This window comes from Mya arenaria, chromosome 9, assembly GCF_026914265.1.
Source record: "Mya arenaria isolate MELC-2E11 chromosome 9, ASM2691426v1".
In the NCBI taxonomy this organism is placed as follows: Eukaryota; Metazoa; Mollusca; class Bivalvia; order Myida; family Myidae; genus Mya; species Mya arenaria.
The window spans coordinates 71,358,494-71,502,672 of NC_069130.1; the positions used below are offsets into that span (position 1 = coordinate 71,358,494).

The 144,179-nt window shown below is 37.3% G+C and overlaps 3 protein-coding genes across 5 annotated transcripts; all 3 read left to right on the plus strand.

Moving 5' to 3' along the window:
* Positions 1-10,556: 10,556 nt before the first annotated feature.
* LOC128203772 (uncharacterized) lies at positions 10,557-17,302 on the plus strand. The gene is made up of 9 exons (XM_052905311.1): positions 10,557-10,629; positions 12,019-12,285; positions 13,193-13,256; positions 13,914-13,970; positions 14,327-14,437; positions 15,589-15,636; positions 15,998-16,170; positions 16,686-16,811; positions 17,089-17,302. The coding sequence occupies exons 2-9, from the start codon at positions 12,028-12,030 to the stop codon at positions 17,182-17,184; spliced, it is 933 nt and encodes a 310-aa protein (XP_052761271.1). The 5' UTR covers positions 10,557-10,629; positions 12,019-12,027; the 3' UTR covers positions 17,185-17,302.
* A 22,282-nt stretch (positions 17,303-39,584) lies between these two features.
* LOC128246863 (endothelin-converting enzyme homolog) lies at positions 39,585-92,997 on the plus strand. Of its 3 annotated transcripts, none has more exons than XM_052965355.1 (22): positions 39,585-39,644; positions 55,696-55,817; positions 55,980-56,197; positions 59,918-60,121; positions 64,910-65,044; positions 67,494-67,639; positions 68,411-68,479; positions 69,685-69,801; positions 71,753-71,839; positions 72,959-73,107; positions 73,857-73,960; positions 74,478-74,596; positions 75,114-75,212; positions 75,517-75,594; positions 77,415-77,518; positions 77,783-77,893; positions 80,606-80,673; positions 84,619-84,743; positions 85,276-85,341; positions 85,945-86,040; positions 86,319-86,395; positions 89,037-92,997. In XM_052965355.1, exons 2-22 carry the CDS (start codon positions 55,696-55,698, stop codon positions 89,134-89,136), a joined length of 2,394 nt encoding a protein of 797 aa, XP_052821315.1. In that variant the 5' UTR covers positions 39,585-39,644; the 3' UTR covers positions 89,137-92,997. The 3 variants fall into 3 exon arrangements, with proteins under 3 accessions (XP_052821315.1, XP_052821313.1, XP_052821314.1); XM_052965353.1 differs by lacking the exon at positions 39,585-39,644 and adding an exon at positions 49,267-49,596; XM_052965354.1 differs by lacking the exon at positions 39,585-39,644 and adding an exon at positions 51,013-51,260.
* Positions 92,998-96,117: 3,120 nt separating this feature from the next.
* LOC128203056 (uncharacterized) lies at positions 96,118-99,190 on the plus strand. Its single transcript, XM_052904310.1, has 2 exons — positions 96,118-96,259; positions 97,911-99,190. The coding sequence occupies exon 2, from the start codon at positions 97,917-97,919 to the stop codon at positions 98,967-98,969; it is 1,053 nt and encodes a 350-aa protein (XP_052760270.1). The 5' UTR covers positions 96,118-96,259; positions 97,911-97,916; the 3' UTR covers positions 98,970-99,190.
* Positions 99,191-144,179: the final 44,989 nt, after the last annotated feature.

Genomic DNA, 144,179 nt, shown 5'->3' on the forward strand with positions numbered 1-144,179 from the left:
CAATAGCAAGGGTTGACAAAAGTACCTTTCCAATGAACACATCTACTGAAAACCAATAGCATGGATTGACAATAATAACTTGCAAATGAACACACACACACTGAGAACCAATAGCAAGGGTTGACAAAAGTACCTTGCCAATGAACACATCCACTGAAAACCAATAGCATGGATTGACAAGAATAACTTGCAAATGAACACATACACACTGAGAACCAATAGCAAGGGTTGACAAAAGTACCTTGCCAATGAACACATCCACTGAAAACCAATAGCAGGGATTGACAAGAGTAACTTGCAAATTAACACATCCACTGAAAACCAATAGCATGGATTGGCAAGAGTGACTTGCCAATGAACACATCCACTTAAAACCAATAGCATGGATTGACAAGAGTAACTTGCCAATGAACACACCCACTGAGAACTAATATCATGGATTGACATGAGAAACTTGAAAATGAACGTATCCACTGAAAACCAATAGCAAGGGTTGACAAGAGTAACTTGCCAATGAACACATTCACTGAAAACCAATAGCAAGGATTGACAAGAGTAACTTGCAAATGAACACATCCACTTAAAACCAAAAGCATGGATTAACAAGAGTATCTTGCAAATGAACAAATCCACTTAAAACCAATAGCATGGATTGACAAGAGTAACTTTCCAATGAACACACACACACTGAGAACCAATAGCAAATGTTTTACAAAAGTACCTTGCCAATGAACACATACACTGAGAGCCAATAGCATGGATTGGCAAGAGTGACTTGCCAATGAACACATCCACTGAGAACCAATAGCATGGATTGACAAGAATTACTTACCAATGAACACATTCACTGAGAGCCAATAGCATGGATTGACAAGAGTAACTTGCCAATGAACACATCCACTGAAAACCAATAGCATGGATTGACAAGAGTAACTTGCCAATGAAAACATCCACCTGAAAACCAACAGCATGGATTGACAAGAGTTAGAGTAACTTGCCAATGAACACATCCACTGAAAACCAATAGCATGGATTGCCAAGAATTACTTACCAATGAACACATTCACTGAGAGCCAATAGCATGGATTGACAAGAGTAACTTGCCAATGAACACATTCACTGAAAACCAATAGCATGGATTGACAAGAGTAACTTGCCAATGAAAACATCCACCTGAAAACCATTAGCATGGATTGCCAAGAATTACTTACCAATGAACACATCCACTGAGAACCAATAGCATGGATTGACAAGAGTAACTTGCCAATGAACACATCCACTGAGAGCCAACAGCATGGATTGGCAAGAGTAACTTGCCAATGAACACATCCTCTGAGAGCCAATAGCATGGATTGACAAGAGTAACTTGCCAATGAACACATCCACTGAGAGCCAATAGCATGGATTGACAAGAGTAACTTGCCAATGAACACATCCACTGAAAACCAATAGCATGGATTGACAAGAATTACTTACCAATGGACATATCCACTGAGAGCCAATAGCATGGATCGACAAGAGTAACTTGCCAATGAACACATCCACTGAAAACCAATAGCATGGATTGACAAGAATTACTTACCAATGAACACATTCACTGAAAACCAATAGCAGGGATTGACAAGAGTTACTTGCCAATGAACACATCCACTGAAAATCAATAGCAGGGATTGATTAGTAAAAACCTAATAGCACAGCTTAACACTACACCATGGACACACAAAAGGCATACCAAGGTCACTTTCACTGACTCCAGACAGCAAAGCTTGACAATACGTTCAAAGTGATAGAGGGCACGACAGGCGTGATTTTACCATTTTTTAATAATTATGTCAACGGGCAACAAAAATCGAATACGAAAAGCTTTTGAGTGGCCCCTAACTGTAACCGATACGTGTCTGTCATTGCCTAAGTATAAGTAATGTGAATTGATGTTTTTATACAACTAGTTACTTTCACAACAGTAAATGATAAACCTATACGTACTAAGATAAATGAACGTTGCTTTCATCTCGCAAGTATATTGCTAGTGTCAAGTTAATTAAATGATGTGTTTCAGGCCCTGATTTGGGCTAAGGGTGTTCTTTTGACTATATGTCGTAGGTAAGTCAATACATTTCCATTTTCTGCATAGTTATCTATAAATATTTATTCCCTTCTATCTATATTCTTCTCAGAGAATAATTTAAGATTATTCGGCTTTCAAATGCACATTAAGCTTGCAATTTTATAAATATATTAAAATAACCTGGTCCTTTTACTCGCACTATTTTAAACCGCGTAACTACATACGTCTATGTAAAGATGCAGGTTTGCATTCACATAACACACCTTGTCGGGTGTCGCATCATACAGCCGCATTGTATGAGAAATTGTACAAACACATAACATCAAGACGTATCCATGTGAAAATAAACGTCCTGTGGCGGAAGAATACTTTTAGGAGATAGGTGGGGGGGGGGGGTAGGAAATAGGCCAGGAACTTGAACGTGACTTGGAAAATGTAACAGCTGATATGATAACAAGGCAATTTTACTTTTTTGACAATCACAGGAAACAAAACACATTCCGCTGTTCTCCAATGAACATGTAACCTTCTTTTAATTATGTTTGGTGAAGAAAATTAAAACTTAATGTGAAAAGTATGACAAGTTTGCTTTATAGCACTTCTTTTTTGTTTCCAATTAAAAAATGATGCTAACGCACCAATAATCGATCGGTAAAATGACGTTAATCTCGCGGCCTACATGATTTCTAGTCTTAAAGAAACAAGACTTAAAGGGCCTGATTTGGCTCGCTAGAGATGTACCGGAGAACCAAGGGGATCGCCGCCAGTGCGGCAGCTCAACGGTATCACATCATTAAGAACGGTCGTACGTCGTCAGGACATCGTCAGAACAACGGCGACAAAATAAGCAACGGCCGGCGACGGTGTACTTTTTTGAACATGCTGAAACTTTGTGCCGATGCTAGCTAGGGGAATACAACGGCAGCACTCCGGTATCACCCCGCTGTAGCTCCGGTCAACGGTGGCACATCAGTAGAACAACGGCGGCGCCTCGGTATATACCAAAGTGACGAAAAAGTGATTCTCGGTAGCACCTCGGCTCCTACATCGGCAGGACAATGGTAGAGCGTAGGTATCACAACGCCGGTACTACGTTGGCATTGCTATGGTCATCACCTGTGGTTTTTTTTTTCAATTGCTTCCTCGACTGTGCCCCGTTGTTAAATTGTGTACCCCGGTTCAATCCTGGCGAGGTACATCGGTAATGTGCGTCAGGCCCTAAATACGACATCGCCAGAAGCATCATTTGGGGTTTATCTAAAATAGATGTGTTGGTACCGACTAAAGAATTGGCCGTCATGTAAAGCCAGTGTACCGACTACAGAGTTGGCCGTAATGTAAAGCCTGGGAGCTGACTACAGAGTTGGCCGTAATGTAAAGCCTGGGTACCGATTACAGAGTTGGCCGTAATGTAAAGCCCGGGTACTGACTACAGTGTTGGCCGTAATGTAAAGCCAGTGTACCGACTACAGAATTGGCCATAATGTAAAGCCTGGGAGCTGACTACAGAGTTGGCCGTAATGTAAAGCCTGGGTACCGACTACAGAGTTGGCCGTAATGTAAAGCCTGGGTACCGACTACAGAATTGGCCGTAATGTAAAGCCTGGGTACTGACTACAGTGTTGGCCGTAATGTAAAGCCTGGGAGCTGACTACAGTGTTGGTCGTAATGTAAAGCCTGGGTACTGACTACAGAGTTGGCCGTAATGTAAAGCCTGGGAGCTGACTACAGTGTTGGCCGTAATGTAAAGCCTGGGTACCGACTACAGAGTTGGCCGTAATGTAAAGCCTGGGAGCCGACTACAGAGTTGGCCGTAATGTAAAGCCAGTGTACCGACTACAGAATTGGCCGTAATGTAAAGCCTGGGAGCTGACTACAGTGTTGGCCGTAATGTAAAGCCTGGGTATCGACTACAGAGTTGGCCGTAATGTAAAGCCTGGGTACTGACTACAGTGTTGGCCGTAATGTAAAGCCTGGGTGCTGACTACAGTGTTGGCCGTAATGTAAAGCCTGGGTACTGACTACAGTGTTGGCCGTAATGTAAAGCCAGTGTACCGACTACAGAATTGACCGTAATGTAAAGCCTGGGAGCCGACTACAGTGTTGGCCGTAATGTAAAGCCTGGGAGCCGACTACAGAGTTGGCCGTAATGTAAAGCCCGGGAGCTGACTACAGTGTTGGCCGTAATGTAAAGCCTGGGTACCGACTACAGAGTTGGCCGTAATGTAAAGCCTGGGAGCCGACTACAGTGTTGGCCGTAATGTAAAGCCTGGGTACCGACTACAGAGTTGGCCGTAATGTAAAGCCAGTGTACCGACTACAGAATTGGCCGTAATGTAAAGCCTGGGAGCCGACTACAGTGTTGGCCGTAATGTAAAGCCTGGGTACCGACTACAGAGTTGGTCGTAATGTAAAGCCTGGGTACCGACTACAGAGTTGGCCGTAATGTAAAGCCTGGGTACCGACTACAGAGTTGGCCGTAATGTAAAGCCCGGGAGCTGACTACAGTGTTGGCCGTAATGTAAAGCCTGGGCACCGACTACAGAGTTGGCCGTAATGTAAAGCCTGGGTACCGACTACAGAGTTGGCCGTAATGTAAAGCCTGTGTACCGACTACAGTGTTGGCCGTAATGTAAAGCCTGGGTACCGACTACAGTGTTGGCCGTAATGTAAAGCCCGGGTATCGACTACAGTGTTGGCCGTAATGTAAAGCCTGGGTACCGACTACAGAGTTGGCCGTAATGTAAAGCCTGGGTACCGACTACAGTGTTGGCCGTAATGTAAAGCCTGGGTACCGACTACAGAGTTGGCCGTAATGTAAAGCCCGGGTACCGACTACAGAGTTGGCCGTAATGTAAAGCCTGGGTACCGACTACAGTGTTGGCCGTAATGTAAAGCCTGGGAGCCGACTACAGAGCTGGCCGTAATGTAAAGCCTGGGTACCTACTACAGAGTTGGCCGTAATGTAAAGCCCGGGTACTGACTACAGAGCTGGCCTTAATGTAAAGCCTGGGAGCCGACTACAGTGTTGGCCGTAATGTAAAGCCTGGGTACCGACTACAGAGTTGGCCGTAATGTAAAGCCTGGGTACCGACTACAGAGTTGGCCGTAATGTAAAGCCCGGGTACTGACTACAGAGTTGGCCGTAATGTAAAGCCTGGGTACCGACTACAGAGTTGGCCGTAATGTAAAGCCTGGGTACCGACTACAGAGTTGGCCGTAATGTAAAGTCCGGGTACCGACTACAGTGTTGGCAGTAATGTAAAGCCTGGGTACCGACTACAGAGTTTGCCGTAATGTAAAGCCTGGGTACCGACTACAGTGTTGGCCGTAATGTAAAGCCTTGGAGCCGACTACAGAGTTGGCCGTAATGTAAAGCCTGGGTACCGACTACAGAGTTGGCCGTAATGTAAAGCCCGGGAGCTGACTACAGAGTTGGCCGTAATGTGAAGTCTGGGAGCTGACTACAGTGTTAGCCGTATTGTAAAGCCAGTGTACCGACTACAGAATTGGCCGTAATGTAAAGCCTGGGAGCCGACTACAGTGTTGGCCGTAATGTAAAGCCTGGGTACCGACTACAGAGTTGGCCGTAATGTAAAGCCCGGGTACCGACTACAGAGTTGGCCGTAATGTAAAGCCTGGGAGCTGACTACAGAGTTGGCCGTAATGTAAAGCCTGGGTACAGACTACAGAGCTGGCCGTAATGTAAAGCCCGGGAGCTGACTACAGTGTTGGCCGTAATGTAAAGCCTGGGCACCGACTACAGAGTTGGCCGTAATGTAAAGCCTGGGTACCGACTACAGAGTTGGCCGTAATGTAAAGCCTGGGTACCGACTACAGAGTTGGCCGTAATGTAAAGTCCGGGTATCGACTACAGTGTTGGCCGTAATGTAAAGCCTGGGTACCGACTACAGAGTTGGCCGTAATGTAAAGCCTGGGTACCGACTACAGTGTTGGCCGTAATGTAAAACCCGGGTACCGACTACAGTGTTGGCTGTAATGTAAAGCCTGGGAGCCGACTACAGAGTTGGCCGTAATGTAAAGCCTGGGTACCGACTACAGAGTTGGCCGTAATGTAAAGCCCGGGTACTGACTACAGAGCTGGCCGTAATGTAAAGCCTGGGAGCCGACTACAGTGTTGGCCGTAATGTAAAGCCTGGGTACCGACTACAGAGTTGGCCGTAATGTAAAGCCTGGGAGCCGACTACAGAGTTGGCCGTAATGTAAAGCCTGGGAGCTGACTACAGTGTTAGCCGTAATGTAAAGCCAGTGTACCGACTACAGAATTGACCGTAATGTAAAGCCTGGGAGCCGACTACAGTGTTGGCCGTAATGTAAAGCCTGGGTACCGACTACAGAGTTGGCCGAAATGTAAAGCCCGGGTACCGACTACAGAGTTGGCCGTAATGTAAAGCCCGGGAGCTGACTACAGTGTTGGCCGTAATGTAAAGCCTGGGCACCGACTACAGAGTTGGCCGTAATGTAAAGCCTGGGTACCGACTACAGAGTTGGCCGTAATGTAAAGCCTGGGTACCGACTACAGAGTTGGCCGTAATGTAAAGTCCGGGTACCGACTACAGTGTTGGCCGTAATGTAAAGCCTGGGTACCGACTACAGAGTTGGCCGTAATGTAAAGCCTGGGTACCGACTACAGTGTTGGCCGTAATGTAAAGCCTGGGAGCCGACTACAGAGTTGGCCGTCATGTAAAGCCTGGAAGCCGACTACAGAGTTGGCCGTAATGTAAAGCCCGGGTACCGACTACAGAGTTGGCCGTAATGTAAAGCCCGGGTACTGACTACAGAGCTGGCCGTAATGTAAAGCCTGGGAGCCGACTACAGTGTTGGCCGTAATGTAAAGCCTGGGTACCGACTACAGAGTTGGCCGTAATGTAAAGCCTGGGTACCGATTACAGAGTTGGCCGTAATGTAAAGCCTGGGTATTGACTACCGTGTTGGCCGTAATGTAAAGCCTTGGTACCGACTACAGAGTTGGCCGTAATGTAAAGCCTGGGTACCGACTACAGAGTTGGCCGTAATGTAAAGCCCGGGTACCGACTACAGAGTTGGCCGTAATGTAAAGCCCGGGTACCGACTACAGAGTTGGCCGTAATGTAAAGCCCGGGTACCGACTACAGAGTTGGCCGTAATGTAAAGCCCGGGTACCGACTACAGAGTTGGCCGTAATGTAAAGCCTGGGTACCGACTACAAAGTTGGTCGTAATGTAAAACCTGGGTACTGACTACAGAGCTGGCCGTAATGTAAAGCCTGGGTACTGACCACAGAGCTGGCCGTAATGTAAAGCCTGTGTACCGACTACAGAGTTGGCCGTAATGTAAAGCCTGAGTACCGACTACAGTGTTGGCCGTAATGTAAAGCCCGGGTACTGACTACAGAGTTGGCCGTAATGTAAAGCCCGGGTACCGACTACAGAGTTGGCCGTAATGTAAAGCCTGGGTACCGACTACAGAGTTGGCCGTAATGTAAAGCCTGAGTACCGACTACAGTGTTTGGCCGTAATGTAAAGCCCGGGTACTGATTACAGAGTTGGCCGTAATGTAAAGCCCGGGTACCGACTACAGAGTTGGCCGTAATGTAAAGCCTTGGTACCGACTACAGAGTTGGCCGTAATGTAAAGCCTGGGAGCTGACTACAGTGTTGGCCGTAATGTAAAGCCTGAGTACCGACTACAGAGTTGGCCGTAATGTAAAGCCCGGGTACTGACTACAGAGTTGGCCGTAATGTTAAGCCCGGGTACCGACTACAGAGTTGGCCGTAATGTAAAGCCTGGGTACCGACTACAGAGTTGGCCGTAATGTAAAGCCTGAGTACCGACTACAGTGTTGGCCGTAATGTAAAGCCCGGGTACTGACTACAGAGTTGGCCGTAATGTTAAGCCCGGGTACCGACTACAGAGTTGGCCGTAATGTAAAGCCTTGGTACCGACTACAGAGTTGGCCGTAATGTAAAGCCTGGGAGCTGACTACAGTGTTGGCCGTAATGTAAAGCCTGAGTACCGACTACAGTGTTGGCCGTAATGTAAAGCCCGGGTACTGACTACAGAGTTGGCCGTAATGTTAAGCCCGGGTACCGACTACAGTGTTGGCCGTAATGTAAAGCCTTGGTACCGACTACAGAGTTGGCCGTAATGTAAAGCCTGGGAGCTGACTACAGTGTTGGCCGTAATGTAAAGCCTTGGTACCGACTACAGAGTTGGCTGTAATGTAAAGCCTGAGTACTGACTACAGTGTTGGCCGTAATGTAAAGCCTGGGTACCGACTACAGAGTTGGCCGTAATGTAAAGCCTGAGTACTGACTACAGAGTTGGCCGTAATGTAAAGCCCGGGAGCTGACTACAGAGTTGGCCGTAATGTAAAGCGTTGGTACCGACTACAGAGTTGGCGGTAATGTAAAGCCCGGGAGCTGACTACAGAGTTGGCCGTAATGTAAAGCCTTGGTACCGACTACAGAGTTGGCCGTAATGTAAAGCCTGGGTACCGACTACAGAGTTGGCCGTAATGTAAAGCCTGGGAGCTGACTACAGAGTTGGCCGTAATGTAAAGCCTTGGTACCGACTACAGAGTTGGCCGTAATGTAAAGCCTGAGTACTGACTACAGAGTTGGCCGTAATGTAAAGCCTGGGTACCGACTACAGAGTTGGCCGTAATGTAAAGCCCGGGAGCTGACTACAGAGTTGGCCGTAATGTAAAGCCTGGGTACCGACTACAGAGTTGGCCGTAATGTAAAGCCCGGGTACCGACTACAGAGTTGGCCGTAATGTAAAGCCTGGGTACCGACTACAGAGTTGGCCGTAATGTAAAGCCTGAGTACCGACTACAGAGTTGGCCGTAATGTAAAGCCTAGTAATCGGCTACAGAGTTGGACGTAATGTTAAGCCTGGGTACCGGCTACAGTGTTGGCCGTTATGTAAAGCCTGAGTACCGACTACAGAGTTGGCCGTAATGTAAAGCCTGAGTACCGACTACAGAGTTGGCCGTAATGTAAAGCCTGGGTACCGGCTACAGAGTTGGCCGTAATGTAAAGCCTGAGTACCGACTACAGAGTTGGCCGTAATGTTAAGCCTGGGTACCGGCTACAGAGTTGGCCGTAATGTAAAGCCTGAGTACCGACTACAGAGTTGGCCGTAATGTAAAGCCTGGGTACCGACTACAGAGTTGGCCGTAATGTAAAGCCAGTGTACCGACTACAGAGTTGGCCGTAATGTAAAGCCTGGGTACCGACTACGGAGTTGGCCGTAATGTAAAGCCCGGGTACCGACTACAGAGTTGGCCGTAATGTAAAGCCTGGGTACCGACTACAGAGTTGGCCGTAATGTAAAGCCTGGGTACTGCCAACTCTGTAAAGCCTGGGTACCGATGAAGCGGGAATGCACATGGATCAAACGGATTCCTGTATATCAAATGACGATATACTGCTGACACCTTTAAGGTCAGTACGATATCAAGCGCCGAATTTAGGTCAACCCTCGGATCAATTAACGTCTTGATATTTAAACAGTACTAGTGTACTTGCACGATCTTGGGTAATGGCACAATGACCAGGAATCAAATGGTTAACAAATAAACAAGCATGGTATGGATACGACATCACCATCACACAGCATCCACAGCAGATTATACAAGCATGGTATAGGAAAACCGCATCTTAACAGTCTGTTACATCACATAGAGCTCCCTTATTATATGCTGTGGGTTGTTTGGCGGTTGGGTTTCTCTCGGTTTTAATTTTCATTTATTGAAATATTGCTTTGTGTATGGTATGTATAAAAGTGAACTTGAAGGTAACTTGAAAACCCTGAGGGTTTTAAACCTCCCACAGTCAATGGTCTCTTTGTATAAATGTGTTGACCTTTTCAGTGTGAAAACCTCAAACCCATGTGCACTAAAAAATAACAAAATAAAAACTATATTATTTTGTTGGATATTTGTAATTTGTATGATGTTGTTTTCGGTGTGTTCATTTTCTTTTATTTGTCTGTATTAACCAACGTAATACTAGATTTTAGGGTATTGTACCATCTGTATAATTATATTGCATTGTGCCATTTACATCAACGCTTGCTATTCGTACATGTACATGCTTGGTTCCATTGCAGTAATTAAAACCAAGAAGTGTAAGAGTGGTCTAGTGGTATAGGTGTCCGCCATTCACCCAAGAGGTTGTTAGTTCGATCCCTATCAGGTTACTGTCTCATGGCTTCTCAAATTGGACACCATTACTGGTTTCTACCCAGGAAAAGGCTCGAGAGTGATTCTATACGCCATCAGCTTTCATCACAATCGAGGTTAAAGAAATTAGTAAAAGCTACACAAATGTATGAACTCAACTATTTAAACTTGCCCATAGTTTGTTCGTCAGTCCCTCAATATAAAAATGTACCAAATCAAGAACAGGAAAGTATTTAATCTTTTTGTTTAGATTTGTTTAACCTAGATAAAATGTCATTATAAAAACCTATGGTCCGCAAACATTTGATTAGAGACGTCTCTGAAATTACCATCATTTTTATTAAATTCTGGCTTGATCATAACGTACATCGAAGGTAAGGTTTTTTGTCTTTGTTTTCATAAGATTGTTAGATGATTGACTAAGAAACTTTACACATGTTTAATTTCTATGCATATTATTTATTTGTTAGTCAACATTGAATTTATTTAAGTGGGTGCTTTCGTGACTTTTATCAGTTCACCGTGAGCCCTTGGTTTTAAGGAGAAGAATGTCTTTGTAGTCAGGAAGTGCAGGTACGGTAGCGGTGTCGGTCTCCGTTAAACCCACGGCTTTCAGGCACTTAAAAACTTTTTATTCGCTAAAACCAAATACTAAGTAATTAATTATTTGGCAAATATAATAAAAGTCAACACAGTCAAGCGTCAGATTTCTTTATTCGGATACATTTTTTAGTATTCAATTACCATTTCATAGAGTGTACATCACATTCGAATGTTACCCCCCTCACCCAGTACCCCCCAACATATAAATATATCAATAAAAGTAATGAAAATAAATAATATATACCATATTATTATCGAGAAATTATACAATAGCAATCTCAATTTAATTTAGTACTGTTTTTAGGTTAAGCCTAAATTTCAACATAGAAAATCAGATTGAAGCATATTATTAGTTAGTTTAGTAAACTAATAGTATCTTTTAAGTTTTTGATAAATTTCAAATTAATTGGGCAAGACCTTTTGGTACTTAACAAAGGTATCTATTTATTAGTTTGTTTTTGGCGAAAGAAACTGCTCAATAGTTTGCGAATGAGGTTGACCGATGATTTTAATCATAAATGTTACGCGAAGATCGGTATTGCATGTCATTAGTGTTTTTGTTGTGGTCAACTTTGATTTTAGACGAAGGAGGTGAATGGGCAAGTAATTGGGACTGCCCTTCAGTCTTTCGATATTGTTGAAAAGAAAAGGCAATGTGGCCCTTCAGTCTTTTGATATTATTTAAAAATTAACAAAAAATAATTAAAATGGGGGGGGGGGTCAAGTTATATTCTTAGAAATTTATTGAAATGTCATTTTATCAATTTTAATTATTTTTTGTTAAATTTCAAACAATATCAAAGGACTGCATGGCCATATTTTAGTGATTAAGCTATGTGACGGACACCTGTTACAGTAACCATATCGCTTTTTAATGACCGTTTGCTAAAAAGGCAATGCTACTTCATCATCATTTGATTTATAATTATATTTACTTGAAACATTTTTGTTCATTTGGCCGTATTTAAAATGGTGTAGTGAAGGAAAAGTTATCTTTGATTTAAGTCTTTATTTTAAGCAAAATGTTGCCTTCCGACGTAGCATATATGACGTAATTTATCACGTGGTATACACACACTGGTATAGTATAGTACCTGAATTAATATGATTCAGACTGGGTGCATGTATTTCTTTTCACTCTTCAGCCACTTTGCTTGCAGATACATACCATGACCCATTTCGCGGCCCTGTTGGGTGTGGCCATTGTGGCCTTGTTACAAGGGTCCTTGGTCAGCGGCGTTCCTGCTCCCCAGACCTGCTATTGCATTGGCATAAACGCGGACCCGCGTCCCCTGTATGGCTGCATGGACCGGACAACGGAAGTCGGATCCCTATATGCGGATGACTTCGACGATCCGTGTCTTCTGAAAGCCGAGGGTGTTCTGACCTCCGGTGGTTTTGTGGCTGCGATTTCGAACGAAGATGAGGTAATAAAAGTTATAAATATGTGACCATGCTGTTGATTTGTTTAGATTGCCCAATGTTGACTAAAAGGGCGAAAAAGTCCGTTAAAGGCCAAGCAGATAAATGCTTCATTTATGTCCATTAAGTTCGTCAGTGGACCTAAAGTAAGTAGCATTTTAGTCGTCTACATGTATACTGACTCTTGTTCTAGCTTGGAAACTTAGTTTCATTTCAATGCGGCTATTTTTCATTTGTGTTTCTGACTAAATATGGTATTGGTGCTATTAATTTCTTGCAAACCGGATAAGCATTTCGAGTGAATTTAGCTGTTGGAAAATTCCATCTGCCAATACCCAAAACGCGCCATTTTTTCAATTACTTGTGGTATATTTAGTAAAGCGCAATATATTAAACACGTATGCACGACTAAAATAAAAATGAAAATAAAATTGAATAAAAAAGCTATGTGACGTCCGTATTGGTCTTAAATTACAATGCGTCGTGGCGTCGTTAGAAGACGTCGCATGCACGCGCTTAATGAAATGTACAAAGACGCGTTTTCTACGTAAATTTTTCAACAAAGTGATAGTTTAAGGTTTGCAAGAGCACAGATCGATCCTATTTTCGGATACGCATTTTGCTGGCTCATATCGGATTTTGCTATCCGGACAGGAAAGACATGATAGATTATAAGTTTCTTTAAATCTCGGCCATAAAAGATGTTTTTTCTCCCACCCAAGTAAAAAAAACTACTCGTGTGTAGTAAAAACAACAACAACTGAATTTCATACGGGTACTTTATCTTTGCCCGTTGACAAGATAACGATTTTCAACATGGCCATCTGGGGTGGGTAGATTTACGCAAAAACATTATAGATCGAAGCCATCCTTACACACTTAGACACTGCAGTTCTTTTTTCATGTTTTCAGGTGGTCTATATGGTAAAAGACTATGGATTAAGAGAGAAGAACTGCATTTACCCGAGAAGGAGAGGTAGGGCGGGATGTGACAGGAACTCCTGTCTTAACTCTTTGTTAATTCATAATTATTAATATGTTTAATATGTTAAAGGTATTTTACTTGAATTTGCTTGAATAATTTTGGGGGTAAAAAGAGACTCATAATCGACAATAACAATATTTCCTCAAAACAAACACAGAAGTGTTATTTCAGCTAGAATGTGATCATTTTACATGATTTTATGAAAATGCAACAGTCATGTTGTTTCACTCGCTATCTCAGCCGAGTGTTCCCGTTTATAAATAGCGCGGAACACCTTGGAATTCACGTAATCGTTTCTTTTAGAACTCTCAGCAGTGGTAATCTCTGTTAAAAGTGTGCATCGATCAATGACATCACCGAAAAAGAAATATGTCGGTCTCTGTGTCTACGTTGTTTCGGAGCAGTTTTCCGCTTCATTTCACCGTCCGTCATCTGGCGTCAAGTACCTCCAACATATAATAAGTTATTAAAGGGCCTGTGCTAGTTAGCTTATGTAACATTATTACCTATCTCTGCACTAACGTACATTGGTTCTGTCACAAATCTGCTTACCATCTTCATCTTGGATGATTTTTGAACAGAGCTTTTAATGTAAAATCTAAACTAAAAGCAAAACTTAATATTATTAGCATGACTCATTTTTTTCAGGAGTAGTGACCTGGAAGAATCCCTGCCCCCCTTCCATCCAAAGTGGATACACTTTAAGTAAATCCTAATGCATCATACGTTTACATCAAGACTACTATGATTTAAGAATATAAAATTACTTAGTAATACCTATATATTTATGTCCGAGCTTTATTTGCTATTAAGGAAAACTATGTGAGAATGGTGTAAATAATAATACTCATAGATCTTAAAGGTTGTGTGGTTTTTTTATTGTTTTTCGATGTACATATCGATACGGTGTGAAACACATAAAGATGTTCAGAAGTACTAATATAAATACGTGTATGTTCCTATTTGTATTAAATCATCGTCGGAAACTACCGGAATAACACTGCGCTATGCTTGAGGTGTACCGGAAGAAAAAAACTCACATTTATATTGTATGTTTATAGATCCAACGCCAATTCCAACAACGACAACGTCGACGACAACGTCGACGACACAACCACCGCCAACAACAACTACTTCAACTACTCCTAAACCTACACCATCCCCGACACCACGTACGTACTCATACTTATTTACAGACACAGAAACAGTAACGCCCTTTAGCTGCAAATATAAACCCAAATAAGGAAACTTTACATTATTATTAGTGTTGGGAATCGATTGTAGTTTGACTACCGATAAGTAGTTCCACTCATGTAACCGATTATCGGTAGTACAATCGGATTTTGCCAATACCTTATTTGCAGTTTTACGCGTAATCCTTAACGATGCTTATGTTATGAGTATGATTGAAATTGTAAAGTGTTGTTGTTGCTTTAGGTCATTTTGTTAACGACAACATCGGAACACTTCCAAGTATCTAAATAAACTCAAAGGAGAAAATTGATAGAATCGATGATCGATTATGACCTAATGCAATCGATTGATGCTGATTTCAGGCCCAAGCAATCAGTTTTCGATTATAATCGATCCTCGGAACATCACTAATTATTATGACTGTATATCCGAGAAACAACCACACTTCCGTTTAATATACTGAGTAGATATCCTTCTCAAAACGTATAGAACGGTACTCTTACAAACAATGGCAATAGTATTATACAACGACAAAATGGTACTCTTACAAACAATGGCAATAGTATTATACAACGACAAAACGGTACTCTTACAAACAATGGCAATAGTATTATACAACGACAAAACGGTACTCTTACAAACAATGGCAATAGTATTATACAACGACAAAACGGTACTCTTACAAACAATGGCAATAGTATTATACAACGACAAAACGGTACTCTTACAAACAATGGCAATAGTATTATACAACGACAAAACAGTACTCTTACAAACAATGGCAATAGTATTATACAACGACAAAACGGTACTCTTACAAACAATGGCAATAGTATTATACAACGACAAAATGGCTTTCAAAAATAGCATTATTGCAACAAAATCAAGTACAACATACTTATCTGAGGCTAAATGCAAAAAAAAAAACTTTTGACGGAAAAGTATGGCTTCTTTTGATTTTTATCCAATTCATGATCGTTCACGGTGAAACATTTCATCTTAACGAAAATGTACTGTCGGTTGTTTATGGTTGAGTATAAAAGTTTCGTTGCATTCACTTGACATGTAATTTTTTGCAACCATTCCGGGATATGTGCTTAAATTTTAACTGCTTATTTTCGTTTTCCAGCCCAAACAACGAAAAAGGTCACTCTGGTACCAGCCAGTGTAATGAACCGTAAGTGTTATCTTGTTTGACCTTTATATCTTCATCAAATATTCGAAATTTAAGGACATGAACAAACTAGTCCGTATATTTCAGGAGTTATCTCTGTATGTTTTTGTTAACTTTAACCTTTGTTAAAATGGAGCTGTGCACATATTTGTTAACCTGATAGCTGCAAACAGGTCCGCCAGTTTGGAGTAGACAACTAGTGTTTGAACATTTGAAAAAAAAAGTAATTATTAGGTATAATTAATGGTTTCTATGTTATAGCAAACATTTCATATCATGCGATTTTTTTCTCATAACAAATGAATAAACAATTAATCATTAATTTACTCATTCCATGTTGTTTTCCTACATTCACATCTTTCAGCTTCCCTTAAATGCGACTTCCCACGAGTGGTGGACGCTATAAAGAATCACCAGACGGTTTCCCACCCGAACGGCAACCCCTGTCCGATGGGCGGTAACTCTGCAGAATCATTGCTATACCAACACTGTCATGCCCCAAGCTTTGACTTTCAAACCTGGCAGATTGATCTACAGGTAGGCTTATTGTATATTGCATACCACAGTACTTACGTACGTTACACTTCATACATGGCACATCGGGGTATCCGAAGATGAATGTATTCAGTGTGTGTATACCACGTGATAAATTGCGTCATAAATGCTACGTCGGAAGGCAATATTTTGCTTCGAATGAAGACTAAAAACAAAGATAACTTTCCTATTTCTTCACTATTTTAAATGAAACATATCTCAGTCTACGCCGCTTACGCAGCCTCGTCTCGGTCTTTTACCAGAGTTTGATTGAGAATATAGTTTCTTAAAGCACTTCGACAAACCTTTTTACATTACGTCTGACGGAGCACTGTCAAAACATTATTTTGGAAACAGGTTTTGAAGTGTTTGATGAAACTAATCACCTTATCAAACTCTGGTAATAAAACGAAGGCGTGGTTTATTAAGCGGCTCCGACTGCCCTTTGTTTCAGTTTAAATGGTGTAGTCAAAGAAAAGTTGAAACTTGAAACTCCGTTTAAATTCCCATCCCTGTAGGTCAGCGCAGTCTGCTCCCAACTGAAGCCAGGTGAACCAGTGGGCTATTACCTGAACGGAAACAACCAGAAGCCACTCGGTATAATGGGCGTGTTCATGGGCTGCACCAGCCCAACGTCATTTTCGGTGAGTTGAACCGCGTTTGCTTTCCATCCAGCCAGCATGTTTATTAATAATATATTTGTTGTTGGGGTTTTTAAATATCTACGTAACGTTTATAATTGACGTCGCATAGGAAACGAAATAAACGACATTACATTCCTTGTTAGTATTTAATTGAAGTTCCATGAGAGGGTTCGTTCGTTCGTTTAGTAATGGTCATGTTTCATAGAATGTATATTACATGTTTAATAGTTATAACCGGCAAAGAAATAATTGAAAGGATGTGTCGCTTGTTTTTCAGGTTGCTATGCAGGACTGCTTTAGCGGCGTGGATGTCAAGGATGTTGCGGCCACGTATTTGAACCCAGATTATTTCTACACCTTTAAATGGCCTTAAGTGTTTGAGCTGGACATGAGATATTAAATACACGTATGCAGATAGTTTGTAATTGATGATTCATGTGTTTGAATTTTCTTCCCTTGACGGCTGTATGGTAACCAAGTAAATATAATGAGCTCTGATGCATAATCACGCTTTTTATCATTTTAACCTTTGACCTTTGAATGTGTTTAATATGATTAGCATCTTTCAAAGTGTGTCATAAAAAACGCAACATCGTGTAAAAAAGGCATACAAAACTGGCCATGTGTACGGTCCATTTCATGGCCGTAGGTGAGACATTGCTCCACAAGTCAAAATGTGTCGCCTCGCGTGGTCACTGTAGGCCCGGAACTGCGAACACGTTCTCAAAATCAGGTTTACATTGACATTCTTCAAAATCGCTCCATGCAAGAGAAAATGAAAGCATCGATCACAGTTCCAAAAAACGTGTATTATTGAACTGCATGTGTATCGTTTCAATCGTAAATACAATAAAAAACGATGATTTTCGAACAATTACTAAGTAGCATTTTTAAACCGTCTCAGTCTTCAACAATGCTGATTTAATGCGGTTGTTGGTGAAAGTCACTGATAACAAAGATGGCAAAAATTAAGCTTGCAGGTGCCTCCGCCCCAGGAGCATTGACGCCAGTCGGAGCACCTCGGCCATCGAAAACAACCTTGGTATGACGGTGAATAAGTAAAAGTAGTTAAACAAAAACCCAATGATAATGCCATTAATTAGTTGTATTGTTTTAAAGTGTAATTTGTATACTAAATCCAAATAATTGTACGTTGACGGATGTTTTCTATAGCATATCCTTCACGACGTTTTAGGATTAGAAGAATTCCGTGTAAAAATTATATTATTTTGCACTACACGTATTTGTATACTAAGTTCAAAGTGATTCCCTGTGTAGAGAATTATTGCATAAATAATTTAGTTTGCTAAGAGTAAAGTCCTTATGCTTTAATGCTAAGTGGCAATAACTGCGCGACCTACTTGCAGCGAAACAATATAAACCGTCCATATACATCCAGAGGTCACAGCCTGATTCTAGTGCTTCACTACATAAACAACAACATACATGAGGAGAAAGTTAACATGGGTTCTTAACAGTTTAAAAACAACGTTAGAAAAATGATTTATTATAAGAATCAAAGCATTGAAAGTGCTGAACGGCTTTAGCAATGACTCTTAGGTGATATTCATAAAATATCATATGAATGATAGTATGGCACTCGCTCGCTCGACACCACACCTGCCGAATCATCCGCCCGTACACTCACTCACCACTCGAACCCTACTAACAACCCAATGCACCCATCATTGTGATTCGATGTACTTAGTATTCCATGAGCAGCAGAATAAAACAGACATCATAGCAAAAGGTGGTAAACTAAACTTTTATACTAGTGTGTTATTCTAGTTTACCTTTTAACTTCAATTTTAAGAGAATGTGAGCTCAATTGTTGTATAGAAAATACCCTTACAATTCAGATAATAGCTCAAACACAGAGAGTATAACAACTTATTAAAAATGTACATATTTGAACAAAGTATTTGTAACAGCACAATATGGAAATAAGAATCATTAGAATATTCATAAGCAAATGACTAACATACGCAGGGGTTATAATTTTTGAAATTACACACAGATACATAGCAATATAGAGGAAAATGACCCAGCTTACAAAGAAGTTGACGTAAGATCGCCAATATACGTTAGCAGAATCTGAGGCATATATTAAAGGGTAATGATACAGGATATCTATATGCTCTTTCATCTTACATACAATGTCACTGGGCATATTTCGTCTATTTAATTAATTTCAATGCCAGAGCAGTGCATGTAGAAGGGAGAACACCGCACTGAATTATTTATGTATTGTATATTTGAATTTCCTCCCCTGAAGTATCTCATTTACAGAACTATTACTATTACAAAAGCTCAAGCCCAAAAATGTTTCTCTTCAACGGCGTTCATCCGGGAAGGTACGTTTATTTAACGTCGGCCTCGGACTATAATAGGGTTATTAGTACTGCGTTTTGATCCGGGAGGTTGTTTTCGACTCGAGTGGTTTTTGTAGATTCGGATTTCACGAGGCGCAAGCCGAGTGGAATCAAAATCTGCAATAATCCACGAGAGTCGAAAACAACCTCCCGGATCAAAACGCAGTACTAATAACCCTATTATAGTCCGATATTATAAGATCTTCGGATATGTTCGGATCGCAATTCATCGCATAACAATATATATGAAAGCTTTTGATCTTGTAATGGTTTGTATTGTGTCAGCAGGTCCCGTAAAATATAAGTCATCATTTAAGAAAGTGCTTAGTTATTATATTTTAAACGTTTTGTTGCCAAAAGTGTTTCAATTTTACGTTTAAAAGTGATTTCAAGTGGTTGATCTTTCCCGCGTTATTGTGACGTCATTTGAAAAAAAATGTTTCCGGTAACAGTCGGGTCGTCCTATTTACAGAATGGGTAAAAAAGGATTACTAAAAGATAATCCGAAATGAAATGAAGTATTTTTTTTAACATTTCTTGAATAAAATAATTAACTATTGGTGTAAATATAAGGAATGAATTGCGGGGTTGATGTCATTATCGGGGATATGAACGCAATTGGGCTGGTCAAAGTACGAGTGGAGTCCTTCGCACTCCACACACTTAGACAAGTCCAATTGCGTTCATACCCCGATAATGACATCAACCCCGCAATTCATTCCTTAAATACTACCTGCATATTTTCAGAGGGAAATCTGAGTTATGTGTTAGCAGTCTTGCCTGTTTCAGAAAAGGAACCGATTTCTAATGAAATATTAAATGTTAATTCCATAATAGCAGTTAAATATTGTTACCATACGGCTTATCTGGTGGAACATGCATCACAACCAACAGACAAATGTTTGTTGCTATGGTGATTCTTCGCCGTTGACATGGTGTGGATGATGCAACCAGAAATAAAGAACATATTGCCATGAAAGTAAACACCCAGACCAGACACATGGGAATATAAAGATTCCGTCCCACATCTCACAATGGATTAGCTAATTGTGTTAAGTATGTAGCGTTATTCTGAAACATAAAAAACATATATAATTAGTAAAATGAGGTTTAATTATTTAAAAAAAATATGAGCGACACGCTATTCGAGAAGAAACAATAGCAGCTGAATACAGTATTGTAACATATATGGTTGTATGCATGCATGCATGCATGCATGCATGCATGCATGCATACATACATAACATACATACATACATACATACATACATACATACATACATACATACATACATACATACATACATACATACATACATACATACATACATACATACATACATACATACATACATACATACATACATACATACATACATACATACATACATACATACATACATACATACATACATACATACATACATACATTACACACACACACACACACACATACTTGCAAGCACCGCCAACTGAGGACACGCAACATTTCACATCCAAATGAGGACACCATTTTCCAGGGTGTAATTTTGAAAAATAATTACGTCAATGTGTTAAACGGACTTAAAGCTATCTGGGTAGAGGTTTAAATACGTAAACCTTTTTTAACAAAACACCGCCAACCAGGGACATTGACACACCCAAAAAATGCGAACGAAACACCTCCAACCAAGGACATTCTGCCTCCGACCTCCAAATGAGGACAATTTATTACCAGGCAAATTTGAAGAAAAAAACAAAGCGGTTGTTCGGGAAGCGTTATACGTCAACCTGTTCGTTGTGTGATTTGACTGTAAACCCTCATTTAAGAAAAAAAAATATACTCGGACAACGAAGAACCCAACGGGGGTCACACCGACCTCATTGGTTCATTTGTTTAACATTCTGCATGGCGTTTTTTGAACAGATTCCGTCTGTCATTCTTACATGTTTGCTTCCTTGATCCACATATATCCCTCGATATTCTTTGTTTACGACAAATAACAACTTCTAAATCCCAGAATCTGTGCAGGATGCACATTATCAAGTGTGTTCATTCTAGATGGACCTTCGATTTCGATTTCATTATTCTGTCAAAGTCGACATTGTTTCTCCGTTGTGTTTTTTTCACTGGTCCATGGGACTCGTTTCGTGGCCGTTGGAGCGCTAGATTGCAGAGTTGGTGTCATGGACGTTGAAACACAGGCTCGCGGGCTTGGAGTCATGGTAGTTCCGGCGCTGGGTCGCGTGACGAGATACGTAGTCGTTTGAGCGCTAGGTTGCGGGGTTAGAGTCAGAGTCGTTACAGCGCTGGGTTGTTTGATGAGAGACGTGGTCATACGAGCGCTAGGTCGCGGGATAGGAGTCAATGTCGTTGAAACCATCAGCTTGTGATGAGACACGTGTTCGTTAGAGCGCTAGGTCGCGGGAATGAAGTCATGGTTGTTGAAACGCTGAGTCGTGTGATGATAGACGTGGTCGTTAGAGCGCTAGGTCGCGGGAAGGGAGTCATGGTCGTTAAAATGCTGGGTCGTGCATTGAGAGACGTGGTCGTTAGAGCGCTAGGTCGCGGGAATGGATTCATGGTTGTTGAAACGCTGAGTCGTGTGATGAGAGACGTGGTCGTTAGAGCGCTAGGTCGCGGGAATGGAGTCATGGTCGTTGAAACGCTGGGTCGTGCATTTAGAGACGTGGTCGTTGGAGCGCTAGGACACTGGAATGGAGTCATGGTTGTTGAAACGCCGGGTCGTGTGATGGGATACGTGGTCGTTAGAGCGCTAGGTTGCGAAATTGGAGTCATGGTCGTTGAAACACTGGATCGTGTAATGAGAGACGTGGTCGTTGGAGCGCTAGGACGTGGGAATGGAGTCATGGTCGTTGAAATGCTGGGTCGTGTGAAGAGAGACATTGTCTTTAAAACATAAGATCGCGGGATTAGAGTTATGGTCGTTGAAACGCCGGGTCGTGTGATGAGAGACGTGGTCGTTGGAGCGCTAGGATCCGGAAATGTAGTCATGGTCGTGGAAACGTTTGGTCGTGTGATGAGTGACGTTGTTGTTGGAGCGCTAGGTCGCTGGATTGGAGTCATGGTCGTTGAAACATAGGCTCGCGGGGTTTGAGTCATGTTCGTTCCAGCGCCTGGTCGTGTGAAGACAGACTTGGTCGTTGAAGAGCTGTATCACTGGTTGGGGTCGTGGTCTTTGAAGCGCTTGGTCAGACTATGCTGTCAATATAGAAGATAACACTGGGCGGACACTTATTCTTAGTAAATCAATTAGGTTATTGACCAGATAAGGCGTTATACGTATGTAAATCAAACAGTTCAATGGAATTTCGCTAGATTTCGCTTATGTTTATTTTTATTTAATCAAGTTCTGCCCGTAATCATTAGCTGCATTATGACTTTGAACTGCCATGATGCTATCACTACATGTGTTGTGGTTAATGAACTTAGTAAGATGAGATAGCAGTGACTGCACTTCTCAGTCAATTTATATGAACATTTGAAGAAACAGAGTGATCCGTGACAAGAGATACGTGTGCGAAGCATGCAACCGCTTGGTTCTTTAAAGCACCGGCACTTTCCTTTGTATCACCAGAACAAGGCAAGAAATGTTTATTTGTAATACACGTGTATTAACAAATGAGCTATTTTCCGACACGTTTAATATCATAATAAGCAATATCATAAAAAAGTGCACAGCGGGAAAGAAATACAAGATATTAAATTTAATGCCGAAAATAGAACGACACAAAGGCAATCATAAAATTGATTCCTAAATAGTGGGTGATTAGGAATTGATTCACACAAATAGAAACATTATCATTTTGGGCCAAGGCATAAGAATAGCTAGCATAAATATAGCCGTGATCCATGACAACTTTATAAATATTCTTATATATGGTTGACTTTGCCAGCATTCTACGATTTTGAATAATATATTTCCTTAACTTTTTTCTTAATTTCGAAAATAAATTTAGATAAAACAAATAGGACCATGGGATATTCATTTGAAAAACTTTGTCGCCAAAGACTGTGAAATCTACGGTCATTTTTCAAACTTGCATATTTTAAAGCCTTTTAATACTGTACTTTGATAGCTGTATTGGTAGGGAATTTCTAATGCATTTTGTTTTCTTTTTCATAAGCCGAACTTCAATGAATAAAGATTTTTTTTTCAATATATCTATAGAGTCGTATATCACCCAATAGGGCGATGTTTTACCCTATACAGTTATTCACACTATTACCAAATAAGTTTACGGTCGGAACGCTCGAACGAAATTTAACAATGAATTAAGAAATAATTAACATTATACAGGATCCCCGAAAGGGCCGTGTTTTCCGTATACAAATATCATAGGGCCTTACTTGGGCCGCATTTTACACTAGTTTACAATCGGAACACCCTGACCATCTCCGCCATAAAACGACGGCCGAGGTGTTCCGATTGATAACTGTAAAAGGTTGCGTTGCACGAAATTTGCGATGGTTGGCTTATACCATATTTATCGAGTACCGCGATTGATTTGTGTTTATATACGAAGTCGATACATGTGTATTTATTGCAAATATTTACACCATAATAATAACTTAAAAGGTATAAGTTTTAGGTAGGCAAACAAGCTCTGTCTCCGGTCACCTGCCTTAAAGTGACACTCTTATTCAAAATCAACTCATACCCATGTATAAGAAACATACATTTTAAGCGATAAACCTTTAACTACTTACTAAATAATACATATATGGAAAGTATAACTTACTGATAGCACGATTGTTATCGTGTATTTAATGGCTAAAAACGCAAAAATATTAAATGATTGGTGAATGCTAAAAGATTTTCTGTGATTAACAATAGTCGTATCAGGTTGGAATACCGTGTTTTCTGCAACTTTCTTTCAAATTTAACTCGGTATCCTTCATAAGAATCATTGTTTTGACATTTATTCATCCTTTTTGGTATTTTTAAACAATCGTATTAGTTATGGTAAATCTTACATGGGTATAAGAGTGCATCTTTCAAAAAGGGTAGGTTTGACGGCAAATCTTTTTTCAAGTTATTATTTTTATTACCAAAATTTACCCTTTGTGACCCAAAACCATAGATTCTGTGCTTCAAAACATCAGAAATTCCAGCATTAGAATCTTTGACATTATCTAAAGCCTAAAATACTTCAGTGTCCTACTTATGGTGAAACCAAGCATAAATGTATAATGAAACTATGTACAATCCTCCAATGTATATCAGTGTCATGGCAAAGGGTTACGTTATTTAATGGAGCGATATCTTGGTAAATCATCGTCAGGGTGCATGTAATGTAAATTCATGCATATAATTATGTATGATTATTAAAATAATGCAAATTAATAACCAGTTCTCTTCATTATAATAGCAGGGTTGCAGACCCTTTAATGCTAAGAAATATCAGCCTCGACTATAGGCAGATAAATTACCCATTTTTTACTTTCAAAAATCCATTGTTCGAGTGCTCTACACTTATTCGAAAAATCATGTAATGTTTGTTCGAGATTTTCTCAGTTTGTTCAGGCGCGTAGGAGCTGGTACCACAGGGGCCGTGGCCGCGGTCCCAATATTCTAGCTAGTAACGGCAATTGGGCCGCAAAATTTGATACCATTTTTTTTTTTAAATTGTATTTCAAATGAAGCTACGCGCATATAGATTAATACATGTCTGACACGATATTGAATATACAGGTCACCATGGCATGATTACTCTAATTGATTAAAATGAATTTAATGTGTGTGATTTATTAATTTGTGACTATTTGTGACTGTTTGTATTTGGTACAGAAAAAGAAAATACTAGTATCAAATGTGTGCTTACAAACGTGTCCATAACATGTGTATTACTGTTTTATCATATTAGCAATTTTTTCTCAGTGAATAAATGTTACCAAACGATATTAGTTTTAGATCTAACAACTATTTGAAACGTGAAAAGGTTTAGAGAAAAAAACATGAAAACAAAACCTGAACTCACTGGAAATCGAGTCTTTCAATGCTTACAATTGAAAAAAAATCTCGACCGGAGGAGACACCCGGGCGTGACACGAGCCCAACCCTTCCGCGGACCAAATGTCATTTGGAGTCCTTTGCGCCTGATGTGTTCGTTTCGAAAGATACCCCGCTTGGTATCTTCCTAACTGTAAACTTCATTTCTATTTTTGTTCCTAGATATGATCGTAAGAAGAACACATGGATTGATTTGTTCGGCCCCTACTCAACACCCCCCCCCCCCGCCCCACCACCACGCCCTTCCATCCGGACTCGTCAGTTAATTTCCACCATGCGGAGCCATTCATGTATCTTAGTTCTGGTCCATAAACGAAATTCAATCCACCAGTGTTAAGCAATGTTGAGGCTCTTTGCTACTTGAAATATGTTTTGTCTTCGGCGAGTAGGCTCTGGCTGCCTTCAAATGGATGGAACTTGGAAAGGGTGTTTAAATGTATTTGTGAAATGCCTTTATTATGTTGTTGACAGTTGTTGCTATTCATTGATTATATGCTCAGACCATACTTTCTGCATTTTTGATGCATGAAAAATGCCTAATTTAGCGACGCCGACGGGTATCAATCCAGCGAATTCGTACGGTACTACAGAACAGAAATGTTGTCGGTGCGTTTATAGGTCAAGCTGGTAAAATCTTTCTCACTTTTTCTTTTCTAAAAGAATAACACCTGCATATTGTAACTCTTATATGGAAGTAAAACAGATAGTCATACTAACTGCCCTTAATTTCAATGGCTATTTCAGCGTGCGATAACGACTGCGTTGAAAAAACTGAATCACCCAGTGTGTTACATGGGACTAATACTGTAATGTAATGCGAACAACGCATCATCTTGTGGAACTAAAATGACTCCTTTGCACTTTAAGGATGTGACACAGATATCTGTTTGCATATACATCAAGGATAATGTCAGCAAGTCAGTAAAGTTTTCAGAAGTATTTTATTGATCCGATTGTAATACTGTAATAGTTAAGTGTCAATTAACAGAAACTTCAGATGGATGGATATATTTATATAGCAGATCATTACAAGACAGGTATTAAATACGAATATATCAATACTAAGTAATCAGTATAATGTAGACAAATGGATACAAATACATGTCAAAAGAACCTCGGATACATAACATGCTCGGATATGTGAAATAAGTACATAATTATCAATAGCCGGAAAGTAGATAATTTTTAGCTCCAAAGAGCAGAATTCATACTTCTATTAATATGATAAAATATGTTGAAAGTCCACTTTACACAACAATCACTATTAAAGCTATTAAAGTCTAAACTTGATTGTCAGACTTTCCCCTGTTAGTTAAAATAACTTACAAGGCATATCTTATTTCAACATTGAACCTTGATCTTGCCAAGGTCAACAAGAGCGCCATGAAGAGAACACCAGCGCTCGTCTGTTTTTTTCTCCTTCGAAAATGAGGCATAACTCAATACAAACTAAAGCCAGAGTTATGCCCCTTGATGTACACATGCATATTGTCCCTGGCAACATCTTAACCAAGTTTTATTTAAATATGAAGTGATTTAGTTACTGTCCTAGGTAAAAGACTGCATGATGCCCACAGCCCTGACAGGTGCCAAGGCATATCACAATACCAAGATACTTTTTTCTGAAAAATTTCCTTCTACAAAAATTAATGCATATCAAATTTCAGTAATAAACAAATCTTCATTCACTGGCTCTAGATACAATTCAACCAAACAAATACTTAACGTTTTGATAGCAAACAGAAGAAAGTTAATACATTTTTGTTTGACATGTTCATACATGATGATATTTCATTTGCATTTCATCAATTTATCCAACAACACGAAAAACATCACATCACTGAGAAGTGACAGAAGCATTCAATACAAAACAATACCACACACCATTATTTACCATGGAACAAAAAAACAATTGAATACACTGCAGTGTAAATGACCACAAACATCATGGACAATTCTAGCAAAATCACCTCCAATTGAGGACAAGTTATTACCATATTCAATTTCAAATTTTTAATTGTTAAAAAATAAATAAAAATAGAACAATATCCAAAGAAAATGTCAATCACTGATGGTATTCAGATATAAAGCTTAAATCAAAATGCAATCTAGTCTATTAAAAAATTAAAGTATCTATTTGTTTAATTGTTTGCTTTTTGATGAGCCTATTGCAAGGCCAGTTGCCTTGTTCGAATGTACCCTTTCACCATTGTCCTTGATCGCCTGGCAAGAATTGGATACTTCTTTATAAGTTCAAGACATTCTAACTTATTTTTGGTGGAGTATTAAGCTTAAAACACTTTTTAAGGCCATTTTCTACCACGTCTTCTTCAGCCTAGCTCCAAGGTGTTCTGACTGTGGCTGTTCGTTTTTCCTAAAACACAGAAATACAGGCTATTTTATAGACAAAAAAAATCACTATATTTTCATCTATTTTGAGCACTAAAATATGAAAGTGTGTTCTTGATAGTCCTCTATAGGACAAATAACTATAAAACATATAATCCTATATTAAAACATGTTTTATCAATTGAAGTTGTCTAGGAATTAGCAACAGTGCCTCTGCAAGTCAATATATAAATATGACCTGTATTCAAGATGATGTGTTTTCACTGATAACCTTTATATTATTTGATTTGATGGGCACGGTAAGCAAACTCATTTTTCTGTAGCACTGACCTGAGCAACATGTCTTACAGCGCTATATAATATACATTGTTGTCCATGTTAAACATGTTTGACTTCAGGATTTTATTTGATATGTAGAAATTCAATTCAAGGCCTTTCTGTTAAATACAATTAGATATTTTCACTGTAACTTTTTACACTGATCAGTAACATGACACACATTCTGGCTAATTTAAACACTGAATAGGTTTTTTTTAAGATTACAAGTATGGTTGTTACACAAAAGTAATTGTACACTAAGGAAGACAACAGAAAAGCCTGATCACAAAAGTACAGAAACAACACTTTTTAAATCAAATTTGCTTTAAGAATAGAAATTTCTAATTGTTACAAATTTCAATATGATATTCTTACATGGTTTGTGCCAATCCCAGCATTTACGACTGCTTCGAGTTGACCTATGGAGACAAAAACATATTATATACGCAAATAGGTCTGCTATGTTTCTTAACGCTAACAATTAATGCTATTTATAATAATGAAACAGGTGTCTCTCAACAAGTATTATTTGAATGAAATTGATGTACATTAACAAAACCTCTTTCTGAGGACTTTTCTAAAAATATCACCTTCAATGGAGGCCAGTTACTTTTATTAGACACCATGCCTGTATTGAGATCTCAGGTATTTCAAATTTCTTTGATGCCTATTATTTAAAATGCAGTACTGGTTATGAAATATTGAAGGTGTAGTGTTTTTGATACAGGAGATAATTTATCTCAAACACACACACACCAACCTCGATTTAGGGAGACATCTACACAACTAGGCTAAAAGAGACATGTTGCAACAAAATGACATAGTATTTTGTCTTTTGAACCTCTGGTATTTTGATTTTGTTCTGTGGTATGCATAATACTGAAAAAAAGTATTCAGCTTTACTGATTGTAAGCACATACAGGTACATATATTAAACATTTCGGTTAATGATAATGTTATTTACATACAATGATGTACAACCAAGATTGTGAAATGACCTTCAACCTACGACTAGAATGATGTCAAACTGATTTTAATATCTCTGGTGGTTTGAATTTCTTATTTGTTAAGCAAATTTCTACATGAAGTCATCACCTCAAAAGACAATGAATTTGGTCGAACACCCATTGATGTCCAAATGAAGACACTTCATTTCAATCACTTTGAACCCATTATGAAAACTACATTCCAAGACTAATTCTTTTACAACAAGGGCAAATCTATACATGAAAACATCAAATATCAGGCACCCGTTCATCTTATATTATAAAAACGATAAGTGTACCTATTTCAGTCCCTGGTTGATCAACGGAGGCATCAACATTATCAACATCCACATCATCAGCATCCACATCATCAGTATCAACAGTATTCACATCATGGCACTGTCCAGCTGCAATACAAAAACATCACATCACTGAAAAGTGACAAAAGCATCAAAAACAGAACAAGATTATACATTATGGTATTTACCATAGAAGAAAAACTACTGAATACAGTGCAGTGTGAATGACCTCCAACTGAGGACAATTCTAGCACAAACACCTCCAATTGAGGACAAGTTATTACCCTTGGACAACACATAAAACTATTTCATAAATATCTTTGTTTCAAATATCATCCTACTCTAGGCACTTCAAACAATTTAGTCTTTAAGACAGGAGGCACGTTTTAAAGAAAGAATTTTAAAGAAAACCCACTGACAACCAATATAAAAAAACTTATGCAACATCTAGTTAAGAAACAAGAGCTGTTATAAGGCAGCGCGCTTGACTACGCCGCTTTGACTTAGAAGTGAAAACAATAACAATGTTATATGTGCCTGTCAAACACAATAAAACAATCAAATTAAAAAAGTGAACAAGAAGCGGGATGTGACAAAACCAGGTTTTTAATGATTGGCAGAAGAGATTCAGTTTCAACTGCTTTCTTCTATCTTTAGTAGCAGTGACCTTGATGCCATGGGCCCCAAACACAATCCCATGGAAGTCCTCCATAAACTCTTCCTACATATTAAGTTTGGTCATAGTATGTCAAACATAACTGAAACAGTAATCTATTTTTAGTAACAGTGACTTTGACCCAAGAGGGCCGAAAGGCAATCCATCAAAGCTCTGCATATTGTCCTAAATTCCAAGTTTGGTCACACTATGTCAACTCTTACTTGAGATATTCAGTACCGGGACTTAGCATTTTTCTATTTTTAGTAGCAGTGACCTTGATTCAATGGACCCCAAACACAATCCAATGGAAGTCCTCCATAAACTCTTCCTACATATTAAGTTTGGTCAAAGTATGTCAACCATAACTGAAACAGTAATCTATTTTTAGTAACAGTGACTTTGACCCAAGGGGGCCGAAAGGCAATCCATGAAAGCTCTGCATAAACTTGTCCTATATACCAAGTTTGGTCACACTATGTCAACCCTTACTTGAGATATTCAGTACTAAGCCTATTTTTATTTTTAGTAGCAGTGACCTTGATTTGATTGGCCCCAAACACAATCCAATGGAAGTCCTCTATAAACTCTTCCTACATATTAAGTTTGGTCAAAGTATGTCAACCATAACTGTTACTACATTTTCCTGTGCTACAGAAGTTCATTACTTTTATTTGGATTGGTTTTTCTTACTGCTTAAAGACCGACTGAATTAGTTTCAGTAAGTTATCTGTCCTCTGACGGTACCTTCACCATTTTTACTTTCCTGGGCGTTAAGGTAGTGCGTGGATTCCCTGTGGGCCTCTCACATTTTTTCATATAGGTTTTCCAGTTTAAAAACTTGATTATTGTACCTGAGATGTTAAATTTCTCTGATTTTTGATAGTTAGAAATAAATTACTTGGAGTTTATTTTTTTATACTGTGTTTGTCAATTTTTGACACTCGACAGAATTGTTTCAAACTTACAGCCTAAAGTTGCATTATGGCTTGCCTGAGCAGCTAGGTATATCTAAGGCATTTATTAGTTTCATAGTTATTTTGGTTTTTACAGTGTTATTTCCAATTGAATTTAATTAATGAACTTGAATTCTTGAATAGATTGTATAAAAAAATGCAAACATCTCAGTTGTTCTTCACACCCAACCTCCCTGCCTTTGCCCTGTGTCGAACCTGAGGGTTCTTGTAACCGCCCGTGCGGCTTACTACCACTTGTTGAGGTTCGGTTACACAGTAATCTATTTTTAGTAACAGTGACATTGACCCTAGGGGGGGCGAAGTCAATCCATGAAAGCTCTGCATAAACTTGTCCTATATACCAAGTTTGGTCACACTATGTCAACCTTTACTTGAGTTATTCAGTATAAGCATATTTCTATTTTTAGCAACAGTGACATTGACCTAGACCATAACTCTAGGGGCCCAAAACACAATCTCAGAAAAGGTCTCTATAAACTCTTCCTATATACCAAGTTTGGTCTATTTATTTCAAACCTAGCTAAAATTATTTCATTCATAAGGTGACTTTGACGCTGCCTCTCACCAGCTGCCCGAACAATGACGCAAGTCGACATTCAAATAACTGGTTTTCCCTTTATGAAAATGTGGTTAAGAATATATATAAAAATGTGCCTTTCAAAGGATATAAAAAGAAAAATTGAAAAAAATAAATAAATCCCATAATTTGTATTAAGGGTTAAAATGGAGTTATGTTCCTTGTTCTAAGATGGTCGTTAATAATTATGCAAAGTATTAAGGGCATTGAATGAAGGGTATAGATGTTTTTTTTTATTAAAATCCCAACTTGCCCTACAACTTTAACCTGCTCTTTAACTTTAACCTGCCCTAAAACTTTAACCTAAGTCAATCAGGGGCCATAACTTGTATTAAGGATAATATGGAGTTATGTAACCTCATTGTGTGATGTTCCTTAACAATTGTGTGAAGTATTAAGTCAATTAAATGAAGGGTATTGGACTAATAAGTGAAAATCCCAACTTGCCCTAAAACTTTAACCTGCCCTAAAAGTTTAACCCAAGTCAATCAGGGGCCATAACTTGTATTAAGGATAATATGGAGTTATGTAACCTCAAAGGAGTGATGGTCCTGAACAACTGTGTGAAGTATTAAGTCAATTGAACAAAGGGTATAGAAGTTATTAATAAATATCCCAACCTGTCCTAAATCTTTAACCGAAGTTCAATAGTCAATCAGGGGTCATAATTTGTAAAAAGGATAATATGGAGTTATCTAACCTCATTGTTTGATGGTCATGAACAACTATGTTAAGTATTAAGTTAATTGAATGAATGTATTGGACTTCTCTAAGTGAAAATCCCAACTTGCCCTAAATTGCAATTTCTAACCGGACGCTGACGCTGGGGTGAGTAGTATAGCCCTCCTAATTCTTTAAATAATCGAGCAAAAAACTATATTCCAAGGCTTATCATAAAACAATTTTTTTTTTGCAATTTTGCTCAAATATCAGGCACAAATTAATCTCATATTATAAGAAAGATAAGTGTACCTATTTCAGTCCCTGGTTGATCAACGAAGGCATCCACATCATCAGCATCCACATCATCAGCATCCACATCATCAGTATTCACATCATGGCACTGTCCAGCTGCAATACAAAAACATCACATCACTGAAAAGTGACAGAAGCATCAAAAACAAAACAAGACTATACATTATGGTATTTACCATAGAAGAAAAACTACTGAATACAGTGCAGTGTGAATGACCTCCAACTGAGGACAATTCTAGCACAAACACCTCAAATTGAGGACAAGTTATTACCTTTGGACAACACATAAAACTATTTCGTAAAAGTCTCTAGTATCTAATTCCTTTAACTCTAGGCACTTCAAACAGTTCTGTCTCATAAGATAGGAGGGACCTCTACTGAAAGTACATGTGTATTTGATAGAAACCCCACTGAAGACCAATATCAAAACACTGCAACTTCTAGTTAAGAAAAAAACTATATTCATCTAGGCTTATACTAGAACAAAAAATAATTGAAATATTACTTTAATTACAGGCACCCATTCATCTTATATTATAAGAAAGATTAAAGTACCTATTTCAGTCCCTGCTTGATCAACGGAGGCATCCACATCATCAGCATCCACATCATCAGTATCAACAGTATTCACATCATGGCACTGTCCAGCTGCAATACAAAAACATCACATCACTAAAAAGTGACAAAAGCATCAAAAACAGAACAAGACTATACATTATGGTTTTTACCATGGAAGAAAAACTACTGAATACAGTGCAGTGTGAATGACCTCCAACTGAGGACAATTCTAGCACAAACACCTCCAATTGAGGACAAGTTAATACCTTTGGACAACACATCATGGCACTGTCCAGCTGCAATACAAAAAATCACATCACTGAAAAGTGACAGAAGCATCAAAAACAAAACAAGTTTATACATTATGGTATTTACCATAGAAGAAAAACTACTGAATACAGTGCAGTGTGAATGACCTCCAACTGAGGACAATTCTAGCACAAACACCTCCAATTGAGGACAAGTTATTACCCTTGGACAACACATAAAACTATTTCGTATAAGTCTCTAGTATCTTATTCCTTTAACTCTAGGCACTTCAAACAGTTCTGTCTCATAAGGTAGTAGGGACCTCTACTGAAAGTATTTGATAGTAACCCCACTGAAGACCAATATCAAAACACTGCAACTTCTAGTTAAGAAAAAAACTATATTCCTCTAGGCTTATACTAGAACAAAAAATAATTGCAATTTTACTCCAATAACAGGCACCCATTCATCTTATATTATAAGAAAGATTAAAGTACCTATTTCAGTCCGGAGGCATCCACATTATCATCATCCACATCATCAGCATCCACATCATCAGTATCAACAGTATTCACATCATGGCAATGTTCAGCTGCAATACAAAAACATCACATCACTGACAAGTGACAGAAGCATCAAAAACAGAACAAGACTATACATTATGGTATTTAACATGGAAGAAAAACTACTGAATACAGTGCAGTGTGAATGACCTCCAACTGAGGACAATTCTAGCACAAACACCTCCAATTGAGGACAAGTTATTACCCTTGACAACACATATAAAACTATTTCTTAAATATCTCTGGTATAAAATTTCATTTAAGTTAGGCACTTCAACCAGTTTTGTCTCATAAAACTTGAGGTACGTTTACTGGAAGTTCTTTATAGCACACCCACTGACAACCAATATTATAACACTTTGCAACTCCTAGTTAAGAAAAACACACCATATTTCAAGCGTATCATAGACAACAAAAATCTTCAATCATTTATGCTTTCTCAAACCAGGAGACAATTCAATACAATTTAACAGAGCAACCTTGGAGTTTACCAATTGCACTGACGGCAAATAAAAACTTTCTAGTAATTTTAATTGTAAACAAAACATGTACGTTATACCAAAGAATTACTCTTTATTTAAAATAAAGGTCGGGGCATGATGGTGAACAAGCATGCAAAGTTTCAAAGCCAGATGTCAATGGACTTTGAAAATATTTGAGGTGGTATGTAAACATTAACGTAAATTCTAAGAAGAAAAAGGGGCATGATTATCTCAAAATGCTTGATAAAGTTACCTCTTCCTGTGTGCAGGTTTGGGGAATGATGGTGAACAAGCGTGCAAAGTTTCGAAGCCATGTCAATGGACTTTGAAAATATTTGAGGTGGTACACAAACTTTAATATAAGTGGTTACGCCGACGCTGCTGCCGACGTTCGGGTGACTAGGATAGCTCTCCTTATTCTTTGAATAGTCAAGCTAAAAAATCATTGGTTAACACCTTATGCTGGGGCCTGAACTATAACTTTCTGCCAACAAAGTTATGTCCTGTTATACATGTAAAATAGGTGAGTATGTATTTTCCCCAATTCTGCGACAATATTTTCCTTTAGATTGTCCTATTTATGAAAAAACATTTGATAGAAATCAGGTAAGAATTGGCCAAGAAAAAAACTTTGTCTGCAATAAAATCATTAATTATGCCTCCACTAGAATATGTGAATGCAAATGTTTATATGGCACATCATCACTTACATTCATTTCTACTTTGATAATAATTATATTTTGCATTTTTTTTTAATTATGCTTCCTTGTTTTAAACTGAATTCTATTTTACAATCAATTATTGGTTACAATCAATTGATTAGATATTGGCTGTCATTGGAAAGCTGTTGCTATTTATATACTGTTTAACTGTTATATATAACAGTAAGTCACTCTAAGCTGAATTTTATGTATTTTATCGGATATACATGGTAAAGACTGATTTAGACTCTTAAGATTGTTTTTTAAAAGAAATAAAAAATATATATTATATCATATCTTGCTTTCAACCGGCTAGTGGTAACATTCAATCGTATTTGGAGATTTTTTATAAAGATGAAATTAAACAAAATGTACGCCGTTAAATTTTATATTGTTTTGGACTTCTGCTACATTAACAATAAATCTGACTGCAAAACAACCATGTATCTTAAAGATAAGTGTTTAACATCACTTCAGTTCACATACAACTTCTGAGCATAAGCGACAGTAAATTTTGGACAAATAGATCTATATTATTTTTGATTTTGATTGTTTTAATTCCTAATGACCACACTTGACTTAAACATTAACATTAGAAAGTAAAGGTTAGTCACTGTACCCTAAACAGAATAATTTTGCATTCACAGTCACCTTAACATAAAAAACATAATCTGGTCACGATTCTTTGTTGGTAGGGTTTGGTTGTCTTGAAAACCTATTCAAATCATATTGTAGTTTATTTTTCAGAGGGCTATAAGTTTGCTAACAGAAGTCGTACCAACACAAACTTGCACCAATATGAGTCGTGCAATATACGGACAGGTCGCCCCACATATGTATTATATAGGCGGTATGGGTAGATTCATATAAGTAGCTTGTCATATAGACTTTATATTAATTTACCATCATAAATTCTTAATCAATAAAATACCTTTAAAAAAGATATCCAATAAATATTGTAAAATTTGACAGAAATAATATGTACTACCGTATATAATCCATATGCGGGGCGACTTCTCTATATATATGGTGAGACTTCATAGTAGTACTAGTTTGTGTTGGTACGACGGCTCTTGTAATCACGTGTTTGATTCATGCATGGTTGTTAGCTACAAGCATGATTGTATGCTAGTCTAAAAAAATAGACGTGTTATACAGGATTCTTCCCATACCTAACGTCTAAACGGGTTGGTGCAAAAACGGGGTTTTCGAAACGTATTGAAATTTTATTTCGAGAAGAATTTTATGTTTGAAATAGGTAATAAAGGTTTATATTCATATTTTACCATGTAAGTGCAAATATATTTTGCACAAAAAAAGCATTAAATTGCAATAAAACGAAACTTGACTAACACAGACTACAATTATGCCAAGCTTAACAACAATGCATTGTTAAATTAAACCACAAAGGTTACACTTGAATTATTTTTAGACAATACCTTTCTCTTATTACACTTAATGCACCAGTCAATTGTAACCTCGGCCCCCCAGGTCCGGGGGTATACCGGGGATAGCCGGGAAAAAGGGCTGTGTTTTTATTTTCTAGGTGCCCCCGCAGGGCCGGGTGATCGCGATGGTTTAGTCATAACGCCAAATTTAGCGGAGATTGGGCCTTATATAGAGTCTCTGGGATGCAGGGGCATTTGGCAGGCGTTTAACGATCAGTTCGTCCCCGCAAGGCGGGGATTTTACCCGAGGTTTGCTGGAATGTAAGTCAAAGTCCCAGCTATTCCCTTGGACCTGGGGGGAGGGGGGAGGGGGGGGGGGGACCATGGTTACAATTGGCTGGTGCATAAGTGTTTCATGAAACCAGTCATCGATATTAGACTTTTGGATGGACAAGCCTGAATTCTTAAACTTTTGCTTGGCATCAATTTTTTTAACAAGCCCTGCTATATAAAATTCAGAATTTTAACAAGCCCGGAAGACATTTTTCCAATGCAGGGGTTGCTAATTCATATTGATCTGTCAACAAAGCATCACCAATATAAACTAGTCCACCTAAATGGCCGTCAACGAGTCTTTTGACGATTTTTTTTTAATATGGCAGACTCGTGACGTCCACCATCCCAGCAAAAAGTAGCAAGCGGTCCTTGCGCAGAGAATCCTCGCGGCCACAATTTTGAAATTATCTCAGTTATAAATTCAAATTTCTACGAAAATATTATTGCCTACTATTAAACACGTATTAAGTTATGTCAGTATGCCCAAAAAACATGTTAAGTTATCATAAAACACTTACAAGTGTCGATTGTTTATCAAGTATCCCGATATCGGTAAATCTGGGACAAATCTGATTGGTTGTGTACATGTATAACGGTATTTGTGACCCATAATATATTAATGTGAAAATAACAACTCTAATGACATATTAAATCCAGTTCAGATCACTGTCGGATAAAAATTGAACAACTTTGTCATTATTATTTAACATCAATGCATATTATTACAGTATATCATTTCGCCCGTTGTTAAATGGTAGAGAGTTGTAGCGTTACAGGGATACGTAGGAAATGTCAAAATAATAAAAAAGTATCCCTGATCGCTCATTATTGTAGCTACAATATAAACTACCTAGCAGGTGCCCTTTATCTTTCCACTCAATAAACTTAGCGCTGGGCTCTGTCATTCTTGGCTAGGAAAACAACAGGTGGGACATGGACGCTTAGAGTCGCCAAATAAAAACTGTCTCTGAAGACTGAATCTAACATTCATCAACGTACAATTATTTGGACTAAGATGTATGCTATTAAGCATAATGCTTTAATGCACTGCTTTTGTAGATACATAAGCTTTAATAAATTAAACCATTCAAAAATAACAACTGGCGAATAGCTGGTGTTTAAACATAACAGCTGACCAACTTAAATCTTGTTTTGTTCATTTTTACAAGGATACACTGAATGTCTCCGAAAACTCGTCGTGTTGACATATAATAATTCTTTAAATTAGCATAAAAAAAAATGAAATAATATTTTTATTTCAAAGAAAAGTATATAGTTTCTTGTATAAACAGCTAATGGGCACATCATAATTGTAGAAACCATCACTGTATCTTCATTTTAATGAAATTTTCCGTTTCCGGGTCAGACATCGCGAAAACATATGACACTCTCAAAAATCAATCGAAGTAAACAACGTCTGGTCATGACCGTATCATACTGATAAGATAACACCTTTAAACATATATTTTACGATAAAATATTGTTATAAAGTAAATTAACAATTGAAAAAAGATGTTTCACTCACTTGATAATGCGCGTAACACAGCCAATCGAGACCACTGGAGTGTGACCAAAAAGGAGGCAAAAAATGGAAATTTACGGACGGTCACGCACTTCCCATACACTTGACCCTTCTGACCTCCAACTGAGGACAGTCCATTTTTATGATTTTATTTTTCGTTTCAAGTCATAAAACGAACTTTGAGACTACCTTAAAAACATGCCAAATGAGACCGTCCTCAGTTGGCGGTAATGGTCTCAATCGTTGCTGTTATTTCTAAGGATTGTCCTCAGTTGGCGGTGTGTGCAAACCCGCACGCACGCACGCACGCACGCACGCACGCACACACCAACACGCTCGCACGCACGCACGCACGCACGCACGCACGCACGCACGCACACACACACACACACACACACAAACAAACGCACACGCACGCACGCACGCACGCACGCACGCACGCACGCACGCACGCACACACACACACACACACACACACACACGCACACGCACACACGCACGCACATTGATAAACATAAGGTAGGGTGACATACAATTGGCTACTTTCAAAACACTATGATAACAACATAAATTATCTTGATTTTCCTCGCAAATCGTGTCTGATCTCTGTTGGGAAGTGTAACCAGTTAACATGGTTACCACGCCTTGTATCTTGTTGTCCTCTTTAACGGTACGAACTTCCCTCATCTAAACGTCGGCTTTATCTCTAGACAAACGCCACTCGAAATCTTGTTTACGTGTTTGTCTTAACGATATTTAGCTATATAATCACTGAAATTAAAAAATGACATAAAACACACAATTTTTACATTTGTTATTGGTTCCACATATAAGTCATGCAAGAAACTATTTAAGTTCAATGACAACCCCAATGTCCTTCCATAGTTTTACCGAACATTTCACAATCCACAAAGTCCATATTTAAACACTAGAAACGGTTTTTAATTTCACAATTCTTTTGTCGGGAGGCAAATAAGATAAAACAACATATATTTTGGTAGGTTTGAGTAACCCCGGGTTACAACCTTAAAGCCGTCAGACGCCACTAAATAAATTCCCTATATAGTCATTTGACCAACTTTCATTCGGAATTAGATTATTGTGTCTATTATAAGTGAATATTTATAGTTCTTCACGATTCCTAAGAGGAACACAATGAACGCCTTATAATATTAAAAAAGTCCCTTAACGCGCATTGTGGTGGCTAGGGCTTGTCGAAACAGTGGCAAAAACTCCATTTTACCAAAAAAGCAATCAACTGAAATGCAGAAAAGTAAACTTTTGCATTTGTCTTGTTCAATTTTTACGTTGAATCTATATTAAACACTCGAATAAAGTCTGACATTCAAATGCATGATCACTCATTGTAGTAAATTCGGTGCTTTGATTCCTTAAGCCGTTATGTCTTAGCCCTTCAAACATCGTACATTTCCGCCTGCAATCGGGTGTTTCCGACTATGTTAATTGACAGATGGCGCGGAATATCTGACCAACCTTCAGCTAAATAACAAGGTTTTTAATCTTACAATTATTTACATTATAATGTAATCTACTACATACGCTATATACCACACGATTACATTGTTGACTGCTTTGATGTATGTATATAGCCTCGATATAGATTTTTCTATTGAATTGACATGCATTTTCGCGACTTGACAGATAATCGTTAGATGTAAACAAGCCGAAGAGATGACAGATTTTTAAAGATACACAAGAAATAAAAAGGCCCTATTTACAGGAGCTGTTTCGATTTCACTAATATGGCACACGCTGAAGGAATATGTGTAAGAATAAAACAATATACACTGTGAATGATGATAAAAATTACACCTTTCTTTGTACAATCTGACATCATCATGCAAAAGTAATCATTATAAGAACTAATTTTGCTTGAAGATTGAAACATTTTTGTAACAAGTTTTTGCACCAAAAATTGGAAATATTCATTATTCAAATTACATACGTATAAACCATGGATAGGAAACTTCATTCTATGTCTTCATAGATTATTTTGAAGCTCAGTAGCAGTATCATTTCATCCGAGATGATAATTTTACTTGCAGAATTGTTATGAGCATGCTAAGGACTGTTGGCAAATCATTTTTTCAGATCATTGTACCGATATTGGCAGATACTATACATGGCATAATGGGGATCTTTGATAAATTCTCTAACTTATTAAAACATTTCTCACTTCTTCAGGAGGTCAGATCCAAACAGTGTATTTGGTCCGAGTAAGCCAGATATTAAAGCAAACATGGGTGAATGGCTTTTCTGACATTTTTTCAAAGTACATTTCTAGCTGAATTTGGTTTGATTCCCTTCAATAGAGAAATAAATGGAACAAAATGTGTTTGTTTACACTTTTAACATGAAAGGTATGTAACTACATCGATTGATGGCTTTAGTAACATTGGCATTGTAAAATCAAGATCAGGCATCACTCGGGTGAGTCTTTATAAACTTAGTTCATTACTTTAAGGTTTTTCAATTAATTCTGACCGCCTGTTTTTTTGGCAAATAATCCATAACATAGAAAAAAACAGTAAAAGATCATTTGATAATTGCATAAACATACAAGTGGTTAACATACAGTGCTTATGGAAATTAATCGAAGATAAAAAAACAGGTGGAATTTCCTTAAACATGTTTTGCACTAAGAATTGTTGGAAAATATTCGTCTTATCCATTTCAATGATAATAGGCAGTTTTCAATCAATGATTTATAATTGTCCATGCTTAAACCAATTGGAAGGTATATTTCATGCTTTAATGTGTCAAAATTGGGAATATGCATCATTTAAAAATTTCAAATCGGGTCAGAATACTCATCCTGTGAGATGCCTCGAAAAAGGCGTGGATGATTTTGGTAAGTTCTTAAATGGACAGAATTTGATTTTTTTTCACTGATTTTATAGCTGCAGAAGCTGCATGAACTATCCTTACTTAATCTCTATGATGTCTGGAAATGCATCTCTTGTTGATGGTGATTTCCATCTACGGTATGTTTTTTGTTTGCAACATGTATCCGAGTTGAAGCCCCATGGATATCGAGTGCACAAGTTAATGTGTTTATTTCCAAGTCCCAGTACCCGATAGGGAATGAAAGAAAATCAACAAAAAATTTAGAAATGTAAAGAATGACTCACAATTTTTATTGGTATTTTTTAAAATAACTGAAGTCCGAAAAAAATGAAATCAATATTTACTTTTAACAGTGCTGTTTTGTCAATTTTGCTTTGTTTTTTATCCATTTTACCGATGTAGTGAGTTTGACATGCCTGTTGATACAGCCCCATGTAAACCTCATGCAGTACAGAAACAGTCAAACAAATAACAGATTGATACTGCATCAAATAAAAATATTGTTGGATGTAATACAGACAATGTATTTCATTCAAAATTGAAAGTGTTTCAGACAAATTTGTTTCGTTTTTTGCTTAAACATGAGAATTGGTTTACAAATTGAAATAAAGGATTCATGTTCCTAACATTGTGTTTGAACCAAAGAAGTGGTTAATAAACAGTATTTGAGTACATGTATATTCAACTTAAAAAAGTATTTTTAAAAAACAACAACAATTTTATGAAACAACTAGAAAATTATCATTTCCCCGATGTATTGAGAGGGAAAACTTGGAACTGGTCACACATTTGTGTGGGTTCATGCTGCATAAAAGAAGGATGGCACACTTGATGGGATATACCCTTCTCCTTCATCATTTTTCACACATGACCTGTCGTTCATTCAGAATGAACACTTGAAAATGAGATTAATTCTTTAGTGGAACAAGACATATTACTCTTGTATTGGGAAGTCCACTAGTCGCTACATTGCTGGTTTTACAGTGTCTGGTAAGGAAATGAGGAAAGAGATGACATAGGTTGTACCGGAGTTTTTCTGCAGTTGAGAACCAGATATTGTCCACAGCTGAGAACCAGATATTGTCCACAGCTGAGAACCAGATATTTTTAGCTGTTAAACTGGCTCCAAATTAAACCTTATTTTATGCACACTAATGACATGGGCTAGGAAAATATTTGGAAAACTCAGATTCAATTACAAAGTGGCCACTATGACAAACTGTGATTAGGTCTAAACAAAACAAATTTGTTTCTGGTTTGATATCTAACTGAAAGTATTTTTACCTTGACTACGGTATATTTATATTGCTATTTTGACTAACTCAAACCAAATATGTTTCAGCAAAGTTGAAACACTAAGTGTTTCTTTTCTGAATTTTGTAATGAAAATATGTTGCTTTTAATGTTTAGAAAAATTATATTTAAAGTTTGAAAAATGTATGAATTTGTCTAAAAATGTTTACGTTGGAAAGGTCTCGGCAAGCTGCGTCCAAAGCAGTCGCATTTGGGGGTCCAAACCGGGGAGCCAGGCCCATGCACAGGCGCTATGTGAAATTGTTAAAATTCAGATTGAGCCCAAAACATTCCTTTTCTTGACTATCTCTTCTAACTAGTTTTAGGCAATAAAGTTATTCAACACAGCAATGTCCAAAGAATTTCAAATATAACTTTTGCTAGATACTGAAATAAAAACAAAATTGAATGATATAGAATCAAGGTAAAATTGTTTTAAAATGGCATCAGCCAATAATAAATTGGTTATTTCCATGGTTTAGCCACAGTAAGTAATTGCTTCAGTTGCGTAGCCTCTACTCTGCCTTGTTCCTTTTTAGGCGACTAAATATCTGTCTATATTGATTGGTAGACCGTATTGGATTCTCTGAATAGGAGGCAGTACCGGGGATTGTATATACGTTAGGAGTCGCAAACTTTCCTTAAAGGCTTTAACATCACGCAGATGAGATAATGTAGTGTGTATGTAAATAGCTACGTAGACAGTCCGTGGGATACAGTGGGAACTTTGAATGGATATTTGTAGTGGTGTGTTAGAATGGACCTTACAAAAAGGCTGTGACAAGTTGGATTTATAAATGATTTTTTAAATAATAATAATAGTAGAAATATTTTAGTCAGTGGTTAGAGTTTGAAATCTGAAAAAGCACAGCAGAAAGATAATTTTGAAAGTACAAAAATTAAGGTACACAATAAGAATTGTATGTGAAGCAGAAAATTGTGAATATATTTAGATTGCTACATTAAATCTTGCTTAATTTCAAAGAATTGATTGACTGCACTGCACTAAACGTGTGTGTATTTGCATAATTATTCAGGCCTACATAAGTTGTGGAGATTCATTTCACGATCTTTGTTACAATTACAGCCTAAGTAAGGCGAAGTTTATAATGTTGACCTTCTAATCATTTAATGTAATAATGATTAACCTGTTAATAGATCATGGAAATTGAAACCTGGATGCAGAAAAAACAAAACAAAAAATATAACATCGAAAGGAAGTACTATATAGTACAGGGCTTCCGTTAAAGGAAGTTTGAAAGTATGGTATATTACTGGTCCCTAGAAATGGGTTAAAACTTCCAATATTGATTCCTTGAAAATACAAAAACTTCCATAATTTTGAAGAAAACTTCCAAAGTTGAAAACTTGGAAATTTAAAATATCAAAACCTTTTGTCAATATTACTTTTTTAGTCACATTTTCAGTCAGTTTAACTGTTTTTAAGTAAAATGAATGATTATAATATAAGTTAAAGTTGCAAATTATTTGATTTTTCATATACTTGTTGAAAAATAGTTGAAGAAGATATTGTATTCGAGAGACTTAAACTTCCACATTTCAGTGTAAAACTTTCAAAAACAATTACAGGAATTTCATATTTCCCAGTTTCAAATTCAATTAAAGGAAGCCCTGATAGTATAATTGGTTATTAAGAACAATCACAGACATCATGATAATATTGATTCTTTGACGATGCAAATGAGGGAGATGCCTTTCATTCAGAATCCTAGGGAGATTTTGTACCTATAAAGGATTTTTAACAGTGCACTAATTTCTACATGTACTGTTGCCCTCCTAGAAACAAAATTTCTTGTAGGTTTCTTGATGAATTGTGCCCCAGGTTCTGTAAATTTATACTAGTCCCTGATACTTAATTGTTTGCATTGATTTAAATGTGGAAAATAAAATTGAGTTTATTTAAAAAATGAATAAGGAAATAAATGAATAAATAAATATTTATTTAAATAAATAAATAAAAAAGCCGCAGTTTCAGTAATATATTGATGATGTTATTATGATAACAATCAAGCAAGTACGTTCGATTAACGCCTCGAGCAAATCGAGGCGAGCAATGAAATCAAGGTGAGAAATTTTTATCTAGGACTGCTAAAATGACATCAAGCCTGGCGAAATTGAGCCAACCGTTTGAATTTCATATGAACATTTGTAAAAAAATAGCCCTTTTAATCCAGTTTGAGCTAATCCAATATCGAGCCTAGCGATATCGAGCTAACGAGTTTTGACTGTTATTGAATGGATTTAGGCAATCCAATGTGCTTTCCTGTCTAATAAGAATTAATGAGTGGGTTTAAATTGATTCTATATTATTACTTTATTTCAAACTCAGCCCTGCTAGGTTACGGTATTAATGTTAGAAAGAAATTAAATCAAGCATCGCACAATTTCATGCTGAATTCCAATTAACTGTCCGTTTCTCGAAAGGATAGAATTTTCCTCTGGTATTGGCATGGAGATTTTAAAGTTTCAAGTTGCCATCAATACAAATTACGCACTTCAAAAATTTAGTACATTCAGGATTTCATTTCAAAACCGGTTTTAATGACAGTATATTAAGTGGTCTATATTTATAAAAAAACACAATTTGTATTTCCACATTCAATTTGATGTTTTTTTATAATTCACAAAGATACATGTAATTCTATCAAGATTTTAGAAGAGTATTTAAAGGTGGAGCAATTACATATGCCCCAGTGGATTGATAATACTCCTTGTAAACATATATTAGGTTTAAGAGGTTTAGCCTCCATAAATGGAGACAGTTCACTCTGAGAACATTTCCTTGTGTGCCTTGAGCCTTCCGTATTCTTTCCCTAGATCTTGCGCCTAAAATTCTTTGAGTATTATTCCGAAATGTTGGGTTTTATGTCTTCATTAAAATGAGCATTGATTTAAGATATGTGACCGGTTTAAATGTTCTTTACAGTTTTAGTTTTTATTTCCATTATGTCTTGTTTATGATTTTTGTGGGACCTTTTTAGCTGAAGGATTCAATAAGTACTGTTGAAATGTTTTCCTTGATGAAATGGCGCCCAGAATCTTTAAATGGCCTTTATAAGGCATTATAAAGTGTTTTCCATATGATGTTTATCCCTGCAGACGCAAAATAAACAGGCATTAGAACTGATTGCAAGAGATGTATATTCGCATCTTTTGGGGTTTCCCTTCAACATTAAGTATGTTAAATGTGATGTATTGTTGTGAGTTTTTGAACAAATGAGATTCTGAGAGACTTGCTTGCTTTTGGCTTAGAGGCTGTTCCATGAAGAATCATACAAGCAATTTCATACCATAGGAGCTGTTATTAATCCCACGTCACGGAGTGGGGAGGCGATTATAGGAATGCACTTCATCTGTTTGTCAGTCTGTCCGTCCGTCAATCTGGAACATTTCGTGTCCAGGCTATAACTTACTTATACATGTATGGATTACCATATTACTTGGTACAAATGTTGTCCTCATTGAGATGATGTGCAGTGACCTTGACCCAGGTCCATTACTCAAAGGTCAAGGTCACACAAGACATTTAAATGTCAGAGTACACATACTTGTGTCCACGCTATAACTTACTTATGCATTGATGGATTACCATATTACTTGGTACAAATGTTGTCCTCATTGAGACAATGTGCAGTGACCTTGACCCGGGTCCATACCTCAAAGGTCAAGGTCACACGAGACATTTATAGGTCAGAGTACACATACTCGTGTCCGCGCTAGAATTTACTTATGCATTGATGGGTAACCACATTACTTGGTACAATTGTTGTCCTCATTAAAACCATGTGCAGTGACCTTGACCCCAGTCCATAACTCAAAGGTCAAGGTCACACGAGAAATTTAAAGGTCAGAGTACACATGCTCGTGTCCTCATTGAGACAATGTCCAGTGACCTTGACCCAGGTCCATACTCCAAAGGTCAAGGTCACACGAAACATTTAAATGTCAGAGTACACATACTCATGTCCGCGCTATAACTTACTTATGCATTGATGGATTACCATATTACTTGGTTCAAATATTGTCCTCATTGAGACGATGTGCAGTGACCTTGACCCGGGTCCATACCTCAAAGGTCAAGGTCAAAAGAGACACTTAAAGGTCAGAGTAACATGCTCGTGTCTGCGCTTTAACTTACTTTTGCATGGATTACCATATTACTTTATCGAAAATACTTAAGGCTTGCTATTTCATCGATGTTATAAATCAAGGACTCATTTTCCTTCTTTTTTTAGCCAAAATAACCTTGACATTGATCTGACCTACACTACACACAATATGAATAACTTTAACAAATATCCTTTTATAATATGTTCACATATCCAAGTATATTTAGGTTACCGATCAAACAATTTTTTTTTCTATATTCCCACTCTTGACCAGTGGTTGTGTACAATTTTGGTCATATTCAACGTTCCAGTCAGGTTGCGAGAAAAACAAAATATACTAAAAAACAACGGCGGGGGATATAGCCGTCCTTTGGACTGCCTTGTCAATTTAGTGTTAGTACTATACTGTTTATACTGTTTAAATGTTTCTCTCTAAGGAACCAAAACCCTCCTGGATTTTTTGATTAAACAACAGCCCCCCCCCCCCCCCCCCCACCACCCTGAACTTATTTGTGTAATTTCTGAATCCATTATCCAGGATTTTAAGAGGTTCAGAAATTAATGTTTTCTGGTGTTATTTAAAGATTGGTAAAAACCATGGTTTTTCAAAGAAAAAAGTTTATGAATTATTGGTCTGAATGCTGCCTTGTTGTCAGTTACAATCTCAAGGCTTCCTCATGAATACAGTTCTAGTTAAAAAAAAACTTCAATTTTTTTCTTGACTTGAAAGCCCTTAAAGCTGCACTTTCACAGATTGACCGATTTGACAACTTTTCTTTTTTTGTCTTGGAATGAGCCAATTTTTGGCTAAATCTGGAAATCAGTGATAGAAGAATGCTGACAAAAGAGAAGATTGCAGTTCTTCAAATTTAAGGTCGATAATTGATATATATGGCTAAAAGCGTTAAGAAAGCTTTAAAAAAAAAGTTTTTCGGCAGTTTTCCAAACAATTGAGAATAACGTTCTATTGTGAATCATCTTATATGACTGAATAGAAGGCATTGGTGATTCCAAGACAAAAACTAAAAAAAAAATAAGAACTGCCAATCTGTGAGAGTGCAGCTTTATAAAGGCAGGAAAGCTCATTTTGAATGTGCACTGATAATACTGTCATACAAAAGAAAATTGATGGAATGACTGAACATAAAAAAAAATCTGATGTAATTCACAGTTTACAATGTCTGGCTTGGTTCAATATGATGTATTAAGTTCTGCTTGTTTTGAGTGCATGGAAGCATTGTGAGATCACATGACAATTGAAAAGCTGCATCAGTGACAGCACATCGCCAATGTTTGTTTACCAATTAATGCTTTATGTGATCTTTTTCAATACACCCAGATTCTGGGAACATCGTAAACAGCAGTTGCATTTTTGCCATTATTTCTTAACTTTTCATGCAAAATGCCATATTTTCTTTACAAAACAGCTCAATTCAATACATACTAGCTAGCCACTTACATGTTAAGCGTAAGTCTTTTTTTTGTCTTTAACCATCTTTAATATTCTGAGTTGACAAGTCTATTCACTCTGGCTGAAATGTTTGCCAAGTTATGTCCCTTGATGTACTCTGAAAACACAGATAACGATTGACATCAGGTTTCAGTGATTGAGATTAATTTTTTTATACATTCTATAAAATAAAGTCAAACATAGAAAATTAACACCTGAGGTGTTTGTAATACTGTTCAAACTGTTTTAGCCCAACATTTACTAATTAACTTAAATAACCATCCATCATCTAATCACTTTCAAAAGGTTCAGCCTTACATAAAATAATACCTGTAAACCTCACTCAAAGAATAATGTAATTGATTCTGAAATTGATTTTGAAATGAATCTCCATCAATTCCATGAAAATCGATTATTTTCTTGGCTCTGAAGTTATGGTCTGAGAATTTAACATTATTTACAGCTTCAACACATCAAGTGAATAATTATGTTAACATGTTAAAGGCGCACTCTGTCTGATATTTTACATTTAGACTTTAAAGGGACTCGCTCATGTTTTGTAAACAAAAAAGTGTTCTGATTTTAGTGGGGTGACTGAACCCATGTTGGTCATGTATGAAAAATTTGAAAAGTGACAACAAAACCACACACCCACAAGGGTTCATACACAAACCTATGTATAACATTACCTTAAAGCCTTTTGTTGAATCGTTTTACGTATGCTTTTCAAAATGGTGGACTTCGAAGACAATATTTGAGCGAATATCAACATTTGTTGAAGGGATCCAGCTGTCTTAATTACTTTTAATTAACACACCTGATTTGCCACACTTTATTTCAACATCCAAAAAATGCATTATTCAAATGCATAAGGGAGTTTCTTCATAGATAGGTTCTGTCCAATTGCCTAAAGCCTGTTTCAGTTTTCTTGTTGCTCTTCCACATTTCATTTTTAGCTCACCTGAGCACCAAATGCTCCATGGTGAGCTATTGTTGGGTAGGTGCCCGGCATCCATGGTATGTTGTCAACAATTGGTTCATAACATCTTCTAAACTGCTTGGTCAAATTTCACAAAACTTCAGGTACTCAGGTGAGCGCTAAAGTGCCATGTTGGCCCACTTGCATTAGCTTATCTAAATCTCAGAGAAAAAAGTGAGTTATATTGAAGCCTTGCAGGTGCTAGTGCAAAACCTATAACCTTGACCAGAACTAAAAACATTCAAGATATTTAAATGCAACTGAAATTAAATGCACATGAATATTCTAGCCCATAACTCTAAATGTATTAATTATTGAGTAATCCCTCTTTGTTGATTGAATTCAACCAGACTTTAGCATCGGTCTTAGCTCTGCTGCACTCTTCTTTTACAAGCCAACACTGACAACTTATAATGTACCTTTAGCACTTCAATTGAAGTGTGATAAATCACCACATTTGAACTGGAAGGTTTGAGGAAATGGTGGTGCTGGTGACAGAAAATTGTGACATACTGTGGTGAAGTACATAGTCTTATCATGATGGAAATTCCTGGGAAAGATGTGGATTGAGTGTACCATTGGCAATGAAGAGTTCATGAACAGGATTGAATTCATTGATATAGTTTAAAAGACATTGTTCTGAGATTGCCCAAGGATGTGAGAGCTGCAGAAAGTCACCCTGTTTTTTGAGCTACGCAAATGATTTGATCACAGAAACAATATTGTAACATGGAATTTATAAGGGTAAGTTTTCAAAACAAATTTGTAGAATAATATTTAACTGTCTCAGTAGCTGTTTTTAACATATAACATTTATTCAAGCTTGAAAAATAATTATGCAGAGAAAACAAAGTAAATTATAATTCCAATGAACAATGGAAAATGCCTGACATCATTTACCTTATTGGAAAATCCTAGTTTGTAAATAATCATTCTACTAGAAATGTATTGAATGATACTGTATATCAAGAGTTATGGCTCTTGAATAAGCAAACATTTGTATTTCTGAACTTGTTGAACTTGTGTCACTCATTAATTATTAGACATACACTCATGAGATCTTTCAGGAAGGTATTTGATGTTATTCAAAATTGTTGAACTCATATCGCACAATTATGAACAAAATAATGGCCCTTGGTTTTGTGACAAACCCGGCATATAGGGGCATCCCTGTTCTATGGACACATTTCTAGATAGCTCTTACTTGACTTTGGTTTAATCTACAAAGTTTTGTCTTGTGTGCTGTCCTAAGACAACTTTTATTAAAGGCATAATGGATTTTGCTAATTCAGTTTCCGATATGACAGAAATCTAACAAAAGCGGCAAAAAATAACCGCGGGCTGTATTTATAAACATCAATAAACAGTCCATTTACAGGTCGTTGTTTTATCACGCAATATCATTACTAATTGCAATACAAGAAGTTTGCCTCCGGCATCGAGTCAGCATTGATTTCGGCTAGATATAGATTTGTAATTTAAATCTTAGCAGACTACCTGCCAAGACTTTTATAGCTTGATAGAGGAATTTTTATTTTAAAATAAGGAATGACATGGAAGTGAAAAGAGATAAGAAAAATATTCACTAAGCAATAAAATGCAATGGTATTTATTGAAACTGTAATCTGCATCAATACACTTGACAATATATTGCTCAACACAAGGCGGGGGTGGGGCAGGGTGGGGGGTGGGGCAGTGTAGGGGGTCGGGCAGGGTTGAGATCGGGCAGAGTGGGGGTGTATAGGGCACTTTAGACAATGGACAAAATACCAGCTATAACAGTTGGGATCAACCTCCAGCCAGGATTTTACAAATTACTAATGGACTTGACTGCCCAATAATGTCAGTATCTTTAATAGTGTCTGGAACAGTCCTCAGACCCATGCCAACCCATGGATTTTGATTTGTATAGTCTCCTCACATCTCTCATAGAAAAGGAAATACCACCAAATTAATCTTCTCAGCGGTGAATTTTCAGCTTTTAGATATTATAATGCATAATTACGTTCAGTCATTTCTTAAATTAGACAGAGAGTGTTTCGTAGGCCAAATTTGCGCTCCGTTTACTTCCTGTTTTAACGTCACGATTTATTTCTGAATACCCGTTTTTAATCGTTTTTGGGTAATGCAAAATAAATCACTGGCAAAAGCAGTTAATTTATGTAATCTTGTAGATCTATCAAAATCGTGATGAAAATGTGAAAGCATTTATCAAATAACAGACTCATATTCCAAAACTTTGATTATAAAGCTGAGAAAAATATTAACAACATGGAATGTTTGTAGTGAATTAAGTACGGAGAACTTTTTGAGGAGAGCTGATCATTCATGATTTGTGCATTTTAAGTGCTGTGGGCTTACTATTGGGAGCACTATAATTTACAGAGGATGATTCTGTGGTTGCTATGGTAATAATTGATTGTTATTAAATATCTTTCTTAATTATTCCCTTGTTTCAAGATAAAATATGTTCATTCTAAAATGAAGTACATGTATAATATGATATGAATAAATGTTTGTTAATCAGGCCTACGGAGCTGTTAGATTCACTTGTTTCTCTGCATGATTTCTGTAAATGTTTTTCAAACCAAGTTCACCAGCACTTGTGTGTTAGTATGAATGATGCATGTTTAAGTTTACTGGAAACCAAATTTCTGAAAAGATTAAGATTCTACTTTTATAGATATAACGACTGTCTGTACATCAACATAATATTCAAATTGGTAGATACACTAGAAATAAAATAGCTGAGATCGAAGATATTGCCTGTGTAACAATTCCATTGATATGGAAGACAAATTTTGCTTTTTTTGTGCTTCTCCATATTCTAATGGTATTAGAAAGAAGTACATAAATAAGTTTTATTTCATTAGAGCATCTGTATTTACAACTGTTTCAGTCCTAAAATACAATGAAACTGATAAAACTATGTTTAACAATTATTATTAACATCAGGAAGTAATTTAACAGAACTTATTTAATAAGGTGGATAAGTTCACTTTCTCATACTGTAAGTAATACTTTAATGTTAAAAATTGTTACTGTTTGTTTGTTTTGGTTTTTTGTGTTTTGCTTTTTTAAAGTTCTATGTTTATATTCATTTGATATTATGCACATTAATATTGACATACAGTTAAACTGCTATTGCTCAAGGACGCCGGGGTCTGAGCTCAAACCTCGAGGAATGGATGTTTTGAAAGATCTGAGTTTCAATTTTCCAGTCTGTTATGAAAAATCTTTTAAGTGTGTTTTAAGTTTGAAGACTGCTTACTACAACACCGATTATGATTGTGTTGTGTTGTGGAAATTGCTCAAAGTCTGGCGTATAGTAAATGTCAAAGAAAAAATAATTATAAATGAATAAATAGTCATGTTTATTTTTTAAAAAACACATTTTCTAAACAATCAACATTTAAATATGACAGTACATATTATGGCATTAGTCAGATTTAAGTTTGGCAAAATCAAGGATGGATGATTGGCGCATCTTGTCCATCTTGCGAAACTGTTCAAACTCATAATTATCTTCTTAAATGCCCTTATCAACTAATAGCGGTCCTGCGGAAACAGTGATAAACAATTTTCACACTTTATGAAATTTCCTTTCAACTGTCATTGCAATTTTTACAACTTGCGAACATTTTAACACCTAGCAATTGTTTGTTTATTTTGGAACACCCGTTTGGGAAATAGTGTGAAATTGTGGCCTCAAGGGAACCATAAAGTTTTGTGCATAATTGTGTATTTGGGACCGGCTATTGTGCTGGACTCCTCAACTTATTTCGGTTTCGATGCAGCATCTGTATATTTTATATTAAAATAGAAGAAAAAATGTCAGGACCAAGCTCCGACCTCGAGGCACTGCCAGTTCTCGAACGACCACCTGTTCAAATGACCACAGTTTTACTGTATTTGATATTATATATTATATTCAGATGCATGTGTTGTTGATGATGTAGTCAAGTCAGAATTAGACTGTCTGTCTATCCTTATTGTGTGTTTATTCCATGAAAGACAATGCCCAAAAACTAAATAAAAATGTTAATTTCATTCCTTGTAAAGTTTAATTTCTTATTTCACTAAAAAATTATGAACTTTAATGGCCTTTAATTTTTTGTTTGACTATTCAAACAATGAAGAGGCTTCACTGCTGGCCCCAGCGTTGGCATCCGGTTAAAGTTTTAGGGCAAGCAGGCATTTTCATTTATAACTCCAATGCCATTCATTCAATTCACTTAATAATTCACACAGTTGTTCAGGAACATCACTCAATGAAATTACATAACTCCATATTATAAATTATGGTCCCTTAAATTTTTTATATTTTAACCAAGGTTACTTTCACAAAAAGAAAACTAGTTATCAGAATGACTTGTGTCGTTCTTCGGGCAGTCCGGTAGGAGGCTGAGGTCAAACTCAACTATGGTATCGAATAATTTAAGTTAGGATTGACATATAGTGACCAATTGCGTTTGGGATCCCTAGTATAAAGGTTAAGGTCAGGGCTACTATAATAGAAAAATGGTTGGTATTGAATAACTTATGTTAGGGTCGAAATATTGTGAACAAACATGGTTTATGTGAAGAGTTTATGGAGACCAGGCACCTTTCATGGGATTGTGTTTGGGTCCCCGAGCGTCAAAGTCAATGTCAACTCTGGTCACTGTTGCTAAAAATAGAAAAAAGGTTAGTATTGAATAACTTTAGTAAGGGTTGACATATTGGACCAAATTCAAAATATAGGAAGAGTTTATGGAAAACTTTCATAGGATTTCATTTGAGGCCCCTAGGGTCAAGGTCACTGTTACTAAAAAGGGATAACTGTTTGGTACTGAATACCTATAGTTAAGGTTAACATATTGTGACCTAGCTAACTTGATTTGAAAGAATTTTTGGAGGACTGCCATTTATTTTCTTTGTGGCCTCTCGGGTCAAGGTCTCTGTTACTTAAAATAGGAAAAAATATATAAACTATATCTCACTACATAGACTGAAGCTCTGTCATTCACGACAGCTCTTGTCATATTTGCTGTCTAAACTTGAATTGTGGTGCCTGGAACTAGTAATGCTTAACTTTAAATTTCCCTAAACAGCAGTTTGTAATTTGATTGTATGAGATGTCATACTTCTATGGAGACGGAATTATGGCCTGCTGCAAGAACGGCCTGCTGCGTTCATCAGAATTTCCTAGAAATGTAAAACAGCGAATAGTTTGTCATATTTATGCTTTTTCGTAGGGCATTGTCTTTCCCAGATCAATTTTGTCATGCAACTAAGAATTCATTGATTTCCTGTCACGAGAGGTTTTCGAGAGGGTTGCGACATTGGCTTAATTATTGGAGAGCTGTGTGTCACATTCCAATGAGAGATAATCTGAGGTGAAGCCAGATGCGTTATTTAATAATATGTTCTCGTAAAGACGGTCAAATGTTTCTAGTATTTAGTTGGAATTAATGTGTTTCCTTTCTGTAATAGAGGACAGTTTTTGTTTATTCATTTATCCTCATATAAGAATGGTAACCAGTGGTACCATGCAATATTAAGTAGCTGCAGAAATATTGAAACGATATTTCAATTGAAGCACAATACGTATCGAACCTTAATTTAAGCCTGAAAGTATTGTACAAAGCAGTATAAACACCAAACCCAAGTGATTCAACTTCTACACAACTCGCTTGTAACTTTGAGATGTTATTGTGATAAGGGAACTAATATTAATGCTTTTATATTTAACATTAAGTCATTATTTCTTTGTAGAAGAAAATAGTATTCTGCTCGAGTGGCTTCCAAAGCTGTCTTGAAAATCAGAAAATGTCTCGTGCGAGACTAGTTTCTGGTATCCTTAGACTTCTAGGTTCCTGTCATATCTGTCACTTTCTCTCACAAATTTTGTGAGATTATTTTTTTTAATAAATATTCATTTTCCTGTAATATTCAATTTCATATATATATATATTAAATTTTCTTCATAGACTATCTTGAGTAACTCTTGAGTGGTATTTAATATTCAACTTAAGTTAATCATATAGCCATACATCGTTGACTTAATTCACTCTATTGGTCAGTTATCAATAACAAGTAATCGGATTAGCTACATCGTTCTAAGATCCAATTAAGACCAATATTGAATATTAAGTCCTTTTTACATTTTTTTCACTTTTTTTATCAGAATTTTAAGGATTTATCTTTTCTTTATTAATATCACTTTAATTAATTCAGACTTAAACTTGACTCTCAATTATCTCAGATCTTATTGTTTAAACTTCGCCTTTTGACAATTGTCATTTATGAGTTACTGCTTCCATCTTCATAAGTTAGATAATTATTAACATTTAATTTGCATTAGTAGCACTGACTCTTTCATTTTGAATAAAGATCCAGTATATTATTGATAAATTTTGTCTCATTGCCTTGTCAATGATCACTCTGTTTCAGCTTATGACAGAGTTATTGCCCTTTGTTACTTTTTTATGTCAGCAGCATTACTTCAAAATAACTAAACGGATTTTAAATAAACAACAGACTTTGGTTAAGCATGATTAGTGTAAGTGAACAATAACCACCAAGTGTTTGCCATTCCTATGTCCAGGTCACATTTGGGGGTATTTATCACTCCTGTGACAGCCCTAGTTTCAATAACATAAATGACTTGCACAATAAATCAAATGAAATAAAAAAAGATGGACTTCTCAAGATATATATTGTGCATATTCTCTGATATCAGAGGCAAAATTATCAGTCCTCTTCTTTCATTTATCAGTTAAATTAGTTTAGCATGTAAGTGTACCAACTCCGACATGTAGAAATCATTTTATTAATGCCAATTAACCTATTTACTTTCAGATGTCTGGCCAGAAGTACACACGCACAAACTTTGAGGAGGATGAGATGTCGGGTGCCGGTACCCCTCCTCCTGCAGAGTTCAACTCTACGGTCGTCTACAAACAGGGAGCCACCATGTTCAGGTTACACACTACTAATTGTTTTAAAGGTTCACGTTTTTGATGGACACAAACAATGACTAGGTGTGAAACTATTTTGTTAATGCTTTCGAACAAAAGCACTTGAATCAGGAGTAGATAAAGAAAGCCATGTTGCAAAACTGAAATTGTCTATTTAAATTTCAGGGGTCGACGTACGCTGCTCGAGTTTATTTTATTGTGTGTGGTTGTAGTAGCAACTCTTGTGGTCATCATTTTGGCGGCGTTGCTTGCATCACGTAACAACGAGATCACACACCTGACAAGTGAAATAGCTAGCCAATCAGATAGCAACAAACATACTGTCTTACCGGTCAAACCCATTGTAACGCAGAAACCAAAAACACCTTCTAAGACCCAGACAGGTTTGTTGTTATTGTCAGTCCAGTATTTGCCTATTCTCCGAATGAAACTTGACCTGAACTAGCCTGAATATCACGATGGAGAATAAAGCTGAGGTATTCACGAATTTAATGGAGCCGGGGGCGCTCAATTTAAATAAAATGAAGTTCATTTTAAACAGTATCTTTTTTTCGTAAGAACCATGATGTGTACGGAATGTGCATTAGTTAAACACACATTTTTCACTTGATTTTGGATGCACCTGCTGTATTATATTCGTGAATACTACAGCTCGATTCTCTTTCGTGAGAATTATAAGTTTTTATTCTTAGAAGATTATAGCTGCTTCTCACTTCATTGCAATAAGTTTGTTTGAGTAAGTTTGTTTTTATAAAGAGAAGGGGCTGGATTTTGTATGGAACAGTTTATGTTGAGAACCATTTTGATCATCTGCTAAATTCTTGATAAAATCTCACGGTTCATAGTCTATTTATATTCTGTGTTGTTAATTAAAATTGAAGAATCAGATGGAAATGTTACCATATTTACTTTCAATCAATGTATAAACTTTCCAGGGTTTTTAGAAAATTCTAACAGTCAAAGAATTGTATTCTTAACAACATCTAGACTGTTAACACTAGGCCTAAAACATACATTTGGTTTGTTACCCCACCTTGCCTACAATAGGCGGCGACCCTACTGTCTTTATAGTCAGCTGGTAGGAAAATAAGTGTGTGTTATAATTTGTAGTTTATTACCTTTCAAGCTTTATACAGAAGATTACTTAAACACCATGTTCCAATGATGACACTAACGTTCTTACAAAAAGTGAAAAATAAAACAAAACTACCTACCCTACCTGTTTTTAAAAAGGGTATTCACCCTAACCAAACCACTTTTTGGCCCCATAAAGGTATTACAATTTATTTTAATGATTTATGTTTCTGCATATGTGAAAATAGACTAGAACAAAGCACTGAAAGTTGAATTATTGGTATATACTTGTTGTTGTTGTGATTGCCATCAGCACAGACCTTATAAGCATTAGCATCATGTAGGCTGTGTGTTATATATGTGGAGTTATGGCCCTTAGTCAACTGAAAGAACAGACCTTATAAGCATTAGCATCATGTAGGCTGTGTGTTATATATGTGGAGTTATAGCCCTTAGTCAACTGAAAGAACAGACCTTATAAGCATTAGCATCATGTAGGCTGTGTGTTATATATGTGGAGTTATGGCCCTTTATCAACTGAAAGAAAAGACCTTATAAGCATTAGCATCATGTAGGCTGTGTGTTATATATGTGGAGTTATAGCCCTTAGTCAACTGAAAGAACAGACCTTATAAGCATTAGCATCATGTAGGCTGTGTGTTATATATGTGGAGTTATGGCCCTTTATCAACGGAAAGAACAGACCTTATAAACATTAGCATCATGTAGGCTGTGTGTTATGTATGTGGAGTTATAGCCCTTTATCAACGGAAAGAACAGACCTTATAAGCATTAGCATCATGTAGGTTGTGTGTTATGTATGTGGAGTTATAGCCCTTAGTCAACTGAAAGAACAGACCTTATAAGCATTAGCATCATGTAGGCTGTGTGTTATATATGTGGAGTTATAGCCCTTAGTCAACTGAAAGAACAGACCTTATAAGCATTAGCATCATGTAGGCTGTGTGTTATGTATGTGGAGTTATGGCCCTTTATCAACGGAAAGAACAGACCTTATAAACATTAGCATCATGTAGGCTGTGTGTTATGTATGTGGAGTTATAGCCCTTTATCAACGGAAAGAACAGACCTTATAAGCATTAGCACCATGTAGGTTGTGTGTTATGTATGTGGAGTTATAGCCCTTAGTCAACTGAAAGAACAGACCTTATAAGCATTAGCATCATGTAGGCTGTGTGTTATGTATGTGGAGTTATAGCCTTTAATCAACTGAAAAAACAGACCTTATAAGCATTAGCATCATGTAGGCTGTGTGTTATATATGTGGAGTTATAGCCCTTAGTCAACTGAAAGAACAGACCTTATAAGCATTAGCATCATGTAGGCTGTGTGTTATGTATGTGGAGTTATGGCCCTTTATCAACTGAAAGAACAGACCTTATAAGCATAAGCATCATGTAGGCTGTGTGTTATATATGTGGAGTTATACCCCGGAAAGAACAGACCTTATAAGCATTAGCATCATGTAGGCTGTGTGTTATATATGTGGAGTTATGACCCTTAGTCAACTGAAAGAACAGACCTTATAGGCATTAGCATCATGTAGGCTGTGTGTTATATATGTGGAGTTATGGCCCTTTATCAACTGAAAGAACAGACCTTATAAGCATTAGCATCATGTAGGCTGTGTGTTATATATGTGGAGTTATGGCCCTTTATCAATGGAAAGAACAGACCTTATAAGCATTAGCATCATGTAGGCTGTGTGTTATATATGTGGAGTTATGGCCCTTTATCAACGGAAAGAACAGACCTTATAAGCATTAGCATCATGTAGGCTGTGTGTTATGTATGTGGAGTTATGGCCCTTTATCAACAGAAAGAACAGACCTTATAAGCATTAGCATCATGTAGGCTGTGTGTTATGTATGTGGAGTTATGGCCCTTTATCAACGGAAAGAACAGACCTTATAAGCATTAGCATCATGTAGGCTGTGTGTTATGAATGTGGAGTTATAGCCCTTAGTCAACTGAAAGAACAGACCTTATAAGCATTAGCATCATGTAGGTTGTGTGTTATATATGTGGAGTTATGGCCCTTTATCAACTGAAAAAACAGGCCTTAAAAGCAGAAGCATCTTGTAGGCTGTGTGTTATATATGTGGAGTTATGGCCCTTAATCGAAGGAAAACACACCTTATAAGCATTAACATCTATTAGTGTGTGTGTGTTATGCATGTGGAGTTATGGCCCTTAATCAACTTAGGAAATGTGCTGTTGTGAACTTTTGCCCGTATGACGTCACATTAGAGGTACAAATCTAATACAAATCTAATAAATGTCTCTAGAGAATATCCTCACTTCTCATCCAGAGGACACCATAACAATGTGAGAGGCAATGAAGCCTTGATGAGTTACTGCTTGCCATTTATCTGAGCACAAAATTGACAGGGAGCTTTAAATTGGATTAAGTCTGCCTTCCAATTATTAAGGAATTTGACTTACAATAGAATCTATTGAAGCCATATTCATGTGTAAATTGATGAGCATGTCTGTTTTAAGGTATTGTGATAGCCTTGGTGTCTTGTGTGTAAAATCTTGAACAATTTCCATAATTCTTAAACTGTTCAATATTTTACTGAAACTAAGAGGGTGGAAGTGGGATGGATTTTCTCCTGTCCCCCAAGAGGTTGTGGGTTTGTACCCAACCAGGGCTTCCTTCTCATGGCCTCTCAAAATGGACACCAGTACTGGTTTCTGCCCTGGGGAAACTGACTCTAACAGTGATTCTATATATGCTGTCAGCCTTCATCACGCTAAGAAACATATATATATTTAGTATAAAGTAAATGAAACTAAATACAAATGGCGTCAGAGGCAATGCACACCTCTGTAAAAGTTTGGTGTATGCTTGTGTGCTCTTGATTGACCTTTAGTATGTCACAGTTTTACACTCTTTTCATTGGTTTAAATGTTTTGATAAAGGTGACTGGGCACCATGTCTATTGTTGTGGTTTGTCCTTACATGGTGACCTGCGATCTCATGTCAGTACCATATGACTTTCCAGAGTACTGCTTGACGCCAGCCTGCATCACGGCGTCGAGTATGTTGATCGACAGTTTGGACACAAGTGTTGACCCATGCCAGGATTTCTACCAGTACACATGTGGCAAGTGGATTAACAACCATATCATCCCGTCTGGCCATGCACGATGGAGCATATTCAGCGAGTTGCGGCAATCAAACCAGGAGGTCATGAAGAGGGTCATAGGTAAATACATAACAAATGATAATGATCATTGTTACATAATAATTTATATTCACTAGAAAGTAAAAAATAATTAACTATGATTAAATTACATGTACATAGAAATAAAATAAGGCAAATAAGGGCAAGATCAACATGATTCATTTTGACAAACACTTCCATACCTGGTCTTGATTCATAGACAAAGAATGGATCGGAACATACTTATTAAATATTACATTTTTAGGATGTGAACCTGTATTATCCTTTTATTATGCCTCCTAAGGGTGACATAATTAGTTATCACACTTTCTGTCAATTAAGTCTTTCTTCCATCCGTGTGTCTGTCCTTTATAACAACATTGCCACAGCAATAAATTTGTTATTATTTATGGTATTTTTTTTTTATCTTTACAAAATTAAAGAACACCATGGGAAAGTGTCACGCTTAATGTGCTCCTACTGCTATAAAGCATACATCAATATCTTTTCATGGGAATTTCATCAAACTTCACAAAATTGTAGATCATCATTTTGAAGGTGTGTTAATAATAATTTAATTAAAAAATAATTTGCTCAAATGTCAAGGTCGAACTTGGTGGTCAAAATTATACAATATGGATTCAAAGCAATACATTTTGTCTCATCAATACTTTTATGATAAATATTTATGAAAATTCACAAAATTTACAAGCTGCATTGGAAGGACAAGGTCACAGATTTGTCGCCAAGTTGTACAAAACTTTGTATCTCAGCCATGATAATGGGAATTCAATCAATATAAATAGTTTTGTAGAGCACCTCTTGAAGGCATTTGTTAAGATAAATGGGATTTTCATCAAACCAACAGATTATATACTAATTGCTATCCGTTCGATAAGGCCCAATAGGGGGCATTTGTCACCTTTTGTGACAGCCCTTGTTTTCCAAAAGGTAAACATCTTTGGGAAGTATTAAAAGCTAGGCTCTATTTTGGCTTATTTTCCATGTGTGGGCAATTTAAGCATGGTATAAGTAATATTATATCATTTGCTGCAAACTGTAAAAAACTGCCATTTTTTGTCATGAAAAAGTAACAGATATCAAGCACATTCCAAATAACAGATTGCAATGCAGATATAATTGCTTCGATATGTTTTATTTTTATGTGATTTGTATTAAATCTTGAAAGCCTTAATAAAAATAGATTTGGCCAAATAGAAAACATTGGTAAACTGAACTGTATCAATATTCAATATCTATGCGACACAATACATATCTACTTGTTTTTCTAATTTTGAGTTTTTTTTCTTCCAAATTTGCATCGCTCAAGCACATTTCAGATGGAATTAGATCAACCAGTATTTGCATAAAGACCCTGTTTATTTAGTCCCAGAACTTTTTAAGCCTCTGTAAAATTAACCAGATATCTCTAATAGAGCTGGCAAATATTCTAAACTGGCTTGTGTTTAAAATTGTTTGCCTATAGGCTTAAATCATCCAGACGTGAGTTAGTTGGTTTACTTGTTGTTGTTGCAGTTGTAATTGCTGGCTTTTCTTGGATAGATCTTCCTTCAAGATGCCAGATAGAGATCAAGCAATAGCAATCAGCATATACAGGGAAGTCTGTATTCATATGTAAGATGCTACAGGAGGATTTAGTCCCAAATTGCTGTTACTATTCTTATGCAATATAGATTGTTTTTGGGGAATGCTGTATAAATCAGCCTTTTTTATGTTGCCTGCGTACCATGGTATACATACAGAGATCATGATGTCTGCCAGTGTCATGTGCGACATCACACCTTTATGTCCGCTCTCTTACTTAAGCAGTTGCTATCCATTCTTGACTAAACTTAGTAACAATGTTTACTGGCATGATATTTTCACTGACTTGGATCAACAGCTAGATTGCACAATGCACTCCAGAGTTATGGCCCTTGTTAAAATTAGACTAAATTCACATTGTTTGTTTGGGAACTCCAAGCAAGCGACAAATTTAATTCAGGGAAATTTAGTTTCATAAATTGATTGTCCGTTTTGAATGGTCAGGGAAGCACCGGCTCACTGAAACACAAGTTCACTAAGGGTTTAAACTAATTAGGTATTCCCTCCCTCACGCCCGGTCCCTCATTTAGAAGCCAAATAATAACTAATATAAGCCTAATCGAAGCCAGCATTACCTTGATGTGGTAAACAAAATCAGTCCTTGAACAAATGAAGACCACATTTTTTACCAATACACATTAAGGATGTGTTTATGTTTATTACAGGAGTGGTTTTTAGTCTTTATAATTTCATCTTTTCGGATGATTGGGCAAAATAATCCACTCACAATTCTGTCAATAGTTTTTTTACCCATTTATAATGCAAACTTGGAAATTGAGTTTCCAAACAAATATCAATCCCTATAATCTGGAAGCTATTTTTTCTAAACATTTAGAAGAACTCATTTAACAACTTCACTGAAATGGAAAATCTTAAATTAATTTCCAGCGTTTCCCTCCCATTCCGGGGATAGTTCAGGATTGTCAGTATGGGACCACTTAATAGAAAAGCCCAGTCGCTGGAACATTTTATGTTGACACAAATTGTTTTATAGTGTTTGCGGACTGTCAATATGTTTTAGCAATTTCCGCAGAAGCATTTTGTGGCACAATCTTCCCATGAAATATAATATGACGGGGTCACCTTATATACCATCATACAACAAAATATCATTAGATTTATTAATCCTGTAAAACACTAAGCAACTGTAAGAAATCTTATTTCAATTTTTAATTGCAAAATAACATTAACTTAATTAGTGTTACATTTCCAGCTTGACCTTTTTCTTTCAAAATTTATCTTATTACAATCAAGAATAAAGGAATCAAAACTCCTGTATAATTGTTGGTAAGGGGGCGCTCTGTTTCAATTTAATAGAGAATTTTAAAAATGCATATCTCCTGCGTGGGTTGAAATGCCGGCAGTGAGGCTCCTACACTGGAATAATAAACAGTTTAGCTTTAACTTTTTGGGAACAATAATGGTATTGGAAAATAAGAGAAAAATAGGAAGAAAAAACAGGACAGTGATTGTGAAGTCCGTTCCAGTAGCAGTCATTGTTAGTAAAAAATTATTATTGTTATATTTTCATTATTTTGCTAAAAATATGTGTGAGTAGTATGAAGAAGTTGAAAGAATCAACTTGTTGCCATTTGTGGTAAGGTTATATAAGCTACGGTATACAGCCTTTTTCCTGCCTTGTTTCCTCGCTAATAGCCTTGTGGCTGATTTTACTTGACCACAATCATGTTTAAATAAGATACGATTCCATCAACAAACCCATTACAACCGTCATCTGTCTGGTTGCTATGGAAGCATTTAAGGTTTATATTTCATTTGTATTACATACCACTGTTCCATAGTTCATGTGTATGGTGATCTTTGACCATAAACACATGAATATATAACAAACTTTATATTCTATAGCAGTATATATATAAACTGACAGTATTTAATTGCATGCTGTGTAAAATTCATCAATTTTTACATCATTGTTGATTTTGCATGATATTACATAGCATTTTGTTTATAAAAGGAAAGGAGACCGAATTATGAAAGAGCATCTGGGGATCGCTGTTATTTATTAAAAAAATCGTCGTTGTGTGCGATTTTCTGTGGAGGTATTAACGGTAATGATAAAAACAAAATTTTACCAAGTCAAATGATCATCTACAATGTTTACAAAACAAACTTATAACAATAAGTAATATTCATTTAGAGAAAGTTTTCAAAAATACTCAAAAGTAGCTATGATTGCCGGCTTCTGAAGCACAACACCTTGCAAAAATAAAACCATCTCTTTATCTCCACACGACTCAGTTTTGCTTTGTTCGTCTAATGTCACAATAATCTTGCTTGTGGTAGCACAAAAATTTGTCGACTCATCAAAATTTCCAACAGAAATTGAATGGCTGGACTTTTTCGACCTGTCGATATGACGTATAAAACTAAGAAATATAGCATGCTGTCATGCATTATTTCTATTTTCAGAGCGACCATTCGTCATTAAAGCGAAGATCTCTCTTCTATGCATGTTTCATTATCCACAAAACCTGCAATAAAATTTGTCTATTTTCAGAACAGCCAATGTGTTGCAGAATGACATGAACACTAATTAAGATAAAACTTTATCAACTGTCAACATAAAACACAAACATGAAAATGAACACACGCTAAAAATCATTGAACCATTCAATTGACCAATCAAGGGACTCTATTTCACCAATAAATAAAAGCAGATGGTTGGATAAATCCAATGGATAGCTTTGACCACAACCTCCGACAAGTGACCAGGCAGAGCGAGGCTTCAATTACTATCTTTTTAATTACAATGTTGTTTTAAGAATGTTGTTTATCTTCATAACAGCCAGTCATTATATGTATAGTGATGCAGAAATTGAAATAAGCGCATTAGTATCGGTCATGCACATTGTTTTAAATGATGTGATGAAAACAGGAAAAATCTCTATTTTAAGTCAGCGTGTTCTTGAGTGGTTTAGAAAGGAAGATAAAGCTGTATTAGCAGTCATGCATGGTATTTCAACGCAATGTTGACAATATTGTATCATAAATTCTCTGTTTTTTCAGAGAAGCTAATCACCTTGTTGCAGAGTGATACAGAAAATAATGCGAAACTTTCTACCTGCTACATGTGTTGTTATGAAAATAAGAAGTTGAACATCTTGTCATGAATTTAATCTACTCTTACACTGCCAATCAATGTTTCCATTAATGATGCATAAGTTAAGGCAAGACCTAAGTATCACACTATTTTTCTATTTCCAGAACAGCCTATCAATTCTTCGCAGAGTGACGCGGAAATCAAGGCGAAGCTTTACTACCAATCCTGCATGGACAAGAATAAGACCATTGACAAACTCAGGAGTGAACCACTGGAGGATCTCATCACACAGCTTGGAGGTACTGGAATACAAGAGAACTAAAATATGAGTCTGGCTCTGAAGTTAAGGCATTGTCAGGCACTACTGTGTCTTAGGCAAGAGAAAATATATACTAGAGTATTTGTAGTTCATCTGTTTTGCAAAGTTAGTCTTTGTGTTAGTGCCATCAACATTAATGCAAAAACTTTGAAAATATTAGACATAAGATTGTTTCAAAATTGGCAAATACAGTTATTCCTCAAAACAAGACTAGTAATGTCAATTTGGGCTAGTATGAGGCTGATAATACATCATTTAATGTACTTAAGATAAGGTATTTTGTCACTGTCTAAGCTGAGTTTACCTATTTAAAAAAAGTGCTAATTGGTTTCCCAGTTTATAGTGTGTATATTTATCATGTGAGTCATGTGATTAGTACAGATACATAAACCAAAGCTCTTTTTAAAGTAAGTGGGATTAATGTGCTAGTCAAACCCAGGAAATTTTACAATTGGAAAAATACCCAAAACTTCAAACATACATGTCTCATCAGCTATGCGATACATGTACATCAGTTATTAAGATTCAATGCAGAGTACACTACCATATCAATTTTATTTTTTATTTTGACAAAATTATTTTTAGCTCTACTGGCCAAAGGCCAGAAGAGCTTATGCGATGGTAATGTGTACGTAGTATGTGCATCCGTGCGGTCGTGCGTCCGTGCGGTCGTGCGTCTGTAAACAATTGCTTGTGAACACGATACAGTCTTCAGTTTTGATTGTATCTCGATGAAACTTGTACAGTATCTAGATATCCATTAGAGCTCGGTTCCTTTCGAAAACCAGCCAGATCCGCCCATGCATGCCTAGATTATGGCCCTTAATAGTATAAAAAAATGCTATTGTGTAAACAATTGGTTGTGAACACGATACAGTCTTCAGTTTTGATTATATCTCGATGAAACTTGTACAGTATCTAGATATCTATTAGAGCTTGGTTCCTTTCGAAAACCAGCCAGATCCGCCCATGAATGCCTAGATTATGGGCCATGAAAGTTTTAAAGAAATGCTTTCTATTTTTAGCCAAGTCTGCATGAGCGAATTCTATTTTTAGCCAAGTTTACATGTATATGTTAATTCAAGTCTAGAGTTAAGGGAGACAATTTGCAAGTCTAGGATTTTGAGAGACAATTTGCATTTTGCTTCTGCAGTTGATTTTGTGAATTACTCTGCCTTGTTCTTGTTGAAAGCCCAAAGGCCATTTTTTAGCTTTAAGTTCTGTAGTTTGCGCATTCATCTTAACAAAATTGGTTGTGAATGTTTAAGTTATGCACCTGGTGTCATTACTGGCCACACCCAGGGTTCACAGGTTTGGTAAACATAAATTTGGAAAGGTTTGAAAATCTTTTTGTGTGTTCGTGCATCCATCTCAGCACAATTGGTTGTGAATGTTTGTTCAAATTGATCAATGTTGTCCTAGGATGCCCTTGACTTTGACCTTTTGACCAACTTTTTTTAACTTTTAAAACTACAGAAAATTTTACTATGAGTACAGTTTTGAAAGCATTTTTTTTTGTCAGATGACTTTTACTTGGCACATATTAAAATAGTTCATGGAACTAATCTGCTTACAATACTTTCTGGGCTCAGATGTTGAACGTGCTACGTTTTCAGGAAAGCCAAACACAAAACATAAACCATATGTCTGTTGCCTTTTACCCATACATACATGCTCTGGATTGATATGACCACAAAAGCCATGCCAGTAGAGCATAGGCCCTTTTGGGCCTCTTGTTTTAGACGTGGGATTATGCATGAAATTCTGATATTTCTCTGTTTTCTAGGCTGCCCAGTGGGTATTGTTGGGTTATACATTAACTACTGATATTTCTGCTACCCAGTATCAAAATATCGGATTATGCATTAATTAGCAATATTTGTGTGTATTCTAGGCTGCCCAGTATCAAATAATGGGATTAGGCATGAAATACTGATATTTCTGTGTATTCTAGGCTACCCAGTATCAAGTCATGGGATTATGCCTTAACTACTGATAATTGTGTGTATTCTAGTTACTAAGTATCCAATCATGAGATTATGCATTAACTACCGATATTTGTGTGTATTCTAGGCTGCCCAGTATTGAATCGTCAGATTATGCATTAACTACCGATATTTCTGTGTATTCTAGGCTGCCCAGTATGAAATTGTGGGATTATGCATTAACTACCGATACTTCTGTGTATTCTAGACTGCCCAGTATGAAATTGTGGGATTATGCATTAACTACCGATATTTGTGTATTCTAGGCTGCCCAATATCAAATTGTGGGATTATGCATTAACTACCGATATTTGTGTATTCTAGGCTGCCCAATATCAAATTGTGGGATTATGCATTAACTACCGATATTTCTGTGTATTCTAGGCTGCCCAGTATGAAAGCATGGGATTATGCATTAACTGCCGATATTTGTGTGTATTCTAGGCTGGCCGATATCAAACCGTACAGGGGTCTGGAGTGAAGACGACTGGGTGTTCCAGAGTGCCCTCGAGAGTATGAAAGTGTACGGGACTTTCTTCTCATACTTTGTGGGAGAAGATGACAAAAACTCGTCTCAGAATATACTGCAGGTTGGTGTATTGTACCTATTTATAATACTGGACACATATTTTGCAGTATAATTGGTTATATTTTCTGAGGGGTTTTAAGTTACTGAACTAAGCAATTGTTCCATGATGAAGCACCTGCATGATGTATAATACACTGTTTCTTCTGCTCTGCTTAATAAGTAATAACACTGGAAAATATCTCCTAGGAATCTTGATGTAATGACCCCCAGGGGACGTTCATAAATATTTATGGTGTTCTTTCCTAGATTCACAATATTTTAATGATATACAAATCACTTCCCTGCTTCAATTATTTTTATGTTGCCTATTTCTGAGGCGCCATACTTTCATCTCCAAACTTTTATTTAAGCATTTATTATCCAGTTTTAACCAAACTTGGTATAACTGTTGATTGGCATTATTTATTAAATGAGTTCACAGCCAGATCACACATAACTCAAGAAAAATGGCTCTTGAAGTGTCAAAATATTACTAAATTAAACTTTCAAACAGTTTGCCCTCCTTACACATACCATATGCAATTCAAGGAATTCCGGTTGTCTGGTTAGCGCAGTGGTGAAATGGCTTATCACCAAGGCGACCTGGGTTTGATTCCCGGCCTGGGCACATGTAAGTTTGGTTTGTGGTCACAAAGCCGGACAAGTGGGTTTTCTCCGGGTACTATGGTTCCCCTCTAAACACAAAACCACACTCTTAGTATAAGTTAGCATAACTCTCACAATTGGTGTATAATGTTTAAACTAGGGAATTCTAGTTTGCTGTTATTTACAGGTTGACCAGGGTGGACTAGGGCTACCAGACAGGGACTTTTACCTCAACAAAACTGTCGGTGAAGACAAGGTTGTATGACTTAATCTAGTTATGCATATATGTTATTATAAGCTGGGTGTGTATTATTCCTACTTGGTCATTTGTTGAAAGGTTACAGAGTAACTGGGTATAAAAAGAGTTTTTCACATGTAAATAGTTTGGTAAACAAAGCAGCATTCCTGTAGGAAAATTGCAAAATTAATAGAATGACATCTCTTCCATGGCAAATGCATTCCTAGTTCATCTGTTTTTCAAAGGTTGAGGTATTTTGATAGACTTGGTGTTGTCAGCATTGGACATAAACCTATCTTGGTCATAACTCAAACAGTGTAAATATATTCAAATGAAACATGGTACACATTGTTGAATTATGCTTCTTTTTTTGACAAATAAAATGCGAAAATCTTTTAACATTGGCCTGTACTCAAAAAAACTTTTAAGATATTCAAGTGCAATTCCGAATGCATGTTGTCATAACTTTGACTTTAAGCATTACATTGTTGAAGAAATGAGATTTTATGAAGACATTTACTGAAAGAATATAATTAAACGCTGACTGGTGATGTTGGTGTATGTCTGCCAATTGTTGGTCCACATGAAGTGGTGTTCACCTTGTCATTTTCTTGGTGAGTAACACTTTCTATGGTCCAGTATCTCTACTCCCAGAAAGATAGGAAGAGATGATGACTGAAGTGTTCGTGTTATTTGTAGCAATTTCTTTCATGGAAATAAACCTTCTAGATATGTGAGACTAAATGTTATAATTCTAGTAACTTAAAAACTGTCAAAAGCCAGTTCTTATGTAGGATTATATTATATGACTTATGTTCCAGTGGTCAAAATTAGCACCAGCCCGCAAGCCCTGCACTGGTAAAAAAATTTCAGGCTTGCTCAAAATCTGAGTTTTATAAAACAGGGCTTGTTAAAAAATGTAATGTCAAGCAGCAGTAAATGATTTCTAGCTTTTTCAAAAGACTCATTTCAATGACTGGTAGTCTGTAATTTTTATTTGGACAATATGAGACAATTGACCGTTTTTAAACCCAAGATACGCATAAATATTAAAAAGTGTTAATTTCTAGGATAAGCATGTTTCAACATGTTTCAGGTGTTGGTCCTGTAATGACTCTTGAGATAGTGCTGATATAGGGGATGGGGGACTTGATAATTAGAAAAGACCCTATATGGAGAAGAAGTGTTAATACCAGGGATGAGCATGTTTCAATATGTTTCAGGTGTTGACAGCGTACCTTGACTACATGACCCTGGTGGGAGTGTTGTTGGGAGGGGAGAAAAATCAGACGAGAGACTATATGGAGGAAGTCATTGAGTTTGAGATCAGACTTGCTAATGTAAGCAGCATGCTTTATTGTTTCAATTCAATTGTTGTTAGAAATCAAGTAAATTTAAGTGATATTGGGGGGATTTAATCCATACATGTTTTTCTTTCATTGAAATCTAAAAAGAAAAAAATTGTAGTTAATGTCATAGACCTGTTGTCAGCGGCATGTAGTTTGTTACCTTGACCATAACTCGAAAACAGCTCAAAACATTCAAATGAAACTTGGTACAAATTTTGCCAGAGACAATTTGCGCATGTTAAGCAAGACTCATAACTAAATTATGCCCCTTGTTTGACTGAAAAACAACAACAGACAAGAGTTGATATTCACGAGCATCTCTCTTGTTCTTTATGTAATCAAATTTGAAAAAAATCAATTTGAATGCGGAAATAAATGAAAAGATTGCGTCCCAATGCTTAAGGCATTATTTGTGATTCATCAGATATAAAAATATTTTATTTGTTTTGAAAAGAACAAGTAATAATATTCTTATTTGTGTTTCATTAGATATGATAGATGAATCTAGTGGAGTTTCCTGATATTATCATTACCCCGTATTTTGTTTCATTTGAAATATTATAATTGACAACAGTCTGACTATAAAAGTGTGAGACTAAAACGCTTGGATAACAGCCTTCTTTATTTAACAGGCAATTTATAACTGTTTATGAACAGTCGACTAGTGTAAATTTGGACTCAGACTCGGAAAACAATTTCAAAATTGAAAAAGTTAGTATTTTCTTCATTTTTTTCTTACAAAACGTGTTGAAAAATTCAAGTTTTAAATGCTCTGCAACTTTCATCGTTAATATCTGATAGAATGAGTGTAATAAATTAAGATATTAAATTTTGAATCTTGAGTCTGAACTTAGTTCATTCTCACCACCCCGGCCCTCAGCCCTCACTGGGCACTCACCACCCCGGCCCTCAGCCCTCACTGGGCACTCACCACCCCGGCCCTCAGCCCTCACTGGGCACTCACCACCCCCCTCAGCCCTCACTGGGCACTCACCACCCCGGCCCTCAGCCCTCACTGGGCACTCACCACCCCGGCCCTCAGCCCTCACTGGGCACTCACCACCCCGGCCCCCACCCTGGCACACCACCCCGGCCCTCAGCCCTCACTGGGCACTCACCACCCTGCCCCGGCCCTCAGCCCTCACTGGGCACTCACCACCCCGGCCCTCAGCCCTCACTGGGCACTCACCACCCTGGCCCTCAGCCCTCACTGGGCACTCACCACCCCGGCCCCCAGCCCTCACTGGGCACTCACCACCCCGGCCCTCAGCCCTCACTGGGCACATATTCAATAATGTTTTGAGATTGATTTTTAGGCTCAGTCTCAGAAATGTAAATTTTTTAAATTTACTGAAAAATCCTGTTAATAATGAGTGACTGACCAATCAGCGATTTGTATCCGCTACAGTGTAGCTTTATACACCCAATGGTGTGTAATATAATCAATAAAATGGTCCACTGAACATATACTTCTATATATCAATATAAAGCTTTCGGGAAGAATGATTTTTTTTTGCTCTGTTATAAGATGGTGTGTAACCTAAATTATACAGTGGAATAGGGGTTTGTATGTATATCATCAGCTTGCTGGGTAGGTGCTCTAAACACAAATTGCACCAATGTAATCCTTTAAGTCCGAAAAAACATGCATTCTTAAGTTTAGAGTTAAGATAAGCCTTGTTCAAGGCAGAGAAATGGACACTAGAAATCACAAAAAGACCCCTTTAGAGTCTTTAAGGGCATGTGCGTCGACCAGGACACGTACAGTAATTGTTTTCATGATCAATACTTTTCTGATACAAGAATGATTGGTTTTGGTGTTGAGTCTAAAACTTAGATGTTAATTACTATTGGCCCAGGGACTGCCATATTCAACTTACGGAGAAACCTGTCTAATACCAGATATATTCAACATATTGTATTGTTGTTGAATTATTTACAGATAACAGTACCAAATGAAGAAAGACGCAATGAAGAAGAGATGTACCACAAGATGTCCCTGGCTGAGGTGCAGACACTCTCCCCGTTTGTAAGTTACCCACACTCTAATGGGTATGAGAGCTTAACATTACAGGAGTATCATTGTTATAGATTGCACTTGATCTATTCCAAACTCTATATAAATATTAATCAATTTTTAATATAATGTGGTTTGGGGTGGTTTAGAGGGTGGTGTCTCCTTCCTCTGTTTAAGAAAACTTCTAACATCATTCTTTAAATCAGACAAAAATCAGGGTTCAACACTGAAACAGAATTCTAGTACTTCAATAGTCCTTTTATATGCCTCAGACTACCTTATTTTTCACCTAGGCAGACATCCATTTAAAAAAGAGTTGATTTTAGCCATAAATTGAACTTATCTTGGTGTCATAATTTCATCATTTTGTTATATTAAGTAGATATAGGTACAGAAATAATTTTTTTAGCCTCATATTTTTTTTTTCATTATTAGCTATGGTGCCACAATTCCCCAGTTTAAAGAGGGCCTAAACATTGCTTATACATAGCTCTTTTGTTCATTCTTAATTGTAGCCATGTTCCTTATCCAAGCAAGCAAAATATTTCAAGACTTGATTTTTGGTGCACTCACTTCATATGACAGGAATTAACATAAGTTTAATTCCAGCATATAGTAATGGGTGTTCGATTTCTAGCTAGCCCCCATAGTGTGCCCAGGGCATCTTAGTGAATATTTTCATCTTAGTGAAAATTTCGTAATTTTTGACAACGTTTATTTTAAGTACACACTACTTTTCATCAGATTTATTCATGTGCATTTAATGTCTTGCTTATTTTCATATTTTTGGTGTATAAACAGTGTCGTTTTTCTCAAAATTCAAGTTAGAAAAAAGGCAATTTTTGACTATTATATAGTTGAAAATTGTTACTTTAATGTTTATTGAATATGGCCCCATAGGAATACTGAGTCCGATAACAATTAGTGTATTCAAAATATCATATGAAAGAGTGTACCTTTCTTTAAAACAGTTATCATATCTCATACCTGCATGTATCCTTTTTTATACTGTAGTTGCCTAGTTGAGACTTTCCATAAGAGAGCAATTCTGACATTAACAAAGAGTTATGGCTCTTGAAGGGTTCATATTTTTCATAGAAGTTCAAAATGTTTGCTTTAAATGTTTTGCAGATTGACTGGACACAGCTGATTAACAAGCTACTGGCCGTTGGCAATGTGACTGTTACTTCATCAGAACAAATCAAAGTGTTCATGCCTGATTATCTGCATGATTTATCTGTCCTTGTTTTGGATACTCTTCAGCAAGAAAATGGGAAAAGGTAGGATTAGGAAATATTTTCAATAGTTGGCCCGAAGCAGATATTTTGGTGAAAATGAGTTATTGATTACCTATCATATTGTTATAGTTCAATTTATTTTGAGTGCATCCTTTAAAAGTTTCTGAAATCCTGTTTACAGAAATATTTAACAGCGCACTTCCATTAAAGACTTTGACAAACTGGATGTAAATTGTTCCATAATGATTGTTGATGTAATGATAATAATCATTTCCCAAAAAATAGACAGCATAATGTAACATGCTGACAAGAGAATGAGCAGATGTACATGTTGTGTTACTGTAAAAATTTAGGCAAAATATTACTGACAAACACAAAGTGAATTTGGTTAAATAGTTTTAATTTTGTTTGGTTTAGGTGTGTCTATATTTTAAAGAAAAATGCCTGTGTCATTGTTGAATGATGGCAAACATAACTCAAAATCTGGTAGAGATGTTCACTGGAAGCTTTGAACACAATCATGTTACCAGTGATAAAAAGTGTGTTGTGCAGCAAGGGACATAACTCTAGCTGAAATAATTATCCTCCTTGATCCATTTGAGAAAAACTCAATCATAGAGATCTGCATACCATGCTACTGTTTAAAGAAAGTCATGGTTATGTCATTGACTTAGTCATCATCAGCATTGTTTATGTTGGCCGTTACTATTGTCTCGATATTGACCTTAAAAAGCAACTTAAAATGATGAAACCCTGCAGATTTACTGACTAACATGACGATACAATTCCAGAGTGCTACATAACTACATGATGTGGCACGTGGTCAAGTCTTTGACCCTGTACCTGACCGAGGATTACACGGACGCTAGGAACATCCTTACAGAGGCTATCACAGGTAGGTATTTGTAATTGGCATGTTTTCATAGTAAAGATGGCCAGGTTTTTGTAAAAGCCATGGTGTTGTTGGCAATATGCTTATATTCAAATGATGCTCCATAAATAAGAAAATCTTTTAAGAAAAACAAACAGAATGTGGGTCGTGGAAAAGCCATGCAGGATAACGTATTTATAAATTGTGGCCTGTTCTGCATATAACAGGGAGGTTTATTCCAGTCCTGAGTCATGGGCTCAAACCTGCTCATGTGGTCTTATTCTCCATCATTTCTTTTAAGTTTATGCTTTTATCTTTTAGCTTGATTGTGACTAAATCTACTTGCATATAGAATCTTGTCCAATATGTTTCCTTGGTAGAAACCAGTAGTCATGTACATTTTTAGAGACCATGAGAAAATTTATGTCAGGTAAGACCATAAGAAAGTACCCCTGATTGGGATCGAACACACAATTTATTTGGTGAGAGGTGGATACCTATACCACTAGACCTCTCCTTCCCTCGTACATTCTTATTTCAGGAACAACTGGTGGTGAGGAGTTATGGCGACACTGTATATCCGATACAGACGAGGTGCTTGGTTTTGCCCTAGGGTCCATGTTTGTGCGGGAAGTCTTCAAGGGGGAGAGTAAACACAAGGTTAGAGGTCGACGGCTCATACATGGAGGGATATTAACTAAATCTAGGGGCTGTATTCATAAAAATTTTGACAGATAATTTGTCAAATATATTTATTTTCACTTCATTCAGGGCGTATTTTGATATCGTTGGTGTAAAAAACATAATCATGGTTAGTTTACCAGTACTTTAAATTTGATTAGTCAGAAAGGCAATTTTTATAAAAGTGTAAAAATTTAACCTTAGTAATGCTTTGTGAGTATGGCCTGAGATGTTCATAATGGTATTTATTTGAAAAATTAGATCACTTGGCTATTTCCAGATATCATTACATGTACGTTTCTTTAAAGGTTTTCTGCCATATTTGGGGTCAAGTTATATAAGTTCAGTTAGAACTTGAATTTTTGGGTTTTTTGAAATTATCAGTAAATATAATATTCTACAAATCCTGGCCAATTGTGTGTGGTCAGGGTTCTAAATGGAATGTATTCATGAGAAGTAAATCCTTAAGGTTGACTGATTTTACCTTATTTTACAGGCTGAAGACATGATAGAAGAAGTGAAGATGGCGTTCAAGAACAACCTGCCCAGTCTTGAATGGATGGATGATGAAACTAGGGCTGCGGCCATAGATAAGGTGTTTCTTATTGTCGTAATATCTCAATTTCATTTTTAACTTGTCGGAAGGGTTGGAGGTGTTAAACTCACTAATGAGGCATGGACCGATAACAGGTCTTATTGGGTATTTTTCTTCACAGGTTTGAACCTTACAAAACTCTCTTTTTTACAAAAAAAATTAAACAGAGAAATCTATATAAAAGAGCATAAGAAACCAAGTGTACTGATCATATCATGCTAAACTCTTGTGAATATGCAGTCACTGGCATTACCTGACCATAAACTGTCAGTAACAAGATAATAATTAAAATTTGTGGTTTCAGGCGAATGCAGTGATAGACTTGATTGGATTCCCAGAGTACATCCTGAACAAAACCCGGCTCAATAAAGAGTATAAAGAGGTAAGAAAAGGTCACTTCAGGTGTCCGATGTGCAATTGTGTCATATGTTCATGCCAGGTAAAATCATGATCCCAAAATGTATATGAAAAATAAAATACTCAGTACACACATGATTTACAAAAAATCTTTTTACGAGAAGATTACAAAATAGGTCTTCATGCCAATTTATAAGCTGTAATAAAGATATAAAATACATGTTTTTGGTCATGTTTTTAATTTATTATGATACAGTCACATACAGTCACACACTTTCTGGTCCCCATGCAAATGCTACTACCAAGGTCAACTTAATTTTTTAAACAGGCAAACAGCTACTTAAAATTGCTATCACACATCGGAAACATTCAACTATCACACTAGAACCTCCCACTGCACTCTTTGGCTAGTAAATAAAGCAAAGACACTGGCAGGACAGCTACTTTACTTTTCCAGACACTTAGATTTTGTAAATTTCCCCCCAAATCTCCCAATGTCATGGATATATGACACACGTTTAAATCATCAATAAGCAATGACCGTTCAAATGATACTAAAAGTGTATGGAGTCACCAGGCGTTATTACCAATGTCTGAAATGACAAGCTACGGTATTGTGTTCATAAAAGGCTGAATCATGTTGAATCAAAGTCAATACTCAATAACATCTTCGGTATGAGTTGCAGACTCAGTTTGTAAATGTTTTAAAAAATCTATTATGTAACTTATGTACTGTGAAATCATTAATGTTCGTGGGCATGAAATTTCGTGGTTTGCCGAAAAAAAACAATTTCGTGGGTACTGCGATTGTCCTAGATCGTCTGCATAATATCCACGCGCTGGCCCGTGATTTCCGTCTTCTACGTCACTCGGTTTATGACACTCGCTAATGTGGTACGACATGCCAATTAGTGCATATACCCATGTCACTTATCGATTTAATTGGGAATAAGGGGTAATAAAAGAAGATGTACCCTGATCATAAATACAGATAGGGGAAGCCATTGAATGCCAATTAAGAATTTTGCAAACTGAGAAAAGGTGCGTATATTGTCACGTTCGGTGCTTAGTAACCTTCAATATACTAGTAATCGATTAATAATTTTATTAAATAAAAAAATGGAGTATGGACACTCGTCACGCACATCTTGTAAACTTGGAGATTTTCATTAACAGCACACGTTTAAACACGTGCTTGTAACTGTCATTTGCTGCATAAAACACATTTAATTGATTTGGTTCATTATTTGTTAAAGGCACTTATAATATATTAACAGAATAATGATCGTAAGTTATACAGTGAGACAGGTTTTATCACCTCTGTAAAGAATATACTAGAGTATGTACGTAACAAGGCAATTGAAAAAGTGAATAAAGGGTTTATATTTCGTGGGATCTTGAATTCGTGGATCACCCAACCCACGAAAACCACGAACATTAATGCCCCACGAACATTAATGATTTCACAGTAACTTATTTGGCAAATGATGTGTGCCTTATTGTGGAAAAGATTGTTTGTGACAGACTATAACCATCTTCGCTTTTATAGTTACATTTTACCATAAAATTGCTTGCTTCTCAAAACAATAGTTGCTATAGGCGAAGATAGTTGGGCTGGTTCGGTACAATAACGACACTATTTCCACTGAACGAATGCTTAATATTTTGATGTAAAACATCATGAATTAATAATCCTTACATTTGTAGTTACATTCAAAACTAGAAATGCTTGCTATTTGGTGATTTAAGCAATGTTTTCATAGCAAAGGTGGTTATTTTAAACCATTACCCATGCTTATTAATATCTTAAATATTTCAAATGGCATGAAATTTCTCACATTTCAGTTGGAGATAAATGCTTCGGAATATTTTCAAAACAACATCAGGAACTTTAAGTTTGAGCTGAGAAGAAACGCAGCTTTACTGAGGGAAGCACCAGAACCATATGTGTAAGTGCTATGTTGTACTATGTGGAAATATGTGGTACTGTCTGTCCTTGCAGCTTCCCTAGATATCTGTCCATTATCAAACTTTCATTGCATTATAGAAGTGAGGATTTGGAAGGTCTCTTACAGTATATTTATAAAGGTAGTTTAAAGTATTTCAAATTAGTTTTTTTAAGTTGCACATTGTTTAATTGTATTTTCTGTTGGATGAACTGTTCATGCAAAATTAACTTTTTGTTTTCATAAGAGCCAATTTTTCCATTCTAGTTGGGATATGACGCCTCCAACTGTAAATGCGTATTACACACCCACCAAGAATGAGATTGTGTTTCCAGCTGGGATATTACAGGCACCGTTTTATAACCAGGACTGGCCAAAGTATGCACATTTTTAACACTTTTTTTATATGAATTGACTTGCCACAAAAATTTGATTGTAGATATATTTTTTTAGCAAAAGAGTTTATCAAATTCAAGGCATGTGCTTTGAAAGACTGTTCTTGTTCTTGGGATTTCAAAATCAAGTGTGGTCTAGTAGTAAAGTTGTCCCCCTCTCTCCCAAGATATGATGGGTTCAAACCACACCAGGGGAACGTTCTCCTGGTCCAGTACAGGTTCTACCCAGGAAATGAATTCAGCTTTCGTCACAATCAACCTTAACGATACAGTATAAACTCAAATTGAATAAATGTGACTTAATGTCATGTTATTTTCGTTAGGTGCAGGTAACACAAATGCAGCATGCATCAATTCATAATAATATCTGGGACTGGTTTAAGAATGGACTTTACTAAATTGCACAAACTAAATCAGCTTACAAAATACATATAGGTTGCAGGTTTGCTCGCTGGTGAAAATGGAGGTATCAGCAGTATAACACTATTTTGACATGAACTATGAACACTACTGTTTGCATTTAAACTTAGCAGAACAAGCTCATCAATCAGTTAAACAAAGCATCGAAAGAGACAGTTTCAACCATTCAAAGATTTTCGTTTGCATTTTTGTGAGAGTAATTAAATCCTTTGGTTTAATTGACCAGTTTAAGTGGCCATGGCCGTTCAATGCAAAACCTTGAAATGCTTAGTTTATTTGCAAACAGTGGCACCATTCAAGTTTGCTTTAATGGTATTTTTGTGTTTTTCTTGAAAAATCATGTCCCTTATAACAGGATCCAGCTGAGCTCACAGAGTTTGTCTTGGTTTAAACTTTGTTTCTTTTACAACTATTTTGAAGGAATTTATATTAACTTATGCCTATTCACTCTCAATGGCACAATGTGCTCCTCGGAGTGTGGTGTTAACTTTGTCTTGGTGTAATTTTTTCCTTGTAAAGATGTTTTTAAAGAAAAATGTTTTAACGATAATAATGAAAAACTGTGTTTTGGTTAATAAAATCAAATTTAAGTAAGTAATTTGGCAAAATGTAATATCATATTGATATCCTTTACAGATATTTTAAGGAATTATGGCCTTGGAGCCTTTTCAAAAAAGATTTTAGTCAATTTTAATCCAAAGTTAAAAATATGTCATTATTACATTATTGTTAAATATTTGTGTGATTACAGAATTGAATATAAGCCAGCATTGAAGATGAACACAAAAACGAGGAAATAAAAACATTTGATGTATTGCAGTTAGTGACATTCATACAGATCTAAAATTTTGAAGTTATGACTTAAATCGTTTATTGAAATTGCTGCACTCAGTTTTAAGTATTTTAAGCGGGATGATGATATAAATTGCTTCCGTTTACATTAATAAAACATTGAATAATCAATGTGGAGGAAGTCCAAATATTTAGGAAAATAACTTGCATGAAAATTAAAGCTGTTTACAATATTTAAGGATAAAATTCAGAGTTTTTATGCCCCCGAAGGTGGGCGTATTAAAATCGCACCGTCCGTCCGGCTCTGTAACTTTCCCTTGTATGGACAGATTTTAAAATAACTTGCCACATGTGTTCCACATACCAAGACGACGTGTGGCGTGCAAGACTCATGTCCCTACCTCAAAGGTCAAGGTCACACTTAGTGTTTATTCACAATGGAGTGCTGCATATAAGGACATAGAGTATAGGTTGTCGTGTCCGGGCTGTAACTTTCTCTTGTATGGACAGATTTTAAAATAACTTGCCACATGTGTACCACATACCAAGACGAAGTGTCGCCTGCAAGACCCGTGTCCCTACCTCAAAGGTCAAGGTCACACTTAGTGTTTATTCACAATGGAGTGCTGCATATAAGGACATAGAGTATAGGTTGTCGTGTCCGGGCTGTAACTTTCCCTTGTATGGACAGATTTTAAAATAACTTGCCACATGTGTTCCACATACCAAGACGACGTGTAGTGTGTAAGACCCGTGTCCCTACCTCAAAGGTCAAGGTCACACTTAGTGTTTATTCACAATGGAGTGCTGCATATAAGGACATAGAGTATAGGTTGTTGTGTCTGGGCTGTAACTTTCTCTTGTATGGACAGATTTTAAAATAACTTGCCACATGTGTTCCACATACCAAGACGACGTGTCGCCTGCAAGACCCGTGTCCCTACCTCACAGGTCAAGGTCACACTTAGTGTTTATTCACAATGGAGTGCTGCATATAAGAGCATAGAGTATAGGTTGTCGTGTCTGGGCTGTAACTTTCCCTTGTATGGATAGATTTTAAAATAACTTGCCACATGTGTTCCACATACCAAGACAACGTGTCGTGTGCAAGACCCATGTCCCTACCTCTAAGGTGAAAGATACACTAAGTGTTTATTCACAAGGGAATTCTCAATATAAGGACATAACAGTGTAGGTTGTCAAGTATGGGTGGTATTTTTTTATGTTCAGAGGCAATTTAAAATAACTTGCCATATGTATTTGACACGTAAAGGCAAGATCAACTTTTCATGTACTGACCTTGTTCGTAGGTCAATGTCACATTTGGGGGCATTTGTCACATACTGTGACAGCTCTTGTTTTAATAGTTTAACTTTTTTTCTCTGAAAATCCTTCGAAGTTTTAATGCAAGACAATTTTGAAAGATGAAACTAACTCTTATATTGATGTTTGACTTTTGCTTTTATTATTGCCGCGTGGTTAGGTCACTAAATTTTGGTGCAATGGGCGTGGTTATGGGTCATGAGCTTACTCATGGCTTTGACGATCAAGGTAACGGCATGCTGCCATGCAACTATACTAGCTTGTAACCATGGTGTTTGTGATGACTAGCTGTGAAAACACAAGTTCAAATCATATCTATACAAAATCTTTATAATGTTGTTGTGCTTGTTGTTGTTGTTGTTACCTGGCATGTAACTTGATTTCACAGCTCTTCATGTACCAGTATTGTAACATTGAGTGTGTACATGCATGCTATTAGCTAGTCAGTATTGTAACAACAGAAACACATATACTACATTTGGCTGTTGTAATAATTACCTTGTGTTCAACTCCTCTGCTATATGAACAAACAAAAACAGTCGAGATAATGTCAAAACCTTGTGTTGTTGTTGTTGTGTAAATTCCTTATCCGTGGCAAATCCAATTTTTTTTTACTGACATTCAAATGAAACCTGGTACACATGTTGCCGAAGACAATACATGCATTCAGCAAGGCCCTAAACTCTTGATTTAATAATTATTGAGTTATGCCCCTTTTTTGACTGCAAAACAGATTAGAGATGGTATTCACTTTGCAGTTCTCTTATTATTATCATATATAAGATTGTGCGATGGATACTCCCTTGTAACACTTAATTATTCTTGATTATTCTGGCAAGTTAGTGTAAAACTTTACTATTTCCATAGGCAGCTTTACCATTTAAACTTTTACCATGTTAGGCTTTACCAATTAAACTCTTCATATGGTAGGCTATACCAGTGACACTATTACCATGATAGGCTATACCAGTTACACTATTACCATGATAGGCTATACCAGTTACACTATTACCATGATAGGCTATACCAGTGACACTATTACCATGATAGGCTATACCAGTGACACTATTACCATGATAGGCTATACCAGTGACACTATTACCATGATAGGCTATACCAGTGACACTATTACCATGATAGGCTATACCAGTGACACTATTACCATGATAGGCTATACCAGTGACACTATTACCATGATAGGCTATACCAGTGACACTATTACCATGATAGGCTATACCAGTGACACTATTACCATGATAGGCTATACCAGTGACACTATTACCATGATAGGCTATACCAGTGACACTATTACCATGATAGGCTATACCAGTGACACTATTACCATGATAGGCTATACCAGTGACACTATTACCATGATAGGCTATACCAGTTACACTATTACCATGATAGGCTATACCAGTGACACTATAACCATGATAGGCTATACCAGTTACACTATTACCATGATAGGCTATACCAGTGACACTATTACCATGATAGGCTATACCAGTTACACTATTACCATGATAGGCTATACCAGTGACACTATTACCATGATAGGCTATACCAGTGACACTATTACCATGATAGGCTATACCAGTTACACTATTACCATGATAGGCTATACCAGTTACACTATTACCATGATAGGCTATACCAGTGACACTATTACCATGGTAGGCTATACCAGTGACACTATTACCATGGTAGGCTATACCGGTGACACTATTACCATGATAGGCTATACCAGTGACGCTATTACCATGATAGGCTATACCGGTGACGCTATTACCATGATAGGCTATACCAGTGACACTATTACCATGATAGGCTATACCAGTGACACTATTACCATGATAGGCTATACCAGTGACACTATTACCATGATAGGCTATACCAGTGACACTATTACCATGGTAGGCTATACCAGTGACACTATTACCATGGTAGGCTATACCAGTGACGCTATTACCATGATAGGCTATACCGGTGACGCTATTACCATGATAGGCTATACCGGTGACGCTATTACCATGATAGGCTATACCGGTGACGCTATTACCATGATAGGCTATACCGGTGACGCTATTACCATGATAGGCTATACCGGTGACACTATTACCATGGTAGGCTATATCAGTGACACTATTACCATGATAGGCTATACCAGTGACACTATTACCATGGTAGGCTATACCAGTGACACTATTACCATGGTAGGCTATACCAGTGACACTATTACCATGGTAGGCTATATCAGTGACACTATTACCATGATAGGCTATACCAGTGACGCTATTACCATGATAGGCTATACCAGTTACGCTATTACCATGATAGGCTATACCAGTGACACTATTACCATGATAGGCTATACCAGTGACACTATTACCATGATAGGCTATACCAGTTACGCTATTACCATGATAGGCTATACCAGTGACACTATTACCATGATAGGCTATACCAGTGACACTATTACCATGATAGGCTATACCAGTGACGCTATTACCATGATAGGCTATACCGGTGACGCTATTACCATGATAGGCTATACCAGTGACGCTATTACCATGATAGGCTATACCGGTGACACTATTACCATGATAGGCTATACCGGTGACACTATTACCATGGTAGGCTATACCAGTGACACTATTACCATGGTAGGCTATACCAGTGACACTATTACCATGATAGGCTATACCAGTGACACTATTACCATGATAGGCTATACCAGTGACACTATTACCATGGTAGGCTATACCAGTGACACTATTACCATGATAGGCTATACCAGTGACACTATTACCATGATAGGCTATACCGGTGACGCTATTACCATGATAGGCTATACCGGTGACGCTATTACCATGATAGGCTATACCGGTGACGCTATTACCATGATAGGCTATACCGGTGACGCTATTACCATGATAGGCTATACCGGTGACGCTATTACCATGATAGGCTATACCAGTGACGCTATTACCATGATAGGCTATACCAGTGACACTATTACCATGATAGGCTATACCAGTGACACTATTACCATGATAGGCTATACCAGTGACACTATTACCATGATAGGCTATACCAGTGACACTATTACCATGATAGGCTATACCAGTGACACTATTACCATGGTAGGCTATGCCAGTGACACTATTACCATGGTAGGCTATGCCAGTGACACTATTACCATGGTAGGCTATACCAGTGACACTATTACCATGATAGGCTATACCAGTGACACTATTACCATGATAGGCTATACCAGTGACACTATTACCATGATAGGCTATACCAGTGACACTATTACCATGATAGGCTATACCAGTGACACTATTACCATGATAGTCTATACCAGTGACACTATTACCATGGTAGGCTATACCAGTGACACTATTACCATGGTAGGCTATACCAGTGACGCTATTACCATGATAGTCTATACCAGTGACACTATTACCATGATAGGCTATACCAGTGACACTATTACCATGATAGGCTATACCAGTGACACTATTACCATGGTAGGCTATACCGGTGACGCTATTACCATGATAGGCTATACCGGTGACGCTATTACCATGATAGGCTATACCGGTGACGCTATTACCATGATAGGCTATACCGGTGACGCTATTACCATGATAGGCTATACCGGTGACGCTATTACCATGATAGGCTATGCCAGTTAGTGTTTTACTCTGCTACTTTGGAAACTGTACCCTAGAATTTGCTATTTCAGATATAAAACTGTCGTTGTGAAAACAATTTCTTATTTAGTAGCTAAGTATATGCTTGTTGTGAAATATATGAACTGTTTAGTTATTAAATTATGTAAATTGAACAGGTAAGATATTCAGCAGAAATGTAAATATAATTATTTGCTGTTTGAAAGACATAAGATTGGCAGCAGCATTTAAATGGAAATGTGTGTGTTTAATGACTTAAAAAAAAATCTATAGCTCATTCGTAACAGTCAGCCTGCAAAATCTTTAACTTTGGTTACAAAAATGTTCATATGGAACTTACTAAACATGTAATGTTGGTAGAGACAATTTGCATAATATTATGTGTAGCAAGGTCCAGCTGGAAAATAGTTCCAAGTGAGCGTTGGCATCTGCTTGTGGTGCTCTTGCGTATAATTACTTCTTATTTTGTTAGGTCGTGAATATGACAAGTATGGTAATTTACGTCCCTGGTGGAACGTGGCATCGGTGGAGAGATTTGAAGAACGTACAAAGTGTATGATTGACCAGTATTCTGCCTATAAGCTGAATGATGAAAATGTGAGTGGTCTTATCTTTATTTCCAAACACATACAAATATTACAACTAAACAAGAAGTAATGAACAGAAGTGGAATTAGACAATGAACCTTAAATCTGGTGTGAATTTCTTGCTTTAATACTGAAAAAAAAAACATATTTAAAGCTGCACTCTCACAGACTGTCAGTTTTGACTTTTATTTTTTGTCTCAGAATCAGTTGATTTTGGCATCAATGCCTTCAATTGAGTCATATAAGATAACTCACAATAAAATAGATCTCAATTGTTTGGAAAACTGCCAAAAAAAAGCTCTTTTCTTAAACCATAGATTCGGTATGCTCATTATTCAATGCATTTAAAGGGACTCTTGCAGAGTATGGAAAGCACAGCAATAAAATCGCAATTGATCTTCCTTGAAAATGAATTATTCTCAACTTCAAAAACCGATTTGAAATGTAATTAATAGTTACCTTGTCAAAACTATGCATACCTTTCAAGAATTTGTTCAGGGCAAGATTGTGCTGCTATATTTGTGGGTTTATTTTCTTTGTAGATACGAGGCAAGCAGACATTAGGAGAAAATATTGCAGACAATGGGGGATTGAAGGCAGCATATCATGTAATAATCCTTCTTGTGAATTACTCCTCTTGTGGCATTTTACACATAAGTGTCGCATGGATAGTTCATTAAACAATTCAATACAATGAAATCATGGTTCAAACTTTCTAAATGACGATATTTTTTATAGCAATTTTGGTGCAAAATTCAGTTACAAATGATAACCCAACAATGCCTGTGCGATCCTATTATAGAACTTTTATATGGTTTTGTTTTTTTAGCATACTTTAATTGGTTTATATCAAAATTTATATAACATAGCTTATTAAATTACTTTTAAACATATATAAAAATCAGTTGTAAAAATGAGATAGGTAGATTATATAATATATTAATTATGTAGTGAGTACTGGCGACTATTGTATGCAAGTCTTGAACAGAAGGCTCAGAGTCTTTGATAACCACTTGCAACTTCGTTAATGAATAGTGCTGGATATCTGTGAATGTTAGATGGTTCATAATCACGTGAACATAGATTTTAAAACTTGATGTATTATGTTTGTAATGAAGGTCTTTGACTTATGTTACTTGTTCATTATTGTGACATTAAACTAATCTTGCCATTAGCATCAATACTGTTTAATATGCTAACCTCCATTTCAGGCATACGAGGACTGGTTGTCCAAACATGAGGAGGAGCTCCCTCTACCAGCGGTAAATCTCACACACAGACAGCTGTTCTTCCTCAGTTTTGCACATGTAAGAACTAGGTGTTGAATATATGAGTTATCAGTTTTTAATATGTGAGTTCGCAGTTTGAAATATGCAAGTTCACAGTTTGAGAGTATTTGATCTGTTTCTTAGATTCAATGTTCTATCTACATTTTATCACATAAGGTATGCATCTTACAAAATATGAAAGAGGCGGACAATTAATTGTTATGCACTGATCCCATAGCTCAAAGAAAGATCAAGTGGTAATGACAATGATTCTGTTAAAAGTTAACATTGTTCTTAATCTTGTTATTTTATTTCAGGTGTGGTGCTCAAAAAGTACAAAAGAAGCTGACCATCTAGGAATTCTCAGTGATCCTCACAGCCCAGGAGAGTTTAGGTTCGAGAATTCATATACATGTAGCATAGGTGTCCATATCATCAATGATCCTAGGAGCAATTATGCATCTACTATTGTTGAAAATATTAACTGGGCATAAAACCACTCCTACGTTCCTCGCTGATACAGTCTCCAGTTGATTTAGGGTTTAAATTTAAAGTGAAAAAGTTACCGGCTGCCAGTGTAGTGTGTCACATAATAGGCTGCCAATGTAGTGTGTCACATAACAGGCTGCCAGTGAAGCATGTCACATAACAAGATGCCAGTGTAGCATGTCACATATCAGGCTGCCAGTGTAGTGTGTCACATAACAGGCTGCCAGTGTAGCGTGTCACATAACAGGCTGCCAGTGTAGTGTGTCACATAACAAGCTGCCAGTGTAGCGTGTCACATAACAGGCTGCCAGTGTAGAATGTCACATAACAGGCTGCCAGTGTAGCATTTCACATAACAAGCTGCCAGTGTAGCATGTCACATAACAGGCTGCCAGTGTAGTGTGTCACATAACAGGCTGCCAGTGTAGCATGTCACATAACAAGCTGCCAGTGTAGTGTGTCACATAACAGGCTGCCAGTGTAGCATGTCACATAACAGGCTGCCAGTGTAGAATGTCACATAACAGGCTGCCAGTGTAGCACGTCACATAACAGGCTGCCAGTGTAGCATGTCACATAACAGGCTGCCATAGTGTAGCATGTCACATAACAGGCTGCCAGTGTAGCATGTCACATAACAGGCTACCAGTGTAGCATGTCACATAACAGGCTGCCAGTGTAGCATGTCACATAACAGGATGCCAGTGTAGCATGTCACATAACAGGTTCCATGGTGTAGCATGTCACATAACAGGCTGCCAGTGTAGCATGTCACATAACAGGCTGCCAGTGTAGCATGTTACATAACAAGCTGCCAGTGTAGCATATCACATAGTAAGCTGCCAGTGTAGCATGTCACATAACAGGTTGCCAGTGTAGCATTGTAACATAACAAGCTGCCAATGTAGCATGTCACATAACAGGCTGCCAGTGTAGCATGTCACATAACAAGCTGCCAGTGTAGCATTGTCACATAACAGGCTGCCAGTGTAGCATTGTCACATAACAAGCTGCCAGTGTAGCATGTCACATAACAGACTGCCAGTGTAGCATTGTCACATAACAAGCTACCAATGTAGCATGTCACATAACAGGCTGCCAGTGTAGCATGTCACATAACAAGCTGCCAGTGTAGCATGTCACATAACAGGTTGCCAGTGTAGCATGTCACATAACAGGTTGCCAGTGTAGCATGTCACATAACAAGCTGCCAGTGTAGCATGTCACATAACAGGATGCCAGTGTAGCGTGTCACATAACAAGCTGCCAGTGTAGCATTGTAACATAACAAGCTGCCAATGTAGCATGTCACATAACAGGCTGCCAGTGTAGCATGTCACATAACAAGCTGCCAGTGTAGCATTGTCACATAACAAGCTGCCAATGTAGCATGTCACATAACAGGCTGCCAGTGTAGCATGTCACATGACAAGCTGCCAGTGTAGCATGTCACATAACAGGTTGCCAGTGTAGCATGTCACATAACAGGCTGCCAGTGTAGCATGTCACATAACAGGATGCCAGTGTAGCATTGTCACATAACAAGCTACCAATGTAGCATGTCACATAACAGGCTGCCAGTGTAGCATGTCACATAACAAGCTGCCAGTGTAGCATGTCACATAACAGGTTGCCAGTGTAGCATGTCACATAACAGGCTGCCAGTGTAGCATGTCACATAACAGGCTGCCAGTGTAGCATGTCACATAACAGGCTGCCAGTGTAGCATGTCACATAACAAGCTGCCAGTGTAGCATTGTAACATAACAAGCTGCCAATGTAGCATGTCACATAACAGGCTGCCAGTGTAGCATGTCACATAACAAGCTGCCAGTGTAGCATTGTCACATAACAAGCTGCCAATGTAGCATGTCACATAACAGACTGCCAGTGTAGCATGTCACATAACAAGCTGCCAGTGTAGCATGTCACATAACAGGTTGCCAGTGTAGCATGTCACATAACAGGCTGCCAGTGTAGCATGTCACATAACAAGCTGCCAGTGTAGCGTGTCACATAACAGACTGCCAGTGTAGCATGTCACGTATCAGGCTGCCAGTGTAGCATGTCACATAACAGGCTGCCAGTATAGGGTGTCACATAACAGGCTGCCAGTGTAGTGTGTCACACAACAAGCTGCCAATGTAGCATGTCACATAACAGGCTGCCAGTGTAGCATGTCATGTTACAGGCTGCCAGTGTAGTATGTCACATAACAAGCTGCCAGTATAGTGTGTCACATATAAATTTTCCAGAGAAGTGTGTCACGTAACAGGCTGCCAGTTTAGCATTTCATATAACAAGCTGCCAGTGTAGCATGTCACATAACAGGCTGCCAGTGTAGCATGTCACATAACAGGCTGCCAGTGTGGTATGTCACATAACAGGCTGCCAGTGTGGTATGTCACATAACAGGTTAAAATGTGTGTCAAGTTACGCCCACTGTTTAACTTGAAAGCACACAAGTGTGTGTTCATTTCAGCCAGTGGTCTATTGTTGTTATTCATTTCTTGTTCTCTAGTTTCAATGGTGTTTTTTTCTTTCAGGGTAATCGGGACATTATCAAACTCTTATGAGTTTGCCAAGGCATATAAGTGTCCGAAAAACTCTCCAATGAACCCTGACAAGAAATGTGTTGTGTGGTAGTGAAATCAAGATGGCTGAAATTCTCGACTTTGAAATATTTGACTTTGAACTAGACTGAAGTTAAATATTTGACCTTGAACTAAACTTAAGAAAGGTCACGGGTAGAAGTGAATGTCATGAAAATGGCATACAGGTATGAACTTGACCTTGAAAGATTGAATATACATGTAAAAAATGGCATTTTTATGACACGTTTTAAGTAGGGATGTTTCATGTTGGTGCTGACGTCAACAAAATATTTTGAAAAAGGAAATGATGAGGGAAAGTTTGTGTGTTTATACTGTGATTAGAGAGATTGTTCTCAGTCATGTATAACAATGTTCCTTGTCTAATGTGAAATATTTTATATGTATGTCTCATGTTATCATATCGGTGTGCACCATGAATTATTGATATATCATATTGTATTGTATTTGGCCCTTATATACATTACTTATTGTTATAGAAACTAAACATGCAAGTCAGTCTATATTTGTACTTGTATCATACTTCGGTGTAACTTTCATGCCAAAACGACTGTTACAATCTAAATGAACTAAATTCATGTACCGGTATTTTATTGTTCAGTATTGTAGCTTTAGGTTTAAAGTAGTAATTTTTAGCATAACCTGTTTAACACAATATAAAAGAGACATAACTGTGTATTGTTGTCAGTCAAAGATCAGAGTTCCGACGCACGAGGGCATAACCCAGTATTCTTTACTTTCAAACATCAAAATGAGAAACCATGACCTATTAAACAACAAACATGCTTATTCATCTATCATTCTAAATCTAATGGAAAAACAATAATCTTTCATGTTAGACTTTGTAATGAGAACCTTATTGTATAAATGATTCACAATTTAGTCCATTTGTATGAATTGATTACCAAGTGCCCGCATTTTTCACATTTGATGCACAAGCACAAGATTATCGAAGTATGTGTTTAAAACATAAAATAGTACATTCACAGAGATGTACACTTATATGAACTGATCTGGAATTGCATTTACTTACATACATGTACACCAATCAAAACTAAGATTATGGACCATTGTTTAGAATTTCTAAGGCATAATCTTGAAAATAAATGATGTTGTGATGGCTGAATAACATAACCATATTTTTGTTACCATTGTAATGTTTGTAGTAAATCATATTACTTTTGAAGTGTTTACCGTATTAAATCAAATCTGTTTTAAAGTGTTTACCGTAGTAAATCAAATCTGTTTTAAAGTGTTTACCGTAGTAAATCAAATCCTTTTTAAAGTGTTTACCATACTAAGTGTTTAAATAAAAATTGTCTCTGTTTTCATTGTGCTTATTTGATACTATTATAGTTTAGTTTAGTTAATATATACATTGAATTGATTGAGTTACTTTCAAAAAGAAAACGAGAATGTCTCACATGTGTTTTATAATTGTTTTTAACATGTCACAAATTTGTTTTAATGTTATTGAAGGATTGATTCCGATTGTTTGTTTTTTCATGCAGTATGAATGCCCGAGTCTGATCCTGCAAATCCATGAAGCATGCCAGCGCTTCTAGGGAAATTTGCACGATTTTGTCCAAGCGGTCATTCTGCATGAATGCTCAACTATAAGTTTCAATTGCACAGTTTTTTAATTGTTTTGTATTTTATGTTAAATTAAGGATAAATAACTGCATATGCGTGCATATTCGTTCATCCAAAGAAACGCAATGGAAGTGTAAATATGATAACTTGTTCTGTAGGATAACTAGATGTGAGCTTGAAGCATGTCCTTTATTGCAACAGTCTAAATTTAGAGGTCCAATCTATTTGCTTTTTGTGTGATTAGCAATCATCTTGTTTATTTATTTCATGTTTATTTATGTTCCATTTGGAAGTTCCATACTGCCAATATAATATACCTGTCCTTTTTTAAAGGTAAAATATACAATCAGATGTTACAGGAACAGTTGTATTGAAAGACAGCAATTTCATGAATAATGCTTATACAAATTACTTTAATTTTAAGATATACCGGGTTGTAACATATGTCTACGGGTTCACCTGATGTCTCAGCATTCTGTATTTACATTTACATAACTCATTGAAGTATGTAAGTTTAAACATTTATGCTCCCAACTCTGACAAGTGTATGTATTCTTACTCTCTATTGTCAAATCGTATGTTCTTTCAAGAACAGATGATAGGATGGCTTCACATGTTTGTAACCCAGATATTCCGGCCAATTGAATGGCTCATCTGGCAAACTGGATAACTCTTTGACCTGGCCCTGATTTCTCGAACAATCTTATGTCGTTATAACAGGATCAAGCCAAGCACATTCTCTTTGTATAAGAATAATTTGTTCAATATTCGCAAAACAAATATTTCTGAGATTTTAATTCAAATTGTCATTATTATAAACATTTTACATAAGTTTTTATTATTTAAAAATCAAGTTTAAAGCTGAACTCTCACAGATTAAACGTTTTGACAATGTTTTATTTTTTGTCTTGGAAAGAGCCAATTTTTGCGAAAATCCATAGAAACCAGTTATATAAGAGTACTGACAATAATCAGATAGAATTTTATATTTAAGTACTAAAAATAATGATTTATGCGTTTTTCGAACGGAAATATGAAAGTCTACGATCTGATTTTTAGTCAGCAATCTTATATCACTGGTTTGCAGATATTTACGCAAAAATTTGCTCTTTCCAAGACAAAAAATAAAAAAGTTGTTAAGATGGTCAATCTGTGAGAGTGCAGCTTTCAGTAAATAATTTGGCTAAATAAATTAAGACGCTTATGATTTTACACTGAAGAGTTTTCAAGAAATAGGGATCTGATCTTATAGATCAGTTCTTAATCAGTTTCACAGTGGTGCTTTATTCTTTTGGCCAAAATTCTCACGATGTAACATCTTTTATGACAGACTTTAGTGTTTTAAGACCTCTTAATGTACTAGACAAATGCCCATGAAATTAAAACAGGGATTCTAAAGAACAATATATTATATTCAATCCAAACCTACATATTCATAATATTTTCTTTGAGTTATCACATTTTGATCTTAAAATTTCTACAAACATATTGAATATTTGTATTTTAGAATACAGATTTAGTACTAGTAATTATTTTTTATTTGTTAACCATGTGTTTTCCCTTGGAAAACCTTGGTTATTAGATTGGGGTATATCAATGAACAGGCGACTGTCGGCGTCTTAGGTCAAGGTCACACTTAATAGTTATTTGTAAAAATCCTTGAAATTTTAGTGTGTTAAGGCTAAAACTTGGTCATACATTGGGAAATACCTTGGCACAAATGTTCACTGTGAGAAGCTGGAGTATGTGTGAATACCCATATTTAGAATTTTAAAGGTCAAGGTAAAATTAACTGTCATTGGTCAAAACTTTTTGTATTTTGGCTTGCTGGGCTTTAACTTATCCATTCCTAAGGGTACTTAGCTCAAAATTTCACTGATGGCTGCCATGTCATCTAAACAACATAACAAAAAGATTGATATACATAAAAAATCACTTTTATATTGTTTCAAAAACCTTCAAAACTGATTCATCATTATCAAAGGTCTAGTGTTAAAATAGGGAAGTAAATGGAGTTATCTGTGTCCATAAGTATGCCTATCCATCACTCGTTCAATTTGCCGAAACTTTCTGATGGCATAAATCGAAAACCTGGTTTTCGTCGCATTATGATGCGTCTTGTATCACTAACAGATTGTATGTAAGTGATCAACATTATTTTATTTTAAGATTCCCTTATTTACGTAATTACACGCTTATATGAAATTATAGTGATTGTTAATATATTGTGAATTTTTAAGATGAATATTGTTGATAGTTGTTGATATTGATGCATAAAAAGGTTGTTATAAGTTTGATCCTACCTGTGTATTTTTTTCCCTTGGCCATTAGTTATGTTTTCATCAAAATTGAACATGATGTACAGAACTCGGGGCTGTCAAAGTGTGAGCAATTTTAGGAGTTGACTAAAATATTCAAATACTGAAGCTGAGTTTTGAAAAAAAAACATTATGACAGTGGTTTTTAGCTTGTGATTATTTTTTTTTTATTCAAATGCACTACTCAAAAATGACAAAACTTCAGGCATACAGCGACTTACAGTCAAATCACAAACTGCTCCAAACAGATGACAAAGTACACCAAACATATAACAGAGTGCACCAACACAATCCAAACATTTGAGCAAGTGCACCAAAATTACTTAAAACATATGACAAAGTACACCAAAACTACTTTAAACATATGACAAAGTACACCAAAACTACTTTAAACATATGACAAAGTACACCCAAACTACTTTAAACATATGACAAAGTACACCAAAACTACTCCAAACATTCGAGAAATATACCAAAATTACTCTTTACATACGACAAAATACTCTAAACATACGACCAAGTGCACAAAAACTACCCCATATATGACAAAGTGCGTCAAAACTACTCCAAGCAAATGACAAAGTGCGCCAAAACTACTCCTTAAATAACAAAGTGCGCAAAAACTACTACAAGCAAATGACAAAGTGCGCCAAAACTACTTAAAGCATACGACAAAGTGCACCAAACTTACCACAAAACACACCAATCAGCCAAACATAATTTATTATGTTCAGAAATAAGGACAAAAACGACATTGAAACCTTTTGGTTGAGGCACATGTCCATGTACTTAAATTTACAATCGCTGACGTTCCATGTACAATCATGCGGTAAAAATGATTATCCCATTATTACTGAAATAATTTACATGTATAATATACATATGTTCTACGTGTAATGTATATATAATTATAAACCCTGATGAGCAGCAAGCGAGACCGGTCGGCTTATTAAAGAAAAGAATACTGTATGCGTAAGCCAGCTTAAAAACAACAACATGAATACATCCTCACAACAGACATGGCCGAACGTAATATGCTTTGTAAAAAATGTACCTGGTGTATCTTAGCAACTGACACAATTATACTATATTACTATTAACGTCATTTGTTACATAAAACAAGGTTTTTAAACGTGGTAGTCTAGTCAGTTGGTATTCTCGTAGTCTGAGTGTATGTTTTACTCAACTTCTCAAGAACCCGACACTGGACTCTTCCTAATTAATAAAACGACAGAAAATCGTTTCATTACATAAGTATCAATTTCACAAACTTTTGGTAAACGGTCGGTGGGCTACCAATTTATATCAGCCTTACTGCTGGTTTAACCTCGGATGAGGTTAACAGTAAACATACGGCATCATTACCTTTTATGGTAATATCGTACCTCGACGTAGTTTACACGAACTGAAGATCACTAACACGAATTGTTGTTTAGCAAATAATATTACATTTTTGACTACTAGTTTCATCTCCTGAACTTTACGCCCATACAACCACACACCTTACCGTGACCCAGATCGTGCTTTATATGACGCTTTGTAACATATCATATACCCATTGTGTCGATTGTTATTTGCTACCCGTATTGAGAGTGGGTCGACCAAAGCGATCCTGTCACGATTAAGGCTTAATATTACTGTGCAGTTTATATTTATAAACATACAGTCACGATTTGAACGCGACAGAAAAAGTTTCATAAATATACTGCGCAAAATTAAAATGACAAAGCGATATATTTTTCGCTTCATTTCAAAATACAATTATTTTAACTGTACACAAATCATAATTATGCTTATTTTATTTGATCGTCAAAGTCAAATTAGTTCAAAACACCTTTCAAGTGTGAAGCTATATAGTGTGCCCCTAAGTACGGCTGAGATTTGAGAGCGTTTACATATTACATCTCATTAGCGTCATGTCAATGCCTGGGTTGAGGGCAAATTATTTCACCATCCGTCCGTTTCCAAGTCAAAGCATTTTTTTCATTTTATGGCAAGAAGTTTATACCACTTATAAAAAGTGCAAGTGTCAGCTTCCGTTTAAACAAAACGCAATATTTTCTACTAGAACTTAATTTCTTTCAAGCATGTCCAGTCATGTAATGGCAATGTAAGGCATATCAGATTAAGAAGTTAATTAACCAGAAAATCAATGTATACGTAGTCATAGGGAAGGTTCGGGGGGGGGGGTAGTTTTACGATGACAGCTATAGCAGTCGATAGCGTTTACGCCGTTACAGAGGCGACGACGTAAGCCGGCCAAAAACAAAATACGGGCGATACCAGCGGTTCCCAGACATATCTAGATATTTGCAAAGCAGAAGAAACAGCGAGGCACAAGCAGGATCGGATACAGTACCCTAGCTCTCCGAAGAGACGTAACTGGGTTTTACAGCGAGGTACAAGCAGGATCGGATACAGTACCCTAGCTCTCCGAAGAGACGTAACTGGGTTTTACAGCGAGGCACAAGCAGGATCGGATACAGTACCCTAGCTCTCCGAAGAGACGTAACCAGGTTTTTGAAAGTGCCGGATGTAAAAATTCGATACACGGGAGACAACTTTCCTGGGCTGAACAAGTTAATTTGTATTGAGTTCTCCCAATTCCCCAATGGTGATACCAATGTTTAACGTATTACGGTACGACGCGGTCTGGGTTTGAACCCGGGACTTTTCTCACACCAAGAGGACGCTCTACGAGTGAGCTATCAAGACGGCACGTCATTGAACCTCGTTTTGTGCCCACGTCTTTTGAAACTAAATGTTTTACTTCATGACAATGTTTTTTAGCGTTCTAGTTTAAAAACGTTTTGTTAGATATAATTATTGTCACTATTTATATGGTAATAAACTAAGCCGAACCGTGGATATGTCCACAAACGCGAACAGCGGAAACGGAGCGGATGCGAACATGACGCATTGAATATACACAGCAGTGTCTCACTGGTTCGGGTTTGACGTACGCGGAAAACGGAAGCAGACATCGTGCACATGGAATACCAGCTTAATCGACAAACAATATAACGTTGATGCTGTAGTTTGATCATACGACACCATGATGTCATACTTTCACATATGTGTGTCGCTGCTTTATTATTTTGATCAGTATATGAAGCCAAACAAAAACGTGGTAGTGAACTATATAATTGTTTATGGTCAATATTCCGGCCGTCATTAAGAACTTCCATGTATAACACCGGACTTTGTTTCACTGGGATATTCTGATCGCAAAGACTTCGGGAAAAGGTAGATATATGTTCTTTACAGAGAAAAAGGATTTAATTTAATGTAGTTATTTAACGTAGTTAAAGGACTCGTGAACTTTACGGATTTTTGGTGTATACATATTTTGTAACTTGTAAATCGTGTTTATAATTAAGGTTTAAACTTTTGGCTACTGAACTTGTTTGTGTAGTTTTTCACATAAGTATTAATCATTTGATAGTGTGTTCCTGAACTGGTTCAATATAAAAAGAGATATTGTTTTCAGCGGCTGAAAAAGGATTGTCGTCAGTTCTTACGATTTAAATTTCATGATTAAATTGAATTCACCCGAGTCACATACTCTTTTGTTTGGACTAGAATTACAATTATAATATCAAATTTCCATTTTTCCTATAAAGTAAAAATATTTCATATTCCACTTTTAAAATGTGTCCAGGCAAGGCACATTCATGTCTACAATTTTGTTAAAATATATGTACACTGAGCCAAAATTATACCGCATCACAGAAAATAAGTTGTTCAAAAGAGGGGGAAAATACAAATAAAAATGAAATAATTATTTTAAAAGAACATTTTTACGTCTTTTTTTCTGAATGTTTATACTGAATTGCGCGGATAAAAAACGGGTCATATATTCTTCAAATTTTATTATACAGAAAATAAGTTGTTCAAAGACGAAGAAATTTTACAAACAAAAATTCCTTAATTTTCAAAAAATCAACATATTACACGCTGAAAATAACAAAAAAATGTGTTCTTTGAAATTTGATTGCTGAGTAGGTTCGAGGCGGCAATAGTATTATGATTATTTGACAATTTGCTACATCGATCATTTCTAAATAAAAGAGATCCGTGAAAAAACAATGCTGTCCCGTTCTGTATTGATGCAAAGCTACACAAATCGTTTGGTTGGCCTTTCGGACAAAGGCGTTTTTTCATACCCTAATTTTGTTAGTACTTTAGTAAGGCCAAAGCGTCAATAGAGTTAACTAAACAAGTATAGATATATTCTCTGATGAATTATTTCAGTAATAATATGTATGTCAATAATTTTTAAGTTCTTTTATAATATGAAGTAAATGTGTACTGTATCCTCAATGTGTGTAAACCACGTGATAAATTACGTCATATACGTATGCTACGTCGGAAGGCAACATTTCGCTTAACATGAAGACTTAAATTAAATATAACTTTTCCTTTACTACACCATTTTAGATTAAACAAGGGGCATAATAGCCCCGCATTCGTTTTATAACCGGAGTTTGATAAGGTGATTAGTTTCATCAAACACTTCGACAAACCTGTTTTTCAAAATAATGTTTTGACAGTGCTCCGTCAGACGGCCGTAGTGTGAAAAGGTTTGTCGAGGTGTTTTAAGACACTGAACTCTCAATCAAAAAGTAAAAGACCGAAGGCGGGGCTCCGTAAGCGGCATAGACTGCGCTTTGTTTCATTTAAAATGGTGAAGAAATAGCGAAGTAATCTTTGTTTAAAGTCTTAATTCGAAGCAAAATATTGCCTTCTGACGTAGCGTTTATGCCGCAATTTGTCACGTGGTATACACACACACTGATCCTGAGCCTGATTAAAAAATATTTTTTTTCACGAAATGTGAAAAATAAATATATATGTATTACAATGTTATTCTAAAAACAATTTATTTTACGAGCAGGTAGATATGAAGTCTTCGACGGCGTTCGTTTCGGGCATCTTGATCGGTTGTCTTTGTTGGGTTCCAGCGGTCTACGCGCAGACGGACGCTTTGACGTCAGACGAAATTGCGACCATGCAAGCTGCAGGAATCGAGATCGTGGTTCATACAAACAACACCATCACCATAAAGCACCATGGTTACCCAAACCACACGTTCGAGGGAGGATGGGGTAATAACCCAAATACTGCGAGCCACCAGAACTATAGCTTCAACATTCCAAAACATGCTACCGTTTCGGAAACTCCGGCTTGCGTTAAACTCGGAGCTATAGGATTGTCACTTAGTGGGGCGGCGTTTTATAATCCATATACTGGGCAAGGGAACAACGCTGTTGAGGGTGACTGTGCGGAAACGTTTGATGACTGTTCCGGTCATCCCTCAGCAAACGGGGCCTATCACTACCACAAACTTCCGGCCTGCATTTACACTGGCGATGACTTGCGTAATAAATTCCTCGGCGTTGCCTTTGATGGCTATCCGATATACGGACCGATGGATGGCAATGGGCACAATTTGGCCACATCAGATCTAGACGAATGCCATGGGCACATCGACTCCGACGGACGATACAAATACCGTGCCACCACTGATTTCCCTTACTTGCTCGGCTGCTACCATGGGGAACCAATTATGGGGCAAGGGAATGGAAATACCAACGGTGGAAATTTACCAGGACAGGGACCTCCACCTCCCGGACGTAACCGCCGAGACCTGTCGAACGTTAGATACGAGTTTGTTGGTTATGATCAAAAGAGGAACAGGAGAGTTTTCAAGCGTCAAACAATGATTGGGAATAACTGTCTGAACGTCGAATACACTAACTGGATGGTTGAAACGTGTTATGCGTTTTGTGAGAATCCAAGCGACGGTTCCTTCGATGATTGCCCCTTTAATAATGTTACTCCACCCGGTAACAATGCTACTCCTCCTGTAAACGGTGCTACGATCGTGGGTTACGGCGCAAAATGTTTTGCCATGTTTGTAGTTGTCCTACGCATGCTAATGGTGTTGAAATAAAATCGCCTCCGATAAAATGTGTATGGATTTGACATACGATAAAACCATTGTGATTATCGCTTGCTATTTCTTTCCATCTGTTTATAATTTATATCAATGAGATTAATGTGCTGTTGTTTTATCATATATGTCATGAATAACGCTGCATGTCAATGTTATGATGACATATAGGCCTTCTTTGAGTTACATGTGTTATATAAGGAAAGCATTTATGTGCGAAAGGTCTTGTTTTTTTATTGTTTACCAACCCTTATACTATGAATGGCGTCAGAATGAGAAAATCTCAACTCCAGACCAAAAACGTTTAATGAAAGAGTTAGCGATTCATATTAATCACTGGGAATTAACTATCACATACACATGCATATATACACTGATTCTAAACTGCAAATTAAATTTCTCACACAGACAGAATAATTGTATAAGATGGGAACCACACAAGAAAGAATAAATAACTTCCGTCATTCGGTTCATTCGTTGCCTTGAGAGCTGGTATTGTTCGACGAAGTGCGACTTTTCCAATGATGACCCTTAACGAGTATTAGATTATATCAACAGAGCAGGCCCTATAGAAACGGTGACATATGTCGCACCTAAAGCTGAACTGCTGTACATCATATTCAACTTCCTCATCACTGCTTAAAACAGTAAAATATTCCAAACAATATCATTGCATTCTGTCACTCAAGTTATTCCATGAACATAGATTTTTCTATTTTCAAAAATATAGGTATTACCTAACTTGGAAAGGAATCCTATGTGTCAAGATCTGATTTACCCCAGTAAAACAATCATACTTGCAGATTCAATTATTAGATTTCTATGTGAGATCATAATAATTGTGCCTTTGGTGCTTATCTTGAAAATACAACAGGACTTAAAACCATTTGATAATGTAAAAGTAAGGTATGCATCTTATACACCTTGAACGACACATTCTGTTGTTTGTTTTTACATGAAAAAAACTCTACTGGCACTTACACTAAAAGTGATTAGCTACCATGTGTATCGAACGAGATCTCAATCAACGACTTGCCACTGTGTCTGCTAATATATCCATTGTTGAAGTTTTTTAACAATTAGATAAAGAAAACCTTTTGAATTTATGTCATGGAATAAAACTGCAACGCAGAATTGTAGAGTACCTATGCCCGACCGCCTGGTTTTCGTTCTTCTATTACCCGAACTTTGTTGTTGAAAAAGTTTGGCTTAAACACATAGTTCTCACGTTCTATACGTTTTCCTTCAAGCTCTTACATCGCGCATTATTTAAAGATGCACACTCCCAAATAAGATTTACCGCAATTAATTCGATTGTCTTAATCTACCAGAAAGGATGAATAAATGTCGAAAACAATGGTTCTTATGAAATAACGAGTTTAATTTCAAAGAAATGTGCAGAAAACACGTTTTTTCTACCTTATGAAACTATTGAAGATCATAGGAAACTCTTTAGCATTCACCAATCACTTAATTCTTTGTTTTGCGTTTTCAGCTATTCAATACACGGTTACAATCTTGTTATCAATAATTAGTATTTTAAATAAATGCAGTCTGAATTAAGTTGTTAAAGGTTTTTCACTCAAAATTAATGATTGTTATACATGTGTATTCATTGGTCTTGAATAAGAATCTTTTAAAGGGAGGGCTGAAAAATCCCCAAGAAATTTCACCGTCATTGCATGCAATGACATATTCTCGTCTCATTAAGACACACAGCACACGGGTGGTTCTGGTAACTAGGACGCCGTAGCCCTACGCGTGGAGCTGAAAAGTATTGCACATCCATGTAGTGATCTTCATGCAATTAAGTTCTTCTTTGCATCATATATAGTTTAATCTTATAGTAAGATCGAAGCTTTAAACATTGAGGGAAAATTTCGTTTTAACCTTTTTTATTTCTCTATTGATGTCTATAAGTAGCTGTTAGTTCATACAAACCTAGAGTTTCAGATTTTTTTTTTGAAATACCGATCGCCTGTCGTATCCGGAACAACCTGCCAACTGGAAAGATATTGCGCAGCAAAGCGCGACATCAAAAAGGGCTCGTGCAATTAAACATTTTTCAAAAACTGCAATCGCCATAGTATCGTCTCATGTCGTTTTTCGCGAATGGAACACAAACGATAGTACAAGATATTGGGACAAAATCGCTTTAAAAAACCGTTCATCAAATGTTTTTTTAAAAAAATACAAGCGTATTTGATAAAAAAAAAATAACCTTAACCTTATCTTAAATGAGTTCATTTGTACTTGCGTCTAAAAAGGCCCCGTAATGCGTTTTCATTCCGTGTTGGTAGTATGTTTTCTATCATCTAGGGATCCGCCACATCGACAAAAACACTTGTTTTACCTATATCTTTTAATAATGGTATATATCTAAAAACCAAAACGGACGCATTTTAATCATTTTCCACACGTGTTTCTACATGTTATGTAGGGATTAATGTCGTGACTAATGTTAAGACTAAATGTTGAGAATATGGCCACTATCACTTTTGAATTCGGATGACGCATTTTTTACCTTCATTTCAGTGCCTCTTAGGGCAAAAATATATAAAGTTTAGCCCTCTTAAAAAGTTCGTATTAATTGTTTAATTAGCTTAAATATATATCGCAGGCGTTTCATCTTATTTCCCGCAAAATTAGACCAAACAATTAGAAACCGTACTGCAATTATAGTACAAAAGAGTTTGTTCGGGACCAATATCCTTTTCCTTTTTCATATATTTTAGTGTTTTTGAAACGACCACAACAATTTTTATCAAACTCGTACGTTGGCATACATTGAATATGGGTTTGGATTTGATCTGTTGTAAAACAAAACCGACAAAATTTCGAAACAGACCATTAGCATGTGGTTATAATTAATAATACATTCAAATACCGAATCAACAGCAATATATATGTACAATGGTAGATAACACGGCTAAACATTCTAATACCGAATCACCAACAACAAATTTCAAGTTTAATAATCGCTTAAATTTCCACCATAATTTTGCAGCCTGGAGATGAAGTATCGACACCCACCGTTTGAATGTCATTTTGTACAAAAAATCTCACGGTTAAATATTTCCGAAATTCATAATCTTATACAATTGTTTCCTTTCAAACACAACTTTATACTCTTTTCATAAATTAGTAATTTTGAAAGCAATAAACTGCATTTTTTTAAATCCCTTTTCGTACACTTTTTTACAATTGATTTTTTTTGTATGGTTGGCCAAACCGAAATTTTCATTTCACCGATTTAATGTTGAAAGTGAGAAATTCTTTAATCAACATTCCTGTGTGATATATATTATATAGCTATGTATTTACGCACTCCCGCGATAATTGCGGTTTACCATTTTGTATGCTATTTGTTATACATTCCATTTTCATGCATGTTTGTAATAATATTTTGTATGCGATAATAAGCTGTATATGCTTACATCGAAAATAAACCTTATGTTATGTTATGTTGAAAAATATGGTCAACGTGATTTTGCAGTACGAAAAACAATGTAATATTTATCCGTTTGATAATCAGTTTAGGCAAAAGAACTAGTTGGTGCAGTTTAACTTTCCGAATTTACGATGGAAACAAGTGATTGCATTTGCCAACAACATTTCTTACGATTCTGGTCATTTTGGAAAATTGTTGCTAGACCTTTTCCAAAATTATGTTCGCATAAATTTTGATCGCATCAAACGTGTTTTAGCGTTTCATGTCATTCCTCGCTAAATAGGACCACACTACATAAGACCACACACTGGGACTGTTTAATCATACAAGTGTGTCAAATATACAATAACAAACGTTTGCTCTTAAATAAATATTGTTTTTACCCTTTTCATACAACTAAGTCATTTTGCAAGCAATACAAAATCAATTTACCACTTTGCCAACGCTTAACTTTATTTTAATAAGAGCTTATCAAACAAAATCGACACATTTGCAAAGCACATTAATTTACATGTTGTTAAAAAGCATTCAAATCACCACGTTCCCTTTCATCAGTTAAGTTTAATGGTTGCAAATATGTCACCGCGTGTTTCCGTCCGAAGAAACAGCTTATCATTTTCCCTTTGAAACGCCAGTGAGGACAAATCAATAAAATGTCGTAATTAAACCTTTTCGAAATTTTATGATCGCATACAACTTTGTTGCTTGATTTGAACGGCATTTCTTACACTTTTTGTCATTACACCGCAAAATGTGACAACCAATTTCTTTTCAGGAAACAACACTGTTATCATTGTATTTGGCCAATCATAACCAATATATTTTTAAGCAAATAAGTTTGCAAGTGGTTCACTGTAAACTGCAAAGACGAATTGGCACCAAAACATATCCATCAATTTCGTACAGCAAAATGGAGGCAAATATGTCTACAGCGCAAACGTTTAATCTTTTGAAGCAAGGTGATGCTCCGCTTAAATATACCATTTATGGCAAATTAACAACAACAAAATTACTGTTAACCTTCCTAAATTCATGATTGCATAAAATTGTCATGACTCAAACATCATTTTTAGCGTTACATGTCATTTCTCGTCAAATATAAGAGCACACAATGGGACGAATTTGCTTTTAAAAACCGTACTAAAAATGTATTATTTATTATAAGCTTGGAACCGCACAATACAAATACATTTACATGGAATGAGTTCAGATGTACCTGGGACCAAAAGGGCCCAGTAATGCGTTATTGCAAGTTCGTACCACCGGTATGCGGGACATATCTACTAGTATACCCTCTTCACGATTAGAGGCCCGTTACTTATATACAACCAAACTCGATATATTTTCAAAACATTCTGCATCTGATAAATAAACTATTCTAATACCGAATCACCAACAAATTCCGTGTGTAATAGTCGCTAATTTGGCCACCGTAATTTTGCAGCCTGGTGAGTAATTATTGACATCCCCCCTTTTGGAGGCCATTAAGTACAAAAAATAAAAAAAAAAATAAAAAAAATGTACTCTGGGATACAAAGTTTCTAAGTTCTAAATCTAATACAACTGTTTTGTTTCAAACATCATTCTTTACATTTTCATAAACTCATGCTGTTTTAAAAGCAATAAAACATTTGAATCGATTTCCGAACACTTGACATAATTTGTACTAGGGTTGGCCAATCCGAATTACATTTTCAAAGTACCTTTTCATAAAGCTGGAATACCCATTCCAATGTCGATCTACAAAGTACTTATTACAATTGTTCAGGTAAGTTTAATGGTGACGAATATGGTCATCGTGATTGAAGAGTCCAAAAGTACACTGTTATTGTTATCCGTTTGAAATTGAGTCAGGGCAAAACAAAAAAGTTGTTGCAGTTAAACCTTTCCAAATTTATGATGTGTACAACTGTTTGGCTTGTTTTCAACGACATTTTTTACGATTTTGGTCATTTAGGAAACTTTTGTAGCTCATGTCCACATCAGTTGTTTATAATCGTTTTATCGATTCAAAAAAAAGAGAAAATTACTACCGTTTCATGTCATTCCTCGATTTATAAGACCACACTTAATAAGTCCAAACGATGGGACAATTAAAACACATACATTCAATAACAAATGTTGTTGTTTTTTGAATCAATAATGTTTTTACCCTTTTCACATTTTGAAAGCAATAAAAGCAATTTAATCACTTTGCAGACGTTTTCCTATTTTCAGTATAGTGCTTATCAAACAAAATCGACACATTTGCAAAGCACATACATTTATATGTTGTTTTACAATTTACAAGACATTCCAACCACCCGCATCAAGTTTAATGATGGCAAATATGTCACAGTGTGTTTCAGTCCGGGGAAAATTGTTATTGTTTGACGTTTGAATGCCAATGAGGGCAAAATGAAAAAAGTTGGTGCAGTTTAACCTTTTTCAAATTTTATGAGAGCATACAACTGTTTTGAATTTTTCAAACGGCATTTTTAACGCTTTTTGTTATTACACCGAAAATGTGACAAATTATTTATTTTAAGCTAACAGCACTGTAATCATTGTATTTGGCTAACAATGATCAATAATTTTAAGAAAATAAGTTTGTAAGTGGTTCACTTAACACTGCTAAGTCGAATGGGCAACAAAAAAAATCATATATTCCGTATAACAAAATTGGGGCAAAATGACCACTGTTTCGCAACATTTCGGCAATGCCGTGTTCGATTATGTTCGGGTATCAATACCATTTATGGCAAAATAACAACAACAAAACTACTGTTAACCTTCTCATATTCATAATTGCATATACGTGTCGTGTTTCAAACATCACTCTTAATGTTGAATGACATTTCTCTCCAATTATAAGAGCACACAGTGGGACTAATTTGCTTTTACTAACCATGCATAAAATGTATTATTACATATAAGCGTCGTCTAGGGACCTCAAATGTCCACACATAAAACAATTTCATAAAGACTAGCGCCCAGAAGCGCCCCGTGATGAATTTTTTGCGACTTCGAACCGTCGGATTGCAGGACATATGTATACCTTTTTACGATAAGGGACCAGCAGCCGTTCAACCTAAATCCCATCATCTATTCAATAACTAATAACAACGCTTTTAAATCATTTTCGATACGTTTTCCGACATTTGATGTAGGGTTCAATATGACCTACTCCAAACCAAAACCACACATTTTCAAAACGGTAACCTCTGCATGTGATTAATAAAACATTATAATAACGAATCACCAGCAACAATTTCCATGTGTAAAGGTCGCTTACATGGGCAAACATTCTAATAACGAATCACCAGCAACAATTTCCATGTGTAAAGGTCGCTTACATGAGCAAACATTCTAATAACGAATCACCAGCAACAATTTCCATGTGTAGAGGTCGCTTACCTAGGCAAACATTCTACTAACGAATCACCAGCATTAATTTCTATGTGTATAGGTCGCTTACATAGGCAAACATTCTAATAACGAACCACCAGCAACAATTTCCATGTGTAAAGGTCACTTACATGGGCAAACATTCTAATACCTAATCATCTAAAATTTTCATGTGTATAGGTCGCTTACATGGGCAAACATTCTAATAACGAATCACCAGCAACAATTTCCATGTGTAGAGGTCGCTTACATAGGCCAACATTCTAATAACAAATCACCAGCAACAATTTCTATGTGTATAGGTCGCTTACATAGGCAAACATTCTAATAACGAATCATCAAAAATTTCCATGTGTAGAGGTCGCTTACATGGGCAAACATTGTTATACCGAATCATCAACAATTTCCATGTGAAAATGTCGCTTACATGGGCAAACATTCTAATACCGAATCATCAACAACAATTTTTATGTGTAAAGGTCGCTTACATGGGCAAACATTCTAATACCGAATCATTTACAATTTCCATGTGTAGAGGTCGCTTACATGGGCAAACATTCTAATACCGAATCATCCACAATTTACATGTGTAATGGTCGCTTACACGGGCAAACATTCTAATACCGAATCATCAACAACAATTTCCATGTGTAAAGGTCGCTTACATGGGCAAACATTCTTATACCAAATCATCTACAATTTCCATGTTTAGAGGTCGCCTACATGGGTAAACATTCTAATACCGAATCATCAACAAATTTCATGTGAAAAGGTCGCTTACATGGGCAAACATTCTAATACCGAATCATAAACGAATTCCATGTGAAATGATCGCTAATATAGGCACCGTAATTTTGCAGCCTCGGGTGACGTAAACGTGACCTCCCCCAGCCAGCGTTTGAATGCAATTTAGTATAAAAAAAATAAACAAATTGTTCTTACAGTTAAACCTGATATTAACTCATTATCTAAAACTTTTTTGTTTGAATCTTCATTCTTTACCCTTTTCATCAACTCAAGTCATTTCGAAACCATAAAACACATCTGAATCCCATTTCAGTACACTTTTCTACATTTTATGTAATGTTGGCCTTACCTTAAAACATTTTCACACAAAATACTTGTGCATGTTGTTAAAAAATCATTTCACTGTCGAACTACCAAGTACTTATTTGTTTAGGTGAGTTTAATTGTGGCGAATTTGGTCTCCATGATTTAGCAGTCCAGAGTTAGTGTTATAGTTTTTTCGTGTGATTATACATGTATGTCAAGTTGGTGCAGGTAAACCCTTGCCTAATTGATGACGGATGTTTACAACTGGTTAAAACAAAATTAAATTGTTTGTAAATTGTTGTTCGAGTCAAACGTATTTTCGTTGCGTTTCATTCCTTTCCCCGCTAAATAAGACCACTATTAATAAGACCAACTATTGGATAATTTAAATTACACATCTTATGTCAAACATACAATAACAAATTTTTAATCTTAAATCAATACTGTCTTTACCCTTTTCATATAAATTAAAAGTGTTAAAAAGCAATAAAAAAGTTAATCCATTTGCTGGTGCTTTACTTTATTCTATTTAGAGCGCATCAAACGAAATAGACACTTTTGCAAAGCAAATTATATAACAGGTTGTAATCAAAACATTTAAACATACGTTTTCGTGTTATTCAGTCCGGATAAACAGCGTTGTTGTTTTAGGTTTTAATGCCGGAGAGGGCAAAACAAAAACAAGTTGGTTTCAAATTGTTGATAGCATAAAACGGGGTGCTTGTTTAAAACGGCATTTTAACGCTATACGCCATTATGGGAAATTACACCGCAAAATGTGACAAATATTTTCTTTTCAGGGAACAGCACTGTAATCATTGTATTTGCCCAACCATGATAAATATATTTTTTTAAGGAAATACATTTGCAAGTGGTTCACTAAAATTGCAAAGTCGAATGGGCAACAAATATATCAATCTATTCCGTATAGCAAACTGGAGGTAAAAATGGCAACCGCGCAACCGATATTTCGCCCAATGGTACTACTTTCCGCTTTCAATACCAATTTTGGCAAAAAACAACAAGAAAACTGCTATACCCCCCCCCAAAAAAAAAAAAAAAATCATGCTTGCATACACCTGACATGTTTCAAACATCATTTCTGAGTGTAACACGTCATTTTTCGCCAAATATAAGAGCAAAAATTTGGACGAATTTGCTTTCAAAAACCGTACATAAAATGTATTCTTAAATATAAGCGTCTTTTGACCTTTAATTTCCAAAACAACAACATTTATTTTCCTTGGAATAAAATGAGTTTATATCCACCTGCACCCAAAAGGGCACCCGTTATGTTTTTGCGAGTTCGTACCATCGTCGTGCATGACATAGTTATACTCATTTCACGACTGGGCCGCCACTAAGATAAACAAAATCATATATTCAAGTATTTTAAACCATTCCCAACCAGTTTCATCAAAATTCCACACGTTGCCCTAAGTTGAATATGGAATCTGATCTCCTACCAGCCGAAATCGACATATTTTCAAAACAAATCATTCGACATTTCGTTAAACATAATACCGAATCACAACAACTATTTACATGTGTATTGGTCGCTAACGCGGCCAAGCATTCTTAAACCAAATAACCAACAACAAATTGCAGGCGTATAATATGGCCACCGTAATTTTGCGGAGTAATTGTTGACATCCACCCTTTAAATGCCATTTAGTACAAAAATATTTTTACGACATTTGAATCTCCTTCCGTCTATTGAATATGGGATGGAATCTGATCTACTGCCAACCATAATCGACATATTTGCAAAGCAAATCAGTTTGCATGTGGTTAGTATTCCACTAGCAAATTAAATGTTTAATGGTCGCTTATTTGACCACTGTAAATTCGCACCCTGGTGATGAAGTATTGTCATTCCCCGTTTGAATGGCATTCAATCCAAAAAAAGTATATATATATAAATGTTTTGTTTCAATCATCATTCTTTTTACACTTTTAGTTATTTCGAAAGCAATTTAACACATTTTGATTCTTTTATGTACACTTTTCTACATTAAATATAGGGTTGGCCGACCCGAATGACATTTTGGAAGCAAATATTTTTTCATGCGGTTAAAAACATTCGCATGTCGAACTACGAACAACATATAACATTTGCTCTGGTAAGTTTAATGCTGGCGAATATGGTCACCATGCTTAAAGCAGTCAGGGGATAGTGTTATAGTTTTCGTTTGAATATCTGTCAGGGAAAGCACGAACAAGTTGGCGCTGTAAAACCTTTTCTTAATTTATGAAGTTTGCAACTGGTTATAACAAAATTAAATTGTTTTGATCGAATCAAACATGTTTAAGCGTTTCATGCTATTTTCCGCTGAATAAGATCACACTACGAAAAATTAAAATTACACACTTTAAATCAGACGAACAAACAACAAAAAGTATTTAATCTCGAATCAAAGCCGTTTTTATCCTTTTCATATTATTGAGTAATTTGAGTATTTTTGATAACAGTAAAAAGTTAATCGATTTGCTGACGCTTCGTTTCAGTCTATTAAGAGCTTATCAAACAAAATCGACACAAAGCAAATAAATTTTTATGTGGTAAACAAAACATTTCAATCACCAGCAACATGTTTCTTTAAATCAGTTAAATTCCATATATGTCACCTGTATTTCAGCCAGGAGAGACAACGTTATCGTTTTTCCGTTTGAATGCCAGTGAGGGCAAAACAATAAAAAGTTGGTGCAGTTAACTTTTCATATTTATGATCGCATACAACAGTGTTGCTTGTTTCAAACGGTATTTCTAACGCTTTTTGTCATTACACCGCAAAATTTGAAAATTAATTTCTTTTCTGGGAACAGCACTGGAATTATTGTATTTAGCCGACTATATTCAATATATTTTTAAGCACATAAGTTTGCAAGTGGATCATAAACCAGTTCAAAGTCGAGTTGGCTATTTCTTTTTATATATTCCGTATAGCAAAATAGAGGCAAATATGGCCACCGAGCCATCGTATTTGGCAGCACGGTCATGCTGTGTTCAAATATATTACAGTTTCAATACCATTTAGTTTACCAACATCACAAATAAAAATACTGTTGACTTTTCAAAAATCATGATTGCATACGATTGTCATGTTTTAAGCATCCATTTTAGCGTTCAATCTCATTTCCTGCCAAATAGAAGAAGACAAAATGGGACAAATTTGCATTTAAAACCGTACATTAAATGCATTATTCTACATAAGGGTCTTGGAACCTCTTATCTGCAAAAAACATACATTTTCCCTTCGTGAAATGAGTTCATAAGAACCTGCGCCCAAAGGGGCCCCGATATGCGTTTTGCGAGTTAGTACCATCGGCGGGCGGGACACACATATTCCCCTACTTCACGATTAGGGGCCCGTCACAGTCCGAAAGAACAATGTTTTTGTTATCCGTTTCATAATCAGTCAGAGAAAAACAAATAAGTTGGTACAATTAAACCTTTTTTATTTTTATGATGGATACATCTAAACCCTTTTTCACGATACGGGGCCCGATTGAATATATGGTGGATTTTATCTTCTGCCAACCATAATCGTCATATTTTCAAAACGAATCGTTTTACAGGTGGTTTTTTAAACATTCTTATACCGAGTCACCAGCTAAACTTTACATGTGTGTTGGTCGCTAACACAACCAAACATTCTTATATTGAATCACCCACTACACTTATCATGTGTTATGGTCGCATACATGGCCAAACATTCTTATATTGAATCACCCACTACACTTTACATGTGTTATGGCCGCTTACACGGCCAACCATTCTAATACAGAATGACCAAAAACAAATTCCATGTGTAATAATATGGCCACCGTAATTTTACAGCCTGGTGAGTAATTGTAGACATCCCCCATTTTGAATTTTGGTATAAAAATAAACAAAATGTACTCTCGGATAAATATTTTCTACGTCTTGGATCTATTACAACTGTGTTGTTTCAAACATCATTCGATATATCCCTTTCATCCACTCATATTATTTCGAAAGCAATAAAACCATTTGAATCCATTTCCGTCCACTTTACATTAGTGTTTATCTAGGGTTGGTCAATCCGAATGACATTTTCAAAGCAAGAACGTTATCATGCGGTTATAAAAGCACATTCCAATGTCTAACTACCGACTACTTATAGCATTTGTTCAGGTCATTTTAATGGTGGCGAATATGGCCACCGTGATTTTTCAGTTCAAAAGTACAATGTAATTGTTATCCATTTGATATTCAGCCAGGGTATCATAAACAAGTTGGTAAAGGTAAACCTTTTCAAATTTATGATGTGAACAACTGTTTGTTTCCAACAACATTTCTTACGATTATGATCATTTTGGAAAATTGTTTTAAACCTTTTTCAAAATAATGTACGCGTCAATTGCTTTGATTGATTCAAAAGTATCTAAGCGGTTTATAACATTTTTCACTAAATAAGACTACACGATAGGACAATTAAAAAACCACACACAAACAATAACAAATGTTTGTTCTGGTATCAATATTTTATTACTCTTTTCATATAATTTTGTCATTTTGAAAGCAACAAAACATTTCATTCAATTTGCCGACGTTTTTTGATTTATCTTATTTAGAACTAAAAACACAATCAAAACATTTGCCAAGAAAATATATTTACATGTTGTAAACAAAACATTCGAATCACCAACAGACCCGCTAACTTTAAACAGTTTAATGATGCAAAAATATCACCGTGTTTTAGTGCAGAAAAACAGCGTTATTGATTTCCGTTTGTAACGCCAGTGAAGGTAAAACAAAAACAAGTTGGTGCAGGAAAACCTATTCGAAATAAATTACAGCATACAACTGTTTTGGAACATCAATTTCCACAAAACATTCATATAACTTGGATAACATTAGTTCATTTGCACCTGCACCCAAACGCCTACCGTTATGTTTTTTGCGAGTTCGTACCATTGAAGTGCTGGACAAATTTATACCTATTTTTAACGACAAGGGGCTCGATACTTAGATAAATAAAACACACCCTTTTTTACCTTAATCAATCAGAAGTATCCTTTTAAGTAAGGTAGTATATATCAAAAAGAACACTGGAATAATTGTATTTGGCCGACCATAAAAAATACATTTTCAAGCACAAAAGTTTCCAAGTGGTTCATTAACCAGTGCAAAGTCGAGTGGGCAACAAATAAAATCCATCTATTCCGTATAGCGAAATAGAGGCAAATATAACCACCGCGACACCGTTATTTTTCGGCACAGTGATGCTGTGTTCAAATATGTTCCGGTTTCCATACCCTTTATGGCAAAATAACAAGAAAACTACTGTTTAACTTTTCAAATTCACTTCTCGCCAAATGTAGGAGCACACAATGGGACGAATTTGCTTTTAAAACCGTACCAAAAATGTATTCTTCAACATCAGCGTCTTGGAACCGCTTAATTACACAAAACACATACAATTTCCTTGGAATACGTTCATATGCACCTGCACCCCTTTTCACGATTAGAGGCCCGTTACTTATATAAAACCAAAATCGACATATTTTCAAAACAAATTCTACATGTGGTAAATGATATATTCTAATACCGAATCACTAACAACATATTCCATGGATAATAGTCGCTAATGAGGCCAACGAATTTTTACAGTCTGGTCAGTAATTTAAGACATCCCCCCGTTGATGCCATTTAGTACAAAAAATAAACTAAATGTACTCTCGACAAACAACACAGTACATAAAAATATATACTATATCAAAACCTAGGAGTGTTTATCAAGGATTGTAAGGTACCGCCCTGGAACGGTCAGTAGAATGTAAACCTCTCTATTATTCCAACACTCCTGAATAAAGTAAAAATGTACATGGTAAATCTTATCAGAGTATGCATTAACTCGGGAAAACATAATAATAAAACAAATAATAAACTTATATGTAAACCCCAAGTACTTCCATGATTAGGGATCCCGACTCTTTCTGAAGACGACGGAATGCAATTCAGAGTACCTAATGTAAAAACTTGTAAAATATATGATGCAGTAATTGTTTGAAACACAGTCTTCCTTAGCAAATAAAAGGTTTAAAACTTTGCGATCATAGAGTTTCATAATGAATAGCATCATTGTACTGAAACTGGGAACAAAGAAAACATCATTAAAAAAACAACAAATATTTGCTATAATCTTCTTCCAAATGACTTAACTCAAGTTAAATTTCACACAAAAGAGACGTCACACGCTAAAAACATTCCAAGAGACCCATTTCCTTACATCTTACTTTTTACGTAGGGTTGGCCAATCCGAATGACATTTTCAAAGCAATTAACTTTTCATGCGGCTACAAAATCACATTTCAAAGTCAGTCTACGAAGTACTAATTACGATTGTTCAGGTTAATTTGATGGTGATAAATATGGTCAACGTGATTTTACAAAAAAAAATGTACAATGTTATTGTTTTACAAGTTGGTTTAGTAAATGTTAAACCTTTCCAAATTTATGATGTGTTCAACTGTTTGGCTTGTTTCCAACGACATTTCATACGAGTTTGATAATTTTGGGAAATTGTTGTTAAACCTTTTCCCAAAAGCAAGACCGCATAAATTGTTTCGATCGAAATCAATAGAATTTTACCATTTCATGTCATTCCTCGTCGCTAAAGAAGACCACACTAAATAAGTCCACACGATGGTACAGTTTAAAACACATACAATAACATTGTTGTTTTTTTAATCAATATCGTTATTACACTTTTCACATTTTGAAAGCAATCAATGCATTTTAATCACTTTGCAGACGTTTATCTATATTCCATTCAGAGCTTATTAAACAAAATCGACACATTTGCAAAGCACATTAATTTACATGTTGTTTTACAATTTACAGGACATTCCAATCACCCGCATTAAGTTTAAAGGTGGCAAATATGTCACAGTGGGTTTCAGTACGGAGAAACATCGTTATTGTTTTACGTTTGAATCCCAGTGAGGGCAAATTGAAAAAAAGTTATTACACCGAAAATGTGACAATTTTTTTTAAGGAAACAGCACTTTAATCATTGTATTTGGCTAACCATCATCAATATTTGTAAGAAAATAAGTTTGCAAGTGGTTAACTAAACACTGCAAAGTCGAATGGGCAAAAAATCCGTCTATTCCGTATAGCAAAATGCAGGCAAATATGGCCACCGCGCCGCCGATATTTCGCAACATTTCGATGATGCTGTGTTCAAATATGTTCCGGTATCAATACCATTTATGGCAACAACAAAACTACTGTTAACCTTCCCATGTTCATAATTGTATATACTTGTCGTGTTTAAAACATCCCTTGGACCCCTTTAATTAATATGAACTTTACCCTTTTTACGATAAGGGGCCCGCAACAAAGCTTAAAACATCCGTTCGAGCTAAATCCCAAATGTTTATCTTCTATTCAATAACATATCACGCATTATCATCACTTTCGACATGTTTAGTAGGGTTCAAAGTGGCCTACTGCAAACCAAAACGACACATTTTCAAAACAGTACCCTCTGCATGTTGTTTACAAGATATTATAATAACGAATCACCAGCAACAATGTCCATGTGTAAAGGTCGCCTACATGGGCAAACATTCTAATACCAAATTATCAACATCAAACTCCATGTGCCACCGTAATTGTGCAGCCTGTTGTGATCACATGATACAAAACTTTTTTTCAATCACCATTCTTTACCCATTTCATCAACCGAAACCCTTTCGAAAGCAATAACACATTTTGATCCCTTTCCTTACACTTTTCTACATTTTATGTAGGGTTGGCCAACCCGAATGACATTTTAAAAGCATTCAGTTAAAAAAAAACATTCCAATGTAGAACTACTTACTACATTTATCATTTTCTCGGGTAATTTTTATGGTGGCGAAAATGGGCACCATTATTAAACAGTCAGGAGATGCAGTGTTATTGTTTTTTTCGTTTTTAAAATAGGTCAGGGAAAAACAAAAAAGTTGGTGCAGTAAAACCTCCTCCTAATTGATGACGGATATTTACAACAGGTTAAAACTTTAATAAAATATTTCTTTTTTATCGAGTCAAACGTATTTTTTTGCGTTTCATTCCTTTTCCCGTTACTGCAATTAACAAAAGCACAGTATTGGATAATAACAAACACACACCTTATGTCAAACTTACAATAACAAATGTTTAATCTCGAATCAATACTGTTTTTTTTCCATTCTCATATAAATTAGAAGTTTTGAAAGCAATGAAAAAGTTATTCAATTTACTGATGCTTTGCCTATTCTATTTAGCGCTCATCAAACAAAATCGACATGGTGGAACATGTTTCCGTGTTATTCAGTCCGGCGTTGTTGTTTCAGGTTTTAATGCCGGAGAGGGCAAAGCAAAAACAAGTTGGTTTCAAATTGTTGATAGCATACAACGGGGTGCTTGTTTAAAACGGCATTTTAACGCTATACGCCATTGTGGGAAATTACAAAATGTGACATATATTTTCTTTTCATGAAACAGCACGGTAATCATTAATATATTTTTAAGAAAATAAGTTTGCAAGTGGTTCACTAAACACTGCAAAGTCGAATGGATAACAAACAATATCCATCTATTTCGTATAGCAAAATGTAGGCAAGTACGGCAACCGCGCAACCGATATTTCGCCGAACAGTAATTCTGTGTCGAAATACTTTCCGCTTTCAATACCATTAATGGCAAAATAACAAGAAAACAACTATAATGCCTTTCCCAAGTTCATAATTGCATACAATTGGCATGTTTCAAACATCATTTATATGCGTTACATGTCATTTATCGCCAAATATAAGAGTATTAAATGGGACGAATTTGCTTTTAAAAACCGTACATATATTCTTAAAACATAAGACCACTATTTTCCACAAAACACATACACTTTCCCTTGGTGGAATGAGTTTACATGCGCCCAGAAGGGCTCGTAATGCGTTTTTTGCGAGTTCATACAATCAGAGTGCGGGACATATATACACCCTTTTTACGAATCATTTTGCATGTTGTTAATAAAACATTCATATACCTAATCACCCAACAACAAATTTTATGTGTAACAGTCGCTAATATGGCCACCGTTGTTTTGCAGCATGGTGAGTAATTTTTGACATCCACCATTTTCAATGCTATTTAGGACATAAAAATTTAACAAAAATGTACTATCGGATAAATATTTTCAAGGTTCTATATCTAATACAATTGTTTTGTTTCAAACATCATTAGTTACACTTTTCATGAACTCATGTTATTTCGAAAGCAATAAAACATATTTGAGGCCCTTTCCGTTTATTGAATATGGGGTGGATTCTGATCTACTGCAAACCACCATACTCGACAAATATTCAAACAAATAATTTCGCCTGCGATTTATAAAACATTCTTATACCGAATCACAAATTTCAATATACATACGTGTTGGTCGCAAAACACATTTGAATCCATTTCCATACACTTCTATGTATGTTGTGGGGTTGGGCAACCCAAATAACATTTTCAAAGCAAATACCTTTTCATGCGGTTAAGAAACACATTCCACTGACAAACAACCAACTGCATTAGTTCAGGAAAGTTTAATGGTGGCTAATATAGTCACCATGATTTTTCAGCAAAAATACAATGTTATTGTTATCCGTTTGATGACCAGTCAGGGTACAACAAAAAAGTTGGTGCCGTTAAACCTTTCCAAATGTATGATGTTTTCAACTTATTGTCTGGTTTCCCACAGCATTTAATAACCTTCTGATAAGTGTTAATCGATTAAAACGTATTTTTAACGTTTCAGGTCATTCCTCGCTAAATTTGACAAGTAAAACATACACACACATAAAATAACAAATTTTGTTCTGGAATCAATATTGTTTTTTGTTTTCACTTTTGATATACTTCGGTCATTTTGTTAGCAATACATTTTTTTCAAGTTGCTGACGTTTTGCTCTATTTTATTTAGAATAATCAAACAGAATCGACACATTTGCAAAGCAAATATTTTTACACGTTGTTCACAAAGCATTCGAATAACCAGCAAACACGCTACCTTTAATCAGTTAAGTTAAATGGTGGCAAATATATCACCGTGTTTTAGTCCGGTAAAACAGCGTTAATGATTAACGCACTTTTGACTTTTTTCCGTTCAAGTCGGGGCAAAAAATAAAAAAGGAGAGTGCTATTTAGGAGAAATAAAAACTCATCGCATAAATCGTTGAGTTTGTTTCAAATATGTTTCTTGATCATTTCAGTTAGTTCCCGCAAAATTAGACCAATTACTTCTAATCTACGCACTAAACTAACTGTAGTTATAGTACAAGAGTTTGTTTTGGAACAAAGTACTTCGCCCTTTTCATATACGAGTATTTTTGAAACCAGTCACGACCATTTTCATCATTATTTATGCGAAAAACTACAGAAACAAGCTCAGTAGCAAAAAGTTTATACATAAACCCGGTTAAAATGGCACTGGGTAAACGCCATAAGAGAAAAGACATAAAAACAAAAAATCACAAACAAGAAACATGAAAGAACAGCACAAAACTCCACAAACAGCACATTGCATACATACTATATATATATATATATATATATATATATATATATATATATATATATATATATATATAAAACTAAAAAATACGCTGTATTTACATTGTACTGGACGCTTACACGGTCAAATATTCTAATACCGAATCACCAACAACAAATTCCATAGTTCATGGTCGCTTATATGGCCACCGTAATTTTGTAGCCTGGTGATTAAATGTTGACATCCCCGCGTTTGAATGCCATTTTAGGAAAAACAAACAAAATATTCTCAATATTCATATTTATATGAAAAACTACAGAAAGTTCAGAAGCCAAAAGTTTAAACATAAACCCCGTTTAATGGCACAGGGTAAACGCAAAAGACATTGAACACAAAAACAAAACATAACAAACTAGCAACATAAAACAACAGCACAAAACTCTACAAACATCACAGTGCATACATACTATATAAAAAAACTAGGTGTGTTTATCAAGAAAACATTTCCTAAATTCTTGATCCAATACAATTGTTCTGTTACAAACATAATTATTTACACCTTTCATACACTCAAGTCATTTCGAAAGCAAAAAAAAACAACACATTCGAATCCCTTCCCGACATTGATTTTAATGTAGGGTTGGCCAACCTGAATAACATTTTCAAAGCAAATACATTTTCATACGGTTACACAAAAAACAACAAATGCCAACACCGAACTACAGTGACAAATATGGTCACCGTGATTTTGCAGTCCAAAAGTACAATGTTATTGCTATATGTTTCATAACCAGTCAGGGCACAACAAACAAGTTGGTGCAGCTAAATATATTTTTCAAAATTCATGATGACTACAACTGTTGGATTGTTTCCAACTTCATCTCTTATGATTATGGTTATTTTGGAAATTGTTGCTACACCTTTTCGAAAGCATGTCCGCATAAATTATTTTGATTGATTTGTTACCGTTTCATATCATTCCTCGATTAAGAAGACCACATTAAATAAAGAACTCACGATGGGACAATTAAAAACACACATACATACAATAATAAATATTTGTTGTGGAATCAATATGTTTTACCCTTTTCACATTTCGAAAGCAATACAAGCATTTTAATCAATTTGCAGACGTTTTTTTATATATTGTTTTATACTATTTAGAGCTTACCAAACAAAATGTGTCATTTGCAAAGCAAATAAATTTTACATGTTCACAAAAATATCCAATCACTAGCATGATGTTTCCTTTGAATCAGTTGTTAAATTGTGGCAAATATGTTGTTCAGTCCGGAGAAACATCGTAACTGTTTTTCGTTTGAATATCGGTGAGGGCAAAATACAAAAGTTGGTGAAGTTAAACCTTTTCCAAATCAATGATCGCATACAACTGTTTGCCTGTTTCAAACGGCATTTCTAACTCTTTATGTCATTGTGGAAAATTGCACAGAAACATGTTAAAAAAATAATTTCTTTTCAGGAAATAGAATAGTGAATACATGTACATTAAATATGTTTGTTCTCGAATCATAATTGCTTAACCTTTTCATCCAAATGATACTCTATGCAGACATGGCCTGTACAACTAATGTCAGGCCGTACCGGTATGTTGAGATGAAGTTCACATGTTGTGTAAGGCTGAAGTTCTTTGTAGCAACTGGTGTCACCCTGCTGTTCCAAGTAGAGTTGTAGTGGACAACAAGTGTCAAACTACAGATCTATGCAAAAATGGCGTGGACAACTAGTGTCAGGGTTCCGTTACCATGACGAGATAAAGTGGACCACTTGTCTCAGGGTTCTGTTCTATGCATACATGGAGTAGGCAACAAGTGTCAGGGTTCTGTTCTATGCAGAGATGGAGTGGACAACGAGTGTCAGGGTTCTGTTCTATGTAGAGATGGAGTGGACAACTAGTGTCAGGGTTCTGTTCTATGTAGAGGTGGAGTGGACAACTAGTGTCAGGGTTCTGTTCTATACAGAAATGGAGTGGACAACGAGTGTCCGGGTTCTGTTCGGTGTAAAGATGGAGTGGACAACGAGTGTCAGGGTTCTGTTCTATGTAGAGATGGAATGGACAACTAGTGTCAGGGCTCTGTTTTATGTAGAGATGAAGATCTATGTAGAGATCGAGTGGACAACTAGTGTCAGGGTTCTGTTCTATGTAGAGATGGAATGGACAACTAGTGTCATGGCTCTGTTTTATGTAGAGATGAAGATCCATGTAGAGATGGAGTGGACAACTAGTGTCAGGGTTCTGTTCTATGTAGAGATGGAGTGGACAACTAGTGTCAGGGTTCTGTTCAATATAGAGATGGAGTGGACAACTAGTGTCAGGGTTCTGTTCAATATAGAGATGGAGTGGACAACTAGTGTCAGGGTTCTGTTCAATGTAGAGATAGAGCGGACAACTAGTGTCAGGGTTCTGTTCTTTGTAGAGATGGAGTGGACAACTATTGTCAGAGTTCTGTTCTTTGTAGAGATGGAGTGGACAACTAGTGTCAGGGATCTGTTTTATGTAGAGATAGAGTGGACAACTAGTGTCAGGGTTCTGATCTATGTTGAGATGGAGTGGACAACTAGTGTCAGGGTTCTGTTTTTTGTAGAGATAGAGTGGACAACTAGTGTCAGGGTTCTGTTCTATGTAGAGTTGGAGTGGACAACTAGTGTCAGGGTTCTGTTTTATGTAGAAATAGAGTGGACAACTAGTGTCAGGGTTCTGTTCTATGTAGAGATGGAGTGGACAACTTGTGTCAGGGTTCTGTTTTATGTAGAGATGGAGTGGACAACTAGTGTCAGGGTTCTGTTCTATGTAGAGATGGAGTGGAAAACTAGTGTCAGGGTTCTGTTCTATGTAGAGATGGAGTGGACAACTAGTGTCAGGGTTCTGTTCAATGTAGAGATGGAGTGGACAACTAGTGTCAGGGTTCTGTTCTATGTAGAGATGGAGTGGACAACTAGTGTCAGAGTTCTGTTCTATGTAGAGATGGAGTGGACAACTAGTGTCAGGGTTCTGTTCAATGTAAAGATGGAGTGGACAACTAGTGTCAGCGTTCTGTTCTATGTAGAGATGGAGTGGACAACTAGTGTCAGAGTTCTGTTCTATGTAGAGATGGAGTGGCCAACTAGTGTAAGGCTGCAGATCCATGTAAAGATGGAGCAGACAACTAGTGTCAGCGTTCTGTTCTATGTAGAGATGGAGTGGACAACTAGTGTCAGAGTTCTGTTCTATGTAGAGATGGAGTGGACAACTAGTGTCAGGGTTCTGTTCTATGTAGAGATGGAGTGGACAACTAGTGTCAGAGTGCAGTTCTATGTAGAGATGGAGTGGACAACTAATGTCAGAGTTCTGTTCTATGTAGAGATGGAGTGAACAACTAGTGCCATGGCTCTGATGTAGTGGACAACTAGTGTCAGGCTGCAGATCCATGTAGAGATGGAGTGGACAACTATTATCAGGGTTCTGTTCTATGTAGAGATGGAGTGGACAACTATTGTCAGGACTCTGTTCAATATAGAGATGGAGTGGCCAACTAGTGTAAGGCTGCAGATCCATGTAAAGATGGAGCAGACAACTAGTGTCAGCGTTCTGTTCTATGTAGAGATGGAGTGGACAACTAGTGTCAGGGTTCTGTTTTATGCAGAGATGGAGTGGACAACTAGCATCAGAGTTCTGTTCTATGTAGAGATGGAGTGGACAGCTAGTGTCAGAGTTCTGTTCTATGTAGAGATGGAGTGGACAACTAGTGTCAGAGTTCTGTTGTATGTAGAGATGGAGTGGACAACTAGTGTCAGGGTTCTGTTGTATGTAGAGATGGAGTGGACAACTAGTGTCAGGGTTCTGTTCTACGTAGAGATGGAGTGGACAACTAGTGTCAGAGTTCTGTTCTACGTAGAGATGGAGTGGACAACTAGTGTCAGAGTTCTGTTCTATGTAGAGATGGATTGGACAACTAGTGTCAGGGTTCTGTTCTATGTAGAGATGGAGTGGACAACTAGTGTCAGGGTTCTGTTCTATGTAGAGATGGAGTGGACAACTAGTGGCAGGAGTCTGTACTATGTAGAGATGGAGTGGACAACTAGTGTCAAAGTTCGGTTGTATGTAGAGATGGAGTGGACAACTAGTGTCAGGGTTCTGTTCTATGTAGAGATGGAGTGGACAACTAGTGTCAGAGTTCTGTTCTATGTAGAGATGGAGTGGACAACTAGTGTCAGGGTTCTGTTCTATGTAGAGATGGAGTGGACAACTAGTGTCAGGATCCTGTTTTATGTAGAGATAGAGTGGACAACTATTGTCAGAGTTCTGTTCTATGTAGAGATGGAGTGGACAACTAGTGTCAGAGTTCTGTTCTATGTAGAGATGGAGTGGACAACTAGTGTCAGAGTTCTGTTCTATGTAGAGATGGAGTGGACAACTAGTGTCAGGGTTCTGTTCTTTGTAGAGATGGAGTGGACAACTAGTGTCAGGGTTCTGTTCTATGTAGAGATGGAGTGGACAACTAGTGTCAGGGTTCTGTTCTATGTAGAGATAGAGTGGACAACTAGTGTCAGGGTTCTGTTCTATGTAGAGATGGAGTGGACAACTAGTGTCAGGGTTCTGTTCTATGTAGAGATAGAGTGGACAACTAGTGTCAGGGTTCTGTTTTATGTAGAGATAGAGTGGACAACTAGTGTCAGGGTTCTGTTCTATGTAGAGATGGAGTGGACAACTAGTGTCAGGGTTCTGTTCTATGTAGAGATGGAGTGGACAACTAGTGTCAGGGTTCTGTTTTATGTAGAGATAGAGTGGACAACTAGTGTCAGGGTTCTGTTCTATGTAGAGATGGAGTGGACAACTAGTGTCAGGGTTTTGTTTTATGTAGAGATGGAGTGGACAACTAGTGTCAGGCTGCAGATCTATGTAGAGATGGAGTGGACAACTAGTGTCAGGCTGCAGATTGATGTAGAGATGGAGTGGACAACTAGTGTCAGGGTTCTGTTCAATATAGAGATGAAGTGGAAAACTAGTGTCAGGGTTCTGTTCAATCTAGAGATGGAGTGGACAACTAGTGTCAGGCTGCAGATCGATGTAGAGATGGAGTGGAAAACTAGTGTCAGAGTTCTGTTCGATGTAGAGATAGTGCGGAAAACTAGTGTCAGAGCCCTGTTCTATGTAGAGATGGAGTGGACAACTAGTATCAGAGTTCTGTTTTATGTAGAGATGGAGTGGAACACTTGTGTCAGAGTTCTGTTTTATGTAGAGGTGGAGTGGACAACTAGTGTCAGAGTTCTGTTCTATGTAGAGATGGAGTGGACAACTAGTGTCAGGCTGCAGATCGATGTAGAGATGGAGTGGAAAACTAGTGTCAGAGTTCTGTTCGATGTAGAGATAGTGCGGAAAACTAGTGTCAGAGTTCTGTTCGATGTAGAGATGGAGTGGACAACTAGTGTCAGAGTTCTATTCTATGTAGAGATGGAGTGGACAGCTAGTGTCAGAGTTTTGTTCTATGTAGAGATGGAGTGGACAACTAGTGTCAGAGTTCTGTTGTATGTAGAGATGGAGTGGACAACTAGTGTCAGGGTTCTGTTCTATGTAGAGATGGAGTGGACAACTAGTGTCAGGGTTCTGTCCTATGTAGAGATGGAGTGGACAACTAGTGTCAGGGTTCTGTTCTATGTAGAGATGGAGTGGACAACTAGTGTCAGGGTTCTGTTCTATGTAGAGATGGAGTGGACAACTAGTGTCAGGGTTCTGTTCTATGTAGAGATGGAGTGGACAACTAGTGTCAGGGTTCTGTTCTATGTAGAGATAGAGTGGACAACTAGTGTCATGGCTCTGATGTAGTGGACAACTAGTGTCAGGCTGCAGATCCATGTAGAGATGGAGTGGACAACTATTATCAGGGTTCTGTTCTATGTAGAGATGGAGTGGACAACTATTGTCAGGACTCTGTTCAATATAGAGATGGAGTGGCCAACTAGTGTCAGGCTGCAGATCCATGTAAAGATGGAGCAGACAACTAGTGTTAGCGTTCTGTTCTATGTAGAGATGGAGTGGACAACTAGTGTCAGGGTTCTGTTTTATGCAGAGATGGAGTGGACAACTAGCATCAGAGTTCTGTTCTATGTAGAGATGGAGTGGACAGCTAGTGTCAGAGTTCTTTTCTATGTAGAAATGGAGTGGACAACTTGTAGAGATGGAGTGGACAACTAGTGTCAGGGTTCTGTTCTCTGTAGAGTTGGAGTGGACAACTAGTGTCAGGGTTCTGTTCTATGTAGAGATGGAGTGGGCAACTAGTGTCAGGGTTCTGTTCTATGTAGAGATGGAGTGGACAACTAGTGTCAGAGTTCTGTTCTACGTAGAGATGGAGTGGACAACTAGTGTCAGAGTTCTGTTCTACGTAGAGATGGAGTGGACAACTAGTGTCAGAGTTCTGTTCTATGTAGAGATGGATTGGACAACTAGTGTCAGGGTTCTGTTCTATGTAGAGATGGAGTGGACAACTAGTGTCAGGGTTCTGTTCTATGTAGAGATGGAGTGGACAACTAGTGGCAGGAGTCTGTACTATGTAGAGATGGAGTGGACAACTAGTGTCAAGAGTCTGTTCTATGTAGAGATGGAGTGGGCAACTAGTGTCAGAGTTCTGTTCTTTGTAGAGATGGAGTGGACAACTAGTGTCAGAGTTCTGTTCTATGTAGAGATGGAGTGGACAACTAGTGTCAGGGTTCTGTTCTTTGTAGAGATGGAGTGGACAACTAGTGTCAGAGTTCTGTTCTTTGTAGAGATGGAGTGGACAACTAGTGTCAGAGTTCTGTTCTATGTAGAGATGGAGTGGACAACTAGTGTCAGAGTTCTGTTCTATGTAGAGATGGAGTGGACAACTAGTGTCCGAGTTCTGTTCTTTGTAGGGATGGAGTGGACAACTAGTGTCAGAGTTCTGTTCTTTGTAGAGATGGAGTGGACAACTAGTGTCAGAGTTCTGTTCTATGTAGAGATGGAGTGGACAACTAGTGTCAGGGTTCTGTTCTTTGTAGAGATGGAGTGGACAACTAGTGTCAGAGTTCTGTTCTTTGTAGAGATGGAGTTGACAATTAGTGTCAGGGTTCTGTTTTATATAGATATAGAGTGGACAACTAGTGTCAGGGTTCTGTGCTATGTAGAGATGGAGTGGACAACTAGTGTCAGGGTTCTGTTTTATGTAGAGATAGAGTGGACAACTAGTGTCAGGGTTCTGTTCTATGTAGAGATGGAGCGGACAACTAGTGTCGGGTTCTGTTTGATGTAGAGATAGAGTGGACAACTAGTGTCAGAGTTCTGTTCTAGGTAGAGATGGAGTGGACAACTAGTGTCAGGGTTCTGTTTTATATAGAGATAGAGTGGACAACTAGTGTCAGGGTTCTGTGCTATGTAGAGATTGAGTGGACAACTAGTGTCAGAGTTCTGTTCTATGTAGAGATAGAGTGGACAACTAGTGTCAGGGTTCTGTTCTATGTAGAGATGGAGCGGACAACTAGTGTCGGGTTCTGTTTGATGTAGAGATAGAGTGGACAACTAGTGTCAGGGTTCTGTTCTATGTAGAGATGGAGTGGACAACTAGTGTCAGAGTTCTGTTCTATGTAGAGATAGAGTGGACAACTAGTGTCAGGGTTCTGTTCTATGTAGAGATGGAGTGGACAACTAGTGTCGGGTTCTGTTTGATGTAGAGATAGAGTGGACAACTAGTGTCAGGGTTCTGTTCTATGTAGAGATGGAGTGGACAACTAGTGTCAGGGTTCTGTTTTATGTAGAGATCAGAACAGAACCCTGACACATGTTTTCCACTCCATCTCTATATTGAACAGAACCCTGACACTAGTTGTCGACTCCATCTCTCCATCGATCTGCAGCCTGACACTAGTTGTCCACTCCATCTCTAGATTGAACAGAACCCTGACACTAGTTTTCCACTTAATCTCTATATTGAACAGAACCCTGACACTAGTTGTCCACTCCATCTCTACATCAATCTGCAGCATGACACTAGTTGACCACTCCATCTCTACATAGATCTGCAGCCTGACACTGACATGGAGTTCTGTTTTATATAGAGTTAGAGTCAGGGTTCTGTTCTATGTAGAGATGGAGTTGACAACTAGTGTCAGGGTTCTGTTTTATGTAGAGATGGAGTGGAATACTTGTGTCAGGGTTCTGTTTTAGGTAGAGGTGGAGTGGACAACTAGTGTCAGAGTTCTGTTCTATGTAGAGATGCAATGGACAACTAGTGTCAGGGTTTTGTTTTATGTAGAGATGGAGTGGACAACTATTGTCAGGGTTCTGTTCAATGTAGAGATGGAGTGGACAACTAGTGTCAGAGTTCTGTTCTATGTAGAGATGGAGTGGACAGCTAGTGTCAGGGTTCTGTTTTATGTAGAGATGGAGTGGACAACTAGTGTCAGGGTTCTGTTCTATGTAGATATGGAGTGGACAACTAGTTTCAGGGTTCTGTTCTATGTAGAGATGGAGTGGACAACTAGTTAGGGTTCTGTTCTATGTAGATATGGAGTGGACAACTAGTGTCAAAGTTCGGTTGTATGTAGAGATGGAGTGGACAACTAGTGTCAGGGTTCTGTTTTATGTAGAGATGGAGTGGACAGCTAGTGTCAGGGTTCTGTTCTATGTAGAGATGGAGTGGACAACTAGTTTCAGGGTTCTGTTCTATGTAGAGATGGAGTGGACAACTAGTGTCAGAGTTCTGTTCTATGTAGAGATGGAGTGGACAACTAGTGTCAAAGTTCGGTTGTATGTAGAGATGGAGTGGACAACTAGTGTCAGGGTTCTGTTCTATGTAGATATGGAGTGGACAACTAGTGTCAGGGTTCTGTTCTATGTAGAGATGGAGTGGAAAACTAGTGTCAGAGTGAAGTTCTATGTAGAGATGGAGTGGACAACTAGTGTCAGAGTTCTGTTCTATGTAGAGATGGAGTGGACAACTAGTGCCATGGCTCTGATGTAGTGGACAACTAGTGTCAGGCTGCAAATCCATGTAAAGATGGAGTGGACAACTATTGTCAGGACTCTGTTCAATATAGAGATGGAATGGACAACTAATGTCAGGGTTCTGTTCTATGTAAAGATGGAGTGGACAACTAGTTACAGGGTTCTGTTCTATGTAAAGATGAAGATCTATGCAGAGGTAGAGTGGATAACTAGTGTCAGGGTTCTGTTCTATGTAGAGCTGGAGTGGACAAATAATTTCAGGGTTCTGTTTTATGAAGAGATGAAGTGGGCAACTAGTGTCAGGGTTCTGTTCTATGTAAAGATAGAGCGGACAACTAGTGTCAGAGTTCTGTTCGATGAAGAGATAGCGCGGAAAACTAGTGTCAGGGTTCTGTTTTATGAAGAGATGAAGTGGGCAACTAGTGTCAGGGTTCTGTTTTATGTAGAGATGGAGTGGACAACTAGTGTCAGGGTTCTGTTCTATGTAGAGATGGAGTGGACAACTTGTAGAGATGGAGTGGGCAACTAGTGTCAGGGTTCTGTTCTATGTAGAGATGGAGTGGACAACTAGTGTCAGGGTTCTGTTCTATGTAAAGATGGAGTGGACAACTTGTAGAGATGAAGTGGGCAACTAGTGTCAGGGTTCTGTTCTATGTAGAGATGGAGTGGACAACTAGTGTCAGGGTTCTGTTCTATGTAGAGATGGAGTGGACAACGAGTGTCAGAGTTCTGTTATATGTAGAGATGGAGTGGACAACTAGTGTCAGAGTTATGTTCTATGTAGAGATGGAGTGGACAACTAGTGTCAGGGTTCTGTTTTATGTAGAGATGGAGTGGAACACTTGTGTCAGGATTCTGTTTTAGGTAGAGGTGGAGTGGACAACTAGTGTCAGAGTTCTGTTCTATGTAGAGATGGAATGGACAACTAGTGTCAGGGTTTTGTTTTATGTAGAGATGGAGTGGACAACTACCATCAGAGTTCTGTTCTATGTAGAGATGGAGTGGACAACTAGTGTCAGAGTTCTGTTCTATGTAGAGATGGAATGGACAACAAGATTCAGGGTTTTGTTTTAAATAGAGATGGAGTGGACAACTAGCATCAGAGTTCTGTTCGATGTAGAGATGGAGTGGACAACTAGTGTCAGAGTTCTGTTCTATGTAGAGATGGAGTGGACAACTAGTGTCAGAGTTCTGTTCTATGTAGAGATGGAGTGGACAACTAGTGTCAAAGTTCGGTTGTATGTAGAGATGGAGTGGACAACTAGCGTCAGGGTTCTGTTCTATGTAGATATGGAGTGGACAACTCTTGTCAGGGTTCTGTTCTATGTAGAGATGGAGTGGACAACTAGTGTCAGGGTTCTGTTCTATGTAGAGATGGAGTGGACAACTAGTGTCAGGGTTCTGTTCTATGTAGAGATGGAGTGGACAACTAGTGTCATGGCTCTGATGTAGTGGACAACTAGTGTCAGGCTGCAGATCCATGTAGAGATGGAGAGGACAACTATTGTCAGGACTCTGTTCAATATAGAGATGGAGTTGACAACTAGTGTCAGAGTTCTGTTCTATGTAGAGATGGAGTGGACAACTAGTGTCAGAGTTCTGTTCTATGTAGAGATGGAGTGGACAACTAGTGTCAGAGTTCTGTTCTATGTAGAGATGGAGTGGACAACTAGTGTCAGGGTTCTGTTCTATGTAGAGTTGGAGTGGACAACTAGTGTCAGGGTTCTGTTCTATGTAGAGTTGGAGCGGACAACTAGTGTCAGGGTTCTGTTCTATGTAGAGATGGAGTGGGCAACGAGTGTCAGGGTTCTGTTCTATGTAGAGATGGAGTGGACAACTTGTAGAGATGGAGTGGACAACTAGTGTCAGAGTTATGTTCTATGTAGAGATGGAGTGGACAACTAGTGTCAGGGTTCTGTTTTATGTAGAGATGGAGTGGAACACTTGTGTCAGGGTTCTGTTTTAGATAGAGGTGAATTGGACAACTAGTGTCAGAGTTCTGTTCTATGTAGAGATGGAATGGACAACTAGTGTCAGGGTTTTGTTTGATGTAGAGATGGAGTGGACAACTACCATCAGAGTTCTGTTCTATGTAGAGATGGAGTGGACAACTAGTGTCAGAGTTCTGTTCTATGTAGAGATGGAATGGACAACTAGAGTCAGGGTTTTGTTTTATGTAGAGATGGAGTGGACAACTACCATCAGAGTTCTTTTCGATGTAGAGATGGAGTGGACAACTAGTGTCAGAGTTCTGTTCGATGTAGAGATGGAGTGGACAACTAGTGTCAGAGTTCTGTTCGATGTAGAGATGGAGTGGACAACTAGTGTCAGAGTTCTGTTCGATGTAGAGCAGGAGTGGACAACTAGTGTCAGGGTTCTGTTCTATGTAGAGATGGAGTGGAGAACTAGTGTGAGAGTTCTGTTCAATATAGAGATGGAGTGGACAGCTAGTGTCAGAGTTCTGTTCTATGTAGAGATGGAGTGGACAACTAGTGTCAGGGTTCTGTTCTATGTAGATATGGAGTGGACAACTATTGTCAGGGTTCTGTTCTATGTAGAGATGGAGTGGAAAACTAGTGTCAGAGTGCAGTTCTATGTAGAGATGGAGTGGACAACTAGTGTCAGAGTTCTGTTCTATGTAGAGATGCAGTGGACAACTATTGTCAGGACTCTGTTCAATATAGAGATGGAGTGGACAACTAGTGTCAGGTTCTGTTCTAGGTAGGAAGGAGTGGACAACTAGTGTCAGGCTGCAGATCCATGTAGAGATGGAGTGGACAACTAGTTTCAGGGTCCTGTTCTATGTAGAGATGGAGTGGACAACTAGTGTCAGAGTTCTGTTCTATGTAGAGATGGAGTGGACAACTAGTGTCAGAGTTCTGTTCTATGTAGAGATGGAGTGGACAACTAGTGTCAGAGTTCTGTTCTATGTAGAGATGGAGTGGACAACTAGTGTCAGGGTTCTGTTCTATGTAGAGATGGAGTGGACAACTAGTGTCAGGGTTCTGTTCTATGTAGAGATGGAGTGGACAACTAGTGTCAGAGTTCTGTTCTATGTAGAGATGGAGTGGACAACTAGTGTCAGGGTTCTGTTCTATGTAGAGATGGAGTGGACAACTAGTGTCAGGGTTCTGTTCTATGTAGAGATGGAGTGGACAACTAGTGTCAGGGTTCTGTTTTATGTAGAGATAGAGTGGACAACTAGTGTCAGGGTTCTGTTCTATGTAGAGATGGAGTGGACAACTAGTGTCAGGGTTCTGTTCAATCTAGAGATGGAGTGGACAACTAGTGTCAGGGTTCTGTTCTATGTAGAGATGGAGTGGACAACTAGTGTCAGGGTTCTGTTCAATATAGAGATGGAGTGGAAAACTGGTGTCAGGCTGCAGATCCATGTAGATATGGAGCAGACAACTAGTGTCAGGTTGCAGATCTATGTAGAGATGGAGTGGACAACTAGTGTCAGGGTTCTGTTCTATGTAGAGATGGAGTGGACAACTAGTGTCAGGGTTCTGTTCTATGTAGAGATGGAGTGGACAACTAGTGCCATGGCTCTGATGTAGTGGACAACTAGTGTCAGGCTGCAGATCCATGTAAAGATGGAGTGGACAACTATTGTCAGGACTCTGTTCAATATAGAGATGGAGTGGACAACTAGTGTCAGGGTTCTGTTTTATGTAGAGATGGAGTGGACAACTAGTGCCATGGCTCTGATGTAGTGGACAACTAGTGTCAGGCTGCAGATACATGTAGAGATGGAGAGGACAACTATTGTCAGGGTTCTGTTCTATGTAGAGATGGAGTGGACAACTAGTGTCAGGGTTCTGTTCTATGTAGAGATGGAGTGGACAACTATTGTCAGAGTTCTGTTCTATGTAGAGATGGAGTGGACAACTAGTGTCAGAGTTCTGTTCTATGTAGAGATGGAGTATACAACTAGTGTCAGGGTTCTGTTCTATGTAGAGCAGGAGTGGACAACTATTGTCAGAGTTCTGTTCTATGTAGAGATGGAGTGGACAACTAGTGTCAGAGTTCTGTTCTATGTAGAGATGGAGTGGACAACTAGTGTCAGAGTTCTGTTCTATGTAGAGATGGAGTGGACAACTAGTGTCAGAGTTCTGTTCTATGTAGAGATGGAGTGGACAACTAGTGTCAGGGTTCTGTTCTATGTAGAGATGGAGTGGACAACTAGTGTCAGGGTTCTGTTCTATGTAGAGATGGAGTGGACAACTTGTAGAGATGGAGTGGACAACTAGTGGCAGGAGTCTTTACTATGTAGAGATGGAGTGGACAACTAATTTCAAGAGTCTGTTCTATGTAGAGATGTAGTGGGCAACTAGTGTCAGAGTTCTGTTCTTTGTAGAGTTGGAGTGGACAACTAGTGTCAGAGTTCTGTTCTATGTAGAGATGGAGTGGACAACTAGTGTCAGGGTTCTGTTCTATGTAGAGATGGAGTGGACAACTATTGTCAGGACTCTGTTCAATATAGAGATGGAGTGGACAACTAGTGTCAGGGTTCTGTTCTATGTAGGAAGGAGTGGATAACTAGTGTCAGGCTGCAGATCCATGTAGAGATGGAGTGGACAACTAGTTTCAGGGTCCTGTTCTATGTAGAGATGGAGTGGACAACTAGTGTCAGAGTTCTGTTCTATGTAGAGATGGAGTGGACAACTAGTGTCAGCGTTCTGTTCTTTGTAGAGATTGAGTGGACAACTAGTGTCAGAGTTCTGTTCTATGTAGAGATGGAGTGACCAACTATTGTCAGGGTTCTGTTCTATGTAGAGATGGAGTGGACAACTAGTGTCAGGCTGCAGATCGATGTAGAGATGGAGTGGACAACTAGTGTCAGAGTTCTGTTCTATGTAGAGATGGAGTGGACAACTAGTGTCAGGGTTCTGTTTTATGTAGAGATGGAGTGGACAACTAGTGTCAGGGTTCTGTTCTATGTAGAGATGGAGTGGACAACTAGTGTCAGGGTTCTGTTTTATGTAGAGATAGAGTGGACAACTAGTGTCAGGGTTCTGTTCTATGTAGAGATGGAGTGGACAACTAGTGTCAGGGTTCTGTTCAATCTAGAGATGGAGTGGACAACTAGTGTCAGGCTGCAGATCGATGTAGAGATGGAGTGGACAACTAGTGTCAGGGTTCTGTTCAATATAGAGATGGAGTGGAAAACTGGTGTCAGGCTGCAGATCCATGTAGATATGGAGCAGACAACTAGTGTCAGGTTGCAGATCTATGTAGAGATGGAGTGGACAACTAGTGTCAGGCTGCAGATCCATGTAAAGATTGAGCGGACAACTAGTGTCAGAGTTCTGTTCTATGTATAGATGGAGTGGACAACTATTGTCAGGGTTATGTTTTTTGTAGAGATTGAGTTGACACCTAGTGTCAGAGTTCTGTTCTATGTATAGATGGAGTGGACAACTATTGTCAGGGTTATGTTTTTTGTAGAGATTGAGTTGACACCTAGTGTCAGAGTTCTGTTCTATGTAGAGATGGAGTGGACAACTAGTGTCAGGGTTCTGTTTTATGTAGAGATGGAGTGGAACACTTGTGTCAGGATTCTGTTTTAGGTAGAGGTGGAGTGGACAACTAGTGTCAGAGTTCTGTTCTATGTAGAGATGGAATGGACAACTAGTGTCAGGGTTTTGTTTTATGTAGAGATGGAGTGGACAACTACCATCAGAGTTCTGTTCTATGTAGAGATGGAGTGGACAACTAGTGTCAGAGTTCTGTTCTATGTAGAGATGGAGTGGACAACTAGTGTCAGGGTTTTGTTTTATTTAGAGATGGAGTGGACAACTAGCATCAGAGTTCTGTTCGATGTAGAGATGGAGTGGACAACTAGTGTCAGAGTTCTGTTCTATGTAGAGATGGAGTGGACAGCTAGTGTCAGAGTTCTGTTCTATGTAGAGATGGAGTGGACAACTAGTGTCAAAGTTCGGTTGTATGTAGAGATGGAGTGGACAACTAGTGTCAGGGTTCTGTTCTATGTAGATATGGAGTGGACAACTCTTGTCAGGGTTCTGTTCTATGTAGAGATGGAGTGGAAAACTAGTGTCAGAGTGCAGTTCTATGTAGAGATGGAGTGGACAACAAGTGTCAGGGTTCTGTTCTATGTAGAGATGGAGTGGACAACTAGTGCCATGGCTCTGATGTAGTGGACAACTAGTGTCAGGCTGCAGATCCATGTAGAGATGGAGAGGACAACTTTTGTCAGGACTCTGTTCAATATAGAGATGGAGTTGACAACTAGTGTCAGAGTTCTGTTCTATGTAGAGATGGAGTGGACAACTAGTGTCAGAGATCTGTTCTGTGTAGAGATGGAGTGGACAACTAGTGTCAGAGTTCTGTTCTATGTAGAGATGGAGTGGACAACTAGTGTCAGGGTTCTGTTCTATGTAGAGTTGGAGTGGACAACTAGTGTCAGGGTTCTGTTCTATGTAGAGTTGGAGTGGACAACTAGTGTCAGGGTTCTGTTCTATGTAGAGATGGAGTGGGCAACGAGTGTCAGGGTTCTGTTCTATGTAGAGATGGAGTGGACAACTTGTAGAGATGGAGTGGACAACTAGTGTCAGAGTTATGTTCTATGTAGAGATGGAGTGGACAACTAGTATCAGAGTTCTGTTTTATGTAGAGATGGAGTGGAACACTTGTGTCAGGGTTCTGTTTTAGGTAGAGGTGGAGTGGACAACTAGTGTCAGAGTTCTGTTCTATGTAGAGATGGAATGGACAACTAGTGTCAGGGTTTTGTTTGATGTAGAGATGGAGTGGACAACTACCATCAGAGTTCTGTTCTATGTAGAGATGGAGTGGACAACTAGTGTCAGAGTTCTGTTCTATGTAGAGATGGAATGGACAACTAGAGTCAGGGTTTTGTTTTATGTAGAGATGGAGTGGACAACTACCATCAGAGTTCTTTTCGATGTAGAGATGGAGTGGACAACTAGTGTCAGAGTTCTGTTCGATGTAGAGATGGAGTGGACAACTAGTGTCAGAGTTCTGTTCTATGTAGAGATGGAGTGGACAACTAGTGTCAGAGTTCTGTTCGATGTAGAGATGGAGTGGACAACTAGTGTCAGGGTTCTGTTCTATGTAGAGATGGAGTGGAGAACTAGTGTCAGAGTTCTGTTCAATATAGAGATGGAGTGGACAGCTAGTGTCAGAGTTCTGTTCTATGTAGAGATGGAGTGGACAACTAGTGTCAGTGTTCTGTTCTATGTAGATATGGAGTGGACAACTATTGTCAGGGTTCTGTTCTATGTAGAGATGGAGTGGAAAACTAGTGTCAGAGTGCAGTTCTATGTAGAGATGGAGTGGACAACTAGTGTCAGAGTTCTGTTCTATGTAGAGATGCAGTGGACAACTATTGTCAGGACTCTGTTCAATATAGAGATGGAGTGGACAACTAGTGTCAGGTTCTGTTCTAGGTAGGAAGGAGTGGACAACTAGTGTCAGGCTGCAGATCCATGTAGAGATGGAGTGGACAACTAGTTTCAGGGTCCTGTTCTATGTAGAGATGGAGTGGAGAACTAGTGTCAGAGTTCTGTTCTATGTAGAGATGGAGTGGACAACTAGTGTCAGAGTTCTGTTCTATGTAGAGATGGAGTGGACAACTAGTGTCAGAGTTCTGTTCTATGTAGAGATGGAGTGGACAACTAGTGTCAGGGTTCTGTTCTATGTAGAGATGGAGTGGACAACTAGTGTCAGGGTTTTGTTCTATGTAGAGATGGAGTGGACAACTAGTGTCAGAGTTCTGTTCTATGTAGATATGGAGTGGACAACTAGTGTCAAGGTTCTGTTCTATGTAGAGATGGAGTGGACAACTAATGTCAGGGTTCTGTTCTATGTAGAGATGGAGTGGACAACTAGTGTCAGGGTTCTGTTTTATGTAGAGATAGAGTGGACAACTAGTGTCAGGGTTTTGTTCTATGTAGAGATAGAGTGGACAACTAGTGTCAGGGTTCTGTTCAATCTAGAGATGGAGTGGACAACTAGTGTCACGCTGCAGATCGATGTAGAGATGGAGTGGACAACTAGTGTCAGGGTTCTGTTCAATATAGAGATGGAGTGGAAAACTGGAGTCAGGCTGCAGATCCATGTAGATATGGAGCAGACAACTAGTGTCAGGTTGCAGATCTATGTAGAGATGGAGTGGACAACTAGTGTCAGGGTTCTGTTCAATATAGAGATGGAGTGGACAACTAGTGTCAGAGTTCTGTTCTATGTAGAGATGGAGTGGACAACTAGTGCCATGGCTCTGATGTAGTGGACAACTAGTGTCAGGCTGCAGATCCATGTAAAGATGGAGTGGACAACTATTGTCAGGACTCTGTTCAATATAGAGATGGAGTGGACAACTAGTGTCAGGGTTCTGTTCTATGTAGAGATGGAGTGGACAACTAGTGCCATGGCTCTGATGTAGTGGACAACTAGTGTCAGGCTGCAGATACATGTAGAGATGGAGAGGACAACTATTGTCAGGGTTCTGTTCTATGTAGAGATGGAGTGGACAACTAGTGTCAGGGTTCTGTTCTATGTAGAGATGGAGTGGACAACTAGTGTCAGAGTTCTGTTCTATGTAGAGATGGAGTGGACAACTAGTGTCAGAGTTCTGTTCTATGTAGAGATGGAGTGGACAACTAGTGTCAGGGTTCTGTTCTATGTAGAGATGGAGTGGACAACTATTGTCAGAGTTCTGTTCTATGTAGAGGACAACTAGTGTCAGAGTTCTGTTCTATGTAGAGATGGAGTGGACAACTAGTGTCAGAGTTCTGTTCTATGTAGAGATGGAGTGGACAACTAGTGTCAGAGTTCTGTTCTATGTAGAGATGGAGTGGACAACTAGTGTCAGGGTTCTGTTCTATGTAGAGATGGAGTGGGCAACGAGTGTCAGGGTTCTGTTCTATGTAGAGATGGAGTGGACAACTTGTAGAGATAGAGTGGACAACTAGTGGCAGGAGTCTTTACTATGTAGAGATGGAGTGGACAACTAATTTCAAAAGTCTGTTCTATGTAGAGATGTAGTGGGCAACTAGTGTCAGAGTTCTGTTCTTTGTAGAGTTGTAGTGGACAACTAGTGTCAGAGTTCTGTTCTATGTAGAGATGGAGTGGACAACTAGTGTCAGGGTTCTGTTCTATGTAGAGATGGAGTGGACAACTATTGTCAGGACTCTGTTCAATATAGAGATGGAGTGGACAACTAGTGTCAGCGTTCTGTTCTATGTAGAGATGGAGTGGATAACTAGTGTCAGGCTGCAGATCCATGTAGAGATGGAGTGGACAACTAGTTTCAGGGTCCTGTTCTATGTAGAGATGGAGTGGACAACTAGTGTCAGAGTTCTGTTCTATGTAGAGATGGAGTGGACAACTAGTGTCAGAGTTCTGTTCTATGTAGAGATGGAGTGGACAACTAGTGTCAGGGTTCTGTTCTATGTAGAGATGGAGTGGACAACTAGTTTCAGGGTTCTGTTCTATGTAGAGATGGAGTGGACAACTAGTGTCAGGGTTCTGTTCTATGTAGAGATGGAGTGGACAACTAGTGTCAGGGTTCTGTTCTATGTAGAGATGGAGTGGACAACTAGTGTCAGGGTTCTGTTCTATGTAGAGATGGAGTGGACAACTAGTGCCAGGGTTCTGTTCTATGTAGAGATGGAGTGGACAGCTAGTGTCAGGGTTCTGTTCTATGTAGAGTTGGAATGGACAACTAGTGTCAGGGTTCTGTTCTATGTAGAGATGGAGTGGACATCTAGTGTCAGGGTTCTGTTCGATGTAGAGATGGAGTGAACAACTAACGTCAGGCTTCTGTTCTACATAGAGATGGAGTGGACAACTAGTGTCAGGGTTCTGTTCTATGTGAGATGGAGGGGACACCTAACGTATGGCTGCAGATCTATGTAGAGATGGAGTGAACAACTAGCGTCATACTGCAGATCTATGTAGAAATGGAGTGAACAAATAGTGCCAGGGTTCTGTTCTATGTACAGATGGAGTGGACAACTAGTGTCAGGCTGTAGAACTATGTAGAGATGGAGTGGACAACTAGTGTAAGACTTCAGATCATTACAGAGAAGGCACGGAAAACTAGTGTCAGGGTTCTGTTCTATGTAAAGATGATAATCTATGCAGAGATGGAGTGGACAACTAGTGCAGAGGTCTTTTCTATGCAGAGATTGAGTGGACAACTAGTGTCAGGCTGCAGATCAATGAAGAGATAGAGTGGACAACTAGTTTCAGGCCTCAGATCAATGAAGAGATGGAGTGGACAACTAGTGTCAGGGTTCTGTTGTATGTAGAGATAAAGTTGACAACTAGTGTCAGGGTTTTGTTCGATGTAGAGATGGAGTGAACAACTAGCGTCAGGCTTCTGTTCTACGTAGAGATGGAGTGGACAACTAGTGTCAGGGTTCTGTCCTATGTGAGATGGAGGGGACACCTAATGTCAGGCTGCAGATCTATGTAGAAATGGAGTGAACAACTAGCGTCATGCTGCAGATCTATGTAGAAATGGAGTGAACAAATAGAGCCAGGGTTCTGTTATATGTACAGATGGAGTGGACAACTAGTGTAAGACTGCAGATCATTGCAGAGAAGGCACGGACAACTAGTGTCCGGGTTCAGTTTTATGTAGAGATGGGTGGACAACCAATGTCAGGCTTCTGGTTGATGTATATGTGGAGGCCAGAAGTGCCGGGCTTCAAATTTATGCAGAGATGGTCATGACAACTAGTGTCATGCTGCATGTCTATGTAGAGATGGAGAGGACAACTATTGTCAATCATACAGTTAATCTGTGTAGAGCTGGAATTGACAATTAGTGTCAGGAGGCAATAGTTTGAGAAAGAGAGAGAGTTGACAACTAGTGCCAAGCTGCATTTCTATGTAGAGATGGGGAGGACAACTAGAGATCTCGGAGATAATTACGATTTGCATGCTGGTCTATCTTAATATGTCGGAGCAACCTGATCTCTAATGCTGCACTATTGTGAGGTGTTGAGACAACTGAATTTTGGAGGCTGCTCTTTTCAGATTTGTAAGAGATAAGTGGATTATTGATGCTGGTGACAGAGATTTGAAGAGAACTGGATTCTATATGCTGGATATACAGAGCTGTGGGGAGGACTGGATTCTTGATGCTCGATATTCAGAGATGTTGAGGGAACTGGATTCTGGATGCTCGATATTCAGAGATGTTGAGGGAACTGGGTTCTGGATGCTGAATATTTAGAGATGTTGGATACCTGGATTCTGGATGCTGGTCTATTTACAGATATTTGAGAGAACTTGATTTTGGATGCTGGTCTATTTAGAGTTGTTTAAGAAAACTTGATTTAAGATGCTGGTCTATTTAGAGATCTTTGAGAAAACTTGATTTTAGATGCTGGTATATTAAGAGTTGTTGGACAGAACTTGATTCTGGATGCTGATATATTTGAGATGTTGGACACAACTGGATTCTGGATGCTGGTCTATTCAGAGATGTGGGACACAACTTGATTCTGGATGCTGATATATAAGAGATGTTGGAGAAACTGGATTCTGGATGCTGGTCTATTCAGAGATGTGGGACACAACTTGATTATGGATGCTGATATATTAGAGATGTTGGAGAAACTGGATTCTGGATGCTGGTCGATTTAGACATGTGGGAGACAACTTGATTATGGATGCTGGTCTATTTAGAGATGTGGGACACAACTTGATTCTGGATGCTGATCTATTAGAGATGTTGGAGAAACTGGATTCTGGATGCTGGTCTATTTAGAGATGTGGGACACAATTTGATTCTGGATGCTGGTCTATTTAAAGATGTGGGACACAACTTGATTCTGGATGCTGGTCTATTTAGAGATGTGGGACACAACTTGATTCTGGATGCTGGTCTATTTAGAGATGTGGGACACAATTTGATTCTGGATGCTGGTCTATTTAGAGATGTTGGACACAACTTGATTATGGATGCTGGTCTATTTAGAGATGTGGGACAAAACTTGATTCTGGATGCTGGTTTATTTAGTCATGTGGGAGGGACTGGATTCTGGATGCTGGTTTATTTAGAGATGTGGGACACAACTTGATTCTGGATGCTGGTCTATTTAGAGATGTGGGACACAACTTGATTCTGGATGCTGGTTTATTTAGAGATATGGGAGAAACTGGATTATGGTCTATTTAAAGATGTGGGACACAACTTGATTCTGGATGCTGATATATTTAGAGATGTGGGACACAACTTGATTCTGGATGCTGGTATATTTAGAGATGTTGAACACAACTTGATTATGGATGCTGGTCTATTTAGAGATGTGGGACAAAACTTGATTCTGGATGCTGGTTTATTTAGAGATGTGGGAGAGACTGGATTCTGGATGCTGGTCTATTTAGAGATGTGGGACAAAACTTGATTCTGGATGCTGGTTTATTTAGAGATGTGGGACACAACTTGATTCTGGATGCTGGTATATTTAGAGATGTTGGACACAACTTGATTCTGGATGCTGGTCTATTTAGAGATGTGGGACAAAACTTGATTCTGGATGCTGTTTTTTTAGAGATGTGGGAGAGACTGGATTCTGGATGCTGGTCTATTTAGAGATGTGGGACACAACTGGATTCTGGATGCTGGTCTATTCAGAGATGTTGGACACAACTGGATGCTGGTCTATTTAGAGATGTTGGACACAACTGGATTCTGGATGCTGGTCTATTTAGAGATGTGGGACACAACTGGATTCTGGATGCTGGTCTATTAAGAGATGTGGGACACAACTGGATTCTGGATGCTGGTCTATTAAGAGATGTGGGACACAACTGGATTCTGGATGCTGGTCTATTAAGAGATGTTGGACACAACTGGATTCTGGATGCTGGTCTATTAAGAGATGTTGGACACAACTGGATTCTGGATGCTGGTCTATTAAGAGATGTTGGACACAACTGGATTCTGGATGCTGGTCTATTCAGAGATGTGGGACACAACTGGATTCTGGATGCTGGTCTATTCAGAGATGTGGGACACAACTGGATTCTGGATGCTGGTCTATTCAGAGATGTGGGACACAACTGGATTCTGGATGCTGGTCTATTAAGAGATGTTGGACACAACTGGATTCTGGATGCTGGTATTTAGAGATGTGGGACACAACTGGATTCTGGATGCTGGTCTATTCAGAGATGTTGGACACAACTGGATTCTGGATGCTGGTATATTTAGAGATGTTGGACACAACTGGATTCTGGTTTATTTAGAGATGTGGACACAACTGGATTCTGGATGCTGATATATTAAGAGATGTTGGACACAACTGGATTCTGGATGCTGGTCTATTTAGAGATGTTGGACACAACTGGATTCTGGATGCTGGTATATTAAGAGATGTTGGACACAACTGGATTCTGGATGCTGGTCTATTTAGAGATGTGGGACACAACTTGATTATGGATGCTGGTATATTTAGAGATGTTGGACACAACTTGATTCTGGATGCTGGTATATTAAGAGATGTTGGACACAACTGGATTCTGGTTTATTTAGAGATGTAGGAGAAACTGGATGCTGGTCTTTTTAGAGATGTGGGAAAACTGGATTCTGGATGCTGGAATATTAAGAGATGTTGGACACAACTGGATTCTGGTTTATTTAGAGATGTAGGAGAAACTGGATGCTGGTCTTTTTAGAGATGTGGGAAAAACTGGATTCTGGATGCTGGTATATTTAGAGATGTGGGACACAACTTGTTTCTGGATGCTAGTATATTTGGAGATGTTGGACACAACTTGATTTTGGATGCTGGTCAACTTAGAGATGTCAGAAATAACTGGATATTTGATGCTGGTCTATTTAGAGATGTGAAAGACAACTGGATTCTGAATGCTGGTCTATTGAGAAATGAGGGAGACAGCTGAATTCTGGTTGCTAGTCGATGAAGAGACAATTTTAATCTAGATGCTGGTCTATGTTGTGAGAAAGAAAACAACTGTGTCCAGAATTTATGTAGAAATAAGTACACTGGCTGGATGCTTCATCTGTGTCAGGACGTAGACAGGACTTCAGGAATATGTTCATGAAAGTATAAAAAAGCTTGATAACTGTTGATATCGAAACTTTGCACTTAAGATATAGATATGATATGAATTTCATACACAACTAAGGATACTTTAGCAAGAATTAGCAACTTAAATAATGCACAACATGAAAATGATATAGCAGGAAGAATTCTTGATTTGTTTTATTTAGCAACCAAATATTCATAAATAAAATCAATTATTAGGCGATTAAGAGGTACCTGAACAAAACAATTGCCCAATAAAAAAAATGTGTATGTTTTCCTTCTGTGCAACAGTCAACTATGCCATATTGAAAAACATCTATGATGAGATAACAGAAATGCCCTAGCACAGATTTGTCGGAAAGGTGGATAGTTTTTGTGTATATAATTATAATGCCATTTGTTTATTGATGAATGCAACATCTGCACAAAGAAAGGACACTTGAATATGTTGAAAAAAATAGTTCTCCTAGAGTAATGAGCAAAAGATGTGTCTGTTATACTGCCTTCCAAATTTAGGTGAAACACAGTTTTACAGTTTTAATTTTGATGTAAATACTTTTGATTGATATGAACATACAAATATTTAGTGAAAGAGCAAAGGATAACTTATAGAAAATGCCCTTGTAATGATTTAAGAAAGGAATATGTGGTAAACATGTGTGTGTTAAATAGAAACTGCATGGACATGCCCACTACCTGGTAGATTCGAGTTGAATATTCGAGGCAAAGTTCATTGTAAGGGTAAAAAGGAAACTCAAGTTATAACATAACACTTTGAACATAATCCAAGTCCTACCAGCATACCTAACACAAGAAAATACCCATCAAAAGTCATTTACTGCAAAAACCATGTTCCCTAAAACAATCAAAAAGCATATAAGGTTTATCATAACTGTCCAATGTTAATTAACATATTTAAATCATGACAACCAACAACAATTGCAAACTTTAAACAAATGATTTTCAAGTCAGTTCATACATAATGGCTGCAAGCAAAGAAAGCTACCAACCAATAAAAAACAAGGTGATGTACATCATAATTCATCAAAGTCAACTGATACAAAGATCATGGCAGTTTAATAGTACAACAAATTATACATATATCACGGCTAATAAAACAGAGCATTAAATTAACAGTACAATAGATTATACATAAACCATGGCTTAAGAAACAGAGCGCCAAATTAACAGAGCAAACATTATAAATATACCATGGCTTACAAAACATAGTGCCAAATTAAAAGAACAAAAAATACAAATATACCATGGCTAACAAAAAAGCAGAGCACCAAACTAACAGTATAACGGATTAAACACAACAAAAATTATACACAAACCATGGCAAACAAAAGAGAAAATCAAATTAACAGTACAACAGAATATAAATAACATTGACTAACAAAACAGAGCACAAAACTAACAGTACACCTGATAATACATATACTATGGCTAACAAATCAAAGCACAACAATTAACAATACAATAGAGTCTACAAATTCCATGGCAAAAACACAGCTCACAAAGCAGACCAACACTACAATATATTTTGTACAAATACCATAGCTAGCACAACAGAGTGCAAAACTAAAAACTTAACAGATTATACATATACCATGGCAACAAAACAGAGCATAAAACAAACTAGCAGCACAACAGATTATACATCTACCATGGCTAACAAAAAAACACAATTTAACAGTTTGGCTGAGTATACATATACCATGGCTAACAAAACATGCACCAAACTAACAGCAAAATAGATACTGATTTGGTTCATTATTTGTTAAAGGCAGTTATAATATATTAACAGAATAATGATCGTAAGTTATATAGTGAGACAGGTTTTAACACACTATACTGCGACCTCTGTAAATAATATACTAGAGTATGTACGTAACAAGGCAATTGAAAAAGTGAATAAAGGGTTTATATTTCGTGGGATCTTGAATTCGTGGATCACCTAACCCACGAAAACCACGAACATTAATGCCCCACGAACATTAATGATTTCACAGTAATTCATGTTAAGATGTACCTTGGCTTACAAAAAAAGCACAATTTAACAGTTCCACAGATAATACATATACCATGGATAAATAACAGAGCACAAAAAAATAACCGCACAACAGATTATACATATACTATAGATAACAAAAAGGAGCACAATTTCACAGTTTGACAGATTATAAATAGACCATGCGTAACAAAAAGAGCACAATTCAAAAGTTCAACAGAATATACATATACCATGGCTAACGAAAGGAGCACAATTTAACAGTCCAACAGATAATACATTTACCATGGCTAACAAAAAGAGCGCCATCTAACAGCCAACAAATTTACATATACCATGGCTAACAAAAGGAGCACAATTTAACAGTCCAACAGATAATACATATACCATGGCTAACAAAAAGAGCACCATCTAACAGCCAACAAATAATACATATACCATGGCTAACAAAAAGAGCACCATCTAACAGCCAACAAATTCACATATACCACGGCTAACAAAAAGAGCATAATTTAACAGTTTGACAGATTATACATATACCATAGATAACAAAAAGAGCACAATTTGAAAGTCTCACAGATTATACATATACCATGGCTAACAAAAAGAGCTCAATTGAACAGGCAAACAGATCAAACTTAAACTATGGTTCAAAAAGAGCACAATTTAAAAATCCAACAGATCATACATATACCATGACTCTCAAAAAGAACACAATTAAAAAAGGCCAACAGTTTATACATATGCCATAGCTAACAAAAAGGGCACAATTTAAAAGTCTTACAGATTATACATATACCATGGCTAACAAAAAGAGCTCAATTGAACAGGCAAACAGATCAAACTTAAACTATGGTTAAAAAAGAGCACAATTTAAAAATCCAACAGATCATACATATACCATGACTCTCAAAAAGAACACAATTAAAAAAGGCCAACAGGTTATACATATGCCATAGCTAACAAAAAGGCCAACAGATTATACATATGACATAGCTAACAAAAGAGCACAATTTAACCAATCAACAGATTATACATAAACCATGGCTAAAAAAGAACACAAAAAAGGAAGCACAATTTAACAGTTTGACAGATTATACATATACCATGGCTAACAAAAAGGAGCACAACTTAACAGTCCATCAGATTAAACATTTACCATGGGTAACAAAAAGAGCACAATTTAACAGTCCAACAGATAATACATATACCATGGCTAACAAAAAGAGCACAATTTAACAGTCCAACAGATAAAACATATACCATGGCTAACAAAAAGAGCACAATTTAACAGTCCAACAGATAAAACATACCATGGCTAACAAAAAGAGCACAATTTAACAGTCCAACAGATAAAACATATACCATGGCTAACAAAAAGAGCACAATTTAACAGTCCAACAGATAAAACATATACCATGGCTAACAAAAAGAGCACAATTTAACAGTCCAACAGATAATACATATACCATGGCTAACAAAAAGAGCACAATTTACCAGGTTTGACAGATTATACATATATCATGGATAACAAAAAGAGCACAATTTGAAAGAGTAACAGTTTATACATATACCATGGCTAACAAAAAGAGCACAATTTAAAAATCTAACAGATCATGCATATGCCATGACTAACAAAAAGAGCACAATTTAACAGGCCAACAAATTAAACATATACCATGGCCAACAACAGGACCACAGTTAAAGAATAAGCAGATAATACATATATCATGGCTAACCAAAAGGAGCACAACTTAACAGTCCAACAG

Excerpts from the sequence above, each read along its gene's own strand:
- LOC128203772 (XM_052905311.1), top strand. The coding sequence starts at position 12,028 with ATGACCCATTTCGCGGCCCTGTTGGGTGTGGCCATTGTGGCCTTGTTA. Across the intron at positions 15,637-15,997 it reads ACCAGCCAGTGTAATGAACC|CTTCCCTTAAATGCGACTTC; the intron begins GTAAGTGTTATC and ends CACATCTTTCAG. Across the intron at positions 16,171-16,685 it reads CCTGGCAGATTGATCTACAG|GTCAGCGCAGTCTGCTCCCA; the intron begins GTAGGCTTATTG and ends CCATCCCTGTAG.
- LOC128246863 (XM_052965353.1), top strand. Across the intron at positions 75,213-75,516 it reads GGGCTGCGGCCATAGATAAG|GCGAATGCAGTGATAGACTT; the intron begins GTGTTTCTTATT and ends TTGTGGTTTCAG. Across the intron at positions 80,674-84,618 it reads TCATGGCTTTGACGATCAAG|GTCGTGAATATGACAAGTAT; the intron begins GTAACGGCATGC and ends TTATTTTGTTAG.
- LOC128203056 (XM_052904310.1), top strand. The coding sequence starts at position 97,917 with ATGAAGTCTTCGACGGCGTTCGTTTCGGGCATCTTGATCGGTTGTCTT.